Source organism: Pinus tabuliformis, chromosome 3_1 (assembly GCF_031772625.1).
Source record: "Pinus tabuliformis cultivar Carrire ecotype Pingquan chromosome 3_1, CPIR1, whole genome shotgun sequence".
NCBI classification, from domain to species: Eukaryota; Viridiplantae; Streptophyta; class Pinopsida; order Pinales; family Pinaceae; genus Pinus; species Pinus tabuliformis.
The window spans coordinates 644,810,596-644,954,774 of NC_142301.1; the positions used below are offsets into that span (position 1 = coordinate 644,810,596).

Below are 144,179 nucleotides of genomic sequence, written 5' to 3' on the forward strand. Positions count from 1 at the left end.
TAACTAACTAATATATAATTAATTATTTATAAACAAATTTAATCTAATAAAAAACTAATTAACATTAATCTAAATGATATTTTAATTTTAATTTAATCAAATTAATTAAATGTTATAAATTAATTAATCTAATTAACTTAAAATTTATTAATTACATATTAAATATTATTAAACTATTAAAAAAAAAATAACTAAACTAACACTCCACTCCTACTTCTTTACTCATACTTATGAGTGGAAGTTTAAGAAAAACAAATAAATTACAAACCTTATAACATAAGTAAATGCCCCACGCCCTTTTAATGATCGGCGATCGGGAATATGAAGTGTCGGGGCTTTTTAAAATGTGTCAATTCAAAACTCCCGATGCGATATATGAATTTTTAATGATCGGGGATCGGGATATCGCATATCGGGGGTTTGTCAAGTTTTATTCAAAGTTGTCGTGTATGAAAACTCTCATGAGATTAGATCCGATTTCCCGATGTGATTCAAAATTTTATTTATTTTTTATATTTTTGTCTTATATTGTTTTATTTTTATAAAGTTTAGTTTATAAACTACCGCCACTTTAATAAAAATGAAAATTAAACTACAATTATTTTGAAAAATGAAAAATAAACTACAGCCACTTCAAAATTATGATTTTTCGAGATTAGTAATTTATTGGAGTAAATTACTAAAATCCAGTTAATTCATGATTTGGCTGTATAAGTTAAAAAAACGAAAAAATGTTAGTGAGAACTAACTAAGGGTTAATATTTAAAATAAATGCATTATTGAACTAATTTATTTACAAAATGCAATATTGTACATGTTATGCATTTTTAACCCAGACTAGATAAATAATGGGACTTCAAAGGAGTGCCATTTTCAAACCAGATGACCAAATGAGGCGAAATAAAAATCCTAAAAGGCGTTTAGCCAAAAATTTATACAAAGAGTCCCCATTATATGAGTTGAGCAAGTCAAAAATGGGGTTTGTGTTTTTTACCACAACAATGGTGACACACGGGAGAAGAACCAATTATCTCTCTTTGATATAAATAAGACTTTCATAAAATCAAAGTAAAAATAATTAAAGAAGAGAGGATTATGCTTGAAATGCTTGACTAGGTTCATTAATCTGAATAAAAACAAGAATCATCTAACTGTAATTTTCTCAATATTTTTCATCAATTAAAATATTTAAAAATTCTATATCAGTCCTGAATTAGTTGTAGAGATAAAGCATGGGTCACTTTACAGCTTAGCTTTTAAAATATATTCATTTTCATAGGTAGAGCCACTGTTGCCGACAAACATCTACAATCTCCGCAGGGTTACCTTTTAATCATCAATGATTCAGAATCCCTTCTTTTTAAGAATTATTGACCTAGAGATAAATCCATATATATATATGTTTATTATTATTATTATTATTACTATTAATTTTTTTTTTTGTTATAAATCTTAAAAGTCATTGTCCTGGTTTGGTGGCCAGATAGTTGACAATTCCATTCACTGGTTATTATTGGACTGAACAAGGTGGCTCGTGATGAGACCCCTTGTCTTATAATTGTTGGAAATCATAAGCCATTACCCTGGTTTGTTTAGAAGTGTTGGTAATATCAGCCTATTTTCCCCTATGATCATGGTAAGCAGGCCCATGATGAGACCTCTTATCTTTTAAGTTTAAATATATTTTTGGATCACACTCTAGAAAAATAAGACTTTTTGGGACAGGGAGAATCGACTCGTTAAGAGTTAAGAATGACAATTTCAGAGTTTAAAAGTGTTTTGCTGTAAAGTGTCTTTACTTGGTTAAAAATAACTTTTCTTGACTGATAATAGAACTTTGAAAGATCCTAATGAAATTTTGAAATCTCAAAATGATTACAATTTGATGAAAAAGAAATTTTTCAGATTTTATTATGGTTTGCCAACTTCTCTTGATTGGTAATCTCTTCCTTAAGCATGTTTACCTTTATAATAAGAAAATCAAATTCTACTAAGAGATTTAAGAAAAAGCTAATCGGTGACTATTAGCAATTTTTCTCCATGTATGTTGACCATTGTTAGGTAACAAATAGCCCTTCCATATAAATCACGGCAAAGTCACCAAAATCAAAACTGAAAATGAAAAGAAAAGAACTCTTATGCTAAAGTGACAAAAGAAATCAACAAACAAAACAAAAATGAGATTTTATTTTAATTTTATTTTATTTCTATTTTTAAAGTGGAAAGGAAAATCCAAGTTTCGAAAGATAAACTCAAACAAGAAAGTTTATACCAATGTCTCAACAATATGAATAAAAAGAAAATAATCGTGTAATCAATCATTCTCATGTTGAGATTTGGGAAAATCATACCCTGCAGGGTTGTGAGTGTTTTAAGCTTTTTGGATAGTAGTGACGATAAAATTCAGCCACAATGAAAACTTTCTATCTGATATTAATTTTCTTGTTTCAAAGCATCATCTTAATCATTTTCTAATAAAAATAATGCTTAAAGAAACAAACTAAAGGTTCAGAAACTTCCTGGTGTAGCTTTTTCCATGAAGATTATTACTGCTTCTTGAAATAAACCTAAGAGAAGAGTATAGGACTTCGAAAATATGATCTGGCAGAGGATTGAAAGCTTCAAATGGAGAACTGCAAAACAGATTTTTTTATATCAGCGTACTTTAAAAACAAAACTAAAGTAATGAAATGGAAATTAATGAAAGTGGGTATATGAATCTTACCATTGGATAATTGCTTTTGATCTTACCTGAAGGGTATCAATTTCTCCAAACTAGTTGACTTCTTATTTTAATTAACATTAAAAATATGAAGAAGTCAAACTAACCAAAATCCTATAACCCAAAATCATTATTTATTTTATTTACACTAAAGCAAGCAGTAAAATTTAAAAATGGAATGCTTAGTGTCCAAGGAAATCAAAATTAAAACGAATGCATGAGAAATAATAATGAGAATTTGCAGTAATGTCTGTTTCTCAAAATATTATAAGTTTCATATAAACTGCATGATTTTATAAATTGTCCAGAATTAAGACCAAATCCAAGATAATGAACTTTAATTCTGAAAATAGAAAGGTCTTGAATTTCTTATTAAATTTTGGAATTATATATTTAAAATTGAACTGTATGAGAAATTGAAATGATTTGGATATGCTGCAAATTTGTCATCAACTGTTTTCTTACCATAGTGATTACTCAAGCTCGCTTTTAAAATAACACATCACCATATCGGATAATTCACATCACATGTTTCTTTACCATGCTTCAAGTTTAATTTGCAAGACTTCATCTTTGTTGCTTATGCCATATATCGATTGGATGTTAATGGCTTAGAGGCATGCATTGGAAGCTATCACATCGGAGATTGCAATGGAAAATTGTTGATTAAGAACATTCGATGAGAATATGTACATCATACCATTGAAGAAACGTTATATTTAGAATCGGAGACAGTCATGTCACAAATCCCACACCGTACATTGCAGCTCGTGATTTATACTTTGCACATCGCTAAGTGTGCATTGCAAATTTGGAATAGTGGTATGGCCATGAATAATAATGCGATGAAGCGATTGCAATCTCGGTGATTTTTAATCGGCGATGCTAATCAGTGATTGGAAAACTTTAAGTACTGAATGAAACACAATATGATTCTTGCGATGTTGATATGTGATGAATGACGTGGCTAATCGGCGATCGGCAATTTTAAGCACATGATGTAACACTTCTTGATATGCCGATATGCGATGAGGAGTGGACCCGATAACTTTTTACGATGGGATTTTAATAACATATCGGATCTGAGACATTGGCCCTTTTGAAGTTATGCTCCTACCATTATTGCGATTAAACGGACGCGATATTTTTTAAACTTGATTTGAATTTCATATCGGGTCCGAAATTATGTGGTCATCGCAATATCGGTAAAGTCGATTATCGGAGATCGGTGAATCACGATAATGGAAGTATACTTCAACTGCAAAGCTCTGATATGTGAAATGAGATATGGCATATGAGTAAGATAATACATCGGAGGTATTTTATGAACAATTTGTTATTAAAATAAATGCTAAGAACTACTTCCGATGAAATCTTATGATGTGAATGGTCTTATGATATTCCTTGAAATTTCAATTGGGTTTTCTAAGTGAATAAAAGAAAAGTTAAAGAATGTTCAAATTCTAATGAATATCAAATAAAATTCCCCTGAACCTGTTGCAAATTTGAACTGGGTTTTCTGCTTACTTCAAGTTTTGAAAACAAATGAAAACCTGCAAATAAAAAATAAACTAAGAAAAATAGAAACTAGTAATAGATGAAAATGAACTTGTAAATGTGTACCTAGAAGGAATTTGTCTGTATATTTTACCATATGAATCTTCAAATTCTTCCTTTGATTTATCAAAATTTTGACTTTGTTCAAAATCATCTCATCATTTATTCTAAATCCAAGTGTGCAATCAGCCTAAATAAAATCTCTTTATTTATGTTCAGGAAATATAAAATTTACCAGAAACAAATATGAAATTATGCTTTCCTTTTGAATTACAACAACAATTTATTACCTCTGCTCATTCTGAATTAATCTTGAGAAAAATTTGTATTGTTATAGTGACTGTTCAATAATGCCTTTAGTAAATGAATATGATGCGTATAGTAGCATCAAATAATAAACTAAAGATTGAAATGAGATTAAGCCACTAATTTGTGGAAGAATATCAACATAGATTTGAATGTGTGCTAAGTGCATACTGAATTAAATTTTGTCAATACATTATTCGAAATAGGAAGAGATGTTTTCATCGGTAGAGGTATTGCTGCAAGAAATTTAAAAAGGGAAACAATAATTAAAACTTTATGATAAGGAGAAAATGTTTTCACTGAACATGTAGGAAAATGGCTGATTACTTTGTTTTATTCTTTAATTTACAGAACTATTAAAAATAAATTAACTACATAAAACAAACTAACTTAACTAATTCTACTCCTATTCTAACCATATACATGAAAATGACTAGGTATAGTCATATTTCTAGTGTAACCATTTTCTAATTTTAATTCCTGCATGTATGTACAATTCAAATGTTAGTAATAAAAATAGAAATCTTATTGAACTAAGAAAATTAACTATGAAATCAGAATGTACAGTTATTGTTAGTAACTTATTTAAAATCTCCTTCTCATGAAATTTTCTTTCCAATTGAATACCAATTGGATCATAGACATATGGATGGATTTCTATTAAGGATTGGAAAATGATCAAAGGAAGAGATAACAGGCCAGATTGTGAAGATGAGGTTTTAAATTCAAAGGCCTGGAAAAAATCATTAGTTTTATATACAAATGTTAAATTATTAACAATCTTCTTTGAAGGAAAAATTTCCAAATATTTTTCAAATGGGTTAATGAAAAATGGATGGAAGTCTTTCAAATAAAATGGAAAATTATTAGTTAAATTGGATTGTTGGCTAGATTGTAAAAATACATTCTTTTGTTGATATTGTCTTTGAGAAGATAGAAGCTTTTGATAAGTAATGAACATCGATTGAAATTGACATGTTAACAGCTCTTGATGTTCATGGTTATAATATGAAACTTCAATTTCCCAATAAGGCAATTCATCAATTGAGTGTTTAATAATAAAGTGTTCAATATGTCAGCGAAAAGTGTGAAAAAATTTAAAAATAAAATCTGAAAATAAATCTGATTTTATAGAAGATAAGCGAGGAAACAAAAATAAACTGAAATCATTATTTGTACAACTAATGTTACAGCACAATTGGGATCGTTTTGAAATGATTTCTTTTTCACAAGGATTGGCCAGAATTATGGAATTTAAGTAATTTCAAATTCCAACTTGTGAACTGGAAAATGAATTATGATTATGAGTAGGGATGAGAGTTTGATCATGATATGAGTCATAAATTGGGATGTTTCCTTGAATGGTGAAATCATGAAGATAATTTGCTGCTCTAAAATGAGGATTAGTTGGGATAATTCATAAATTGAAATATTCCTCATTCTCAGATGTTATTTGAATTTTATGATGAAGATTTTCTTAGGAAAAATTGAAATCAACATCCTCAATATCAGAGTAATTATCATAGATGACCTCACAAGATTCTCTATAATTCCCTTCGATCGTATCCAATATATCAAAACAAGGAGGAACAAGAATTTCATGTTCATTAATAGTAAAAGAATGATCAATAATTGTTTCTTTATTTTGATAAAAATTTATTGGTAATTCATTTAAATCATCCTATTTAATTTCAGAAAAATCATTAATACTAAGAGAGGAAAAATTACCATCATTAAAAATATCAGGATAAAGGGAAAAATGTGAACCTGAAACAATGTATTTAAAAGTGTCTCCTTTTGAGAACTTTTGTGCATTATGTTCATTGTAAATTTCAGATTGCAGATCATTCCTTTGCGTGCTCATGCTTTCTTGAAGAAGGCTGCTTTGCTGCTCATCATGGAAAAATTTAGAAATTTGCACAACAGTTTGCATTTTATTATTTACTTTGAATGCTGCTTGCAGCTGCTGATTTGCGATCTGATTTTCTGAATTCACTGTAGAGTAGCTTTCAGATTTCAAGGCGGCTCTTTCTTCAAAATTGTCGTTGTTGTCTTCTTGCATTTGATTAGAAATATCTTCTAAGCTTTGTGAAACCACTTCATCACAATTTATTTGCACATCCAAGTTGGGATTATCATTTATATCGGAAGGGGATGGAACAAAGCCTGAATTAATTTCATATGGATTGGGAATGGTTGGAAGAGAACAAATATGTTCAAACCAATATAATGATTCTTCTTCCATAGGTTTATCTTTATCTTTAAATCTTAAACAATTCAAGTGAAATCGAATATTAAAATCATTAACAGACTCATTTTCAAACCTTCGTAGATATTCAATTTCTTCACATACATGTTCATAATCATAGCCATCAAATTTACAAATGAAAATTGTAACAAATTGATCTCAGCTGTGGATTGAGGCAACTCGAAAAGTTCTACACCAGTTTCTGGCTTTTGCCGCAATTGTGAGAGTAAAAATTTTGCATAAGATTCTTTCATCAATTCCTTGAAAATCTTAATTTGAAACATTTTGAATAAATTGAAGGACATGATTGAAAGCAGAATAATTTCTCTGACCATTAAACTTTACCTGAGACAAGAGTCTTACCACATCGGGTGGAGTATTAGAAGATGCACGTCCATGGATACAACTCCAAATTGGAAGTTTAAGAGGAGACATCACAATAAATAAAATATTAAAATTGAAAAGACTCTAATAGAGAAAAATCTCAGGCCCTCCTTCTAGCGCCAAAATTGTTGATGCCTCGAAAATCACTGCAACAACAATGGGGGATAACCACTCGGTCCGGACCTTAAAGCAGCTCCTTTTCCATTTGGTGTGGTGGCTCTGACTGGTTTAACTAGGTCCAGTTACCTTCTCCCTATCGCTATTGGTTTATGATGTATCTTTAACTACCAATAGACAGGGATATCAAATCACTTCTTCTTGCTGATCAGGCAAGAGAATGACCCTTAAGCTGATTTGGGTTCAGCCAAGCCACAACTAAAGTTTTGCCTCTTTGAGAAGAGGACTTAAAAGAATGTAGAATTTACTCTAAATGCAAGCTTATTCTATGATGCAAGCAAAAGAAACTAATCTAAATCCTATCTTAATTAGGCAGATATAGATCTAACCCAACTAAGAGCAAGATAATTAAAGTATTGGGATTTAAATATGTCTTGTTTATAATGAATATCAAGTTAATGAAGTAGTTCAATTAACTGATATTATGGTTACCAAAACACATCCTATTGAGACCTCTTAACTGAAATAATAAACCAAAAACATTCAGGAAGTAGTTCACAAAAATGATATTAATTATCAAATCAGTAAATCCAATAATTGAATAATGATATGTGGAAATAGTTCACAACACATTACCATTCAATAAATCAGTTTTATAAGACAGATTTCTGAGTAAGTAGTTACTCAAAAATGAGAAATTAATCCATAAAAACAGAGATACATAATAACAAGATTGAGACAAATTACCCATATTGATAATAGTGCACAAACATGAATAAAATGACACATTCCTGTTACCATAAAAATAAAACTGATATTTGAAACAATAGTATTAGAAATACCAATTTATTGCATCCATTTCTTTGTCCTTGGTCTCCAACAACTCTTTACATTGCTTGAACTTCTACCTTCAAAGCTAAAGCCACAATATTGAAAATTTTCCCTTCATGCATAATTCAAAATACAAAAGGAATATCCTCAATAATCCCCAGATATGAGATTCCACTCCTCCCCACATACAACTCTAAATTCATATTACAGTAGTTCTTTTAGAAGTCTAAAATTGCAGAGGAGAGCAACCCCTCAATTACATTATGCAATCTGTTATTTATAATATTTGTGAAGGAATTCTTGAGAGGAGATTTTATTAAAGAGAAATCTGTCAAATCCAATTTTATTTGCTCAAAAATCCTGATCTTCAATTGTTGGAGAATTCTCATTGATTGAGATTCTTTTCTCCATATTTCTTCCATGGTTTTCCTGCAAAAGAAATCAAAATAAATTAAAATGTAATCAAAATATCATTTCTGGCAATTGAATCCAATCAAATTATATTTAAATAAATAATTTAAAATAAAATATAAGCACCCTGTTGATGTTTGGGGTGGTTTAACTGGCCAAAGATATTATTAACCAATGGATTTGCAATTAGAATAGACTTTGGACAAATGAAAATGAAGAAAATAACTCAGAAAATTGATTTTGTTTTCAAAATTCAGAGCTTGATCTTCTGCCTGATTTTTGACCCAATAAATGATTAAATATGTTAGTAAAACCTCCTCAAAAATGTTCTCCTTGTTTTTCTCTTTCCAATGAGCCGTCTTGGGCCTCATTTGGCCAAGTATAACCCAATCTATGAGCCTCCAAAGTTGATGGATGAAATCTGCATAAATCTGGAAATTCTGTTGCTGGGCTAAAAATTAGAATTTTAATTAAAAATCTAATTCTAAATTAGACTTCTAATTATCTAATAATTAATTCTAATTTAATCATTAATTATAAATTAAACTAATTATTAATTTAACTAACTAATATATGATTAACTATTTATAAACAAATTTAATCTAATAAAAAACTAATTAATATTAATCTAAATGATATTTTAATTTTAATTTAATCAAATTAATTAAATGTTATAAATTAATTAATCTAATTAATTTAAAATTTATTAATTACATATTAAATATTTTTAAACTATTAAAAGAAAATAAATAAATAAATAACTAAACTAACACTCCACTCCTACTTCTTTACTCATACATATGAGTGGAAGTTTAAGAAAAACAAATAAATTACAAACTTTATAACATAAGTTAATGCCCCATGCCCTTTTAATGATCGACGATCGGGGATATGAAGTGTCGGGGCTTTTTAAAATGTGTCAAGTGAAAACTCCCGATGGGATACATGAACTTTTTAATGATCGCGGATCGGGATATCGCATATCGGGGGTTTGTCAAGTTTTATTCAAAGTTGTCGTGTATGAAAACTCCGATGAGATTAGATCCAATTTCCCGATGTGATTTAAAATTTTATTTATTTTTTATATTTTTATCTTATATTGTTTTATTTTAATAAAGTTTAGTTTATAAACTACCGCCACTTTAATAAAAATGAAAATTAAACTACAGTTATTTTGAAAAATGAAAAATAAACTACAGCCACTTCAAAATTATGATTTTTCGAGATTAGTAATTTATTGGAGTAAATTACTAAAATCCAGTTGCTTCATGATTTGGCTGTATAAGTTAAAAAAACGAAAAAATGTTAGTGAGAACTAACTAGGGGTTAATATTTAAAATAAATGCATTATTGAACTAATTTATTTACAAAATGCAATATTGTACATTTTATGCATTTTTAACCCAGACTAGATAAATGATGGGACTTCAAAGGAGTGCCATTTTCAAACCAGTTAACCAAATGAGGCGAAACAAACGTCAATGCGAAGCTTATAAAAAAATGATTTTAAAAAAGAAATCAAAACAAGAATCTAAAGAAAATGAAAAATTAACAAAAGCGTAGGATAATCAATTAAATAAAAATCCTAAAAGACGTTTAGCTAAAAATTTATAGAAAGGGTCCCCATTATTTGAGTTGAGCAAGTCAAAAATGGGGGGTTGTGTTTTTACCACAACAGGTTCATATTGAGAGGCCGTCACAAGGAAGGTTTATCTAAGGGAGTGCCATGTTCAAGGGAATGACTACTACCAAACCATACTTTCTAATACAGAATATAGTTGTACTATCCAATTTCCCCGTCTGATTAGTTTAATGAGTCCAGATGGGTAAAATCATCGATATTTTCATATTTAAAAAGATTTAAAAGGACCGCAAAAAGAGCGACTCTCTGCGCTATCTGATTAGTGTAATGAGTCCAGACAGGCAAACTCGTCAATCTTTTCATTTTTTAAGAGTCTAAAAAGGACTGCAAAAATAACGACTCTATATCTTGTTTGTGTAATTTAAAGATTCTAGACTAGACAACTCGGTGACCTTTTCATATTTAGAGAGTCTAAAAAGATCATAAAGAGCAACTCCATGGTGGTCCCTTTATCATAGCTTTTAATCAGGTGCGACAAAAGGTTAATAGTATACTCGTATCAGTTACTTTTCCGTTAGTTAATCTATTAGATCCGGATAAAGAGAAACCTACGTTCAATAGATGTCGACCTCATTTTGTTATGAGTACAAGCAGATGAACTAAACTCGTTTTTTGTCGTGAAATTAATGAGTCACACAATGACAAACTCAATGCCTTCATCAAATTTTAAAGAGTCAAATGAAGGAAACCCAAAGTATCTTTCTTAGTTTAGTGAGCGAGGAAAAAGAGGTAAAAGAACTGCTCATTCCTCCTTCGTAGACTTAACGAGATCGAAGGGGGAGAAAAACTCAGGGATCCTTTCGATTTAAGAGTGAGAAATGGTCCCAAAAAAGCAGGTGCTCTTGTTGCTACTGTATATGTTTAATGAGCTCTCTAACAAAAAATCGGGACTTTTAAGTTTAACGAGTGAGAAAAGTACCTAGAAGAATGCTTGGGTCATCTTTATAAATTTTAATGAGACTAAAGACAAAACTAGGGATTTTTCAGTTTAACGAGTGAGAAAAAAGCACCTAAAAAGAATGCTCTGATGATCTTTTTCAGTTTAATGAGCCAGAAAAAGAATGAAAAAGAGTTGCTCAGACCATCGCTGCATAATTTTAATGAGCCCAACGATGAAAAACTTGGAGATGTTTATGTTTTTTAAAGAGCAATAAAATATCCCAAAAAGTGCTCTATTTGAGAATTGCATGGAGCTTTTACTGCTTTTCATTCTTGAAGGTACTTTCATCAAAAAGCGGTAAAAAAGTATAAAAAGGCAGTAATTCCTAGCTTCTGGGTTCATGCATGATAAAAAATCATGGAGAATGGACTACTTCCTCTTTGATGATTTCAAAAAATTATGTCTCCAAAAATAAATATAAGGAGATGTTTTGAGCTTTCATATTCATCATTTTCACTATTTCAGATTTGTGTGAGCCTTTTGGAGCTAAAGAGGAGTAGATTTTCCATGGACCATTGTAGGAGATCCGAGAGACCATTCGATGTTGCATCAGTCCCAGGTAGTGGCTAAAAACTTGCTTTATGCATTGGTTAACCTTTCTTGGCAGTTTCAGGGGTGGAATTTTGTAGATCTGAGGTGTCGTAAAGCCCTGTTTGCGCATTAACGTTCTCCAGATGGCCTGTAGGGATCATTAAACACTCTGTACAAGCCACTAGAGGGTGTTATTATCCCCTGTGTATCACTGGGGGTAGCATTAGAGCTGAAGGAAATAGTTAAAAAACTCATGCACATATTCCTGGAGTTATTTTGACCCATTTTGACTATTGTTAGGGTTATTTTGTGTAGGTTTTAGGCCATAATAACTCACCTATGGAGAGAATGGGCCCATGATATCTAGGAATTGCTAATGCAAAATGATCCAGCATGCATACTTGCTTTGCAACGCTACGATTTATTGAAGTATGCAAAGCTAACGCTGATGAAAAGGCAGGAGGATTTATTGAGATGGATTATCCAGCACTAGGATGAACACGAGCACGTGTTCGGGATTGGAGATCAGGAGTTGGTTATTGACCATGATGAAGTATATTTTTTGACTGGTCTGTCATGCCATGGGGCACAGGAAAACTTCACAGGTGGTAGGACAGATTCATTATCTACTTTAGAGCTGGTGCAATCCTACTGCATCCCTGAGAGTGGACTAGTTATCAACAAAGTCCCCATAGAGAGGATAAGGTCCAGGTCTATGAGGGTAGTTTTATGGTTGATTGTGCAGTTAGCAAGGTCAAAGAGTCCCCACATTGCGACAAAGGCCTAACTGTTGCTTGCAGTTGACTGTGTCCAGCAACAAATGTTCAACTGGTGTGAAGCAGTGCTTCTCCAGTTGAAGGCAGACTTAACGGCATGCAAGACTTGTACCCAGCATAGTTTTGGGTATGGTACTATCATAGTTTCATTCTTTCTTGAGAGGGTTCCTATTGTGCACCCAAGGATGAGCTCAGGTCCCCTTAATCTGAAGGAGCCAAGGCATGGTTGTTGGTCATTACTCGATCCTCGCACAGGAGGAGGACCGATCTGGAATTTCTTCAATGAAGATTTCTTCAACTGGCTTCATGGCCAAATTGTGATAATTGATGACTATGCTTATGAGGGCATAGACTTGACTGGAAACCCAGACTTGATGCTACCCCCTGGGACCAACTGGGGTCCTCAAGGTGAGAATGATTTTTGACAGTACTTTAAGTATTTTTTAGCTTTTGAATGTTTATGTAATGTTTTCATAGGCAAAATAAGTATTGACATGAAGCTTTATGCTTAACATAGATGTGGCGCCACTACGACCCGTAGGCGAACCTCGCCATATGCAACGAGGAGGCCAACTACCTGTTGGAGGGGGCGATGCTGACAGTCTCCGTGAGGTTCTGAGGAACCTGAAGGGTTTGACCATGGGTGTCCTCCCCCCTTCCAATGAGGGAGATTCCTGCTCATATGCAGCAACACACAGTCGGTGTACCTGATTGGTTTCTTGTTCCTCTTCAGTGGGTAGCTAGAGCAGTTTTAGCATTTTAGGAGCAATAGGCTCTTCATAGTAGGTGTTTTGGCATAGCCAAATGGGTGTTTGTAGCTGGGATTAGTAGCCATTTGTACTTAAAACATCCAAGTTTTGGAATATTTTGATGTAAAAGACTGGATTTCGATCTATATATATATACAAACATTTTGGTATTTTGACGGTGTAAATTTTTTTTAAATGGTTTTGTAAAATTTTAACTCAGTAAATTTTTACTTTTCATGCATGGCTCTATAAAGAATGAGACGGATGCCAATCTAATACATAGTTAGCTAATGAATCAACAACCGTATTTAATTCTCAAGGAACATGTTCATATGTGATTATTTCAAATCGACATTCCAGGAATCATACCCTTAGATAATGACGCAACAAGGTTGGATTACGAATGTGATAACGATTTGTCAATTGCATAACAACTAGCTGGGAGTCTAACCTGACCACCAGATTGGAGATGTGCCTTGATGACGCTTCTGTGAGAAGTGAGACGACGGACATGTACTCAGCAATATTTTTGGTGGCAGTACCAAGAAAGACTCCCTCAAATAAAAATAGTTCTGACTCGGGTGTGTAGATGACCCAAGCAACTAATGCAATGTGTCATGTGTGATGACTGGAACCATTCGCGAATCCTATGTATGCTAAGGGTAATGAAGAGATCTGCAATGTGAGAAGAATGCATGAGACAAGTACTCCAATAAATATCGAAACAATCCAATCACATCAAAATGGGAAGCAAAACTTATGAATACATAAAATTACAAAGCACATGCCTAGTGCAATACTAAGCATAATACTTCTTCAGATAGAGCCCATTTTTGGGCTCCATGATCGGGACTACCTCCCAGTTCTGATCTTCATATTCCCCTTGTGAGAGGACTTTCTTGACAATATAGGGACCTAGCCATAAGGGTTGAAGTATTCTTGCCCCCAAGAGATCATGTTTCTGATTATAGAGCAAAACAAAGGTCCCCTCTTGGTTGGAATTAAGCTTAACCTTTTTGTCGTATTGGGATGTTACCCAGTGCTTTTGAGCTTTGAGTGCCAATGTGGCATCTTGACAGGTTTCATCTAGTTGATTAAGGTATAGTAAGCATTCTTCTTCAGCAATAGTGCCAAGCAGGATTTCAACGACTATTTGGAGGGTAGGGAAATGACACTTGATGGGTTTTGAATCGTCGTAAATCTTGATCTCATGCACGAAAATAAATGGATTAATGTCGGGAATTTTCTCATGAGGCTAGGTGATTTCATCATGGAATTCCTTAAATAGGCAGGTGGAGCTTGCAATTTCCTTAGGATTGCAATTGGCTCCAATCTGAATGTTTTCCACGGTGCTTGTCTTGACAAAAATAGCGATAAGTGATGGTTTGGAAATATGGCCCATGTTTCCATCCGCCTCCAAAGTTTAGAGGATTGAATAGGGTGAGGAAACGATTTCTGGTATCTCAGGGGACAAGATGTGAAGAAGCATCGTCTCCGAATCAGACGTCGAAACGCGATGGTGCCAATCCTCCCAAGGTCACTCTCCTAAACTTATGATTTCTTGAATAGCTCCATTCATAGGTAGGACTTGATTGAGTAGATTGAAAGGAGGAGCAATTATGAGAAGGGCAGTGATACCATTGGTTGTAACCAACATGACTGGAGATTCAGATGCAGATTGAATGGTTTGGTAGGCTAGTTCAACTGGTGACAGTGGCATTTGGTCTCTGTATGTGTCAAGGTCTGAAGGAGCTGGTAAGATCCATTGATTGGTCTATTCATGAGGAATAGATGAAAGAATGTTGACCGAATGTGGAACCTGGGGTGGCTGAAGAGGGAAACAACCCATGAGAGAAGAAGCCTTCAATAGACTGGTACCAAGACTGACGTAAGAGTCAGGCACACCACTAATTAGGGATACGGAGCTACTTGGTAATGGTGAATAATAAAGGGTGCAGAAAGACAGCTGATCTACTGTAACTACCTTTCCATCCAATGGAAATAGGATGATGCGAAATATAGCAGATACTATGGTCATCATGGCATATGTCCAACTGTGACCCAGCAAGAGATTATAGTCGATCTTTTTTGTCTATGACTTCTATGTCCATCGTTACCATTTTCCCATATGAAGTGATGGGGTAGCTAGCTAGGTAACCTTTCGGGATGAAAGTGTGGCTGTTGAAAGCTTTAAGGGAGTTTGACAGTAGGATATGGTTGGGAAACCCAGGGTGAGCCAACATGAAGCCAACATGACGCAGGTAGAAGCACATCCGTCAATGATAGTTCTATGTATACTTTTACCTTTCGAAGTAATTTTCACATGAAATGCAAGCTGGTGAGAAAGGGGAGGTTTACACTTTTCCATGTCGAAAATGGCAAGCATGGAATCCTGTGGGTCGATACCACCAATAGTCGAAAGCAAAGCTTTTTGTTGTGTTGGGCATGTTTGCAATACTTCGAGCACCGACATAGCCAATGGCACTTGTGTCAAGTCTTCTACAATGCTGTAGTTTGGGGCGGCACATGCAAATGTATTGTGCATTGTGCATCAAAGTGCCCCTTTTGGGGGTTGAATTACAAGGTTCGCAACTAGCCTTTCGATATGCAAATCATTGGGCGGTGATGGGTTTTGACTTGAGGAAGGTCCCTCTACATGAGTGATAGGAGCTCCATAAGATTTGGCTCTATTTTGTAGATATACTATTTCAAATGTGAAAATGGTAGAAGATCCTTCACCTGCTGAAGGATGCTATGAACCACCATTGCTACCTTGCGAGGGTTACAGTTGGTTTGTGATAAGGTTTTGCTACTGCTGAGCGGGGAAAGAATTTTTGAGGATAGCGAGGCTCTGACCAGTATCCTTTCTAGCAATGTATTCTCTGCATTCCTGGAGAAGCGGACAATGATAGGTCATGTGGTCTTCAGCACATATTTTGTAAGGAAATATGGAAAGTTTATCCTTTCCATTGTTAGTAGGCGTAGCGACCTTCTGTTTTGGGTTTTGCTACTTTTTTGACTACTCCTCAGAAGGAGCGGTCTTTTTCTTATTCTTCTTGTTTTTACCACCAGTCTTTTGTGTAGACTCCACAGAGTTGATCGTCTGGTAGGAAGAGCAGTCAATTTGGTAGAGGGGTCCACTGTCATCTGGGCAATGTGACTACTGAGTTGTTGCACAACAGCCCCAAAGGTTACACTGAAAATCTCGTTGGCGTGCACACTAGTGTGCTGAGGTGGGGAGATATTGGAATTACGAGGGGCATTAGGGACTACGTCGTAAAGAGTGCCAGACTGTGAATATATCATATCCAAGTGCTGGGCATGACGTATGGATTGGTCTTTTGTGACCGCACCACCTAAAGCGACATCTTTAGAAATTTGTGAGAGTAAGTACTTGCAGAACCAGTCCGATAAGAGATAGTTTCGGATGGGAGCTTTGACTAACCTCCACCTATATCTCCATTCATGTATATGATTGGAGATGTAGGTCGAAGTATCCTGACATAATGAAGTGAGGAGATTTGTCCCAGTCTCAGAGTGGATGGGTAGTTGGAAGTGCTTTAGGAATTCCATCGCTAAAGCGTCGAAGGAGTTTACTAACGCACATGGTAACTCAATGTACCATTTAGCTGTGTTGCCAATGAGGGTGCGGGGAAAAAGACTAACCAGACACTGTCATCCACCATAGAGTTTGAAACATACCAAATATGGTAGGTGGTAATATGGGTTCCCAGATCCTCTCCTTGCTTGCCATCAAAATTGGTGATGTCCGTTCGTATCTTATGCGGCATCGGCGGCCATTGTAAGTTATGATAGATGGGGTCATTTGTAAGCTTGTACAAGTCAGGTATATACAACGTTGCCAAGAAAGGCAGTGAGTGTGGTGCCCCCAACTCAGACCAAGACGATGACATATGACATGACGAGCCTTGCACTCCTCCCAACGTTTGACTCCCAATATTATACATGGGCTGTGTGGTGTAGCAGTTGCTTTGAGGTATGGTGTTGTAGAGTGGATTTCCATGAGGATTTTGATACTGGGGTATAGAATTTCCGCCAAGATAAGTGCTTCCCCCTTGACTCATATGAATGTGTGAGTAGGGTGCCCCCATGGATTGGTTGGGACCTCCTAGAGAATTCCCGCCCATCACAGAACTAACCATTTGTCTGTGATTGACATAAAGAATGCTCATTTCAATTAGCGACTGACCATGCATGCCTGGGAACAGAGGGGGAACTATTACGTTCCCTACCAGTATGTGCATATTGGGAATGTCCCTAGATATTTGAATCTGGGGAATCGAATTGTATAATGGTGGTCGACCATATTGTTGGTGGATGGGAACTGCACCTATATTGCTATATTGAGTGTTATAGGGAGCACTATATGTAGCACTTGTCAAAGGTATGCAGTTTGACACTAAAGGAGTGGAACCCGGCATCGGATGGGTCCCGCTCATAGAGGGTGTCATGTGAGTGGTTGTACTTGGGACAAATGGGATAGTGGGGTTCGCCATCAATAGTGTTGTGGTGACTGTTGACTGGGAAAGTGGTGGAGGACCAAAAGTGTCCATAGAGTTCCATGACCCATTAATCATCGACGGGATAGATGGAAAGGTTCCAACTACTGAAGCAGGAAGTATAGGTACCGCAGGATCCAAGATCGGTTATGACAGATTCGTAAGTGGAGGGTTTAAGGGAGGAAGGAATCCTTCAGCAAAGAAATTATCCAACAAACTTGAATCCTTGGTTGTCCAAATAGATCCTGTGTGAGATCTGGGAGACTAATTCCCTGAAGATGGGGAATCCAGTTCAATGGAGCTCGACGGATCTTCCGCAATGAGTGGAGGAATTCCTAGCAATCGTCTAGATTGACGACGAGGGTCAGATGTAGCCACGGTGACCGTTAATTTTTATCAATAAATTTTATCATGATATTTGTTAAAGTATCAAAATGATAATAGTCGGGTTCCTAAAAAAATATAAAAGATACACTAAGTTGATCAATCAACAAATAGTGGGAAAATACCCTGTTTGATAAGCACTGATAACTGGAGATGAAACCCAGTATCTCAATGAATAATAGAGAAGGATGGTCAGATGTATAGTTACGGTTACTTTAGAGCTTTGCCTGAACCTCAGATTGAGGGGCCAAGTACTCTCGTGAAGACGAGCACCCTCCCAAAAAATGGAGACAAAGTAGATCCATCTGTGTAAGTCCCTAAATGTTTGGCCAATAAAGATACCTCAGATCACAGACACCACTGGGGGGGGACATAGTCGTAGACAGTATGCTGTGTGGGCAGGATAACTGAGTCCCCGACTCAGCTCTGAAATCCCCAAAGGGATCCCCAATACAAAGAATACCCAAAGGAGTTGTAAGAGAAGGCAGGCTACCTTCACTTACAGTCCAATGTTGTCTCGTATTTTGCTTCGCTTTTACTAGAGTGGTCCTGGTAGTATGAGTGTAGAATGAATTTTTCTCTCTTTTAATGTCACTAGTTTGGTTTTCGACCTTAGGCAATTTACTCACACTGCTTAGCCCAAGATCCTAGCCTGCACTAAAGTTTGTTTGCTCAATAAAGAGTTATTGGTTGATTTTAGGTAAATTTTATGTGTACTTGATTATTGTCTTTGGTAGGGGAGTTGATGTATGAAATGTGATGAGACTCTGACTCAATAAATCATGCACATGACAATGCTTTTAAAAATAATTCAATTCGAAGAAAACAAGTTGTATTCTACAGGCGAGAGTTTTTCACATATTCATTTTCTTTCCATGCATCTTAGCCATTTAACGCATGAATAACCAAAAGACTTCTTTCCAATGTTTGTTTCGTAACAACTAATTGAAACCAAAATACAGAGGCATTCAACTGGCTAAACAAAAGGATGAATAAAAATGTTGGTCTTTCTTTGGTAAAAAATGCTTTTAAGAAAGGAAAACAAAACTTATTTCCCAAGAAAAAACTTTTGAGGACACTAATTTTCTTAGCAAAATGCAATAACAGATCTTATTTTAGTCCATGAGAAGGATTCCTATCCCTTTTGACTTACAGACACAGTTGAAAATCAAGTTATTGGGAGACTAACACTTTGTAATAGTGGCTACAGAGAGTTAATAGGCCCACTAACTCTCCCTGTGAATAGACATAGTGCTTTATAAAGCTCTGTGTAGTCTGCTAACCTGCATTAGTGTAGGAAATTAGTCAAAGCTAGGGCTTTCTAGATCAGATTCAGAGATGAATACATGTAGGCAACATGCAGCAAGATTTTTAGTGGGTCAAAAAGGGATTGTAGAAGTATAGGGAGCTATCAGAAGGAGAGAAAACTGAGAAATTGTCCGTGCAAACCGGGAACTAGATGTATAGTCCCCAGTGGAGTCGCCAATTCTTCTATGGGGTAAAATGCACGATGTATGGAAAATGAAGATACCCTCAAAGGTCTTCCCATGACCTTCAACACACTGTAAGATTATCTACAATTGTCACAAAGTTACATGCATGTTCATAGACAATAACCAACTATCAAAGTAGGAGAAGGAGATTACCTCAAGCCTCCATGTAGATTTGCTGGAGAGCGCAATGTAGCTAGGTGGAAATCCCCTGAGCTGGCTCCAGATCAAGTCCTACACAAAGAAGAGACAAGTGTAATCACAACATACAACTTTGATAACTAGTACATGAATATATAAAAGAACATCTAATTGCATACAACTAAGCTACTCATATAAACAGGTATTGGACAAACAACTTAATGAATGATAGTACCGACACCATAGAGTAGACAACACAACTGCAGTTCTGTATTTATATTGGAAGAGTGATTACAACCATCTGTTGCATCAGCCTTCCTCTACCCCTCCAACTTCTCTCTCTCTCTCCCTTCTTGCTCACTTCTGATGATATGAGACAATGCTCAATAGTCAAGTATGCTATCCTTTCAAATGCTTTGACCCCTATCACAATAACCCTAGCTTTGCTTATGTAGCAATTGAGTTAGGGTTGCTAAGTTCCTCCTTGAGTTCACTAGGGAAAAAGCAATGAACTTGCCATGCTTTTAAGCTCTTTCCCATTTGCCTCCTTCTTTCGCATTACAAATCCTCCAAAGAGGTCAATTTTGGATGTTTCCTTGCTTTCCTTGAGTAAATTTAGGAGCAAATATCCAGATATTTATGAGTCAATTCATTACTTTGACCCTTGGAACTTCACCAAATTTCACTAATGTTGTCACCTTACTAGCAACATGAGTTAGTAGGGTCACTAACGCTCCCTTAGGCTTGCAAAAAAACTTTACAAAGCAGGTTGTTAGTGCAAAGCCAACGTTAGTGTGGAATCAAGGCCTGTAATTGTGGTCTTTGCTTCAGCTATCATGTCCTTCCCCTTTGAGTTGATGAGGAGGTTAATTTGTTGTATAACAGATATACGGTAAAGCCAAGAGGTGGCTTGCTTTCTGTCAAGGCTAGTAATCTCAGGTTTGGGATATGTGGTAAAGCCTAGAGAGTCGGTCTCCATTTAGGACCTAATGATCTGGGTTTTGATTGTGGTAGATCCTTAGAGAGTAGGAGTCATGAAGAATCCCTCATGGTGTAGGTGGAGAAATCCGGTGGCATCCATGCTCGTTTGGCCTAGAGATCAGGCGAAGATCACGGTAAAGATAGTTATGATGTGTTAATTGTGTTGGCCTAGTGATTTGGGATGGATTACAATAAAGCTTGGTTTCTATTAATGAGGGTGAGGTGGTTTAGCCTCGGTAAGCCCTGCTTGGTTCTTTTCATTTGAGTCCCACATTCATGCTTGGAATATGGCATGAGGGTGAATGGTTGAAGAGAGATTTGGCTTCTCCATTATATTATCAAGTGGAATGTGGAAGTCCCATCCCAGGTTTGGTTTTTGCGTCATTAATAAAATGTCAATGTTCCTTGTATTTCTATGAGAATTTTGATGGATCACATCTGGTTTATATGGTTGTACTTTCATGAGTATTTTTGTTGTTATTATGGTGGTTATATGTGTGTTTTATAACAACAACTATGTATGGATCTCATCATGTTTTTTCTTGTAAATGAATGAATAATGTATCTATGTCCTAATAGATAGTAATGCAGAAAATGACATGAGGGAACAATGGTTCTTAGCGATTCTTAGATAACTACAAGATCCCTATGTTTAACTATGTTGATTACACCTGTAGATTACATGCTTGTGACATATTTGACGAAATGCTTGTCATGGAAAGTAGGGGTTTGATTAAGGTATTATTTAAGTTATTGATTTTGCATCATTTTTTCCCTGTTTGTTTACTGCTCTTAAGTTATCTTTCCATTCTTGACAGTGACCTAGGCTCTGGTCCTGAAAAATTGGCTCAAATCCCAAGGATGCTGTCATAACACTGGTAAATTAAGTCTTTTCACACTGGCAAGAAATCCCGTGAGAGAAACTTTTGGTTTCTGGATGTTTTCATGCCTATATCCTGAGAACAATTGATGTTTAAGATGTCCAGAACATTAGTGGGACCTAGGAAAATCATGTCTAAGTGGCTGAGATGTCTCCTAAGGATTTTTTTGCTGATTTGTATAGGTTGGTTGATGTGTTATTTCGATTCCACTTCCTTAAGGTCATGTAGCAGGTCGCATTCAATCATAGTAACCTCTCGTCGCATGTTAACCCTCATTGGTTGGTTACTTGGGTAGATGTGTCAGGAGGGCGTTACAAGCAAATACTAGATTTCATGGATAATGATGACATGTTTAAAGATGTGGTGATATATGAAGATGAGCATGAGAAGGATTTGTAAGTGAGATATGAAGCACATAAAGGGAACCCAATTTCTAAGGGTGGCGTGTGTTTAAATAAGGTTTAAGACTTGAAAAACCATTTTAAGGGACTGATTAATGCAAAAGCCCGCAATACCACATTTTTATAGTAACAAGTTACTAGGGTACCAAGGAAGATAAAAAATATGTCAACCTCGGTAAATATTGTTCTCCCCAAGGACAACAATATTTTATTCATCTTTTCAAACAATACCGAGATGTGTTCACATGGACATATGATGATTTAAAAACCTATCATACATGGATCATCCAGCATGTGATACATATTAAATAAGGGGTAAAGCCATTTCAACAAAAGTTGAGAAAATTTCATCCTACGCTTGAACCCCTAATTCCAAAATAACTATGGAAATTTTTGGATGCTCCGATCACCTTTAATGTTTTTCATTCAAATCGGGTTTCTAATTTGATTCTAATAAGAAATAAGTTTGGAGAAATATGATTATGCACAAATTTTTGTAATATGAAACAGGCTTCAGATAGAGATAATTATCCTATTCCATTTAGGGAATAGATACTCCAGATGGTATCTGGAACATAGATGTTCTTGTTATTGGATGTATTTTCAAGATACAATCAATTTCTAGTAGCGAAACACAACAGGTTAAAAACAAGATTCAGGACTAAAGGGGGTACATTCGCTTTTTAGTGAATGATGTTTGGAGACATAAATGTCGTTGCTACTTTTCAACAAGATATGGAAATTGTGTTTTGAGGATTGAGAAAATAGAGTGTGGTGTTTTACTTAGATGATGCTACAGTGTTTTCAAAGAAAATGTTAGATCACCTGTGTCATCTAAAACAGATCTTTGACCAATGTCGAAAATATGGAATATTATTAAATCCTAAGAAAATCATCTTTGGTGTGTCTAACGGTAAAAGTTTGGGACACATTGTAGCTAAGAGAGGGATTAAAATAGACCCAGAGCAGGTCAATACTATTGCTCAAATTCCCTTTCCCATGAATAAGAAACTCATCCAATCTTTCTGGAAGAAAATTGATTTTATCTGGAATTTTATCTCTAATTAGGCACATATTGTTAAACCTTCATAAGAGATGATCAAGATGGACGCAATTTACAAATGGGGCTAAAGGGAGATATATGCTTCTAATTGGATTAAACAAATGATTGTTGGTTCCCCAACATTATATAGTATAGACATTAATAAATATTTCTTGTTATATACCTTTACTTCTGATACATCTATTGCATGAACTCTTACACAAAATGATAATCAAGGTAATGAGAAGCCCATTTCATTCATGAGAACTACCCTATAGTGGTTGGAATTGAATTACCATGTAATTTATAAGCAAGCCTATGCATTCTACAAGGTGGTTAAACATTTTATGCCATAAATATTGAAAATTCATGTTATAATGTTTGTACGTCATCCATCGGTCAAATCACTCTTTGTACAACAAGAGCTAGGTGAGAGGAGGGAGAACTAGATGAAAGCATTCAAGAATATTATTTAGAATTCAAACTAGTTCATATGATTAAAGGCCATGGCCTTTGTCAACTTGCAATAGAAACAACCAATTTTCCAGAAGAAGAATCTTCTAGATGGGAGTGGGGATGGTGTCCCCTAGGGTCAATTTTGGGGTAAAAGCCCAAGTTTTGTTGTATAAAGATGTAAAGTATCCACAAGTTGTGGTAGTAGAGCACATAGATAATTAAAGAGTCATAAAGGGTTTTTCCTTTCTTCTATGTAAGTTGAGTCAGCTTTTGAAGATCTACCCATGGTCTGTGGACCATGGGATTGTATAAATAGGTGTCTCTTAGGATATCTTAGAGAAGAAATGAAGTTTGGTCTATGGGATAAGTCTAAAGTGTTAGTGAAGAAGAGTAGGAAGAAAGGCTCTGCAACTGTGTGTGCAGAGGCCTAGAGTAGATTTCGTAGTTGAGTGCGCGGACCCCTGTAGCTAAGTGCGCAGGGAAGTGTTGAGTCTGTAATCTGAACTGAATATTAATAAAGAAGATTATTGCATAAATACTTGTGTTTATCTCTTTAATTCTATTTATACGAATGCGCCTTATGTTATAATGGGTTTATGAAATAATGATGTATTGATGCGTGACTTTACACGATTTATATTATTATATGAATGCAATTATTGTTAACTCTTTTCGCGAAGATTATCTTATTGTATGTTGAAGTTATCAAACATTTAAGCTGATCTAGATAATTGCCAGGATAAGTGTAATCTTTGATGAGCGTAAGTATTTGATTAGTCTGTTGAAGGTCCATGAAAGACTGTCATAAGACTTCATGGAGGTTTAGAGGTTGATTAAAGGGCATTATATCGATAAGCCATAAAGGCTTATCGATCTATGCGAAGACATCTTTAGGGCATAAAACGACATCACGCTCATCTCTAGGTGTGGAAACTTGGTTCTAGCATCCCCCCATACTGCTTCGGGTGAGACTTCAGTCCGTGCTCCACAGATTGATGCCAAAAGGTCTAGTACTGTATGAATTTGTTTGGCGCAACTAACTCTGAACCTGCATCAAGACCCACTAAGCCAACAAATGGTTTTGTTTCCAAGACTAGGATCTACATAAAGAGATGCGTGATGTCGCATCAATGGAATCTGACCAATAAATAAATTAAGGAGTGGTTTGATAGAAACATTCACAAATTTGTGGTGCAAGAAAATAAAAATCCATGCCTAACCAAGGAATAGTGGTTGGACATATATCTTTACACACAAATACACGAGATCTTCTTCTGCACCTTACTGATCGAACTATATGAGTGGATCGCTAAATTGGCAGATGGTCAAGGAAGGTGGAGGCTTAACAGTCTAATAGTGTGGACCCTGAAGCTAGTACGGAGGTTGGAAGCTTCTGAAAATAAGCTCACGCATGTTGTCGATCACTGGCTTGATCAAGTCTTAGGAGGATTCATGAGAGAATTCGCGTTGATATGTTGGTTAGTTACAGCGAAGTAGAGAGATGCTTTTTCAAGGGACCGTGAGGTAAGTATTTGAGATCTTTGAATACTTGGATTAAAATTATCTTGTGTGAAAAGCGAGTTGTGCCACTGCCTTGACATTTGGATCTATGTGAAGTGGACTATTCTTTAGAAATCCGAAGAGAAAATGCCTCGAATACAACCCGTTGATATAACCTCCTTTGGGCAATGATGAGAGAGTAGTACATGCCTCACCATGAAGCACTATATAGCTGATAAGACATGGTTTTTTGTGAATACGCATCCACCCACACCACCTCCACCTTCACCTTCGCAACATACACCTTTGTCCACACCGCCACTACCTCTTCCACAGTTCAACATGTCGAATACGATGAAGTTTCCCGTTTTCAAGGGGTTTGGAAATGAAGGCCTGGACCAATGTTGGTTCGTTTCGAAGTTTTTGTGGACAATGTAGAATATTACAGATGATCATATGAAGAAAGTGTAGTTGGTTATTGCTCTACAAGATCATGCTTGACATGGTACATTAAGTACTACACTGATAATCCATTGGCATCATTAGTGGACACCCAGACTCCTTTGAATAAGGAATTTGGTAGGCCTAAGTTTGAAACAAATTCGGTATGGGATTCAAGTAAGTCACGATCAGAATTGGTGAGACACCCTAGGAGCTAGATTAGAGGCTAAAGTGTGGAATCCATGAAGACAATATGAATCTCATAGACATTCAGCACCGTGATTGGCTTATAACCATGCTCCTACCTCACTTAAGAATTTCTTTGTCACAAAAAAAGATAGGGACTCAGGAGGAAGCATTGGAGATCGCAATGATATTACATGAGACACCTATCCTGGACGCGATGTTTGGAGTTAAATAGAGTCATTCCAATTTGCAGAACCTTTGCATGGATTTTTAGAGCTAGAAGAAGGAAAAAGCAGCTCGACCAGAAGTGTGTGAAGGCATTTTGTGCCTCAAGTGTAAAATCAAGGGGCATGATAAGGATCACTACCCTGTTTTGCAAATTATATGGAAGGAGGAGGGCCAATGCCCTCGAGGGAGGAAGCTCAAGTTGGACCAAGTAGAGCACCCACGCTGTGGCGTGCTATCTGTCATGTAGCAAGAAAACATGTAATAGACAATTGCCACTTGCTGGAAAAGTTTGTGTAGACACCACAACAACTATTCTGCAATTTCTATAAATCAGTGGGCCACAATGAACGTAACTTCCATAGCTATGAATTAATGATGGAAAGAACACCTGTGTATCAAATGCAAACAAAAACTTGGCCTCTAGATCAAGGCGTCGGGGGAGCGTGCAAAGGATATCAGGAATGCAAATGAGGTCAAGGAGGAGGAGGACCTGGTAGAGGTTGAGGGAAAGTTATTTGTTATAATTGAGGAGTTTCATGACACTGTGCGCAGAGGTGTATGAGCCACACATGCCTGTCATGCTAGTATTATACTCAGTTTGACTACGAGATAGAGGAATTCCCTATATTGATAGCTAAAATGCAAGAGAAGAAGGCACAACCTTAGTAGCCTACCCAGAACCTATAGATGATGAGGGTAGAGTCTCACAAAGGGGATCCCAATGTTAATATCGTGTTGCGAAGTGGTTTGATGACTAGTGACAATAAGGGAAAACAACCTGAAGAAGGTGGATGGGTTTGAAATGCTCCAGAAAAATAATTTGCGTTTGATCTCGAGTGTGCAAAGGAAATGTTCATGGAAGCAATGAAAAGATTCCCTGAAGCCTCTACCTCAGGGAGTGAGGATAGGCTACCTGAAGAGGTTGACCCCTCCATGCTTACTACTTTCTTGGAGACATCCATGAAATTCTTATGCGATAGCAGGGTTGTGAAAGGATTACAAGAGTTGATAAACAAATGTGCTGGTAGGGATAATGCTTCTGATGGGCACCGGACGATCATAAAGATTGGCAGACATAAGACAAGAATAAGATGCAAGATGAGGCTCATTGTGAAAATAGGAGAATATGAGATGGATCAAGTTATTCTGGATTTGGGAGTAGATGTGAATGCTTTGCCTAAACAAACTTGGGAAAATATGGGGAGGTCTACGTTGCAGTGGTCTCTGATTTAATTAAGAATGGAAAATCAATAGAATATTATCCCTATGGTGAGATTGCATGGAGTAACTGTAAATATAGAATGTGTAAGCGTGTTGGCTAACTTTGAAGTAATAGAGATTGTTGATGATAGCAATCCAATCCCACACTACTTGGAATTGATTGGGCTATCGACATGAATGGGGTCATCAATTTTATGAAGTGTACAATGTTGTTTGAAAGGAAAATGCTCTGCGTGGTAGTATCGTTGGACCCTGCAGAAAGACCACACTATACTGAACCGGTCCGCGACTATGAGGAAAGAGATGATGATTTAGACCAGACCTATAAGCTAACAGTGCCATACAAGGATTGGGTTAATCCGACAGTCGAGGGACGAATTGCATGGGACCGCAAAAGCTCCTGTACATGATATTCGGATGAAGAATTGGAGCACTGGAAAAATAGGTTACACGAAGTCTCTACACTGCATTGTAATATGATGATTAAATCGTTGTGATGTGTATCATCTGAGGTAAGAATTTTTCCTTATTATGATGGTCTAACTGATGTAGATAAATTTTTGGATGTATTTGAAATGGAAGTTCCTAAGAAGCATTGCTTCCAAGTGCCAGAATTGGCGTTGTATGCTACACCTGCCTGGTGGTGGCATACGCATAAAGATAGCATTGAAGAATGGCACGGCTATAGGAGGAGGATGAGGATGTGATTTGGTCGCCAAAGGTATGATTGACTGAGAAGTACAATGGGAGGAATGATTAACACAATCATGTGGCAAAGTGGACTAAGGTTTATGAAACAAAGCCACAGCTAGAGTGGTAGCATTTGTTTTGTCACACTTTGGATATAATCCCTATGAACTGGTATTTAGAGATGGAGCTCCACCACGACACTGCGGAATGGGATATTTTAAGAGAATGGTTTGTGAGGACATTCAACATTGAATATGGATTCGAAAGTATTGATGAAGTGTTGCACGATGTTAAGGCAGCAATCTTCAGAATTCTGCAACGTCCCTTGGAATTGATTCAATCGGATTGGAGCACCCAGTTGCACCATGCATTGGAATGCTATAATATGATTGCTAAAGGAGAGGATGAGGATCCAAGGAATATTAACATCTCTGAAGTAGAAGGCCATCACAAAGTAGAGGCATCGCATATAAATAACCCCAACATCACCGCACCACTAAAAACTAAGCAGGTAAACATTTGTACAGAAGTGGAACCAAATTTTGTGAAGATTGGGGATTACTGGGATGATGCTATAGTGGCCAAAGTCATTGAGTTGCTCTGTGAATATTAGGAATTATTCCCTACCAAATTTTCAGGATTGAAAGGCATCATAGGAAATTTGGGAGTGATGAAAATAACTTTGAAACCAGATGCAAAGCCTGTTAAGAAGAGGCCATATCACCTTAATCCCAAATACAGGGAAAAAGTTTGCTTGGAGTTGGAAAAGATGCTTGCAACATGTATTATTGAACCAGTGGAGGAATCTGATTGGGTGAGTCCAATGGTAGTTTAGGAAAAGAAGAAGGATGAAATAAGGATTTTCATAAATCTCAGGAAGCTTAACAATGCTTGCATTCATGATCCTTTTCAAACTCTATTCGCAGATGAAGTACTAGATAATGTTGGTGAGCAGGAGGCTTATTCATTCACTGATGGGTTCTATGGATACCATCAGATAAATATCACACACGAAGACAAGAGTAAGACAACCTTCATGACAGTGTGGGGATGTTTCCAATTTACAGTGATGCCTTTTGGATTTAAGAATGCACCGGTGATCTTCTCATGCATGGTTATTGTGGCATTCAAAGAGTTCATTCACAAGTTCTTGGAAGTCTATTTCAATGATCAAACAGTGTTTGGGCTAGTTAAGTGCCATGTAGATAGTCTGCGCTTAATGTTAGTTACATGCCGAAGGTATCAGATTGTGCTAAGCCTAAATAAATTCTTGTTCTGCATCCCTTTTTGGATCTTGCTGGTTCATGTGGTATTTAGGAAAGGAAATATGGTGGACCCTGCTAAGATCATGGTAATAATCAATTTGGAAGCCTCAAGGAGTGTTAAACAGCTATGCGCTACGCTGGGCCATACTGGATATTATCAGAAGTTCATTAAAAGTTATGCTCATAATACTAAACCTATGGAAAAGCTACTAAAGAAGGATGATACATTATGTTGGGACGAAGAATGTTAGCACGGCCTGGATGTACTAAAGGAGAAAGTCATCACCACACCAATCCTAGTCTTCCCTAACTGGAAGAAAGAGTTCCATGTTCATGTAGATGCCTCATGAATTGTGCTAGGAGCATTGCTGACACAAGCTGGCAAAGGAGAGATGGATCACCCTATAGTGTTTGTGAGCAAGAAGCTGTCTAAGGCTGAAAATAATTATTCAACAACAGAGCACGAAGGCTTGGAAATGGTGTGCGCACTCCAAAAGTTCAGGCATTATCTGCTAGGTTGACATTTCAAGATGTACATAGACCATTCTACATTGAAATACCTAGTCAATAAGCCTGTGTTAGGGGCGGAATATGTAGATGGTTTTTGTTGTTTCAGGAGTATGATTTCGAGGTGATTGTGAAGCCAGGAAGGTTGAATGCAAGGCTAGACCGTATGTCGCACATTGAAATGGGGGAGGAGCCTACCAATTTGGAGGAAGGGTTTCTTGACGTCTAGCTCTTCGTGATGCATGTAGCAGATAATCACTTTGTGGACATTATCCACTTTCGACCACATGGATGGCTCCAGAGGGATACAGCAGTGAACAGAAGAAATAATTGGTCATGTCCATGGAAAAATTTTCAGTTATTGCAGGCCATTTGTATAATATGGGATCAGATGAAATACTTTGATGCTATGTTCCTGACTTTGAAGAAATAGTATCCTCACTAAAGCTCATGGAGGAGCTTCAGGAGGAAATTATGCAAGAAAAGAAACAGTGCAGAATATTTTGCATGTCAGATTGTGGTGGCCGAAGCTACATAAGGATTCTAAAGGATATTGTAGGGCATACGATGCATGTCAGAGGATGGGAAAGCAATCGAAAAGGGATGAGTTTCCTTTGAATCTGAAGGTCTCATTGTAGCCATTTGAGAATTGGGAAATTGATTTTGTAGGACCAGTTCAAAATCCAAGCCAAAAAATAGGTGTGTGGTATATCATCACCGTGACCGAATATTTGACAAGATGGGCGGATGCACAACCCGTGAAAGACTGTACAGGGGCAACAACAACAAAATTTCTATTCGAATATGTGTTGACCTGGTTTGGTTGCTTGAAGGTTTTGATGAGTGACCGTGATACACATATTCTCAATCAAATGATCAGCGTGGTGGCAGAGGAGTTCCAGGTTTACCATCAAAAGAGTACGACATACCATCCATAAGCCAATGGAACGGTTGAGGAATTTAATAAAATATAGTAGGATGTGCTGGCAAGGGTTTGCAACGTGTAGCAGAATGACTGGCACATGCGCATACCAGTAGTGTTATGGGCCTACAGAACTACTTGCAAAAAGCTTACTGGTCAGACACCTTTTGGTTGGTCTATGGTGTAGAAGTTGTAATGCCTATGGAATACATTGTGCCTAGTCTATGCATAGCAGCTTTCATAGGAATGGTGGACAGCGGAGCCTTAGAAGAAAGGCTTGCATAGCTAACAGAGCTTAAGAAATATAGTTTTTAGCTGGATTCCATCAACAAGTTCAGAAGGGACGTGAAAAAGCTTGGCATGATCGAAAAATCAAATTGCACATCTTCAAGGTAAATGATTTGGTTTTATTATATGATAGTAATTTTGATAAGTTTCTAGGAAGATTTCATATGCACTGGCTGGGGCCATATGTTATTAAAGAGATTACAGATGGTGGAGCAGTTCATCTCATGAAGTTGAATGGAGATCCTTTTCTGGGAAGGGTAAATGGAATTCCATTGAAGGCATACACTAGGGATCTGGTCCAATGACTACATGATGGTAGCATACTTTAGCTCTCCAGGCAGCTGCAAGGAGGTGCGGGACTATAAACTACATTTCCCGATTGATAGAGCTATGCAGCAAGGGGTTTGAACAAAAATCAATGTTGTCACAGTACTAGAAGAAGCACAAATGGAGCTACGCTATAAGGGGAGAGACTACACAGAACATCCAGAAGTAACCGTTACAATCACTATTCATGATTTGACTACCAAAACAGGTTAAGAGAAGCAGGTGGGTAGAATTTAATGCATTCAAGGCTAAATTTAAGAGTGAAATGTTTGGAAATATGCTGTCAATTCAGCATTTATGGACGGATATTGGGTGGAACGGTCGAATTTGAATCCGAATTCACCTATAAACTATGTGTGGCTATCCATCGAAAAACACTTTTCATCCTTAGAATTTCATGCTCAGTTGTCGGTTGCTTATGAATCCTCAGGTTTACACTGATTTGGCTGCTAGTTCTATATTTGATAAGTTAACCAAGGAAGCCCAACAGTTTATCCTCAGCACGATGTCTTCACTAGGAGAGACTACTAGTATTGGAGGAGTTTTCACCTCTGAGGGAGCTGCTCCAGAGGTGATGAGCATGGAGACTCCAGATGCAGTGCCTACGGTGCTAAGGTAACCTAGGCCGAAGCCTACACCCGTGGGAGATGTCCCCAAACCCAAGAAGGAAAAGTATAAGAAGTCCATGCCAGCGTGCGAGTCACTGAGGAAGCATGCACCTACCGAGGCCCAGAAGAAATACAAACTTAGCGTAAAAAGAGAAGGGGAAAGTGGTGGCTTTCTAGGCTGAAGAGGGTGCAGAGGACATAGACACTGAGGGGGTGGATCCAATATCCAAGTTTCCAAATTATATCCTCCATGCAAGGGAAAAGGTGAAGGTCCCTAAGGACACATATGCAAGAAAATTCCTCCTCAATACATCCCTGCTACTGGAGAACATCACTTTTGAAGGTATGTGCCTGGAGTGGATTCCCAACCTCAAGCTGGAAGATTGTGATTTGGTGGACAATGAGAGTTTCCCCCACTTATCAATAGAAAACTACATGAGGAGGATGTTCTACAAAGAATCGAGTGTTACTGTGCTAGAGCTTGTGGAGTCGATTCACGGAGTTAATCAGTCATGGTTGTTGAATCTATTATGGATGTCCCACTACCACCACTCCAACATCAACTTAATTGTGATCAAGCAGTTGCTAACCCTAGTGATTCCCCCATTACTATTGTCATTGTATCCCTTATTTTTATTTTTGTGCTCCTATTGCCCCCATATTGTTATTATTGTTCCCCATAGAATCCTGCTATTGTTATTTTTTTTCCTTTAGATTATTATTGTTAGGTCGGCTTGGTTATATTGTGACCCCTTAGTCTCTTATATATAGAAAGGAGGTTTTGTCATTTGTATCATCCAAGAATTGTTCATTTGTGTAATGTAAAGGAGGTGGCCCCCTCGCAGAGGCTGATTTCTAAGGCGTTGATCCATATTTTTATCTTTTTGTGAGTTGTTTTCCTAACATTTGGTATCAGATGTTTGGATTCTAGGGTTTCACTACTCCAAACTGGTCATAGTGGAATTTTTTCTATAACTTTATTTTTGCAACGTTTCAGAAGCTAAAACTAAAACCCATTTGAGACTATATCTCATTGAACTTCACCTCTGAATTTCAGAGCTTTTCTTTCTATATTTTTGGAGATATGATCTGAGGAATTTATAGTTTTTACAAGCTCCAAAATTTCATCTAAAATAGGTCATCATGGAATGTTCACTATAACATTTTTGCTACGAAGTTTCAGAAGCCAAAACAAAAACCCATTCGAGAAGAAGTCAGTCTAAATTTCAGGTCCAAATTTCAGATCTTATCGCTATTTTTTCGGATATATGATCGAAGGAAGTTAGGGTTTTTGTAGACTCATGAATTACATCTTAAATAGGTGATGTTGGGAAAATAATCTTAACTTTCTCTCTGAGCATCAGATTGAAATTTTGTTTGAATTTATAGAAAGAGGACGGACTGTAGCTATTTTTGTGTATTTTACAGACCCGAAGGTCAAAGCAGTGACATGTGTCACTTCATAGGAGTTCGCTCTTCTGAAACAATATATAATCAGGTCATCTTGGGATATTGTACATAACTCTTTCTTGGAGAATCCAATTTTGATTAGACTGGTGGCATTGGAAAGAGGACACAGAGGGCTACTTCAGGTCGTAATTTGAGAACTTAAAGATCTGAAAGTACAGATTTACAATCGTTTCAATATAGAGCTCCTAAAATCAAGAAAAATCGAGATGAGGAAGTTTGATGGCAAGGATCTGGTAAATTGGATACTATAGATGAAGAAATATTTTTATCTACATGGAGTACCATTGTTACAAAATGGAAATAAAAATTAGGGCAACAAGGAAGCCTACCACTCACAATCATAAAGATGGAAGTGTTGTTGCCCCTAGCCATCCACAACCTACAAGGTTGACACCACAACAATTGGAAGAAAAGAGAGAAAAAGGGATTTGTTACAGTTGTGATATCAAATACACTAAAGGTCATAAGTGTGTTGAGAAGAAATTATTTTACATAGATTGTGAAGAGGAGGAAGAAAAGGGCCAAGAAACATTAAAAGAAGAGGATATACACCAGGAAAAATCCCTATAAAAAGAAGAAATGAATCCAACCATATCTTGCAATGCACTAGCTGGAATTACCACTCCTCAAACTATCAAGATAGAAGGGAATATCAAGAAGAAAAAGGTAATAGTGTTGATTGATTCGGGAAGTACCCATAATTTTATTCATTATAAGATAGCCAAAGAATTGAATTGCTTCCTATATCTAGCACCAAAGTGTCAAGTGATGGTTGCAAGTGGAGGAACCATAAATTGCTCAGGAAAGTGCCAGAATATCAAGCTATCCATGGGAGAATATGTATTGAATAGCCCAATGCTTTCCATTCCAATGGGTGGTGTTGTTGTTGTACTAGGAGTCAAATGGCCATAATACCGGGTACAATAGCTTTTAATTTTCAAGAACATTTCATGAAATTCTCTTCAGAACGAAAGCAAATTGAATTAAGGGGTAACGCAGGGAAAAAGGGAAAGATAATCAACTCTAATGGAATGACAAAGCTTCCAAAGAAAGAACAACAAGGCATAATTGCACAATTATGTTCACTAGAGGTTCCCACATTGAAATCATCCATTTCTCTAGATCTCCAAAAAGTCTTGGACAATCATTCCAAGATATTTGAGACTCCCAAAGGCCTCCCACCTATTCGTTATCATGATCATGCTATCAATTTGATTCCAAGAAGTGTTCCTCCAAACATCAGGCCTTACATATATCCCTATGTCCAAAACAGTGAAATTGAACGTATGGTTGCAGAAATGCTAGACGCTGGTATAATTCAACCTAGTCAATATTCTTTCTTTGCTCCAGTAGTATTGCTTCACAAGAAGGATGGATCATGGTGCATGTGTCCATATTATAGGGAGCTCAACAAGCTCACTATTAAAGATAAATTTCCCATTCCTGTCATTGATGAATTATTGGAGGAATTTTATGGATCAATTTACTTCACCAAGTTGGATCTTCTTTCAGGATATCATCAAATCAGAATGAAGACTAAAGACATTCCAAAAATAGCATTTAGAACTCATGAGGATCATTATGAATTTTTGTTCATGCCTTTTGGCCTTACTAATGCACCTTCTACATTTCAAGGTTTGATGAATTCCATTTTCAAACCCTTCGTTAGAAAATTTGTGTTAGTATTTTTTGATGATATACTAATCTATAGCAATTCTTAGAAGGATCATGTCCAACATGTTGACATGGTGCTCAAACTATTGGAGGAGAAACAATTATGTGCAAAAATTTCCAAATTTTTCTTTGGAGTGCAAGGGGTGCAATGTCTGGGTCATATTGTATCTCATGAAGGTTTTAAGGTATACCCTAGCAAAATTAAAACCATTAAGGAATGGAAAATCCACACATCCATAAACCATCTACGAGGATTTCTCGGGTTGACAGGGTATTATCGCAAGTTTGTTAAGAATTATGGGAGAGTATCAGCACCTCTAACAACATTATTCAAGAAAGATGCATTCTCATTGACTCTAGAAGCAACGAAGGCCTTCGAACATCTTAAAGAGGCAATGTGATAAGCACTAGTCTTAGCTACACTGGACTTGACAAAAACCTTTATTGTGGAATGTGATGCCTCAGGAAATGGAATTGGTGTTGTTTAAATGCAAGAACAAAGACCAATTACTTTCGAAAGCCGTCCAATCAAAGGAAAGTATTTACACAAAGCTATTTATGAGAAGGAAATGCTGGCAATACTACATGCACTTAAGAAATGGAGACCCTACCTAATGGGAAGACACTTCAAGGTAAAAATATATCATAATAGTCTTAAATAATTTTTGGAACAGATATTATCTTCAGAAGAGCAGCAAAAATGGGTCACAAAGATGTTGGGCTATGATTTTGAAATCATCTACAAAAAAGGGAAGCAAAATATTGTAGCAGATGCACTCTCAAGAAAGGATGAGGATTGGAAGCATTTCTTTGCGCCATTTCTATTATCCAAATAGATTGGATAAACAAAGCAAGGGATGAATGGAAGAATGACGAGGAAGTGTGGGAACTCATTGAAAATATACAACAAGATCCTAATACATCTGATACATTTAGCTGGAAAAATGATTTTTTATGGTACAAGGATCAGTTATACCTATGTAAGAATTCCCAACTCAAACAAAAGATTCTAAAGGAATTGCACACCTCTCCCTTAGGAGGGCACTCAATATTTCTAAAAACCTACCACAGGGTTAAGAAGGAATTTTTTTGGGATGGCCTTAAATCAGATATTCAAAATTTTGTGGCGGAATGTTTGGTTTTCCAACAAAATAAAGTTGAAACAATTAAGACCGCAGGACTATTACAACCCTTATCCATTCGAAGCTAACATTGGGAGGAGGTTTCAATGGATTTTATCATAGGTTTACCCAAGTCTAAAGGAAAGAGTGTCATCATGGTGGTAGTTGAAAAACTTACCAAGTATGCACACTTTTGTGAATTATCTCATCGATTTAAAGCGAGTACAGTTTCTACTGCATTTATGGAAACAATTTAAAGGCTACATGGAAACCCAAAGATTATTGTAAGTGAGAGAGATCCCATTTTCACTGGAAATTTTTGGACAAAATTATTTTCTTGTCCTAGGACTCAGTTATCTCATAGCTCATCTTATCATCCTCAATTTGATAGGAAACTTGAGATAGTAAACAAATGTTTGGGAGGATATCTTCAATGCTTTGTATCTGATAAATAGACACAATGGGTCAAATGGTTGCCTCTGGCTGAATGATGGTATAACACTTCCTTCCATACTGCAACAAAAATTACCCCATTTATGGCACTTTATGGATATCATCCACCATCCATCACATCATATTTAAGAGAAAATTTTAAGGTTCAAGCAGTGGAAGATCACATTGAGCATCACAACAAGTTCTCCAATGCTTAAAGGATAACCTTACCTTGGCGCAGAATACAATGAAACACCAGGCAGATCAACATCGCAGTGAAAGAAGTTTTGATGTAGGTGATTGGGTATTCCTATGGCTACAATCATATAAACAAATGTCCCTCAAGCAAGCTAAGAAGGATAATAAATTATCACCAAAGTATTATGGTTCATACAAGGTGTTGCAAAAGATAGGTACTATGGCATACAAATTGGAACTTCTTGCAGCTTCCCGAGTGCACCAAGTCTTCCATGTTTCATGCTTAAAGAAGGTTATAAGTGACAAGATTCCAATTCAAACAATATTGCCAGAACTTGATGAGGAAGGAAAAATCATATTGGAACCTAAAGCAGTCAAAGAAACAAGAACTTGACAGCTACCAAATCGATCAATTTTAGAGTATATCATCAAGTGGAATAACTCACCTATTGAAGATTACACATGGGAGGATGAGAATTTCATACAGAAGCACCCAGAACTACTCAAGCGTTGAGGGAAATTTTTTTTTGAAGGAGAGGGGAATGTTAGGTCCCTATAATACTAGTGATTCCCCCATTACTATTGTCATTGTATCTAGAGAAAGGCACCTTTCCCCCACACTTATCAGTGAAATAGAAGAGGGTTATTCAACTCAAAGCTTTATCTTATCAGCTTGTTCATGGTGATATCTTTTGGAAGAACTACAATTGTGTCCTATTCACCAATTCTTGGAGGCAGATGATTCAAAAATGTTAATGAAAGACCTTCAATAAGAGCCATCTAGTGGGAGGTATAGAGGCAACACTACTGCTCACAAAGTAATGAGGGTTGTTTATTATTGGCCTACTCTATTTAAATATGCACATGTTTACACCCGGAAGTGGCTTGTATGTCAAATATGTGTTGGTCGTGATAAGAATTCATCCATCCCATTGAAACCCATTATTGTTGAAGATCCTTTTCAACAATCGGGTTTAGATGTTATTGGAGAGATTTTTCCTCATTCATCAAATCAAACATATATATCTTAACTGCCACAGATCACATGACTTAGTAGTATGAAACAGTTCCTTTGATGTAAGTGAACCAATAGGAAGTCATTCATTTCATCATACAAAATATCATTACCAGGTTTGGAATTCCAACATCACTTGTTTTTTTCAATGTGACTTACTTTTCATTGCTAAAGCATTATGATTTTGCATTATAAAATGGTATTGTCTTAAAAAAATCATCTAAGTATTACCCTCAAGGGAATAATTTAGTTGAATATACTAATAAGAATTTAATTCACATCCTTAAGAAAATTATTTGCTTTGAGCAAAGGAACTGGCATAATGCATTGGTGAATTCTCTATGGGCTAACTGTGCTACACCCAAGCCCTCTCTAAAGACCTCCCATTACTTCCATATATATGGAAAAGAGGTTATCATTCCTCTGAACTGATACCTCCCTTCTTTACAATTTTCTCAAGAATCCTGTGGTATACCAGGTCTTGTTATTCAGAGTAAGATATACACGATTCTAAAGTTAGAGGAAGAAAGGCATAAGAAAAAACAAAAGTTTGTTATGAATCAAATTCATACTAATTTTTGGTTTAATAAGAAATATACCAGGAACAAGGAGATTGGTGTGGGATACCTCTTATTGAAATTGGATAAATCCCATGAAGAAAAAGGTAAACACCAAATTTCAATCCTTGTGGATAAAACCTTTTACCATCTAATAAAGAATGAGATTAACTCAGACACATTACAGAAAAACACATATAAAAATCAAACACAAAATATGGCGGAAAAAGGCTGAAGCCTCATGCTTCTCTCTCATTACACATTAAAATAATTGAATATAGTGTTACAAATAAATAGATGAGAGACAGTGTTCTCAAGATAGTACGTGCTATCTTAGACACCTTTGGTTGAGACAATTTCTCACCAGACACACACCAATATAGGAGTTACCTAAACTAACTCCTATCTTAGAGGAACAACCCAAGAGTTAGGCACAGATTGCTAACTTGGAATATTTAATTAATTAATGGATTTATTATTGTTTTATGAGAGAGTCTAACATTCCCCCCCTCAATGATAAATCCAAAAATAAGAACGAGAACCATCTTCCAAGTTCTCATGTTGATCCTCAAAAGCATTGCCTGAAAAAACCACCAAATCTGGATGCTGAACAAACCGAAAAATGAAGAGACTGAGTCAGTTGCATGCTTGATTCATCTCTGAATGACACTTGACAACTCCATCATGTGCCAAGCCGCAAAAGGATCCAACTGTCCTTTGCTTGAAAACAGCATCCGGTGTCCACTGACACAATTTGATGAACGCCCACTGGCGTGTTTGCTGATGATGATTGCCCACTGGCTGAAGATGTCGAAAAACAACTCAATGTTGTTTTTGCTATGATGAAAGCTGCTCACTGCTGCTTTGGCTGTCGATCGCCCACTGGCGAATTTGCTGATGCTCATTGCTGATGACAAATGCCCACTGGCTGATGAAGATGCTGTCGAGACTTTCAGTCTGACAATCACTTGTCAATTTCATTGACATTTTCCCCCCTTTGTCAGCTAAAAGGAGAGACAATATTCTCCAAAATATATTTGAACTCCCCCCCTTTAGGTGTAGGAGAGTTTCACTGTTGTACTCCCTCATTCAACTGCATGAGAGTACCATCATCTGTTCACTGCTGGTTGCACTATGTATGATTGTAGTCGGTTGTAGAACTGAGACAACCATTTGACTGTGGATGACCATTCCCAAGGATCAATCCAGTCATAATGTATCTTCAATCTGCCTGATTTTTGGTGGTTGCGACATTTTGCTGAGGAATGATTGGGCTTGCCACAATGGCAACACGGATGGAGATCAAAACACTGATCTTCCATATGACCGGCTCTTTGACAATGAGAGCATTTCTGTTGAACATGAACTTCAGGTTGCGTGCAATTCTGTTGGACTGCATCTTTCTCAGAACCTGCTGAGGTGAGTGGTTCAAGAAATCCTGCACTCACAAACTTAATTGGCTTGGAATAATCTGGGATTTGTAAGTTGGTGTCATCAGGGACATATCCTAAGCCTCGTCGATTCTTGTTATTTTTAATCTCTTCCCAGGGCTTGATGATGGGTTTGGAAGAAATTTGAATTTGATCATGAACAACTTCGACACTTGAAGTTGTTTGGATGAGTGATTTGGAATCAACATCTTTATCTTCATTTGCATGGTTGAATGACTTGGAAGAAGCACTCTTCTATTGCAGCTCATCTCTTTGTAGTTGTGATTCTAGTTGAAGAAACTCAATGGTTTCATGGGTTTGTTGTAGATGCCGTGAAAGATCAGCAAGAGTTTCTTTGCTGACGTGCACCATGTCTTCATCACTGGAGATGATCAAACTGTGAAGAATGTTTAACAATTGAATATGCTGCACCATCTGAACTTGCTCACTTGAAGTGAGGCTCTCTTGTCGTAGATGTCGTGCTTTGAACTGTTTCACTTTACTTGAATGACAGGCTCGCTTGCTATGGGACTTGACTGGCACGCTCGCTTGATTTGCTGATCTCAACTTACTTGATTGGTGTTAGAGTTGAACTTGTTGTGGTTGCTGTGATGGTTGTTTCAAGGAGTTAAAACTCATGGACTCACTTGATTGTGCTTTTAAAGGAAGGGTGTCGAACACTGTCGAAAATGCACCCAAAAAGCTTACAATGATTTCAATGATTCACTGCAATGACTCAATTCAAGACGTGGGTGTTGGTTTCAACCGAGAATGCACCCTTACAATTCAATGTGATTTGAGTTTGATTACAAGTTCAACAATGTTGATGTAGACTGTGCGCTGAAACGTTGAAGTTTACAGATTCAATAACTTGATTGTAGTGATGTAGAATTTGCTTTGAAATGCTGAAGTTTGCAGATTCATGAACTTGATTGTATTTGAGTGAATTTGTTTGTTGAGGTAGAATGCTGATGTTGAAAACTTTGATTATTTGTTGTAGTGACGCAAATGCATGTGTTGAGTTGAATTATCCTTCCTTGCAACTATTATGTTACAAGTGTTGTGCTTGCTTGCATTAAACTTTATGTGTGTTAAATGAGATCATTTATGTGTCAAAACTAGACACAAATCATAAGCACAAAAAACATGAAGCATGCACCATCATCAACACACTCTTCGTGTACCTAAGATCCCCTTATTCAATTTCGGGCGGATCTAGGACACAATCACCACAAAAAGTTATGTCTTTATTAAACTTTGGAGTACATAATTGCTCAGCTTCACAACATTGCAATTGAAGCTTTCTCAAACAATGTAAATCTGACACTCGCAAATTTTGGAAGCAAATGCTTTCAAAAACTGACTCAACCTTCTACATCAATGAGCCTTCCACTGAAAAAATTTATCACTCCAAAGATTTCAAAAATTAAAGCAGCCTTTCTCATCTCTCATCATATTCACCATTAATTCTCTTCGTCCCAAATATTATTCTCCACTAACTCTAACCCATTAAAGTTCATGAAACATTAAAGGTTAAACTTCATTCTCACCCCACTCATTCTCTCACATTCCACTTACTATCTCTCATCATATATTAAAAATTACCACGCTTCATTACAAAATATACTCCTTTTTAAAGTTCCATAAAACACTTTAATGGTTTTAAGGTCACTTTATCAAACGTGAATTACGATTGTATTTGTTTAAACTTTACATTTATCCATGTAATTCCAAGCTTTACACGTACCTTTTCTCATTTACTTCAAAATGTGTTTTGTCCTCACGCCAAACACCACTATCCTCAGGCTATGTACTTTCCGTAGCATTTTTCGATCAAGTTCAGTAAGTCTCTAGAGTCCTAAGTTCCGTGATCTCTCCACTACAGATTTGAATATTCTACAGGCTTCGGACTCAAGCAGAAGAGGGACTGGAGTTCGGCTTTGAAAACATGATGAAGATTATCACTGCAGTCCACTCTATATGGGCGCTAATCATAGTATTATTAATGGTCGATTTATCATCAGTGGATGCCCTAATTGCATCGCGAAAGCTTCAGAGAATCATTCACAAGATCAATTGCCATGGCCCATATCTCGGCATCGTTGTTCCGAACGCTTTCGAGATGGATCCTCTTCTGCAATCTTCTTCTTTCAATGTCTCCAAGACTCTGGATATTGCTGGGAGAAGATTTCATATAGGAAGTGTTGATAAGCACAGAGTCATCATTGTCATGTCAGGATTGGCAATGCTGAATTCAGGACTAACAACTCAGTTACTGCTGAGTTTCTTCAAAGTGAAAGGAGTCATCCACTACGGAATTGCAGGGAACGCCAACTCTTCTTTGCACATCGGATATGTTACAGTTCCTCGTTATTGGGCTCATACTGGCCTCTGGAATTGGCAGAGATATGGAGATGGACCTGATGATGAACTTTCTCTGGAATCAAATGGAGATTACACACGAAAATACGGGTACCTTCACTTTGGAAATTTCACAACCCCGTCAGATCAGAACTCAAGCAACCTCCTTAATAATATGTGGAACAGAAGACATGCAGCCAAGAATAGTGCCAAGCGCATTAAAATAGCAGAGACAAGCATTTATAAAAATATCAGAGACATCCTAAAAAACCAGAGACTTAACAAACTCTGTCAATTCAACATCTCTCAATTTTGGAGGCTCAACGCTGGAGAGCAGGGCTTGATGGATTCTTCGACACAACTAGTTCCATGCTGTCAGTTTTCTCTCACACTTGCACAGTTATGGGTTTTGAAGAATCACAAAAAATATAACATCGTATCGTTGGATTTTTGCTATCGCATGCATATGGAGGCACTGCTGCTATCGCTCCAAAGGCGAACACTTTTATGATGTAGTGTACAATCACATCACCACAGATTCACCAGAGGCTTCTCACAGATTCTTCCACGCAAGTTGCTTCAACTTGTTCGTCATAGTTCCACGCTGCAATAAAATTACTTTGGCTGGGTGCATTTTATCTACTGAAGGTCTCGCTCCACGCAAAATAAATTTTGCAGATAAACAATCAGAATTAATTCTCCTTCGCACCCATGAGCTAATTCTCAGGTGCACGCAATGGCTTTCTCTTGGCCTCAACAGACTTCTTTCCCGGAGTGACAACGCTCCTTCTATGCGCAATAATTTCTATTGAATTATGTGCCTCCCTCACATAATTCTCATGGCATGGGATCACCGACGGGTTCAATACAACCTTACACAATGCTGAATACGAATGGGACAACATGAAGCCTAAACCAGACTCTGATACCATTGGTGGGCTCCAGTATTGTAGCAATAATGCTACAACTCCTGGAGCTTCCTATCTCTAATTTTATCAACCCGGTAGTTCGTACAAACTTGGAAGCGACGTTGTTGTATGCACAAGTACTAGCTCTTGTCACAGCTGTCACTTGGTCAGCTGGCACAAGTCTGCTAGGGCTCAAGCCAACTTCTATAGGCTCACAGAAGAAGCTTTATGATTGATGGACGAAAGCTAACTGAAAGAAGACTAATCTAGTTGCAGAAAGAAACTGAAAGCCAATAAAGCATGAAAACCCTAGTAAACCCTAATTTGACTAGCTAGACCCTTACAATGAAAAACTATGAATGAAACTACTACCAAGAACGCCATTACTTGCAGTGAACTGAAATACATGCATCTAAGCTACTTGCATCTGAAAAGACATGTTTTTGTATTTTTTCATTAAGTGGTTGGATCTATTGTGATGATGCTTTTGATTAGGGTTTGGTTGTGTAGGAGCGGTTGGAATGGAAGGAAAGCATGGGCAAGGTCAGGATGGCTAAGGGAGGTCCCAGAGGGTCTCCAGCATCAGTCCACAGAAGCCTACCACGTTCGGATGCTCAGCAACCGAGTTTGCAGGTTTCTACAAGAAGTCTGTAGGGGATCCTACAGGAAACTCAGAGGTTTCTACAGGAAGTCTGTGCAATTCTACAGGATGTTTGGCCGTGGAAGTTTTGGGAGATGGTGAAGTGTTGGAGTGGTGTGGGAGGATAGGTGAGATGGAGATGGAGCTGGTGATGGCTCAGGAGCAGAAAGATCAGATGGAGGAAGAGTGCATGCAATGGTTTGATGGTTGGAAGGATGGGATCAACGAAAGTGTAAGTAAATGGAGCTAAGTGATCAATGGATGAGTTGGAGGGTATATGAGTTGGACAAAGGCCGAATAGGTGACTTGAGGAGTGATCAAGAAGAAGAAGAAGAAAGTGGAGTGATAAGGAGCAACGTAAATGAAACAAATGACTTATGCACCAAAAACGAGAAATTCATTAACCTATGATAACTGTGCCATGAAACCTATGAACAGCAATGGAAAACCAAGAAATGAAACTCGTGCATGGAAATGAAATGTAGAAGTATGGTTCAATGTCAAAAGTGCATGGATGGATCTTCAACGAAAAATGTCTATGTTGCAGCTTGCATGGAAGTGAGAAGAACTGCATTTCTTTTTGGTGGTTGGTTATGGACTGCACCCCAATCCCTAAGAGAGATGGCAGTGAGCCTTAACAACCTTTTGTTGGAGCTCCAATAATTTATAACTATCCTCCCATCAAATCTAAGTAACTGAAACAAATTCACCATAAACTAATCCTAGCTAAGCTCATGAAAAAGACTAAATTAACGAACTGTAAATTCGAATTGCATGTGAAAGTAAAAACTCAAAGTGCTGGAACGAAATGCAAACACATTACAACACCGAGGAGATCTATTGCTCTCAGGTTGGGCCCTAACCTGAGAGCTATAGCTCCCTTAGGAAACTCAGAATGAGATCAAAATCTGCCTGCCTCTATTCATAAACGAAAGTCTGATGACATGCCAAAATGGCTTACAAAAGGAACAAACACCGAGTCGTAGCTCGTACTTCCCAATTACAAGAGTAATACAAAAGTTCAAAAAGATTCTATCCAAGCCTACGGCCTCAGTATTTATGCAAAATGATCATCCAACAGGTGTCCTTGATTTTAGGAGCTCAGCTGTCCAACTGAAGTTTAAACTGTTGATCCTGTAGGACAGACATAATTGTTGTTCCTGTAGAACAGTTATAACTGTTGTTCCTGTAGAACAGCTGGCTGCTTCTAAGCTCGGTGGGGAGATGGATTGGAGCTCGGAGCTATGGTGGGAATCATGAGGAAGGTCCCCAAGACCGTGGACATCCTCTCCTAAAAACGAGCAGTGCCACCTCATTGTCTCCTTGTCTCCTTTCTCGTGGTCTTTTCTCCCTTTTAATGCCAAAAACCTGAAAGCATCATGCATTAGTCACGTAGATAGAATGTCTACCCTTCTTCCTACAAACAACACGAATAAACCAAGAAATGAATGCATAAGCAATAAAAAATGAATGGTTTGAGCAGAGCAAGTAGGCCAAATGAGCCCAAATTGTACCAAAAATTGGGGCTCATCATCACCCCCCAGCTAAACTATTTGCTCATCCTTGAGCAACTTTGCCCTGGCTCCTCGTCTTTGGCCGAGAACTAGAGCCTGGAGCATGCTTTTCCTTCCCTGTTTTTGGTGGTCCTGCCTTTTCTGCCGAGGGTGGCGCTGCTTCCTTTCCTATTTTTGGCGGCCCTGCCTTTGCTGCCCCTGGTGGTGACGAAGGTGATGCTTCTTCCCCCTTTCCTATTTCCTTGAGTCGGGCTTCGGAAGGCGATTGGCCTATTTTTCGTGTCCAGGCAGTTATTTTTGGGCTCCCCTTCTCGGGGGTGGGTGATGTTTTAGAGGGGGTTCTTGCACTGGGTGAAGTAGGGACATCCCCTAAAATGGTTTGGCAGCTGGGTGGAGGCTGTGGCTTGCCCGTGGTCATCCTCTTGCTTCTCCTGGCTTCAGATGGTAGAGGGGTCTCCCTCTCCCTTTTCTCCTTCGGTTTTGGAGGTGTACTGAGGGCGGCCAGCGTCACTGCTGCCTCCTTTTCTAGAATACCAGCCTTCTCTTTCTTGCGTTTTGCTCTCTCAGAGCTCCTTGTAGAGGGCCCCTCCTTTTCAGATTTCGGGCTTCCTGTAGAAGACCCTGCTTTGCCCACTTCCGGGCCTCCTGTAGAAGATTCTTTCTTTCCCGCTTTTGGGTTTCCTGTAGAAGACCCGGCTTTAGCCACTCCCAGGCTTCCTGTAGAAGGCCCTCTCTCTGTCTTCAAACTTCCTGTAGGAGGTTGTTTCTCAATGACTTTCGGGCTTTTGGTAGAAGCCCCTTTTTCCAATTTCGGGCTTCCTGTAGAAGCCCTTGTCTCTGTCTTTGGGCTTCCTGTAGAAGCCTGTTCTCCAATGATTTTCGGGCTTCCTGTAGAAGCCTTGGTCTTTTCTTTTGGGCTTCCTGGAGAAGCCTGCTTCTCAATGATCTTCGGGCTTCCTGTAGAAGACTTTGTTTTTGTTTTTGGGCTTCCTGTAGAAGCCTTTTTCTCAATGGTTTTCAGGCTTCCTGTAGAAGCCTTTGTTTGTGTTTTTGGGCTTCCTGTAGAAGCCTGTTTTTGCTTTCCTGTAGACACAGGTGTCTCCACCTCTGCTTGCTTGCCTGCCTGAGTTTTACTTTTTACTTTGGTTGCAGGTGCTATTGAGGTACTTGGGCTGACGTGGACCACCTCAGCTTTGTCCATTCTGCTCTTCATTCTCTTTTCCCTTGCTGATAGGATAGGTGTGCCACCTTTTTCTTGGTCCTCCTTTTCCTCATGCTCCTTCCTTTTTTCTTTCTTCTGTACTGTTTTCGGGGTCTCTTGGCCTTCTTCTCTCTGTCTCTCGGCCACTGCTTCTTGTTCCTCACTGCTGGAGGAGCCCGTTTCTTCGATCAACATCTTAATGTCCCCATCTTTTGTCAAATTCCGGAAGGATTCCCATGAGAGGGGAACCTTATATGAATGCAATGCATCCTCCACAAGGAGCTTGATCAACCCATGGTGGGCTATCTAATCTGGTATTCCCTCTTTCAGCTTTGTAGCACACTCCATTAGAGACTGCAGGAGGTAATAAGGGATGCTCAGTTTTTGTTCTACAGGAAGGTCAATTCGGTGCCTCAACTCAGTGAGCAGCCGAAAGTGATATGCATACACGATGCTGAAACGACCTTCACAAGTAATATATTTCATGATTTGCAAACTGACTTCGTTCCAAGGTGGCAACAGGCTCGTTCTTCGCACCCCATTTTTGTCCTCCGAGAATTCTTCCTCAGGTGGAAAGAATTCCTTCTTTGCCTGCTGGCTCAGCTTTTGCTCTTCCTTATCCCACGGCAAACCCATAGGAAGTTCTGTGATCTGACTGATATGTTCTCGGGTGAGCTTGAGGCTTAGACCTCTGAATTTTACTGTGGCCAGTGTCTGGGATTTAGGCTTTAGAGCCTGCAAGAATTCTTCGTCCACTTCATCATCGTAACCCTGCAGCTTATCACAAAAAGGCATCCATTGTGCTCTGGTGAAGAGCTCTACCACTGCCGGGTTTCTCCTTAGTTTAGTGTAATCAGTGGGTTCCCGTCTTATAAACCCACCCGGCATGATGAACACGGTCGTTTTGATTAAAGGTGGCAAATGCAAAAGAGATTTGGTCTATTAAGACAGAGCATGCACATAATCCACAAAATTCAACACAGTCTACTTATACCGACATCCTGTAGAACGACAGCATAGGCACAGCAAACAACAATTCCACCAATATTTTTATGACCCTACTGTAGAAGATGGTCTTGCCACTTCTACTAACCAGTTGCATGAAGAGTTTAGGGTTACCTCTTTAATTGGCCACCTTTTTCGGGAGGCACCCGCTTTCCTGTAGATGACTGTGTTCCTGTAGACTGCGTTCCTGTAGACTGCATTCTTGTAGACTGCGTTCCTGTAGAACTGCGTTCCTGTAGAAGCAGTGCATAATTCTCGGGGAGGACTGTAGTTGGCCCGCGCTCGAAGTGTGCTTTACCGGCGTTCTAGTAGCCAACAGCTCGGCGTATCAAAGTGCAGAGGAGATCAGAATAGCCACCCGAGTTTGAAGTGTTGGATGATAAAGGCATGCGCATGATCTAGCCGATTAGATTTTGAATCGGTGCAATCCGTGGCGCGGGGGATGAGCTGTCCCCGCCGGACCATTGGGCGACGTCATCCATCATCCGCCTGCGTATTCACTTGCTACCGCATCCATTCCCACAGATTTGCCGCCACCTTTTCCTGTTAAACTCATGCTCTGACGGGAGTGTTCTCACGTGCGTGCCGTTCATTCTCCTTGTCGTGGCCGCCACCCAAACATCCAATTACACTTTAACTAGCCGACGTGGCCAGTCGACTGGCCATACGGCCGCTCAACCATTCAATTTTATGCTTTGCAAACAATTTCAAAGTAAGATTCATGCGTTTTGATGGAAGGAAGGGTTGAGACACTTACCTGCGTGGCTGCACACGATTTTTCCAGTTCTTGGATGATGGTGAGTGGATCTACCTGCTGCATGCGACTTACACAGACCCGGAGGCTCGTGGTTACAGGCTGCCAACGATGGAGTGGATGTTTTGCTTGCATGCGTCCGCGTTTCATTTCAGATGGCAGCGCTGTGAATGGTATCCACTCGAGCAGGTTGAACTGTTACAGGATTCCCGCGAGGTGTCTCGTAACAGTCCTTTCTCCTTGGGTGCATGCTGCACGATGGAGGTTCTGGCTTTTCAATCACGATCCCGGAGCTCTTGATGCATGTGGTATGAGATCCCAGCATTTGTTTAACTTTGGAAATGGCTTTCCCGCGAGAACTCATCGATCTTCTTTGTTTGTGCAGGGACTTGGTCGCATGTCGACAAGGATGGTGGAGCAAGGTGACAGCAATGTGCAAGGGTGCCAACAGAGGCTTGCATGCATCCATACCAATCCATAGTCGCTAAATCTTCTTTTAAGATGAATTATGGCCGTCCAAAACTCCTACAGGAAGTTTCCTGTAGAACACAGAGCTTCCTGTAGAAAGTTCGGCCTTCCTGTAGAAAGTCTGCACTTTCCTGTAGAAAATCCGCGCCTTCCTGTAGAAAGACTGCATCTTCCTGTAGAAAGACAACATCTTCCTGTAGAAGATTCAAATCATGGTAAAATTGCACATACCTTGAAAAAACATGGGTACTCTTGGAGGAGGTGCTGGTGAGGTTCCTTGACAGCATGATAAGGACCCTTGGCTTTGAGTTAGAGGGCTTCCTCTCCTCCATAGAAAATCTGCAACCTGCATGCAATTTTACCATATTTTGCTTATTGTTTTTTTTCCTTTTTTTTCTTTTTTGCTTTTTTTGAAAGATAACAGGGGCGCCTCAAAGAGGTTTTCACCCGTGCCATCTGCCCTGAGCGCCTCAGAGAGGTTTTCACTCAAGGATATTTTTCACCTTTTCTCTTCTTTTTTTTGAAAGACAATAGGGGCGCCTCAATGAGGTTTTCACCCCTACTACCTGCCTTGGGCGCCTCAGAGAGGTTTTCACCCAAGGATCTTTATTATTTTTTCTCTTTTTTCTTTTTTTTGGCTTTTTTTTTTTTTTTTTTTTTTATCCCTTAGGGTATGCCAAAAGCAGAGGCAGAACCCTTCTCTATGACCAATACAGATTTCTCCATAGTTTTGATAAACTCTTGTCTTGAGAGAGGTCTCCTGTAGATCTTCAATCGATGCCCATTGACAAGCATGGGAATGGCTTCCTCATCAATGGTTCGAATGAGGACAGATCCATTGTCATGGCATTTCTCCACTGCATATGGTCCTAGCCATCTGGTTCTCAGCTTCCCCTTGAAATCTTTGTATCTCGAGTCATACAACAAAGCCCAATCTCCCGGCTGAAATTGCTTGTCATGGAGATGTTGGTCATGCCACACATTTCTCTGAAGTTGAACCACCTCTGAGTGAAGGAGGGCCTACATTCTGTGCTCATCGAGGCCATTCAGCTGTAGTAGCCTTTCTTGTTGTGCATGCCTGAGATCTAGATCCAGCTGAGCTGCCATCCTCAATGTCTTGTACTCAAACACAATGGACAGCAAAGCTTTCTTCCCATAGACCAGCTCATACGGTGTGAAGCCGGTGGTGGTCTTCCAAGTGGTGTTGTAAGCCCATGTGGCTTCAACCAGGAGATCTGCCCAGTCCTTTCTGCTGCTGCTCACCACCTTAGTCAAGATCCCTTCTAATGCTCTATTGGTGACTTCCACCTGCCCATTTGCTTGATGGTGATAAGGGGTGGAAGTCCTATGCTTGATCTTGTGATGAGCTAGGAGATCTTCAACCAGGTTGGAGGTGAACTGGCTCCCTTGATCGGTGACCAGCTCTCTTGGATAGCCAAACTTATAGAAGATGTTCTCTCTTAGGAACTCGGCCACCTTTTCTTCTGTTGCTGCTTTGATTGCATTGGTCTCTGCCCACATTGTCAAATAGTCAGTACACACAATAATGTAAGTCCTTTTCCTCGAAGAGGGGTTGATTGGGCGCACAAAGTCCATGCCCCACTTCTCAAATGGCTCAAGAGTCACTTGAGGTTGGAGAGGCATCTCATCCCTTTGGGTCGGTTTCCCCATTCTTTGGCATTGGTCACACTGATTGACATATCTTCTGACATCTTGATGAAGTGTGGGCCAATAGTAGCCTGCCTGCAGGATTTTGAAGGCAGTTCTCTTTGCTGCAAAATGTCCTCCACAAGGCCCATCATGACAAGTGAGGAGGATATCAAAGACTTCCTCCTCCCTTACACAATGCCTTAAGATCTGATCAGGGCCAAGCTTGAACAGATTGCCCCCGATCCAAGTAAATGAGGCACTTTTTCTGATGATTCTGCTCTTCTCTCTGGAAGATAGGTGTGGAGGGAACTGTGTTGAAACAAGATAGTTTGCTATATCAGCAAACCATGGAGAGAGTACTGAAATAGAAAACAGATGTTCATCAGGCATCTGGTCATCCACTATTCCATCCTCATCTGCAGACAAATCCAATCTAGATAAAAAGTCAGCAACAACATTTTCTCTACCTGGTATGTCAACAATGGTCAAATCAAACTGCTGCAATAAAAGTAACCATCTAATAATACGAGCATTCACATCTGGTTTATTCATTAAATATCTAATAGCAGCATGGTCAGTATGTACAAAGGTCTGGTAACCAGTAATATAATGTCGGAAATTGTTCAATGCATGGACCACAGCCAAGAATTCTTTCTCGGTTATAGTGTAATTCAGCTCAGCTTTGGACAAGTTTTTGCTAACAAAGTAAATGGCATATGGAAGTTTTTGCTCAACTTGTCCTAAAGCTGCACCTATGGCTTTGTTCGAGGCATCAGTGTGGATGTGGAAAGGTAGGGCCCAGTTTGGACCTCTCAGGATTGGGGCTGACACCAACTTGTCCTTTAATTCATTTAAAGCCCTCTGACAATTGTCAGTCCAATTAAACTCCACATCTTTTGGCAACAGGCCAAACAATGGCGAGGCTAGCTTGCTGAAATCCTTAATGAATCTCCGGTAGTATCCTGCTAATCCCAAGAAACTCCGGACATCGCTAACCTTTTGAGGAGGTGGAACCCTCTTGATGAGAGCAATTTTGTTAGGATCCACCTGCAATCCTTGGCAAGAAATGGTATGGCCTAGCACGGTCCCTTCAGTCATTAGGAATTCACATTTTTCAGGACTAAGGGACAAGTTCATCTCGGTGCATTTGGTTAGGACTTTTCCCAAGTTGGACAATGCTTCCTGGAAGTTGGCCCCATAAGGAGTAAAGTCATCCATATAGATTTCTACTGCATCATGGACCAGCTCCGAGAAGATGCTCAGAACAGCTCTCTGAAAGGTAGCAGGAGCATTGCATAGCCCAAAGGGAAGGACTCGATAGGCAAAGGTACCCCAAGGACAAGTGAAGGTGGTCTTATCTTGGTCTTCCGGGCTGATTTGGATTTGGTTGTACCCGCTAAACCCATCCAGGAAAGAGAAGAATTTCTTTCCTGCCAGTCCATCCAACACTTGATCTATGAAAGGTAGAGGGAAATGGTCCTTCTTGGTAGCTTTGTTCAGTTCTCGGTAGTCCACACAGATTCTCCATTTCCCATTTTTCTTGGGAACCAACACTAGAGGGGACACCCATTCACTATCTGAGATGGGGTAGATGAATCCGGCATCCAACAGTTTTTGCAATTCTTCCTTGACAATGTCTTAAGGGCTGGATTCATTCTCCTCTGAGGTTGCCTAACCGGTTTACAGTCCTCTTTGATGTATATATGATGGGTACAGACCGAAGGATGGACTCCTTTCATTTCGTTATAGCTCCAAGCAAAAGCATCTAGGTGGTTGGCCAACAGACTACACAGCTCCTTTTCCTGGGAAGGAGATAGGGAGGAGCTGATCTTCAATGCTTTCTCAGGGCCGAACTCCACATTCTTGACGCTGGGAGTAATAGGGTTGGTTGTACAAAGATCCACTAGGATGCTAGCTTGGGCATCCTCCACCAATTTCTCTAAGGGTAATGCACTGGAAGGTGGATTCTGGATCAAGGTCTCGATCAAGTCATCCTCGCTTGGGGGGTCTCTTCTAGTGGTATCTAAGGTGCACAGAGGTGCTGAGTACACCTCGTCTTCCTCTCCTTCTTCCAACCAGAGTGGTAAGTCATGCTCTAAGGAGGGTTGGGCAGGAGGGTATAGGACTAGCTGCTTGGACATGGGACCATTTTTGATGGTCATGTTTCCTGCATGACAACTTATGTAAGCATCTGCAGTAGCTAACCAAGGCCTTCCCAAAATGAGAGGATATCCAGTAAGCTTGGCCTTTGGTTGCAGAACCAGGAAGTCTGCAGGGTATTCCCAAGAGTCAATAGAGACCAAGACATCCTCCACAATCCCTTCGGGAGTCACAGTGGAGCGATCTGCTAATTGCAGTACTGTCGAGGTCTTCCTCAAGGAACCCTGTAGATTAAGCTTAAGCATGGTATCCCTGGTCATCACATTAATGGCAGCCCCCAGATCAATCAAGGTGTGAGGTATAATGGTGCCATTGATGTGATCTACTACAGGACTTCCAGGATCTAGGTACTTTGGGCAGATGACTTGCCCTAACATGAGGTCAGACAGTTGTCCTATGACATTGATAGTTGAGGCATATTTCTTCCGTCTGCCTGGGTGTTTGAAACACTTCTCCTTAACCAGTTTGTTGTATATTGGCACATCCTTGATGGCTTGGAGGAGTGGTATTTTTACACACAACTGCTTGAGCTCACCCAGAAGCTCATCCTCCTCTGGGTTGGGTTGTGTGGTGGCTGTTAGTCTCTCAGGAAAGGGTGGAATAGCCTTTGGTTCACTTTCCTGTTTATCTTCCTCATCCTCTGGGGGAGGAGGTTGGCGATCTGGTAGAGTCTTTCCAGATCGAAGATTGATCTCCTGGATCTCCACAGCATAGGTAGGGCATGAGGTTTCCCCAGTGTATACCTGCTAGGCCTGTCTATTGTTGGGGTTCGGGTTCGGTTGAGCAGGCATTTGAGGTTGCCTTGGAGGAGCAGGAGGTAATGGCTGAGGTTGAACTGGTGGTGGAGGCAAGATGGCAGGAGGAGTGTTGTATTGGGGCCTCCACCCCGACTGAGGTGCATTCGATTGAGGCTGTGGCTGGGTATGTGAGTGATATGAATGAGAAGTAGTTTGAGTGGGGTATTGAGGTGGATAAGACCATGGAGGAGGCATAGACCATGAAGGATGAGCAGGGGGACCCCAGGAGGGCATAGGAGTCGATTGGTTGGGGCTGTAATAAGCTTGAGATGCCCCTTGCATCCCCTGCTGATAAGGTCTAGATCCCTGAGGCCTCCTTTGGTTGAGGTAATAGAGAGGTTCAGTGGGAGCTTCGGTCCCTTGGTACATGGCTTTAAACCCAGGTAAGGTTGGACACTAATTTGTGGGATGGTCCTCCTCACAAACGAAACACACTTCAACCGAATGCAATGGACATTCGTTCTTAGGGTGCCTCCTTGTGCACCTAGGGCAGAAGACAGCCAAGGCTCTCTCAGCCTCTTTTTTCTTTTGTTGAATCCTGAATGTGTCAAGTTGCATGGCAATGGTTTGTCTCACCTCACCCTTAAGATCTTCTAATTGATTTGCAAGCTCATGTTTAGAGAAAGGGACACTAGTTGAGAGATGGTTTCCTCTACCTCATTTCTGAGCTGCCTTGGAGTGGTTTCTAAACATAGTCTTGATGTCCTCATAAGGCAGTTGGTAAATGTCCCCCCCAGCTAACATGTGAAGGGTATCTAAGAGGTCTTCAGGGACTCCTCGGAGCAGGACCAACTTGAGGGATTCAGGGTCAAGTGTGCACCTGGCCCGCTTATAGCTTAGTTGGAACCTCTCCTCATAATCCTCTAAGGACTCATCATTTCCCATGGACATCCGAAAGGTTTCCCCCTTTGTTTCCTTGGACCTACAGTAATCCCGGTACTTGGTGTTGAAAGCTTGCTGCATCTGAGCCCAAGTGGTGATACTATTCCCAGGTAAGCCCATGAACCAGCGTAGTGCTGCATCCTTAAGAGTGGAAGGGAAAAGTTTCAACTTTTGCTCATCTTCAGTATAGTCATAGGTTCTACAAAGGACAGCAAACTCAAACAGGAAGGTATCTGGATCTTCAGTGGTCAGCCCATGGAAGTGAGGTAAGGCGGAGGTTCTAATGTTCTTCATTTTCATCTCTCCATTGGTCTCTCGAATGGGAAAGGCACCTTCTATTCTCTCATATTCTCTTCTATTGTCAGCCATAGCTTCATATGGAGTGGTCTCTAACTCTTCTTCGACTATAGGGTCTTTGGATATCTCAGGATGTTCACCTATAGGTTCTTCTGGGTCACTGTCACCAAAGAAGAGAGAAGGGTGACTCAGTGATGTGGTGGGGGTGTTTGGTAGGAATTTGCCTGATCTATCTCGGTTCCTACGAGGCATGAAATGGAAAAGACTTTCTTTTTCTTTTGATTGCTTTTGCTTTGCTTTTCTTTTGTGTACCTGCAAAACTGAGACAGATTGATCTACAACTAATTATGAAAGATGCGAAATTAAACTGAAAGCAGGAAAGAACTAATCTACGTTGCTCAATGGAAATTGCAAGAATGGAAATGCTAGTCTACGCTTGCAGAAAGGAAACGTTAATCTATGAAAGAAGGAAATGCTAATCTATGAAAGCAGGAAATGCTAATCTATGAAAGCAGGAAATGCTATGCTACTTTTGCAGAATGGAAATGAAGTAAACTACTTAGCAGAAGGCAAGAGTAAGAAAGTAGAAGAAAAGCAACAATTACTAATACTCTGACGCTTCCCCGGCAACGGCGCCAAAAACATGGTGGGCTCCAGTATTGTAGCAATAATGCTACAACTCCTGGAGCTTCCTATCTCTAATTTTATCAACCCGGTAGTTCGTACAAACTTGGAAGCGACGGTGCTGTATGCACAAGTACTAGCTCTTGTCGCAGCTGTCACTTGGTCAGCTGGCACAAGTCCGCTAGGGCTCAAGCCAACCTCTATAGGCTCACAGAAGAAGCTTTATGAGTGATGGATGAAAGCTAACTGAAAGAAGACTAATCTAGTTGCAGAAAGAAACTGAAAGCCAATAAAGCATGAAAACCCTAGTAAACCCTAATTTGACTAGCTAGACCCTTACAATGCAAAACTATGAATGAAACTACTACCAAGAACGCCATTACTTTCAGTGAACTGAAATACATGCATCTAAGCTACTTGCATCTGAAAAGACATGTTTTTGTATTTTTTCATTAAGTGGTTGGATCTATTGTGATGATGCTTTTGATTAGGGTTTGATTGTGCAGGAGCGGTTGGAATGGAAGGAAAGCATGGGCAAGGTCAGGATGGCTAAGGGAGGTCCCAGAGGGTCTCCAGCATCAGTCCACAGAAGCCTACCACGTTCGGATGCTCAGCAACCGAGTTTGCAGGTTTCTACAGGAAGTTTGCAGGGGATCCTACAGGAAACTCAGAGGTTTCTACAGGAAGTCTGTGCAATTCTACAGGATGTTTGGCCGTGGAAGTTTTGGGAGATGGTGAAGTGTTGGAGTGGTGTGGGAGGATAGGTGAGATGGAGATGGAGCTGGTGATGGCTCAGGAGCAGAAAGATCAGATGGAGGAAGAGTGCATGCAGTGGTTTGATGGTTGGAAGGATGGGATCAACGAAAGTGTAAGTAAATGGAGCTAAGTGATCAATGGATGAGTTGGAGGGTAGATGAGTTGGACAGAGGCCGAATAGGTGACTTGAGGAGTGATCAAGAAGAAGAAGAAGAAAGTGGAGTGATAAGGAGTAGCGTAAATGAAACAAATGACTTATGCACCAAAAACGAGAAATTCATTAACCAATGATAACTATCCCATGAAACCTATGAACATCAATGGAAAACCAAGAAATGAAACTCATGCATGGAAATGAAATGTAGAAGTATGGTTCAATGTCAAAAGTGCATGGATGGATCTTCAACGAAAAATGTCTATGTTGCAGCTTGCATGGAAGTGAGAAGAACTGCGTTTCTTTTTGGTGGTTGGTTATGGACTGCACCCCAATCCCTAAGAGAGATGGCAGTGAGCCTTAACAACCTTTTGCTGGAGCTCCAATAATTTATAACTATCCTCCTATCGAATCTAAGTAACTGAAACAAATTCACCATAAACTAATCCTAGCTAAGCTCATGAAAAAGACTAAATTAACGAACTGTAAATTCGAATTGCATGTGAAAGTAAAAACTCAAAGTGCTGGAACGAAATGCAAACACATTACAACACCGAGGAGATCTATTGCTCTTAGGTTGGGCCCTAACCTGAGAGCTATAGCTCCCTTAGAAAACTCAGAATGAGATCAAAATATGCCTGCCTCTATTCATAAACGAAAGTCTGATGACATGTCAAAATGGCTTAGAAAAGGAACAAACACCGAGCTGTAGCTCGTACTTCCCAATTACAAGAGTAATAAAAAAGTTCAAAAAGCTTCTATCCAAGGCTACGGCCTCAGTATTTATGCAAAATGATCATCCAACAGGTGTCCTTGATTTTAGGAGCTCGGTTGTCGAACTGAAGTTTAAACTGCTGATCCTGTAGGACAGTCATAATTGTTGTTCCTGTAGAACAGTTATAACTACTGTTCCTGTAGAACAACTGGCTGCTTCTAAGCTCGGTGGGGATATGGATTGGAGCTCGGAGCTATGGTGGGAATCACGAGGAAGGTCCCCAAGACCGTGGACATCCTCTCCTAAAAACCAGCAGTGCCACCTCATTGTCTCCTTGTCTCCTTTCTCGTGGTCTTTTCTCCCTTTTAATGCCAAAAACCTGAAAGCATCATGCATTAGTCACGTAGATAGAATGTCTACCCTTCTTCCTACAAACAACATGAATAAACCAAGAAATGAATGCATAAGCAATAAAAAATGAATGGTTTGAGCAGAGCAAGTAGGCCAAATGAGCCCAAATTTTACCAAAAATTGGGGCTCTTCAACCACATAATAAAGAATGAGATTAACTCAGCCACATTACAGAAAAACACATATAAAAATCAGACACAAAATATGGCAGAAAAAGGCTGAAGCCTCATGCTTCTCTCTCATTACACATTAAAATAATTGAATATAGTGTTACAAATAAATAGATGAGAGACAGTGTTCTCAAGATAGTGCGTGCTATCTTAGACACCTTTGGTTGAGATAATTTTTCCTTTGGTTGAGACAATTTCTCACCAGACACACAACAATATAGGAGTTACCTAAACTAACTCCTATCTTAGAGGAACAACCCAAGAGTTAGGCACAAATTGCTAACTTGGAATATTTAATTAATTAATGGATTTATTATTGTTTTATGAGAGAGTCTAACACCAACCCAGAAAAGCTTGGCCACCATACTTATCGTCTACTTTCCTTAAATGGGAAGATTGAATCCCTTCCTGTTAAAGGCCAAGATCCCAAACATTATTTTCAGTAGTATCCCTATGTTATGTTTCTACCTAAGCACATATTTCTTTCGTTATTTGTTTTTAATTCTTCTTTTGTTCTTGTCATGCCTTCCTTCCCTTCGTCAAGGATAAAGTGGTCTCAGAATTATTTTCTTCCCATCCATTTCTCTTCTTTTCTTTCTTTGTTTTTCTTTCTCAGTGTACAAAAATAATACCTTGTGTGTAAGTATTTTGTTTGGTTCTTATCACTGTGGAAAAAGTTTAAGGGATTTGTGACATTTAATAACTCTTTGCTAACTTTTGGTCCCTCTTTTTTTCTTTGGTTTAATATATTTAATGTCAATGATGCCTAAATGGAAAATAGGATTTATTACAAATGGAAATCTTTAATCAGAACCATGATGCCCACATATATTATAGGATCTTCATTGCTTGGCCAGTGTTGTAATTTAATGGTGTTTTTTTTCCGATTGATCCAATCCAATATAGAAGGGAAAGGAGAAAACTAAAATCTAGCACATTGATTTCTTAGGTATATAAGAGTTTTTGATGGAATAAGCTAACTTTCTCTCATTAAGTCGAGCTCCCTCTTCCACCTTGGAAATATAAACATTGATAAAATCCCCATGAGAATATTGAAAATAAAACAAGAAGTGAGAGAAGAGAAAGGATTCTTGCCTAGTAAGGTGAAGCAAGAAACTTCAATGGGGTACTAAATAGGCTCACTGGCAATGAAGTAATGCCTTTTTTCCTAAAGTGACACTACCAGGGTAGTAAGCAAACCTGCTAGCAGGGGAACAACACTAGAGATGGAACTAAAACTTCTATTATCCTAAACTCACGAATGTATATAGTATACTATCCTTCTCCCCAATGGAAATAATTGAGATATTGATCCGATCTTAAACAAGAATGCAACAAATTATAGATATAATCATAAACACATAGATGCAGCAGAAAAAAACTTCATCTCATTAATATAAAATGATAAGAAGAGATGTAGCTTATTCCTGAGAAGAAATGTGGTGGCTACATGCCTTTGAATTGTGTTACAATTAGGCTCAAGGGCCTATTTATTATTGGAAAACATGAGAAAACTCTAAACGACAAAAACCCTAACCCCAGGAGATGTAACACCAAGAGTTTGTGGGCCCCATTAGGGTTAGTTGGGCAGCCAACTTCCCGAGGTCATAACTTGGTCATATTATCTTCTTTTGGCGCATACGATACCTTGTTGGAAAGGTCTCTCTAAGTAGTATAGGTTGGTCCACATGCCCCTACCTATAGCTATGGACTTGCCACAGACCCGAAAAAAACGTCATTTAGGGGGTTAAAACTACTCTAGAAGTTCAAGACCCGAAAAACTACTAAAACAGTAAATGCTGAAATGAACAAGGAAACATACGAAACTGACTAGGGGTCTACGTGGAATAGGCAGGTGGCTACCAATATCCACTTGGATCAGATATGACAAGCCTTGCAAATGTTTTTGAGTTGAGAAAGGGAATAAGAAAGAATACATCTATAACTGGGATAAATGGGGAGTTGAGGAAACCCACATAGTGAATCAGTACTTCTTGAAATACTAGAATTTATGAATAAAGCTAGGCCTAAAAAGAGAAGCTAACATTTTCCCAATGAATCACAAAGTGTTGTCAAAGCTACAACACCTTCTAATTTTTGGCCTACATTCAAATTTGGAGCCTCCCTTTGATCATGTGAATTTCCATTTTGGGTTGTTAGAGTGATGTAGTAATTGTATTCTAAATTCTTAAGTCCCTTTCTAAAGGAATCCAAAGTGAAGTGTTTTTCTTTGTGAAAGGCAGTTATGGCACATCTCTAATAGACATCTTTGGTACAGTATTTTGCATTGATGGATCATATATATCATAGGGATATGCGATAGACTTGTTCCTAAATCGACACTTATGTCACAAAGGTATATCTTAAGTGTCACACTTAGCAGTAAGTGTCACTTTGATGTCATTTCAAGGAATACATGTTAATTTTGGGTTCTTTGTATATTATTTTCATGTGTTTGATCATTCATGATTGTGCTATCATGTTCACTGATGGGCCTCTAAATTAGACATAAATTAAGGCACATGCCTCTAAATTAAACATAAATTAAGGCCTATGACCATCCTTCAACACATTAAACCTCTTTTTCTACATTAGATAATGTATTTTTAACTTTAATATATTCATTATGAAGTTTTATGAATAATTGGATATTTGTGCCTAATATTTTTTTGTTTTTGTGGAATATTATGAGAATATTGGGCAGATTATGAAGATTTGGAGGAGGAAATAATTTAGAGACTTTCTCCCACTATAGGACGATCAATAATAAATAATAAATCAATAAGATATTATGGAATTATGGCACATAGTGTGGAACTCTAATGATTGAGAAAATCTAGGACTATATTCCCTACCATTTAATGTGAATTCCTAGTATTGGGGACCAGATACACTAATCAAGGGATTTTGGTGGGGAATGTTTCATCAATTCATGGGCAATGATTCTTAATAATTTTGTATAAGTACCAAGTCGAATTTTCCTCTAGAGGGAGATTTTCGTTAGTGTTCCTATGGAGAGAACTCTTATTTCTTCAGCTCCACTGTATTTTCTTATAGGCATGTAATTGTATTAATGAAAATAATGAAGATTAATGTCATGTTCAGCTTCTAAATATTGTTCTCCTCCATAGGTCTCTTGTTTTCCTTGGGCTTAGCCATCCCAGGAGCCTCAGAGCCCTTTTGTACCATTTTCTTTCCTTCTTTTCACTTCTTATTCACATGCATCTCTTGTTTTTATTTCCTTCTATTTCTGCATTAAGTATTAATGATTTCTTGTTGTAGGATTGAGTTAAATGGATGATGTAAATTATTTTGTAGGATTAGAAGCATTATTTCATCATTGGAAAATATTTTGAAGTTCATAGTAATCATTGAGCTGATTGGATTACTCTTCTTATTCCCAAATCTAGATTTTTGGAACTCTGTGGCAAATAACAATAAACTTCTGCTATTTTTTAGAGCATTCTAACAAGCTTCGATCGAGTTGGTTCCACTTGTATTAGATCAAAAAATAATTCTAGTTCATAACAAAAATTACCCCATTACATTCGCACTTGATTAGGTTAGGTATTTTTTAGACTTACTAGCTCGCTAGTTCTCGAATTTCTAGATTTTCAACTAGTAATGTTTTTCTATTTTTTAGCATGGGTTAAAAAAGGTATTTTTGAGTGATTCCACTTGGAATGGGCATCTAAGACATCCTATTTAATAGCAAAATTTGTCCCATCAAATTTGGATTGTATTTTATTGGTCATTTGATGAATTATAATTTCATATACTAAATCTGTAACATCGCATAGTAAATCAGGGGATTCTGTAGGAAATCACTGTAGCATCATGTAGGAAATCACTATAGCATCCTGTAGGAAAACCTGTTTTGAGTCCAAATTGAAAAAAATAATCATTGAAGATGGGATTAGGCCTCTACTTGACCTCCATGCCATTAAGATCATTGTAGCCCTCTTGCTCCACATCTATCTCCCCTGCCAAAGATCAAGGAAATATTAGCATTTGCATTCATAAAGCAAAAAGATTTTAAAAATGGGTTCTTTTATATTTACACATGCACATAGCAGTTAGTACTCTCTAGATAAGACTTCATGCTCAGTTATTTTAAATTATCACATGTGATAAATAGGGTTAAGTTAGGTTTCTTTTACATTTAATTCATGATATTTACACAATTAGAATATGTTTCTTTCCTTGTACTTTCTTTCTCGCAATAGGTTAAGGTTCCATTTCAAACACTTAATTTTTTGTAATTAGTTTAGGATTTTACTTTAGTACATGCACTCCATTACATCATGACAGCAAAGGAAAGACACATTGTATGTTGCACATATAGTGTCGATACCTCTTAAGTTTGTACAAACCCCAGGTTGATAATTAAAGTCGGTAGCCTTAGGAGTTGCAGCATTCTTGTTCTAGTACCATGGCTCATCACTTTTTGGCGCCATTATTGGGGAGGTGTCAAAGTATGCATTGTTTTCTTCCCTAGTTGATTCATTTATTTTTGCAAAAACAAAAAATATTTTCATTAGGCATATTTAATTTCAAAATTAGAAAATTACATTGCATTATAGTTTTCATTCAATCATAAAAACAAAAACAAAAAATTCTCCAACACCAACCCACCCCCCCATTTGATCGCATGGTGCAGTAAGAGCCACATCACCATTCACTTTTATAGGAAGAAGAAGAAGATGGCAAAGAATGTAGAAGAAATAGATGGAGATGATGACAATGAGGAAGATCCTCTCAGATTTTCCATTCAAGATATTGATGGTAGTGTGCACATGAAGAACATCCCTCCATCTTTTCTTCCAAAATTTCATGGTCTAAGGTTAGAGGATCTAGAAACCTTTCTCTTTGAATTTGGGATTGTTTGTAGATCTTATGGTTACTTATTAAAAACTCAAAAATTGAGATTGTTTCCGGCAACATTGAAGGATAGAGCTCTTAAATGGTTCATGAGTTTAGGGACTAATTCAATAAGATCATGGAATGATATGCAAGAGATATTTCTAGAAAAATATAAGGATCATGAACTTAAAGAAGAAATCTTTAGAATGACTCAAAAAGAATATGAGAGTCTCGAGGATCTAATAAAGAGCTTCATGTGTAATGTTAAGAGGGGAAAATTGCATTATTTAAGATCCAACACGCTAAAAAACCTCTTACTTAGAATAATTAGGGATGAGTGGATTGATATTATTGATCTCATGAGTAGAGCTGATGTATATCAATTATCATTTGAAGAAAGTTGTGAAACATGTAAAGACGTATCAAAAGGAAAGGCAATAGTAAGTCAATCAACACCATGATCAGTAAGTCAAGCTAAACTTGGAAATTTGTTTTATGACTTTAAAACATAGATTCTTAACAATCTAACAGAACAAGTACAAATGTTAAGAATACAAAATGAGCAAAAAGAAGTTGTTTTTGTTGTCCATGTAGAAGCACATGATGTTAAATGTTTCTTATCATTACTAAGGTTGAAGGAAGTTCACCAAGAGGACAGTGGCGCAAGTCAATTGCCAATAGAACAATGTTATGTAGCTTCAAGAGGACCATGGAAACCTATTCAGCCTGATATGATGCAAGAGCCTAATTCACAATTTCAAGGTTATGCATATCCACCTCAAAGTAATTGGAACACACCTTTTCCTTTGCAACATTTCCATCTCAAACCCAAAACCAATCTTGGCAACAAGGTTGGCAAGGAACTTATGGGAGACATCCACAATATCCTCAATATTTTCCTCAATATCCTCCATACCCAACTCCATGTTATCCCTTCCATTCACCTCCACCACAACCACAACCCCATCCACATCCATCTCAAATATACACTCCCACTCAACTACATGTACCACCATTTCCAAACCCACACATTGAAGTAGCTCAGCCCACTTACAATGCTGAGGTACAACACTTCCAAACATCTCTTCTTGAGCTTAATGGTATTCACCATAGCTCAGAAAGTGTATTGCAAAAAAGAGATTCTCTTGATATCATTGAAGGACTACATCCAGAAGAAGAAGATTCAAAAGATAAGATCAAAGAATCATGGGTTACACTTGATGAAGATCAGACATCAAAATCAGAGATTGAGAAAGCTCCCTCATGGTTACCATCAAATCCTCCATGTATTCAAGAGAACAATCAGCAAAAAGAGGAGGATTTGAAGGTCATGGTAGAAGAAGACATGAATAATGATCCAGACAAACAAGAAAACCAAGGACATCAAAGTTATATTGAGGTTTGGTTTCAGAAAATCAACAGGATGGAGCATCACTCTCTTCTTAAACTATGCTTGATCATTTCAAGGTCAAATCATTTGGTCTCTGAAATCCAGGTACATGTCAAAGAATATATTTCAATCCTACACATTATTTTTTTTTTCATCTTGATATGCACATGGCTCCATTGGAAGTATTCTTATACTTGAAAGTGGTTTTGGTTTTCAAGTAGGGTAGGGTAAGAAAAAAAATTGAAAAATAAGAGAATCCTTTGAAGTGCCTAAGTAGACCTACTAGTTGAAAACCTCATTGAGGTGGCTAGTAGGCCTAGAAGAAAAAAAAAAGAAAAGAAAAATAAAAGAAATCCTTGCTCCATGCATCTCTTTGATGAATACATGTACTCTCCAACATCTGCAAGAAACAAGAACAAGCTGGTACCAAAAGGAAAGTTGGTCAAGCCTAGTCAAAAGAAGTCAAATTTTGACTTTATCCTCCTTTGCTGAAATGATCCAACAAGGCCAAGGTGATGCCAATCCATCACCCTCATCTATTCCCACCATCCACCAATCATTCTCAAGCTTCTACCATTCAATTTGTTAGTTTTCCTAAAACACTACAGGATGCTCTGTTTTACTACATGATACAAAACTACATAGAGAATAAATTTATTTTTTCCATAACTTGAAAACCATGAATCCATTTTCCAAGTTGTTTTAGGGGGTGGTGCATATGGAGGATGGTAACATGCTCAAGAAATTTAAGTAAATTTCAATGCACGATTTTCGAGAAATCAACCTCCATCACCTATAGCCATTTTTTAATTTTATCAATATCTGTGCATCCATTTAAAAATATGTTTCATGGGCATAGGTATATGGATGATGGTAAGACGCCCAACCAATTTCATAAAATTCCAGTACACGGTTTCCAATAAATTAGCCTCCATCACCTTCAGCCATTGTTAGCCTTTCTCAGGATCTTCGGATCCATTGACCAATTTGTTTTATGGGGGGGTGCATAATGATGATGGAAATATGTTCCGAAAGTTTTAGGCCAATCCATTCTACCATTTGGGAGATATGGACAAAAAAAGTTGGCTACAAAAGGTTGTCCTGTAAACCTATAGGATCCTACAGGAGATTCTGCAGGTTACGTAATAGCACCTATAGGACTGGTAGTGAATAGTTTTAAAAGGGATAAATAGATGTTGGCTTCATTAGAAAGTGAGGAGCTGAAATTTCACACAATTTTCCAAGTGAAAAGAATATAGAAAAGCCTTCTATTATGTTGAAAAAGATTGAAGTCTAGGGGAATTGTATACACATAATTTTCATGTAAAATTCCTCATCAATTAAATGTGATAAGGAGACATATATAACCCTCCACATCCATCAGAGAAACATGACAGGGGGATTTAACAAGAGGGAACCCACCAGCACAGTGAGAATTCATCAGTATCACCATCTAGTACCTGCACATCAAGGAACAACATCATAGAAAAAAAGAGAAAAACACATGCATCAAATACAAGCAAGGATTTCACTCTCCAACAAACAAAATCTATAGGAAGGCCATCAGGTAGGTATAGGTATGCAATATTCTTGACCTCTTCTCTTGAGCATATTATAGCTAGAAATTTGTTGTCAATGCATGAGCAATGACATTTTATAAGCTAAGGATAGGTTAGTAGTCTCAACCGCCTTCAACTAGTTAAATTCAACTCACTTCTTCACTCATTCAATGTTGAAAATTAAAATTATGAAGGATGATGATTTCGAGGAATGAGGACAGCAGTTAAAAGAAGAAATTTTTCAAAATCCAAGTCACCACAGCACTCCAACCCCTCCGTCCACTTCATATTCACTATCTATTCATCATTCATCCATCCCATTTCATTCTTGAAAAAAAGAATAGAGCATCCTCTCCATTTTCATAAACCTAAGCTACTCCCGTTCGGCCCTAACATCATCATCCAATCCCTCTTCATCATTTCTCATCACTCTCGTACACTTAGAAGACCCTGAAAGAGGAGGAATGACTACTACAGGAAGGTAGAAGGTTTCTACAAGAAGGAAGAAATGAATAAATTATGCTAAACCACAAGATGGCAGAGCTTTTTTAGAGAACTCCAAGGCCATTAGGTAGTCATCTAGACCACAAGAGACAAGAGGAAGGCAAGAAAAGGAAATGAGGCATTAAACATCAAAACAAAACTCAAACTGCAGCGATGAAAATGTGTTTTCCAAGAGGTCTGCAATTTGTTTCTAGGTTTCTTGCAAGGCCTAAAAATGGGAAAAATGCATGGGAGTCAAGTTGAGGGTTTGTCCTAGGATCATAATATCATTTATGCTCAAAAAGGCTTTCCTATAGTTTTAACAAGGTTTCTTGTAGTTTTGACAAGAATTACTACAGGATGTCCTAGTTCTCACTACAAGCACTTTGAAGGTTTTGGAGGTGTCTAACTAGTGGATCAAGGTAGCAGAAGGTTGATAAGGATGTGGAAGACCTTGCTAAATTGAAAAATATTCAAGAACCCATATTGAATAAGAGGAAGAAGGAAAGCTAATGGTCTCAAGAAACAATGATTTTTCTTAGCATAAATATGTTTTTGGGCTTGTCCTTACAGAACTTACAACCAAGATTCTTAATGCACAAGAGAGAGGCCACCAGGGCCATGAATCAGGCACAATGAGGTCACTAAGTTGCTCAGAGGATGAGGAATACTTTTAGCAGGGGGTGTGATGGGTCTCTAAATTCAACATAAATTATGGTCCATGCCTCTAAATTAAACATAAATTAAGGCCTATAACCATCCTTCAGCACATTATGCCTCTCTTTCTGCATTCAATAATGCATTTTTAACTTTAATATATTCATTGGGAAGGTTTATGAATAATTGTATATTTGTGCCTAATTTTATTTATTTTTGTGGTATATTATGAGAATATTGGGCAGATTATGAAAATTTGGAGGAGATAATTTAGGACATTCTCCCTATTACAAGAGGATTAATAATAAATAATAAATGAACAATATATTATGGAATTATGGCGCAAATTGTGGAACTCCAATGATTGGAAAATCTAGGAATGTTTTCCCTACCATTTAATGAAGATTCCTAGTATTGGGGACCAGATCCACTAATCAAGGGATTTTTTGGTGGGGAAAGTCTCCTCCATTCATGGGGAATGATTCCTAATCATTTTGTATAAGTACCAAGTCGAATTTTCCTCTAGAGAGAGATTTCCATTAGTGTTCTTGTGGAAAGAACTCTTATTTCTGCAGCTCCATTGTTTTTCTTGCAAGGATATAATTTTATTGATGAAAATAATGAAGATTGGTGTCATTTTTAGCTTCTAAATATTATTTTCCTCCATAGGTCTCTGAGTTTCCTTGGCCTTGGCCATCCCAGGAGCCTCATAGCCCTTTTGTATCATTTTCTTTCCTTCTTTTCACTTCTTATTCACATGCATCTCTTGTTTTTATTTCTTTCTATTTCTACATTTAATATTCATGATTTCTTGTTGTAAGATTGAGTTGAATGGTTGATATAAGTTCTTTTCCAGGATCAAAATCATTATTTCATCCTTGGAAAAGATTTGAAATTTCATAGTAATCATTGAGCTGATTGGATTAGTCTTCTTATTCCCAAATCTAGATTTCTGGAACTCCTTTGTGGAAAAGAACAATAAATTTCTACTATTTTTTAGAGCATGCTAACTAGCTTCAATCAAGTTAGTTCCATTGGCATTAGATCACAAAAAAAATCTAGTTCATAAAAAAAATTACCCCATTGCATATGCACTTGATTAGGTTAGGCATTTTTTAGATTTACTAGCTCACTAGTTCTAGAATTTCTAGATTTTCGACTAGTAATGTTTTTCTATTTTTTAGCATCGGTTAACAGAGGTATTTTTGAGTGATTCCACTTGGAATGGGGACCTAAGACATCCTAGTTAATAAAAAAAAAATCCCATCAAATTTGGATTTTATTTTCCTGGTCATTCAATGAATTATAATTTCATATAGTAAATCTATTACATCCTGTAGTAAATCAGGGGATCCTATAGGAAATCACTGTAGCATCCTGTAGGAAAACCTATTTTGAGCATGAATTGAGAAAAATTATCATTGAAGCTAGGATTAGGCCTCTAATTGACCTCCATGCCATCAATATCATTGCACCTCTCTTGCTCCACACCTGTCTCCCCTGCCAAAGATCAAGGAAAGATTAGCATTTTCATTCATAAAGCAAAATGATTTAAATTTTTTTTTTTTTTATATTTACACATGCACATGGTAGTGAGTACTCTATAGATCAGACTTCATGTTCAGTTAGTTTAAATAATCACATGTGATAAATAGGGTTAAGCTAGGTTTCTTTTACATTTAGTTCATGATCTTTACGCAATTAGAATAGGTTTCTTTCCTTGTACTCTCTTTCTCGCAATAGGTTAAGGTTCCATTTCAAACATTTCATTTTCTGCAATTAGTTTAGGATTTGACTTCACTACATGCACTCCATTACATCATGAAAGCAAAGGAAGGACACATTGTATGTTGTACATATAGTTTCAATACCTCTTAAGTTTGTACAAACCCCGGGTTGATAATTAAAATCGGTAGCCTTGGGAGTTGAAGCATTCTTGTTGTAATACCGAGGCTCATCATTCACGACTTGTTATATGCTTCCAATCTCACCTTCTTGTCTCTCTAATACAACACTCAGTCATTTTTGGAGTTTCATTGTCCTTGCAACTTGCTCATCCAAGGACTAACCTTGAAGTCTCCTTTAACTACGCACTATGGAATCCAAAGTAGTAGTGAATATTCCTCTACCTCTTGGAACTATGCATTGTGCAATCTTATGGGTTAGTCTCCCTTAATTATGCACTGTGAAACTGCAGTTCTTAGCCACTCATTCTCGTTGATTGCACCTGCCCAAAGTGAAATTCTAGTCGACCCTGCCTTTCCATTCATATTCCACAATAATAGTGGAAATCGAAGCCTCTTCTCGACCCTTGCAGTGCTCAACTACATAGTCCCTTGAGCCTCTCCCACATCCACTACACACTGTGCAGTCACAATGCCCAGTCATGCCTCCCCACGTATTAGAATTTCCCATTGCACAATCATTGGCCTGCCTCTCCATCACTCACTGGCAATGTGCATCCATAGTTTTGATTCCCTCACTCCTTTCCCCCTACTCATGTGCATTTCTCCCAAGAAGGCCCTCTCGTTAATCATGTGCATTGTCCCATCACAGTCAACATACTACATGAGCAATAAGATATACTAGGTGATTTCGGGACAGATACTGTCTTATCAGGAGTGAACTTCATTTGTAGGTGTTATTATTTGAACATGGTGATGAGTTCCAGTATTGCAGCAATGATGTTGCAACTCCTGGGACACCCTACTTTACTTTTATCAACTTGGTAGTTTGTAAAAAACTTGGAAGCGACGGTGCTATATGCACAAGTACTAGCTCTTACTGCAGGCTGTCAGTTGATTAGCTGGCACAAGTTTGCTAGGAGCTTAAGCCAACTTCTATGAGTTCTTAGAAGAAGCTTTTAACTGTGATGGAAGAAATCTAACTCAAAAGAGGCTAGTCTACTTGTAGAAAGAAGATGAAAGCTGAAAGGAAATGCAAACCCTAGCAAACCCTAGTTTCACCCACTAACCCTACTTGTGCAAGAAAAGAGATGGAAAATACTGAAATGGATGCCATTGACTATTGAAAAGGTTAAATTCATGTATTCAAGCTACTTCTAAAGGAAAATATGGAAAAATCATCTTTTTCTACTTTTGAGCAATTTTATGTAGCATTATTACGCTTGTCTTTTAACTATTTGTGACTATGCATAGGTTTAGTGGTGAAAGGAAATGGAGTGGACGTTCAGGAGGTTGGGAAGGTGTGGAGAGGACCTAAGGAGTCCTTGGTACCCTTCCAGAGATTTCCATTGTACTCAAATTTCAAAAAATCACTCGCATGAACTTCTATAGGAGGCTGCAGGGGATCTATAGGAAGTTCTACAGGAAGAGGCCGAAAGTGGTTTTTAGAGGGTTGAAGGTGGAAAAATGGTGGGAAAGTGGAAATGAAGGATGGATAGAGATGTTAAGGGATCTAGGACCTTGTAAATAAAGATTAGAAGTGAAGGAGATGGTTGGATTTGTTCAAAGGTCAAGGAAACAATTTTGCACAAGAACGTGGAAATTGTGGCAGTTTGGGAAATGGCGAATGAGTGAAGGAAATATTTGAGAGAGAGACTGGATCAGGTTTTATAATGGAAGAATGATAAGCTGGAGTGTCTTACAAGTGAGCTGCACACTTACTTTTCAAAACTAACCCAAGCAAGAACTAAAAAAAATAGAGTTTTGCCTTTTTAACCTAATTCTGACCTAAAAACCAGAAAAGTGCTGAACATAATTTTATGGATAGGAATTTATGCAATAAATCTATGGAAACTGAACAAGAACAGATCTAAGCATGTAAACAGAACTGATATCAACTTCTCCAACTCGAAATCTAACACTAGCAATTGCATTGGAAAGAAAAATAATGTTTTGTGACAGCAAGAGTGCCTTGGTCTCAATTTATGGTCCCACGGAGGGAGAAAGGAGATCAAGGCCTACTTGGTAGCCTTTTTGTGGATATTTTTCTGTTATCAAACTATCTAATCAACCTGAAGAAAGAACAACTATCTTAATCATCGAAAAAAACCTAAGTAACAAAGCAAGATTTAACCTAAATAACAGAAATTATTTCGTGAATGCAAGAAAAACACATATAAATACACAAAGGAGGTGTTCGGAACTTGTGTTGGGCCCAAACCCAAGAGATACAGCCCCCTAGGAAAGATCAATGCTGGTTCAAAGCTGGATTCATCTTCATTGATCAAAAAAATAATAGTTACATCACAAAACTGTTTGAAAAAAGAGCTCGAAAATGAGCTGAGTACAAGGCTGCACTAAAGTGCGAAAATAGACTATCAAATGGCTAACCTATTAAAACTTGAAGCCTTATTATTTATACAAGTGACGACTCCCAACAATCCTCCTAAATTTTAGGAACTCGGTTGCCCAAAACTGCAGATAACAACCACTTCACTAGACCTCCTCGGCTGCCCCTTGAAGTCATGTTTTGTGGGTTGTTGAACTCCAAGCTATTGATGGAGAACTCGAAGAAGGGGTCATTTAGTGGAAGAGACACCCCTCCTATAAATAATCGGCCTTGTTTCTTCGATTTTGGCTGCCAATCTGCTCATAAATGCCTGGTCTTGGTCCAAAAATGTCCAAAAATCTGCAATAAACACTCATTAGACTTTGTGGTAAAGTGACTATCCCCATTCACTCAATTAGCATAAATATATTCAAAAGCATGCACAAAACCATGGAGAATGGTGGACTAAATGAAAATAATAGGTAGAATGAGCGCATATAGTTACCCATTTTTGGGGCTCATCATAATCCCCGTGCTGAATGTGTTGCTCATCCTCTGAGCAACTAATCCAGTTCTTCATCTTTGATACCTTTAACTACCTCCCTGACATCCCAAGCCTCTGAGGTGATGTCCTCTTCTTTGTCATGAAAAATTTCCTTTCTGTCCACTTCCTCACATTGTTTTTGTTCCTCCACTTCCTTAACCCCTTCCAACAGACCTAACAGTAGTGGAGGGCTGAACTTAAGGCCAATCTAGTTGGGTTTCTTGTTTTGCATTGATTGTTTGTATAGGGGTACTCTTCTCATAGCTTCCCTCATTCTGGTTGGGGAGTGGTACTCCCTTATTTTTAGACTATGGGACAATGTATTCCATCTTCTTGTGCAAGCGTGAAGGCAGTTATCACCAAACAGTCTTTCCATATCTTCAAAGTGAGCAATAGCCTTTGCTTTCCATTCAACATAGTTATGTGCAATGTGAGGGTTGTCTGCAAGGTGCTGGTGGGCATATATGAGAGTTGAGGGACCTTTTGGTTTTGCCCTTATCATGAGTGGCTCACTTAGCTCCCTAGTCATAATATTCTGAATCTCTACTACCCTCTTTTCCTCATGGCTCAACCAAGAAGCCATAGCCATGAGTTGTAGGTCTCCTAATACAACATTTTGATGCCATAGATTCATGTTAGGAAGTGCCAAATTGTGTAAATAGAATTTTTCTAACTTGGCCTTATCTTCAGCTGAGCTACTATCACACAAACGCATAAACTGATTGTAATTCTGGAATGGGATGGTGTGCCTTTAGGCCAATTTTTTAATTTGAAATTGAAGCCATTGGTATTTAATATATAATACATAGGATCTAGCTGGTTTTCTACATTGCAAGGCTTCTATTGCCCAGTTGGCCATGCAGGCCATTTGGGCTTCTTTTTCCTATAGCTGCTATTTTAAAATTTGCACTACATTTGTTGCCTGAGACTCCTTTTCTTGCAGTAGTTTCATTAGCATTTCAACATCAGCTTGTGGCTCTCCCTCTTGCTGTTGTTTCTCTGTTTATTTATTGTCTATTAGGGGACCTTCTTGCCTTTTCTACCCTCCTAAGATGGACAGCCTATTTTCCTTATGAACTTCCTGTTGTTGTAGCTGTTTTTTCAGCAGTTCATTTTCTTCCTGTAGCTGGGTTCTTTTACTGCTTTCTATGTGCCTTACCATGGCCAACTCCCCTCTTAATTCCTTTAGTTTGTCCTCCCTATGCCCTATGTCCTCAACTCCTTTAGATTTAGCAATTTGCATCCATGTGTAGTTTCTGACCCTTTCTTTTTCTAATTCGAAGAATAGAGGCAAAACAAATTTCAGTGGGATGATATTCCCACCCTCTAGCAGATGGTAATAGGAGCCTGAGTTAGGTGAGGGCTTGGTTTAGGTATTTATTTGGCCTTGCCCTCCCCTTGTGACTGTTCTGCTACTTTCTCTTCCAGTTTCTCAGTTTCTTTCATCTTTGCTAGTGTTTCCTGTAGAGATATTTCAGCTTCCTGTAGAACTACCTTTGAGTCCATCAACTTGATTCTTTCCTTCCAGGTGGAGGTTTTGGGGCTTCCTCTTTCATAGGTGATAGATATCTTGGAGGGAGATTCTTCCTTCTTTTTAGTGGGTGTATCCTCAATGACAATTGGTTCCTTTGATGGTGGCTGGGGTTTGCCCACTTTGATCCTTGTGCTTCTTCTGGCTTTAAAATACATAGAGGTTTGCCTTTTTCTTTTTCCTTTAAGTTTTGCTACTGTGCTTAATGCAGCAAGCACAACTCTTGCTTCCCTTGCCAATGTTTCAGGGGATGTTTCTTTCTACTGTTCTTTTCCTTCATTTCCTGCAACCTTGCCTATGTCCACTATTTCTGCTTGTGTCACTGATATCTCTGGGTGTGTCTTTTCTTCTTCTTGCTGGGTCCCTGCCTTGGCTATGGTAGTCTTATTTTAGGCTTTCTTGTCCTTTTTCTTCTCAACCTTTGTCCTTTTTCTCTTCTCTATTTTTGAGGTTATCTCCTTTTCTACCTTAGGCTTAGTAGTAGTTTTGTCAAATTTCTCCTCTTCTTCCTATTTCTCCTCTGTTTTTCCTTCTGTTTGAATGTCTTGTGCTTCCTCATTACTATTCTTCTCAATTTCTTCAGTTTTCTCCTCCTCATCACTGTTGGATGGGCTAATGTCTTAAGTAAAAGTTTTGATGTCATCATCCTTGGACATATTTCTGAAAAGTTCCCAAGCTATGGGGATAGTATATGTGTGTAAGGCATCTTCTACCAACAGTTTGATGAGCCTATGGTGGGCCAACTGATCTCGGACCCCTGCATTTAGCTTGGTGTCACATTCGATCAAAGATAGGAGGAGGAAATATGGGAGGCTCAGTTTTCTAGTTGGAGGTACGTCCATCCCATATCTCAATTCATGCAACAACCTGAAGTGATAACCATAAATTATGTTGAACCTCCCTTCACATGTGATATACTTCATTATTGGGTAGCTAACTTCACTCTAGAGAGGAGGAAAGCTTGTCCTGACCCCATTTTTATTTTCTACAGGATGCTCCTCAAGATGAAAAAATGTCTTCTTAGCAACTTGTCCCAATGATTTCTCCTCCTTGCTCCAAGGGAGCCCAAGTGTAAGATCTGTGATTCTACTGATGAAATCAGGTGTAAGCTCTAGGGTTAGACCCCTAAAACTAACTGTAGCATGTGTTTTCGAATGGAGTGTTAGGGACATCAAAAATTCTTCAGTCACCTTCTCATCATATCCCTGAATTCTTTCAAAGAAGGGTATCCAGTTTTCCCTCGTGAAGAGGGCCACCACCTCAGGGTGCTCATGCAATTTGCTAGTGTTTGAAGGTTTTTTTCTCATGAATCCTCCTAGCATGGTGTTGAGTTCTTCTTTTTAAAAAAAATGCTCAGGTGAGAAAAGTAGGCAAAACTAAAATAGAGCATAGCTGGATTTTGTCTTTTCCTGAAACCAAATAAGGAATTTCCCATGTGCTTCTCCTTACAACATGAAATTGCAATAATTCCCTTGTTTTAAACTGCTTTTATCCTGAATTTGACTCTCTGCTTTTGAAAAGAAATTTTTTATGACAGAACAGAGGATAAATACACAGGTTCTTTTCAGAGAGTAGATAGATTTGAAAATTCAATTTATTTTTTTCAAACAGGCTAACTTCTACGGTTTGATGTATTTTCCTTACAGTATAATTTGGGAAAGAAGGAGATAGATTTCGAATGTAGAGAAGAAAACAGAGAACTGTGTAGAACTCAAGGAAAATATGCAGGCAGACTTTTAATATTCACTCTCTTTTTCAATCCAATTCCATGTTTTTAATCCACCACCTTATTCAAACAAGACATATGCAGAGAGATTTTCCCAAGCCTACCTCGTTTCAAGCTCAAATTTTGATGAAAATCCTAGGTTTTCCTTCCACAGAGCTATTCTTTTCCTTTCCTATAGAAACCTTCCTCTAGAAATCTTCTGACTCCTGTAGAATGTAGCAGTGCTCTTGTAGAGCCTGATAGGCGGGGGGTTCTAAAAAACTGGCAGAAGACTGGTAGAGGATGACTGCTTGGTTTCTCTGGAAGTGGTAGGTGAGTACTGCAGTCGAGAACATCGTGAATGAAAAATGAAACAAAGGGTGGCGAAGGCTTCGATGTCACTGTCTTTTAACTATTGGTGTAATCCGTTGTGAGGAGATGAGGTGGCCAGATGGGTACGTTATCCCCATCTGGACCGTTGATCCTACGTCATGGTCATAATGGTTCTGCATGCTGCATGACTGCCATCACCTCCCTTACTCCCATTATATGCTACCACCACTACCAGTCCTAAATGTTTTTTCCCGAATTGACATACCACACGTGCTAGTTACGTATCTAATCGGTAGTTTTGAATTTGATGAGGCTCATTTGAATTCCACGAGGGTGTGTAACTGAATGAGGGTGGCTAGTTAGCTGGCCACCAATTCCATTCAATCGTGACCATTCCCACAGTTCATGTAGTTTTGAAATATTATTCATGCAATCGAGGAATAGGTTTAGGCACTTACCTGCTCAGTCGCGGCTGTGTTATGCATATTTCAGATTTTGGCACTCCATTTCTTCACTGTTGTTGCTACTTGCACTCTGCATGCTCAGCCTCGGGCTTTTACTAATGATCTCACATTCAAATAGTGCTCCTTGCATGTTTCAGTACGTCCTACTGTGCTGACCCTGTCTCTGGAGTATGCTCTTTAGAGGGATCAACTGCTACAGGAATCCTGTAGGATTTCCTGTAGCTGCTTCTCCTTCTGAAATTCAAGCTAATATTTGTGTAGGGCTACAATTAGTGAAGAAGGTCTTGACTGAAAAGGAATCACAAATAGAAGGTATCAATTTGGGGTGAGTAAAAAGGTTGCTACTTCTATTTGTTATTTTTTTTTGTTTGCAGATTAAAGGAAACATAATTTATGTGTGTGACTGTGCAGGGACACGAAAAGGACTGAAATGAAGGTGTATAGGGATGGAATGGTGACATAGAAAGATGGATGGTGGCAGGGAGATTAACAGGCCTCATAGACAGATTTCCAACCCTCGGGTCCTCCTCTAAGATTGATTTTGGCCTTTCTGTAGTTTCTACACAATCCTCCCATAGAATATACATAGTTTCCTGTAGGATACGAAATTTCAGACCAAATGAGACCAAAACTTGGGAAAGGTTAACAGTGATGGGGGAATGGACTCTGAAGGGTGCATGCAGCCTGGTCATGTCTTTTTTGTCTTGTGTGGCCTTCCTACAACCTGTAGTGACCTTCCTGCTACTTGCAATTTATTCAAAAGAAGTTAGGTTTTATCTTTTTCTTTTCTTTTCCTTTTTTTTTTTTAATTTTATTTTGAGACACCTGGGGTACCTCTAGGAGGTCTTCAACCTCATTTTCTACCCTGGGCACCTCCAAGAGGTTTTCACCCAAGGATCTTTTATTCCATTTTTCTTTTTTCTCTTACTTTTTTTTTTTTTTTTTTGCTTAGGGTGTAGGTGGAGTGGAGACAGGGACCTGCTCCACTACCAACACTGATTTACCAGAGTCTCAATGAAATCTTGCTTGGAAAGGGGCTTCCTATAGATCTTCAATCTATGCCCATTGATGAGCATGGGATGGCTTCTTCATCAGCGGTCCAGATAAGGACTGAACCATTGTCATTGCATGTTTCCACTGTCTATGGTCCCAGCCATCTTGCCCTCATGTTTCCCTTGAAATCCATGTATCTTGAATCATACAGCAGCACCCAATCTCATTGCTAAAATTGTTTTTCTTTGAGGTGCCGGTCATGCCATATATTTCTTTGAAGTTGGACTACCTCTGAGTGGAGGAGGGCTTGCATTATTTATTCATCTAATCCATTTAGTTGAAGCAATCTTTCCTGTTGTGCATGGCTGAGATCTAGGTCCAGCTGAGCTGCCATCCTCAATGTGTTATATTCAAATTCTATGGACAACAAAGCCTTCTTCCCATAGACCAGCTCATAGGGTGTGAAACCTGTGGTGGTTTTCCAAGTAGTGTTATAGACCTAGGTGGCTTCAACCAATCTATCTACCCAATTTTTTCTGCTACTGCTGACTACCTTAGTCAAAATCCCTTCCAAAGCTCTATTAGTAACTTCCACCTATCCATTTTCTTGCGGATGATAAGGGGTGGAAATTATGTGCTTAATCTTGTGATGGGTGAGCAGGTCTTCAATCAAGTTGGAGGTAAACTGACTTCCTTGATCTGTGACTAATTCTCTTGGGTAGCCAAACTTGTAGAAGATATTTTCCCTCAAAAACTCAGCTACTTTTTCCTTTGTTGCTGCTTTGATTTCTTTTGTTTCTGCCCATTTTTTCAGGTAATGCGTGCACACAATGATGTAAGACTTCTTTTTTGAAGGAGGTTTGATAGGACCCACAAATTCCATGCCCCACTTCTCAAATGGCTTGAAACTCACTTCAGGCTACAAGGACATCTCATCCTTTGGAGTAGGTTTCCCCATCCTTTGACATCGTTCACATTGGCTGATGTATCTCCTGACATCTTGATGAAGAGTGGGCCAATTGTACCCCGCCTGTAGAATTCTGAAGGCAGTTCTCTTTGTTGCAAAGTGGCCCCCACAAGGCCCATCATGATATGTTAGGAGGATGTCAAAAACTTCATTCTCCCTGACACATCACCTCAAAATCTAATCTAGGCCATGTTTAAAAAGATTGCCCCCAATCCAAGTGAATGGGGCACTTTTCCTCACGATCTTGCACTTCTCTTTTGAGGATAGGTATGGCGGAAATTGTGTTCAAACCAAATAATTTGCTATATTAGAAAACCATGGAGAGAGTACTGAAATAGAAAATAGGTGTTCATCTGGCATGTGATCATCCACCATCCCTTCTTCACCTGCAGGTAGGTCTAGTCTAGACAGAAAATCAGCAACAACATTTTCCTTACCTGGCTTATCAACAATGGTCAAATCAAATTGCTGCAATAAAAGTAACCATCTAATGATACGAGAATTTACATCAGGTTTATTCATCAAATACCTAATTGCAGCATGATCAATATGTAGGAATGTTTGATAGCTAGTGATGTAGTGTCTGAACTTGTTTAGGGAATGGACTACAACCAGGAGCTCTTTTTCAGTTACAGTGTAGTTTAATTCTGCCTTGGACATGTTTTTACTGAAAAAATATATGGCATATGGTAGCTTCTCTTCAACTTGTCCTAAGGCTGCTCCTACAGCTTTGTTTGAGGCATCTGTGTGAATGTGAAAAGGTAGGGCCTAGTTTGGACCTCTTAAGATTGGGGCAGTTATCAGCTTACCTTCCAAAGCATCTAGAGCCTCTTGACAGTTATTAGTCCATATGAATTCAGCATCTTTTCCCAAGAGACCAAAAAATGGAGAGGCTAGCTTACTAAAATCTTTAATGAATCTTCTATAATACCCTGCTAAGCCTAGAAAACCTTGAACATCTCTTACCTTTTGAGGAGGTGGGACCCTTTGGATGATAGCAATCTTATTGGGATCCACCTGTAATCCTTTCTGAGAAATTGTATGACCTAGCATGGTCCCATCAGTGATTAGGAATTCACATTTATTAGGACTGAGGGACAAATTCATTTCAATACTCTTGGCTAAAACTTTCCTCAGGTTAGTCAAAGCTTCTTGGAAGTTGGAACCATAAGGGGTGAAGTCATCCATATAGATTTCTACTGAATCATGAACTAGCTGAGCGAATATGATTAGTACTGCTCTCTGGAAAGTGGCAGGAGCATTGCACAACCCAAAGGGAAGGACATGGTAGGTAGAGGTACCCCATGGATAAGTGAAAGTGGTTTTATCTTGGTCTTCCGGGCTGATTTGGATCTAGTTGTGCCACTAAACCCATCTAGGAAGGAAAAGAACTTCTTCCCTACCAGGCCATCTAACACTTGATCTATGAAAGGAAAAGGGAAATGGTCCTTCTTGGTGGCTTTGTTAAGTTCTCGATAATCTACATAGGTTCTCCACTTCCCATTTTTCTTGGGCACAAGCACCAAAGGAGAAACCCATTCACTGTCAGAGATGGGGTAGATGAATCCTGCATCCAACAACTTTTGCAGTTCTTCTTTGACAATGTCCTCGAGGGCTGGATTCTTCCTCCTTTAAGGCTATCTGACTGGTTTACAATCCTCTTTAATGTAAATGTGATGAGTACAGACTGAACGGTGGACTCCCTTCATCTCCTTACAGCTCCAAGCAAAAGCATCTAAATGGCCATTCAATAAGCTACACAGATCTTTCTCTTGAGAGGTGGATAGGGATGACTTGATCTTCAAGGTTCTTTCCAAGCAAAATTCCACATTCCTAGCTCGTAGAGAGGTCAGATCAGCCACACAGAGATCAACTAAAGCATTGGCTTGGGTTTCTTCCACCAACTCTTCTAATGGCAACACACTGGGGGTGGATTTTGAATCAAATTCTCAATAAGATCATCCTCGGTTTGAGGACCTCCCTCAGTGGCTTCCACTGTGCACAATGGTGTGGAGTAGACTTCATCCTTATCTTCCTCCTCCAACCAGAATGGTAAGTCATGTTATAGAAGAGGTTGGGCAGGAGGATATAGGACTAGTTGTTTAGACATATGCCCATTCTCGATGGTCATGCCCCCAACTCGACAACAGATGTAAGCATCTACAGTAGCTAACCAAGGCCTCCCCAAGATGAGAGGATACCCAGTGAGCTTTGCCTTTGGCTGAAGAACCAAGAAGTCAGCAGGGTACTCCCAAGAATCAATGGAGACCATGACATCTTCCACAATCCCCTCAGGAGTCACAGTGGAGTGGTTTACCAACTGCAATATTGTTGAGGTATTTCTTAGGGAACCCTAAAGGTTGAGTTCGAGCATAGTGTCCTTGGTCATTACGTTAATGGAAGCCCCTATATCAATCAAGGTGTGGGGGATTATGGTGCAATTGATGTGGACATAGACTACAGGACTCCCAGGGTCCAGATATTTTGGACATATTACCTGTCCCAACATCAGGTTAGACATTTGTCCTATGACATTGATAGTTGGTGCATCTCTCTTGTGCCTACCCAGGTTCCTGAAACACTTCTCTTTGATCAACTTGTTGTAGATTGGTACATCTTTTATGGCCTGGAGAAGTGGTATTTTTACACATAACTGTTTTAGTTCTCCCAGAAGTTTAGTTTCTTCTGGGGTTGGTTATGTGGTTCCAGTTAGTCTCTCAAGAAAGGGTGGAATGGCTTTTGGTTCACTTTCTTGTTTCTCTTCCTCATCCTCCTTAGGAGGAGGTTGGCTATTTGGGAGGACCTTCCCAGATCGTAGGTTGATCTCCTGAATCTCCACAGCATAGGTAGGGAATGTTGTTTCTCCATTATATACCTATTGGGCCTATCTGTTATTGCGGTTTGGGTTTGGTTGAGCAGGTATCTGGGGTTGTCTTGGAGGAGAAGGAGGTAATGGTTGTGGTTGAGCAGGTGGTGGAGGAAAAAGAGTGGGATTAGAGTTGTATTGGAGCCTCCACCCCTGATGAGGTGCATTCCACTGAGGTTGTGGCTGAGCATGAGAATGAAACGAGTGAGCAGCTAGTTGAGTATGGTATTGAGATGGATACGACCAAGGAGGGGGTGTGGACTAGGAGGGATGAGCAGGGGGGGCCTAAGAAGGCATAGAAGTGGCTTGAATGGGGTTGTAATAACTCTGGGATGTCCCTTCCATTCCCTGATGGTAAGGTATGGGTCCATGTGGCCCCCTTTGGTTCATGAAGTAGAGTGGTTTAGTGGCTCCTTCAGCCCCTTGGTACATAGCTTTAAATCCAGGCAAGGAAGGGCACTGATTTGTAGGATGGTCTTCTTCACAGACAAAACACACTTCTATAGAGTGCAATAGACATTCGTTCCTAGGATGCTTTCTAGTGCACCTAGGAAAAAAGATGGCCAAATCCCTCTTGACTTCCTCTTGCTTCTTTTGGATTCTCAAGGTATCCATTTGCATGGCAATAGTCTGTCTCATCTCGCTTTTGAAATCTTCCATCTGATTTTCAAATTCATTTTTAAGGAATGAACTAGATAAGGGGGTACTGGCTAAAAGTTGACTTCCCCTACCTCTCTTTTTGGCTGCCCTATAATGGTTACTAAACACAGTCTTTATGTCATCATAAGGTAGCTGGTAGATGTCCCCGCCGGCCAGCGAATGGAGGGTATCTAGAAGGTCTTCAAGGACTCCTCTGAGTAGAACCAACATTAGAGATTTGGGGTCAAGTGTGCACCTTACCCTTTTATAACTGAGTTGAAACCTCTCTTCATAGTCTTCTAAAGATTCATCACATTCCACGGTCATTTGAAAGATTTCTTCCTTTATATCTTTTGACCTACAATAGTCTCTGTATTTTTTGTTAAAGGCTTGCTGCATTTGAGCCCAAGTTGTGATACTGTTTCCAGGCAACTGCATGAACCAGCATAGTGTTGCATCCTTAAGGGTAGAGGGAAAGAGTTTCATCTTTTGCTCATCTTCTGCATAGTCATAGGCTCGACAAAGGACAACAAACTCAAACAAGAAGGTAACAGGGTCTTCAGTAGTCAATCCATGGAAATGAGGTAAGGCTAAGGGACTTATGTTTTTCATTTTTGTGTCCCCATTGGTCTCTCGGATGGGAAAGGCACCTTCTATTCTCTCCACATTTCCTCTACCATTTCTCTTTTAAGCCATGGTCTTAGGAGGGAGTGTTTCTTGCTCTTCTTCTGTTATAGGATCTTCATATATCTCTAGAGGTTCACCTATAGGGTCTTCTGGGTCACCACCACCAAAGAAGAGAGAAGGGTCACTCAGTGATGTGGTGGGGGTCTTGGGTAGGAAGTTTCCTGAATTGTCTCTATTACTACGAGGCATGTAAGGAAATCTATTTTTTGGGTGATTTTTGTTTCTTTTTTCTACTTGTACCTGCAAAAACTAAAATAGATTGAACAACAAATTGCAACTAACTAAAATGTATCTTGCTGAAATGAAAGCAGGAAATAGCTAATCTACGCTTGCTGAAAAGAAATTGTGGAATTGAAATGAAAGCAAGATATGTCTAATATACTTTTGTAGAATTGAAATTCTAGAATTGAAAGGAAAGCAGGAAGTATCTAATTTATGCTTGCTGAAGTGAAATTGTAGAATGGAAATGAAACAACTAATCTACTCTTATTCAAATAAACTACTTAGCAGAAGGTTGCAATAGAAAATAGAAGAAAAGCAGTAATCACAAAATACTCTGACGCTTCCCTAGCAATGACACCAAAAATATGGTGAGTTCCAATATTGCAGCAATGATTCTGCAACTCCTGGGACTCCCTACTTTACTTTTATCAACTTGGTAGTTCGTAACAAACTTGGAAGCTACGGTGCTATATGCACAAGTACTAGCTCTTACTGCAGGCTGTCACTTGATCAGCTGGCACAAGTTCGCTAGGAGCTTAAGCCAACCTCTATGAATTTTCAGAAGAATCTTTTAACTGTGATGGAAGAAAGCTAACTCAAAAGAGGCTAGTCTACTTGCAGAAAGAAGATGAAAGCTAAAACGAAACACAAACCCTAGCAAACCCTAGTTTCACCCACTAACCATACTTGTGCAAAAAAAGAGATGGAAACTACTAAAATGGATGCCATTGACTATTGAAAAGGTGAAATGCATGTATTCAAGCTACTTTTGAAGGAAAATATGGAAAAATCATCTTTTTGTACTTTTGAGCAATTTTATGCAGAATTATTATGCTTGTGTTTTAACTATTTGTGACTGTGTAGAGGTTTAGTGGCGAAAGGGAATGGAGTGGGCATTTGCAGGAGGTTCAGATGGTGTGGATAGGACCGAAGGAGTCCCTGCTACCCTTCCAGAGATTTACACTAGGCTTAGACTTCAAAAAAATCGCTCGCATGAACTTCTACAGGAGGTTGTAGGGGATCTACAGGAAGAGGCCGAAAGTGGTTTTTAGAGGGTTGAAGGTGGAAAAACGGTGGGAAAGTGGAAATGAAAGATGGATAGAGATGTTAAGGGGTCTAGAACCTTGTAAATGAAGATAAGGAGTGAAGGAGATGGTTGGATTTGTTCAAAGTTCAAGGAAACAATTTTGCACAAGAATGTAGAAATTGGGGCAGTTTTGGAAATGGCGAATGAGTGAATGAAATATTTGAGAGAGGGAATGGAGTAGGTTGTATGATGGAAGAATGATAAGATGGAGTGTCTTATAGGTGAGCTGCACACTAACTTTTCAAAACTGACCCAAGCAAGAACTAAAAAAAGCAGAGTTTTTCCTTTCTAACCTATTCTGACCTAAAAACCAGAAAAGTGCTAAACAGAACTTTATGGACAAGAAGTTATGCAAGAAATCTATGGAAACTGAAAAAGAACAGATCTAAGCATGTAAACACAACTGATATCAACTTCTCCAACTCGAAATCTAACACTAGCAATTGCATTGGAAAGCAAAAACAATGTTTTTGTGGCAGCAAGAGTGCCTTGGTCTCAATTCATGGTCCCAAGGAGGGAGAAAGGAGATCAAGGCTTGCTTGATAGCCTTTTTGTGTATCTTTTTTTGTTATCAAACTATCTAATCAACCTGAAGCAAGAACAACTATCTTAATCATCAAAAACAACCTAAGTAACAAAGCAAGATTTAACCTAAATAACAGAAATTATTTCATGAATGCAAGAAAAACACATATAAATACACAAAGGAGGTGCTGGGAACTTCGATTGGGCCCAACCCCAAGAGCTACAACCCCTAGGAAAGATCAGTGCTAGTTCAAATCTAGATTCATCTTCATTGATCAAAGAAATAATAGTTACATCACAAAACTATTTGGAAAGAGAGCTCGAAAATGAGCTGAGTACAAGGCTGCACTAAACTGTGAAAATAGAATATAAAATGGATAACCTACTAAGGCTTGAAGCCTTCTTATTTATTCAAGTGAGGACTCCCAACAATCCTCCTAAACTTTAGGAACTCGGCTGCCCAAAACTGTAGATAACAGCCACTTCACTAGACCTGCTCTACTACTGCTTCAAATCATCTTTTGTGGCCTGTTGAACTCTGAGCTGTTGATGGAGAACTCAAGGAAGGGGTCATTTAGTGTAGGAGACACCCCTCCTATAAATCCTCAGCCTTGTTTCTTCCAGTTTGGCTACCAATCTACTCATAAATGCCTGGTCTTGGTCCAGAAAGGTCCAAAAATCTGCAATAAACACTCATTAGACTTTGTGGTAAAGTGATCTTCCCCATTCACTCAATTAACATAAATATATTCAAAAGCATGTAGAAAACTATGGAGAATGGTGGACTAAATGAAAATAATAGGCATAATGAGCCCATATAGTTACCCATTTCTGGGGCTCATCACATGGTAAGATGATTCTCAAGTAGGACATCAAGGTGATGTTGCAGAGACACTTGTGCAGGTGAAACAAAAAGAAACCAAGGAACACTGAAGTATGAAATATGATTGAAGATCAAAGATGAAATGGAGAACTTTGATAACATATCCTTTAATGGATGAAGATGTAGTAAAGGAAAGATCTATCATGAATAATTGAAGACAAAAATAAAGAGAAGAGTTTGGCATTGATACACTAAAATGAAGTCTTCTGCCACTTTCTGCAAGTCATGGCTTCCGAAAATGTTATCTCAAAATTCCTATGTTGTCAATGAATTTTGGCCACAATTTGTGGAATGCAATATTTTATTTTCAAAAAAAGGGAAAATGTAAATATGTGGAATCCCAAGGGTCACGCATGGAATGTGAAAGGTCACTACAAAGTTCCAGAGTCATGAAGAATCTCAAAAGTCACATATGAATTTGAAAAGTCACATTGAAGCTCAAGAGGCATGAGGGAGGAAGATATTCACCTCATTTGTTATAAATACACCCTCAGATCTCAAGAAAAGTACTTTTCATGTTGGGTTCTCAATCTAGGCATACGAGGGAATATCATCCTTTTCAGGAGCAAGTAAGGAGCAAGTATTGGCTTAAGTTCCACTATTGGAGCTAGTGTTGTATCATTGTAATGGTGCATCTTGGGACTTTAATTTAATAATTTGAAGCTCTTAGAGCCACAAACTTTCATGCATATGTGTTGAATAATTGTAAGACTCTCATTTCATTTTTTTTGGTGTATGCTTATGTTTTGACATGCTAATGAAAATGAACTATTTCGTTGGCATTAATATGCATCCTTGAATTGTGTGTCTCTTATTTTTACGATTGTTTTTTCTTTATGAAATATTTTGCATGATAATTAATGATTCTTTTGGATATATGTGTGTGTCTTTATTAGGATAATATTATTATTTTTATCTTAAAGAATCACTTTCTCTTCCCTTCCATGAAAGAACATTTACACACTTTGCAACTGAATACTTCACAAATGCTAAATTACTTGTTCATCTCAAAATAACATGCATTCTCTCTTATCTTGTTTATTTCAACCAACACAAATCATTAAGAACACAAAAATCAAACCTATTTCTTGAATGGGGCTTCTAATCCAGACAATGTCAAGTGTAGCTAGGACTTCATATCAGGGAGACCCCCTCTATGTTGGCAGTTTCCAACATCGTCAACATGTCTTAATGATGTTTTCCAAGAAAACAAGTGGCACAAACACTATCTCTACATGAAAGGGGAGGAAGACCAGTGACGATAGTTTAATTACATGGTTACTACAATGAGCAATAGTTTAGATGGAAAACCCAATTATCCCAAGTTTTTTCATGTCATCATTGTGAGAAATAAAAGATGAGGGAAAAATCAATGACTGAAAGTTGTCAAACTTGTACAACTTGGTAATATCATCAACTATTTTAGTGGCAAGGACATGCTTAGGATGTTTAGTATCCTTAATCGCAACATGGTTAGGTGAAAACTTTATTATTTCACCTTCAACTAAACGAGTGATCTTAAATAATCATAGAATGTCTCAAGAAATACTTGGAACACATAATACATCATTAAAAGACCATTATATACTTGAAAATTTCTAAACCCTACAACACTAAGAGATCTATCATCACCAACAAATATGTGTTTGGTCTTACAATCATTAAGGGTAGAAAAAATGGCTTTATCCTTGGCCATATGGTAAGATTCTCTAGAATCAATAAGCCACTCATAAGAAGTAGAAGTAGAGGTTGCATTGAAAGAGAAACTAGAAGTAGAAAGTGCATGTTCCTTAGAAGTGTTAGAAGGAGGATCGAGACTGATGTGCTTCTTCATTGTTTCTTAAAAATCCTCCATCCTTTTAAAACATTTTGATTCCAAATCACCATCTTTACCAAAATAATTGTAATCTCTATTAGTTTGCTTGCTCTTTTATTTTGGCCCTTTGATGCCACAAGGAGTAGACATTGGTTGAGAGGCTTTGGAACCCTTGCTTTGCTTATTGTTTTGAGGATGTTATTTATTTGGATGCTTCTTTTTATGCTTCTATTAGGCCAAAAAGGCCTTGTCATATGTACCTACATTGTTGAACACTCCAATATACAAGAACTTGTCTTTCTCTCTAATCTAAGAGTCGCAAAAAGATTCAAGAGTAAGATATTGGTATGTAAGCCCTAAAAATTCTCTAGTGTCATAAAATTTAGGTAAGAAAACAAAATATGTAGAACTAGAATTTGAAATAAAGATACATATTTACTGTTCATCCTTTATATCAACTTTACAATAGATAAGTAAATTCCTAAGTGTTTTAAACTTAAATAAATAATCTTCAATGCAAGAGAAATAATTAGGAATTAAATTCATGACTTGATTTTCAAGTTGATAAGTTCTCATCATATTAGTTTCACTGATCCAGATTTAAAAAATAACGTAACAAATTCAAAGATAACCATAAATATAGAGATGCAGTGGAAATAATACTTCATTTCATTAATGTAAAATACTGAAATATGCTAAGGCGATGGTAGCTTATCTCTGAGAAGAGATGTGGTGGCTACATGCCTCTGAATTATGTTACAATGAAGCTCGAAGGCCTATTTATTGTTGAGAAATAATGGAAAGCCATAAACATCCAAAAACATGACCCTAGAAGATGGAACGCCAAATTGTGAGCTCCGTTTTGGGTAAATTGGTACATCAACTTCTTGAAGTCGTAACTTTGGCACCTGATCTCTGTTTGATGCGTACAATAGCTCGTTAGAAAGATCTATACGAGAACTATCGCTTTGGAAAGAGAAAATATGGTATGTGGAACCATGTTTCTCCCACATTTCCCAAAAAACGTTGTTTAGGGCCTCAAAACAGCTCTAGAAATTTAGGACCTAAAAAACTGCTAGAAATCGTAAATTGTGCTACAAATAAGGAAATTGAAAAGCTAAAAGAGACAATTGTGGGGGTCCAAGTGGGATAGGTGGGTGGCGACCAACATTCGCCTAGATCATTCCTCCCCCCTTAGGAAGCAATGGTCCCCATTGCGTTGAGTTCCTCCATCTACTAAACTTGGTCACTGGTGAGCTATTCTACAATCTTGGATGTGTCCAGCAATAGTGGGAAGCATGGTTGAGGGTGGTACACATTGAATACTTGGTGCAGGTGAAGGAATGAGGGAATGTTGTGCTCTAGAGCAATACTTCCCATATCCTTGGTAATGGTTCAAGGACCATGTCAGAGTGGTCTAAGCTTCTGATGGGTTTTGGTAAGGCGTTCTTTCTGCCAATGCAACCAAACTTTGTCACCCACCTGAAACTTGTGTGGTAACCCTATGGGTGAGGGGAAATTGTTCTTGTGTTCTTTAATGAGCATATCCCTTTGTTGTTGTTGTTGCGTGGAGGAACCCTTCACGGGGTTCATGGATGTGGAGACAATCTTCCCCTTACTTTGGGAACGAACCAGATAGAAAATGAATTTCCTAGTCTGGGATACAATCTTGCTGCATTTCTTAGCAAAGATCAAAGAGGTGGTGGTAGGTGGGGCTACCTCTGGTATCCTATATAGTGAATTACCCAAAGTAATATTAACAGAGTGAGGCCTTGACTCATACACAACATGTCGCCTCCACAAGTGTGGCTGGCCTAATAATACATCATAAACATCTAGAGGTGCAACATCACACAATACCTTGTCTATGAAGGGTTTGATGCTATAGGGAAGGTGGCACTGCTGGCAAACTTAGAGATCTCGTCCCTGGTGAAGCCACCTGATACTGTACAGCAGCGGGTGTGGTGTAGTCAGTAGGCCCAACCACTTCAAGACCTCTGCTGAGGTTTTTTTGGCTACCACTATCGACAATGAATTGTAGCAGTGAACCCTTCACCCACATCTGTGAGTGGAAAAGACACTCCGCCTCCTCTGTATCTTCGAGCTCATTCTTCTGTTTCTTGGCAGTGGCAATAGTGACGTTGGGCTCCACATCAATGATCTTCTTCCCTTTTCCATTCCCCTTGTTGGGTTCTGACTCAGGGTTAGAACGTGCATCCAAGTTTGAAGCCTTCAACTCAGCCACCAGCAACTGCTTAGTCCGACACTCACTTGTGTTGTGAGTGGGGCTCTTGTGGAACTCACACCACTTTCCTGTGTTCTTCTTCGACTTCATGGTGTTGTTCTTTTCTTGTGGTTTCCATGGGTTGTCTTGGGTCACCCCGCCTTGGCTTTGTCCTTTGGTCTTCGGATTTGCAGATCCAAAGTCTTGCTTCTTCTGTTTAAACTTCTGCTCAATTTCGACAGCTTATCGGTACGTCGTGCCGAGCGAGGAGATGTTTAGGAAATCCATCTCTTCCTAGATGTATCTATGTAGGGAGGCAAAGTATTTGAGTACCAAATGTAGCTCAAAATCCTTGATACCTAACTGTGTGCGAAGGGTATGACAAATGTTTGTGAACTCTGGCACATCTTGGTCCCTTACTTGCTGCAGCGTCGTCCATTTTATGTATTTGTCCTCATAGCTTTTGATAGGGTAGTATTGCTCCTTGATGGCATCCCGTAAAGAATTCCAAGTGGGTGAAGCTGAAAATAGTGAGCCTGTACTTTCATCCTTCTGCTCGCAGTAGGTTTCCCACCAATCCTTGATGTGGGGGGCTACTTTGAGAAGAGCGAAATTAATATTTTCCCGACTGGAAAAATCATGAACAGAAAAATACCCTTCTAGGAGATTTAACCATTTATCTACGGCATCTATGTCTATTTGACCCTCGAATATCTAGATTTCAAAATTAATATGTACCTTAAACAGTGTGGCGTTTCCAGAGTAGCTGTTGGAAACCGATGAGTCGCCTCTGTGTAGCCGCTGAAGGATCTGTGCAAAGTTGTCCATCATCGTGTTCCTTTGTCACTCAAGGACTTCTTTGAGCAAGACTTTCATAGGTTCTCCTGCCCCCTCGTCTTTCTTTTCATCTGCCATGGGAGGCCGTCGAGATTTGCGAGGCTCTTCTTGCAAAGGTTCGACTAGTTCAAGCCCTAACTCCTTATATGCCGACCTCGTTGGGGACATGCAAAGAAAAATAGAGAAAAAGCAGACCGCTCTAATACTGCTAATCTATATTTAAACACGAACACAACAAATTACAAAGATAATCATAAAGATAGAGATGCAACAGAAATAATACTTCATTTCATTAATGTAAAATACTAAAATATGCTTACAAACAGAAATTGAAATAAACTAGCTAGGTCGATGGTAGCTTATCTTTGAGAAGAGAAGTGGTGGCTACATGCCTCTGAACTATTAAAATGAGGCTCGAAGGCCTATTCATTGTTCAGAAACAATGCAAAACCCTAAACATCCAAAAACCTAATCCTACAAGATGGAACGCCAAAATATGGGCCCTGTTTTGGGTAAATTGGTACATCAACTTCTTGGGGTCGTAACTTTGGCACCCGATCTCTGTTCTACATCCACAATAGCTCATTAGAAATATATAATCGAGAGCTATGACTTTGGTAAGAGAAACATTCGGCCATGGACCCATTTTTCTCCCTGATTTCCCAAGAAATGTCGTTTAGGGCCTCAAAACGGCTCCGAAAGTTCAAGACCTGAAAAACTACTAAAAATAGTAAATTCTGCTATAAATAAGGAAACTGAAAAGTTGAAAGAGACAATTGTGGGTGTCCAAGTGGGATAGGTGGGTGGCCACCAACATCCACCTAGATCATTCACTAAATAGATTTTAAAATCTTCCCCCGGCTTCATTTGAGACACCAATTCCTTGAATATGAAACAAAAAATTAGGAGAAATGGACATTCCAATTAATCCATGTGCTTTTTCATTATTATTATCCCATGTGGATTTCTTATTAACATCATTTGGGGTTTTTACTTTTCCTAAGGTAATCTGGTACAATACTTTACATTTTAGTACATCTTCTGCTACATCCCCTACAAGTTAATTCCCCTTGTAAACATCGAAAATAATTCCTTGTAATTATGTAATCATAAATTAAAATGATTGAGAGAACTAGACATAAGTTCTATTGCTTGAGGAGGGAGATTGTTTAAGGAAGTATGTTGTTTTAAATATTAGCCATGGATTGAATGAGTGTTTTAATAGACTAAAATATTCCAATTAATAGGGAGTTGGACAAGAGGACATGGACCATGATTTCTTGGAGAAAAGGAAAAAATTTATGAATAAGTATGGGATGTGATAGCCATCAGGAGGGTCTACACAGACCCAGAAAAAGACAAGGATGTTGGCTAGTTATAATATGAAGGAAGTGGAGGTCCAGAGACTCTGGCTAGAGAAGAAGAAAGGAACCATACATGATGTCATACACATAGGCATATAAAAGTAACAAGAAAAAATATAGAGAGGTCAAGAGGCCCCTGGTGATCTATCTAAATTACTGAGAGGGTATGGAAGAATAGGAGGATTGCGAGAATTTAGGGAGAATAGGAGGATTGCGAGAATTTAGGGAGAGATTAAAAAAAAAACAATGAAATAGTTACGCATCATTAAAAATAAATAACCATAAATATATATTTTATATTTAAATTAATTTATTAACACAAGAAATAAATTTTAAATTAAAAAAATAAATCTGAAATTTAAAATACCCAAATAAATGTGCTTTTATCAAAGTAACTCTGTGTGTGTGTGTGTGTCAATTTATTTATGCAAGATTTAATAAAGTTTTAATTTAAAAAGTAAATTTAAAATTTAAATTTGCTATGTGTCGTTACAAATACATTCAACCCATCATTTACCCTTTATTAATGATATTATCGATATTATAATTTTTATAGAATAAGATATTAATTTTATTTTTAATATTTATTGTAGTTTTGGGTCACTTGGGTACCATTCACGGCTGAGTTAGGTATTATATTATCAAAAAAATTGTCAGTGTCTAGTCACGCCTATATCTCTTTCAAATTTTAAAGGACATTGATTGGCTTACGCATTATGACATGCAAATTCAATATTAACTTTTTATAATTAAATTTCGTCTAATAGTATGCATATATTCAAAGCTCGGGAGGGATAGCTCTAGAAATGTTACGACAATATGCACATACTCATGTGAAATGAGCAGGGGTTGAGCCTTAAGGTGTTAAGAGGTTTGGAACTTGAGTCACAATCAACCATGTGTGGTAGAGAATTGTAACCAAGCATTGAGGGAATATGGAGTCCTAAATATACACATAAACATGTGTCGCATGGGTTGGGAGTCCAGGGCTTGGGGGAGAAAAAGGGGCTTTGACTTATTCACCCATGTGAACAATCACTATGTCCAAGCACTAAGGAGGGCTCAGTAATGAGCAGGGAGCTACTCGTCAAGTAACATGATTTCTTTTGTGCTGGAAAATCCACCTCGGAGATTTTGAAGGGAGTCCTAAACATTTATGTCGAGATCTAAATGTCGGGACAATGTGGCTTAGTGAGATTCGTGGTTAGGTGTTCGATGTATCAAGGCAGAGCACCCCAAAATTAACTATAGCATGAAAAATGAATTTTACCATTACAATAGAAGACTGGTGGGACCCACAGTTAGCGTGCCAGGAAGAATGACCTTCGGTTTACAAGTCGACCTAGGAGGTGAACACATGTTAGTTGGATTTGAGGGTTTTATGGGGCTAAGTGGCATGTATGTCAATGAAATTTGGCACACACGAAGTGGAGCCATGTGGAGGTTATGATGTCACCCCGATGATTAGAACCACTAATGTCACCCCAGCGCCCTAACACTGGGGATATCTTTCAAAGCTAGGTGCAATATCGTCAGGATTTTATTCCTTGACTGAGGTGGTAGTGGCGGGACCCAGATACATGTGTATGGGAGTGTGATCAATGTGGTTAGTTGACGCAGAATCAACATGGTGATATGAAAAGGAAGCATCCATGTAATCCTGATGGTTTTGAATGCATCACAATGAATTAAGAGGTTGGATGATGTGACAATGGTGAAGTCAAGTGCACGATCGTAGAAAGTAGGTGTTGGTACATGTTGCAGGAGGGTCCATGGGGGATCCATGTAACCCCAACGCCTCTTCCCTAGAATCTTTAATGGGGGATTAAAAAAGAATTTGTTGGCATTTTATTCCCAAGGTGATGTGGCCATGGAGGGGCCCACAACCACATACATCACACATCTTATCTATATTTATATATATTTATTGATTTGAAAGGGTCTCACGAACTATGGCAAGGTGTAAGTTGACACTGGACATGAAAGGGTCAGTAGCTGGGGTAGTGCTACCACATGGTGGTGAGGTAGATATGACTTGGTTAGACATGTGGGCACTACGTGGGGACCATGGGGATGCCACGTGGTAGGTGAGATGATGTGGTAAGACCTAATAGACCAAAATTTAGTGGGTCATATATTTGGATCTAGAAGTAATATTGAGGAAAATTTTATATCGTTGGAAAGGTCTTGATGAGATGAACATGATGATGTCATCCATTTTAAGATTTGAGGAAGTTGAAAAATATCAAAAAAATTATACCCCATTTCCATAACTAGACTTTGGAGGTCATGTCATTAGAGAAGTTGCCTCCGCCTACCCTTAGTAAGGGCCACGGGATAGTAGGGGGTGTGTTATAGAGTGTTATCAAAGCTTCCAGGTTCAACATTTGGACTGGATGGGCTCTATCATAGAAGAAATGTGTACAAAGGTTTCAACTCTAGAACTTTGGGAATAAGTTGGTTCCCTATTAATTAATTAATGAAGTAGTAACTCCAAGAATTGGACCTAGCTTAACCTCTAGAGATTAAATGAGGATTTAAGGCCTTGTGGTAAGAGTTATAAACCTAATTTTCTTGTGGATTAGTCATGTATGTTTCCTAATGAGTTAATTGTGTGAGAATAGTACTGATAACTTGATGTGTTTTCTATTGACGTTGATGTACTAACTTTAGATGGTTGTTTTATTTAGCCCTACACCATCAACAAAATCCCAATAGTAAACCAAGGTGATGATCCATATTTTGCACCCACGTATGTTTAATCTGACATTTATGTATGTGTATGACATCACAGAAGAAGACACTAAAAGCCAGAAAGGAAATTAGGACAAGAATGGTGCAGTATAGCACTGATCAGTCACAACATGGATATAAAGAGGAAATATCAGTTGAATAGAGGAGAGAGATAGGTTCTCCTGACTTAATGGAAACATTGAGATGTATAAAGGCTGAAATAAGGAGTTGCAATTTTGACAATGGGAGGCTTGTCAGGGATAATAAAAGGTTTTTCAAATCACATGAGAAGAAAGAAGAAGTGAATTCAGTCCTATTGTTGAGCCTTTCAAACTTGCAAATGAAAAGGAAACATGAGTTGGGATTTGTTCATAGGGATAGGAAAAGTTCCTTAGAACAAGAAGAAAAAACAAATAGAGAAAATTGGAGTAGATCCCGAAAAAGACAGAGAATGACAAGTGAAGGTGTAGTAAAAGGAGGTACTTTTATAGACACTCCAGAGAAGAGGAGCAACACCCATGAGAAACATCTTGAAGACACAAAAGGAATTATCATCATCATCATGATAGAATGAGGGAAAAATAGTATGCACTGGAGAAATTTAAGAAAGTTAATCTTCCTATATTTAATGGTGAGGTAAAGGTAGCAGAAGATGTCAAAGCATAATTGTTGGGAATGAAAAATTTCTTTAGAATTCATAACTACTTTGAGAATATGAAAGAAAGGGTGTATACCTTCAGCTTAAAAGGCAAGGTTGATATCTTGTAGGAGGATCTAAATAATGTAAAAGGCACAAGATAGGAGGAGTTATCATGGGAAGAATTCAAGAAATGTTTCAGGGATAAATACCTGCCCAAACGATATTTTGATAACAAGGAAAGGGAATTTTATGAGCTCAAAATGTGGTTTTGATGATGATTATCTTTCTAAATTCCTAGAGCTTCTTCAATATGTGCCCTACCTTGACAAGGAAAATGTAAAATTCCAAAGATTTATTAGTGGACTTTCATAGTCCTTCAAGGACATGATCGAATTTAATGAGCCAAAGACCTTGGAGGACATAGTAAAAAAGGTGAAGTACTATTATAAATGATATAGGTGCAAGCTAGAGCTTATGATTGATTTTAATGCAAAAGGAACTTTTTGAATTGGAGGAAAATAGAAAAGAAATATGGGGCATCAACCTAGGAAGAAGGTAAGAAGCTTCACCATCAATAGAGGTAAGACTCAACAGAAACTTGGCACAACCTATGAAGGTTGACTTTCTCAGGCCAAATAAGGGGACATGTCCCATAAGAAGCCCATAATATGATGAAAATTTGGGGAAAACCATCTTTGTAAAACTTCCCCTGGATATAGAGAAATCAATTGGGACTGCATATTTTGCAATAGGCACAAACAGTCGAAGGCGTAGCCCAAAACATACCTATAACCCACATGACTATGGGAAATAGGCAAGATGATCACCTAACATTAATGGTTGAGATGGCTTATTAGGTATGGATGACATATCCATTTTTGTTGTTGATTAAGAAATGTAATTAAATTGTATATAGGTTGAGCTTAATTGTTGTATTCGGTTTCGATAAAGGGTCTGAATGAAACCATGAAGAGGGCCTGGGTTGAGTTTTCACTCATGAAATGTTGAAAAATATTAGAACTTATGGGGATTGATTTGTTGTGATTGTGGAATGCTTATATATATATATATATATATATATATATATATATATATATATATATATATATATATATATATATATATATATATATATATATATATTAATGTTTTAGTTCATGCTTGGTTTATCATTTTGATTGTTGACTTGTGCATGGCCATGCTACCTTGTTTATGGTTTTATGTCATTGTTATGAACTGTTATGAATTTTTCATTTTCCTTATTTTGCCTTCTATGTCTTAGGTCTTGGGAAGCTTGTTGGGTGTGGAGGTAAGATAATGGAGCTTTAGGGAAGTCTGAGTGCAATATATCAAGGAACGTATACCCAAAGGAATCTCAATGTATGAATGAAGGGAAGTTTAAGGAAGAAAAGAGTAATATGACATCCAAATGGGTTGGTTGAGTCATCAAGAATAGATGGAAAGTGACAGATAAGTCATGGGAATGGCATAAAAGGAGAGGTTTCCTAAACTTTAAAATTGCATGACCAATATGTATATGCACAAAAATGCATCCTTGTATTATGAAGCACTGAAGTAACATAGTTGTTTTCTAGCATCACATGCATTACTTGAGAATCAACATAGTAGTAGGGTTTGCAACAAGGAGGGATAGTCAAATTCCTTGGCTAAATTTTGGGACTGTTTATCCCAATCCCAAGCATGTCTTTCATGGTTAGAGAAGGTTCTCTCAACCTTCAACTTATGACATAAGCGAATATGTTTTGAGCTCATGAACATGTTGATGTATCAATAAAGTTTGAAATACCATTGTGATTAATATATCTTTAATAAGGCTTATCCTTATCAAAGAATGAATGATCATTTTTTTAAGTCATACTATAGGGATTATCCTTATGGATGAATCGATTCATGAGGGAATGTTTTGATTTCATTATAATTTCCCTCTATAATGAATCTCATAAGAAATTGTATGTTGTGATGAAGGACATTGGACAAACCAGTTTGGGTGAATGAAACTGACTTAGAAGAGGAACACCAACAAGTAGAATACATTAGAGTGCACATCAAACACACCATAGAACTAAAATAGAACCATTGAGACATGACCAACTTAGTAGATTTTATTCCATTGAGTTGTTGGGTAAGCAACTATGTATGTGAAAAATTGAATTTAAATGAGTTGTAAATATAAAGCTCATTGTCATTATGGTTGAATTAAGCATGGTTTCTTTTGTGTTTGGATACTAAAGACTGAGGATGGTGTTCATCTAAGGGGGTGCGGCTTGTGAGATTCCTTGCATGTTAATTCCCCTTGTAAAAATTGAAAATATTTTCTTGTAATTATGTAATCATAAATTTAAATGGTTGTGAGAAAGGGTCACATATACCTTTCCTTGAGGAGGGAGACTATTTGAGGAATTTGGTTGTTCTAAATATCATTCGTGGGTTAATCGAGTGTTTTTAATGGGTTGGATTATTCCAATTAATAGGGAGTTAGAGAAGTGGACAGGGGCTATGCTTTCTTGGAGAAACATGCTAGAAAAAAAACGGACAAAAATTACCAGTATAGATCCATTTTAACCATGGATCTAGCAAGAGCCTTCCAGGGATCAAATCTCTTGAGGTGAAAACCTCTTTTAAAGTGCAAAACTTGAATAAAAAGTTTGTACCTTGACATTTTTATTCCTCTAGAAGCTTGATATATATATATATATATATATATAAAAGCCATATGTAATAATTTTTCATTGTTTAAGTTGCAATTTTGAATTTACAAAATGAATTCAATGTCTTCAAAATTCACTTCAGCATTACATAGCGAAACTGCTTAAAATATTTTAACCAGAGAATTTTATTTTTTTCAATTTTGTTATATAATGTATTTATAGTTTTTTAAACTAATTTATTTGTCAATAAAGTTGATATAATATTATATTACTTTATATGGATGTCGAAATATCTTATTTATGGTTTAGAGTGAGAGTGAAATATTTTTAACACTTCTCCTTAGTATGGAGTGAGATTATTGATGTTTTATAATACTTTTATTTAAATAAACCAAAAACACATATTCATTTTAGTTTTTTTATTATATCCGACATTTTATTTTACTTAATTGTTATTATTATTATTATTATCATCATTATTAAAAAGGACTTGCATCAACTCCAAGTTGAGCATGGATGAAGTTACATATCTACCTCATACTAGGTTGTAGAAAGATCCGTCTTAAACACGAATCTAAAAAGAGTCAAGAAGGATCAAACAATTTTTATATTACAAAACTTTAAAAAAATGTACCTCCAAAGATTGCATCCCTCTAAGGACTTGATAGAGGATGGTTAAGATGAATCTCTCTCTCTCTCTCTCTCTCTCTCTCTCTCTCTCTATATATATATATATGTATGTATGTATGTATGTATGTATGTATGTATATATATATATATATATATATATATATATATATATATATATATATATATTCATTTTAATATTTCTTTTTTTAATGCATAAATTACTTTATATAATATATACACATCATCATCATCATCATCATCATTATTATTATTGCTAATTTTAAATCATACATAATATGTAAATTGTTGACATTGAAATAATTTAGTTAACATGAGCCCTGAGATATTTTATTTATGTATTACATTGCCCGCATTAAAAAAAAAAAAATCTACTAATATATTTTAAAATATATTGAAATATTAATTAATTTTATATATTGAAATATTTTATTATGGTCTGTATATATACATTAATGTTTATATTTTTCATAAAGTTGATATTGAATTAATTAGTTAGCATGGATACTAAAATGGTTTATTTATGTACCCAATTGAAATATGAAAATATAAATAAAATCAACTTTTTTTATTTCCTTAGAAAAAAATAAACTATAATTTTTTTTGTTTTAATTACTTTAAAAGAATTTTAAAAGTTGATATAAAATTAGCATATCTCATATGGACATAGAAATATTGTATATATAACTCGGAGTGAGAGTGAAATATTTTCACAATATCTCCTTTGTATTGGGTTGTAATATAAACAACCCATAAAGCAAGCACAATTAGAGTGAGACTACATTTTATAATAATTTTAAGTAAAACTAACCAAACACGTATATATATATATATATATATATATATATATATATATATATATATATATATATATATATATATATATATATATATATATATATATATATATATATATATATATATCTGTGTGTGTGTGTGTATGTATATATATGTATGTATATATATATGTATGTATGTATATATATGTATATATGTATGTGTGTGTGTGTGCGTATGTATGTATATATATAGAGAGAGAGATATATATATACATATATATGTATACATATACATATACATATACATATACGTATATTGTAATCTTGGTAGGACTACAACTTCATCATGTCCAATATATCACACTGATCGGGGTGGGGAATTGAACTAGCGACTTCAAATCAAGGAGTGTCTTAACAGAGCACTCAATCATCGTCTATCCAAGACCTCGTGGATTCTTTATTTTTTATTTTGATTATAGATGCCATTACTTTTTAATTTAAAGAATATTTTATTTCTATTTTAAAAGGGACATGTGTCAAGTCCACATTAAGCATGAATGAAATTACACATTTCCCTCATACATGACTATCGAATGAGCCTCTTGGCTAAATGAAGATGTATGGGTTGTGCTGCCCACAAGCTGGGTCTACATAGATCCATGAAAATACAAGGACATTGGTCGGTTACAGAAAGAAGGAAGTGGAGGCCAAAAGGCTTAGGTTGGAGAAGAAGAAAAGAATCATACATGATTCATACCCACAGACAGAGAAGCGGAACATGAAAAAAGATAGGGAGGCTGATAGGCTCCTGGTGATCTAGCGGATTTTTTGATAAGGCAGAGAAGAATATGTTAAGTTATGGTATGTTCTATGCTTATAACAGTTTACTTCTTTTTCTTATTATATTCCACCGATTAGAAATGACATGTACATAAAGTAAAGTTCAGATAGAACATTAAACGATCGACAGAAAACAAGCCAAGACAAGAGACACAAGACATGGCGGCTAGCCAGGGACAAACCCCACAAAGTGTGGGGAAACCCTTTGATCAAATCTTCTTTTATCTTCAATAATTTAGTAGAGAGAAATAGAACAGTAAATCTGATTCAAATCAGCAGTACCAAACCCTAGATCAGCAGCATCAGCATTAGCGGCTTCATTATCAAACTAGGGCAGACCATATCTCACAAACCGACCATCGGATTAACTTCATTCCACCACCAAAAGTTTCAGCTTCCAGAGGAGGTTCAGATGAACCTACAGCGTAGTTCAGATGAGGAGATCTTCTAGGCCACGCAAGCCAATATTTACTTCTGCAGTTGCAGTTTCAGTTTTAGCAGTTTCCGGCTTCAAACTAGGGCAGTCAATATCTTGCAAACCGTTCGTCGGATTGACTTCATTCCACCACCAAAAGTTGCGGCTTTCAGAGGAGGTTTAGATGAACCTATAGCGCAGTTCAGATGAGGAGATCTTCTAGGCCACGCAATTCAATCTTTACTTCTGCAGTTGCAGCTTCAGTTTCAGCAGTTTCCGGCTTCAAACTAGGGCAGTAAATATCTTGCAAACCGTTCGTCGGATTGACTTCATTCCACCACCAAAAGTTGCGGCTTTCAGAGGAGGTTCAGATGAACCTACAGTGCAGTTCCAAAGAGGAGATATTCTAGGCCACGCAAGTCAATATTTACTCCTGCTGTTGCAGCTTCAAATTCAACAGCTTCCGCTTCACATGTGTGAGAGAGAGAGACCCATTTCAGCGCAGTAGAGAAGAGACTCATATGTACGCAGTAGAGAGAGAGAGATGTGATGAGATGAGTGAGTCCAAATGAGGAAAAATCCTCTTATATTTATACACAACGTTGGTGGGTGAACAGATGCGACTGTTGGGCTTCTGAGCCTACATGAGTTGTAGGTCGGCTTGATAATAATTCCATAATCAAAATAAATTCATATCTTCATGAATACTTATCGGAATCGGATGATCTTCATATCAATCCTACACCTCTCGATGAGAGGAATATAATAAAAATATTATCAGCCATGAATAAGATGACCCACATGAAATTTGCCCTGATTTCCAATTTTAACACTCCCTCTCAACCATGGAGAACTTCATCTGCAATCTGTCTATCGGTCGTTACTATTCATCCATCAAATGCACTGCCCTATATAGTCTGACCCTTGCCCTGCTCTGCTCAATTCTGCCTATCCTTCTTTGTCTTGTTCTGCCCTGCACTGATCTGTACTGATTTGCTTTGTTATGCTCTGCTCTTGCATTGTTCTGTTCTGCTCTGCTTTTGTCCGAATTATGAAGAAGAAGAAATGATCGAGGATGTATCGTACTAACTCAAAAGTCAGTCTCAGAGTATGTACCACTGGTCCCAGACCAGTCTCAACCAACCCAAAGTCAGCGTCATAGTGAGTACAACTCCAATGGTCCCAGACCAATATCATCCTCCACTGACTCAAAGTCAGTCTCAGAGTATGTACCACCGGTCCCAGACCAATCTCAACCGACCCGAAGTCAGCGTCATAGTATGGTACAACTCTTACCACTGGTCCTAGACCAGTATCATTGATCCCAGATCAATGGAGGTCATCCTAGCATAGGGAGTACGGTAGATGCAACGATGCGTCCATCGGTACTACTATGGTCCCTAACTTCATTTCCCTGCTCATTGATCAGATGAGAGGTACTTCCCATGAGTCCCAGACTGCATGGGTAGGATGCCTCGACAGGAGAACTAATCAATCCTGTCCTCACAGGAGAACACATCAATCCTGCTACAATCGCCATGGAGAACACATCAATCCAGGCTGGTGGGCCCCAGTATTGTAGCAATAATGCTACAACTCCTGGGACTCCCTTCTTTAATTTTATCAACCCGGTAGTTCGTAACAAACTTGGAAGCGACGGTGTTGTATGCACAAGTACTAGCTCTTGCCGCAGCTGTCACTTGGTCAGCTGGCACAAGTCCGCTAGGAGCTTAAGCCAACTTCTATGAGCTCTTAGAAGAAGCTTTTTAATTGATGGATGAAAGCTAACTCGAAGGAAGCTAATCTAATTGCGAAAAGAAAATGAAATCCAAAAAGGAACGCAAACCCTAGCAAACCCTAATTCTACCAGCTAGTCCTACTGACGCAAAGGAGAGCATGCAAACTACTGAAAGAGATGCCATTACTTCTAGGAAGGTAAAATGCATGTGTCTAAGTTATCAATATCTGAAGAAAACATCTTTTTGTATTTTTGTTTAAATTGTTGGGATTATCATGCATGTGCTTCTAACTATTTTTGACTGTGCAGAGGTGGATCAAGGAGGAGAAATGCTTAGGAAAGGTTGGGAAGGTTCAGAGAGGGTCTAAGGGGTCCCTAACACCCTTCCAGAGAGTCTCACAAAGTTTGGCTGCCAAGAAACCATGTTTATGAGCTTCGACAGGAAGTCTGCAGGGGTTTCTACAAGATGTTCTGCAATTCTTCTACAGGATGTTTCGAAATGGGATTTTGGAGCATGGATGGAGGGAAAAAGATGGAGGAATGAGTATGAAGGTGAAATAGGGGTATGAAGAGGTCTAGGACTTGGTGGATGAGGCTAAGGAGCGATTGGATTTGTTCAAGGATGGATGAAACGATGTTGCACAAGAAGATGAGAATCATGGCAAAGTAAGCGGATGAGGAAAATGTAAGGTAAGGGTTATAAGTGAAGGGTGAAGCAGGTAGGTTGGATGGAGTATGGGCAGGTAAGGAGGGATAACAGGTACTCTGCAAGTGGTTTTTCAAACTGAGCAAACAAAGACATGCAAGAAAACAAAGATCTAGTTATAAAACCTATGACCTAGTTACTTCACTCTAATCTGACCTAACAGCAAAAGGAAATGAACAGAAGTTTATTTGCAGTGAAACCATGTGAAACAACTATGAAACTAAGTGATCATAAACCTAAGCATGCATCCAAACTGATATCAAGTTCTACGAACGAGATTCAAACACTAATGATTGCATGGTGAAGCAAAGAAAGTGTTTTTGTTTGGGACAGCATGGTTACTTCAACTCCAGCCCCTGATCCAATAAGGAAGAGGTGAAACCAAAAGCGTTTGCTGACCCTTTTTTTGGAGCTTTTTCCTGTTATTATCCTACCAATATATTCTAAACATAAACAGCTACTTTAACCATCAAAAGAAATCTAAATAACGAAGCAAGACTTAAATTTAAAGAGCAGATTTTATTTTAAGAACGCAGCAAACACACATAAAGATAAACAAAGGAGGTACTGGGCGCTTGAGATGGACCCAACCCCAAGAGCTACAGCCTCCCAAGAGAGATTTAGAGCTGGTGCAAAGCTGAATTCATCTTTATTAATCAAGAATGAAGAGTTACATCAAAACTGTCCACAAGGAGAGCTTGAGAATGAGCTGAAAGCAAAGCTAATCTATTGCATAAAAATCGAACTACAAACTAGCTACAACAAGACTACGAAATGACTATCTACCAACTACTATCTACTGGCTAACTAGCTAACATCCACTGGCTAACCAAAATGAGGCCCTAAGCCTTCTTATTTATACAAATTGAGGACCCAACAGTCCTCCTAAACTTTAGGGACTCGGCTGCCCAAAACTTGGAGTTAACAGCAGTCCTACTTGACTTGCTTGGCTGCCCTTGTGCTGATTGATTCGGTGGCCCTTGAACTCCGAGCTGATGGTGGAGAATTCGAGGTAAGGGCCCATAACTGAAGGGGACACCTTCCTACAAATCCTCTCCCTTGTCTTCCCACGAATTTGGCTGCCAAGTGCTCATTAAGACCTTCAATTTTGTCTCCAAATTGACCAAAAAGGCTACACAAAGCACCCATTAGACTTGTTGGCATAATGACTAACCAAATTCACTCTATTAACATAAATATAATCAAAAACATGCAATAAAATAATGAGAATGGTGGATTAAGTCAAATTAGGAGGTTGAATGAGCCCAAATAATTGTCCATTTTTGGGGCTCATCATCACCCCCCTACTGAAAGTGTTGCTCATCCTCTGAGCAACCAATCTCTCTCCTCATCTTTGATGGCCCTGGTGGCTTCTTTGGCTAACATCTCGGCCGATTCCTCCTTTGGCTTCCCTCTTTTCAAACTTCCTGTAGAAACAGTTCGCTGGCTTCCTGTAGAAACAGTCTGCTAACTTCCTGTAGAACCAATTTTCTCTGACTTTGCTTGCTTGGCTGGGGGTGCCTTCTCCTTGAACTGTGCTGCTGCCTGAAAGCTGACGAATCCAACACAAATGGCAAGTCTAATGTATTATAAAAGCACACAAGTACAATGAACTGCCCGAGAATAGATATTGCATGCCAAAGCTGGATGGGAAAAAGTGTTTCCAGGCCTTTAACTGAATCAAATGGCATTCTTAATCTTGGATTTGAACTCTGCTAAGAATTGATAACAGAAGCAGAACAGAACATAAGATAGATCAAGGGCAGAGAAAATATGACTTGCTCACATATCACTGCTATGAATCAGCATTTCCCTTCAATCTAAAATTGCTTCAAAACAGGCCAAAAATGAGAATTCCCAAGTTTTGTTTCAAGCTGCTGTATAACCAGGAGTAGAGCAAAACTTCATACCGAATCACACTTTTAAGAATTCTTTCACATGGAATAATCTGGCTATTGCAAAAGACCTTGTGAACCCCTTGGAAAGTATTGAAATAAACAAATCTAACCAGAACAACACCACAACTTTCCAGTTTGTTTCATGGTAGACTCACTTCATGCAAAATCACTGTTTTTCCATTAGTTAACTTTAATTCAAGTTTATGTTCCTAACATGACAATACTTTTCGACTGCGGCAGCTTTCTCTTCTTCATTTGAATATGTTGAAATAAGTTTTGCTAAACATTTCATATATTTTTCTCCAAGATGTTCTGCTAATTTTCTTTTATCTCCATCTTGAGACAAGATAAACAACAGTTTCACAGCATAAGCTCGCATTTCAGAGTATGTAGCTTCACAAAAAGGGAAGCAATACTTGAATTGCTCCTCCCTCTCTTAAATTTGTCCTTGCCTCAACAGCCGCTGGTACACAACAAATGGCATGGAATGCTCGAACAATGCTTCCATGTATTGAAGGTGGTGTCAAATTTATTAAAGATAATAGCTGGTATATGATCTCATCAGATTCCAATAATGCAGCTGTTGTGTCATTTGTTCTTTGGGGCAATGTTGTAGACATAGCAAGGTTTGCATAGGTATTAGCAGCTTTAGGATTGTCACTGTTTGACATTGTTACAAGGAGGAGGATACAACCTTGTACCTTGCCAATCTGTTCACACACAGCCATATCCTTTGAAAGCTCTAAAAGAAATTCCACGGCTTTCATACCCTTTGCAATATCACGTGCAAGTGAACGAATAATAAAATCAATAGCGTGATCCACCTCAGCTATTTTCACCTTTCTTCAAGCTCCAAACTTGATGAAGAAAAACTCAGGCTTCTCTGCTCTGGAAGACTCTGCTGTATTTTCTTGTAAAACATCTTCCTGTAGAATGCTAGCCGGATGCCATAGGATGTCTCTGTGCCTCTGCACAATCTCGGTATGCTGGAGAATTTTGAACAGGCCAAAACAATCAGCGAAGGATGATAGGTTAATCATTTTGAGGAAGCAGAGGATGTATACTTCAGTTGAACATGATGCAAGTGCAAGTTAACAGCAATCTATGAGTTTCGGCTGAGCGCTCATTAATTCTGCATGATTTTTGGTGGAGTGAGGTGGCAAAAACGTGTGCTGGCCCATATGAACTGATGTGCTATCATGAACTGCATTTCTTCTTCTATTTGTTAATCAATTGATGCCCTGTGCGCTGAAGTTCAACAAATCTTCCATTGCCTGTGTTTCTCAACTTCCACGTGAATGACTATCCACGCATGCTGCGTTATTTTCTCGTGAGTGCTAGAGAACTGGGTGTCTTGCTATACTCATGGCTTAATTTCACCATTCCATTCGTTCATGCAATGCTTAGACTAGATTCATGCAATAGATGAACAAGGTTTAGTCACATACCTGAAGTCAAACGGCTGCTTGTGAAGCTTTTTGCTACTGCATGCTCACGTTCTGCTGCTGCATGCTTGGATCCTTTGGTTGCATGAGGGCTTGGCTGATGATTTTTTATTGCTTTTTCTTGTGCAAGTGTCCTCTGACCAGATCTAAGCTGCATGCATGTGTTTCCATGTTCAGATCTGCACGTTCAAGCTGCTGCTGCTGCAATGTCACAGAACCAGAACTTGTTTTCGCCATTTCTCCCAAACGGTAAAGCGGATCGATCTGAAACTTGCTGAGCATGTTTCTATCATCATGATTCACCTCCCATGGCAAAATCGTGATCAATGGATGCACGGATTTCGAGAAAAATGGAAAATGGCTGAAGATTTCAGAGATCGATTTCTCGGAAACCTTGCATCGAAATTGGCTGAAACAGCTTGGGTAGGTTACCATCACTCATATGCATATCCCCATGAAACAGGTTTTGAAACGGATGCACGATTATGGAGAAAATGAAAAAATGGCTGATGGTGATGGAGGCTTATTTCTTGGAAACCGTGCACCGGAATTGGCTAAAACTGCTCAAGCATGTTGCCATCACCCTTGTACAATTCCCCATAAAACGGTTTGTCAAATGGATGCATGGTTTTCACGTTATGGCAAAAACAAATTTTGTTCCATGTGTTTTTTTCTTCAAGGCATTTTGCAAGTGTTTGCATGGAAGGGAAAACTGAGCTTGGGCTGTGATGCAGGTATGGAGATGATGGAGGAGGAGTTGGAAGATTGCATGAGGGCTTCTGAACCCTTGAGGAAGCTACCATGTTCGCCAAACCACTTTTTGAAATCCATGTCTAGTTTCCCACAATTTCTACAGGAAGTTCCTGTAGAAGCATAATGAGAAGCACAATGAGGTGGAAAAAATGATGGAGAAAGGCAAGGGATGGACACACAAGTGCTTGTAGGCCTAATCAACATATTCCCACCATCAGATTCCATTTTAAACTTGAATTTGGTTCGTCCAAAGGTTCTACAGGATGTTTCCTGTAGAAATACAAAGCTTCCTGTAGAAGGCACAAGAAAAATTCCTTTGACCTTGATTTGAGTGCTCCTCCTGTCATGAAACGTCCTTCTTGCAACCTGCAATTAGCCAATGGAATTAGTTTTATTTTTCTTTTTCTTTTTCTCTTTTGTTTTTTTTTTTTTTTTTGAAAAATAACTAGGGCGCCTCATGGAGGTTTTCACCCTAATTGCCTGCCTTGGGCGCCTCCAAGGGAGGTTTTCACCCAAAGATCTTATTGCCTTTTTATTTTTTCTTCTTTCCAACCCATTGACCACCTCATGGAGGTTTTCAATCAATGAGCCAATCTAAGGCGCCTCCGAGGAGGTTTTCACCTTAGATTTTTATTTTCTTCTTATTTTCATTTTTTTTCTTTTTTTTTTTCCTTTTTTTTTTCTACCCTACCCTACTTGAAAAACAAAATCATTTTCAAGTATAAGAATACTTCCAATGGAGCCATGTGCACATCGAGATTAGAGAAAAGATGATGTGAAGGCTCAAAATGCATGTTTTGACAGGTATCCAGATCTCAGAGACCAAATGATCTGGATTTGAAGGGATCAAACATAACTGAGGAAGAAAGTACCGCTGCAACTTAGTGACCTTCTGAAACCATATCTCAATATAGCTTTGATATCCTTGGTCGTCTTGCTGATTTGGATCATTCTTGATGTCACCTTCTATCATGACCTTCTGATCTTCCTCTTTTTGTTGATCTTTCTCTTGAGTACATGGAGGATTTGATGATAACCATGAGGGAACTCTCTGGATCTCTGATTTAGATCTCTTCTCTTCATCAAGTGCAGCCCATGGTTCTTTGATCTCCTCTTTGGAACCTTCTTTTTCCTTTGGTCCTTCAATGTTGTCAATAGATTCTCTCTTTTGCAACACTCTTCCTGAGCTTTGGTGAACATCATTGAGCTCAAAAGGAGTCATTTGCACATGTTGTGCCTCAACTTTGCAATTGGGTTGAGCTACTCCATTGTATGGCTTTGGAAATGGTACGGGTAGTTGAGTGGAGGTGTGAAATTGAGATGGAGATGGATGGCATTGTGGTTGGATAGGAATTTGGGGTTGCCCCTTGGTGGAGGAGGAGGCGATGGTTGTGGATGAGCAGGTGGTGGAGGAAAATGAGTGGGATGAGAATTGTACTGGGGCCTCCACTCCTGATAAGGTGCATTCCACTGAGGCTGTGACTGAGCATAAGAGTGAAATGAATGAGCAACTGGTTGGGCATGATATGGATCTGTGAAGGAACAAGGAGGAGGTGTGAACCAGGAAGGATGAGCAGGGGGACCCCAAGAAGGCACGAAGGTGGCTTGATAGGGGTCATAATAGGTCTCAGATGTCCCTTGCAGTTCTTGCTGGTAAGATCTATGTCCATGTGGCCTCCTTTGGTTCATATCATGGAGTGGTTCAGTGGCTCCTTTGGCTCTCTGATATGCAACTTTAAGTCCAGGCAAGGAAGGGCACTTATTTGTAGGATGGTATTCTTCACAGATGAAACACACTTCTAGGGAGTGCATTGGACATTCGTTCCTAGGATGCTTTCTAGTGCACCTAGGACAAAAAATGGCCAAAGCCCTCTTGGCTTCTTCTTGCTTCTTTTGGATCCGCAAGGAATCCAGTTGCATGGCAAGAAACTGCCTCATATCACTCTTGAAATCTTCGATCTGATTTGCAAATTCATTTTTGGATAAGGTACTGCTCCCAACATTTCTGTTTGTAGCCATTTGCTCCAGAGGAATGGTTTCTTCTTCTTCTTCCCTAGAGGTTCTTTAAATATGCCTTGATGTCCACCCAGGGGTTCTTTAATCACAGCCATTGAAGAAGAGAGAATGTTGGCTGTGTGAAGCAGTGGGGGTGTTGTGCAATCATTTTTCTAACTTATCTCTACTGCTACAAGGCATGAAATGAAATCTTTTTGGTTGATTTTTGTTTTTTCTACTTCTACCTGCAAAAATGAAATAAATTGAACTGCAACTAACTATCTTGCGAAACGAAAATGCGGAATTGAAATGAAAGCAGGAAAGGACTAATCTATTTTGCTCAAATGAAATTGCAGGAATGAAATGCTAGTCTACGCTTGCAGAATTGAAATGCTAATCTACGCTTGCGGAATTGAAATTACGGAATTGAAATGTTAATCTATGAAAGCGGGAAATGCTAATCTACTTTTGCATAAATGAAATTGCATAATGGAAACGAAATAAACTACTTAGAAGAAGATTGTAGTGGAAAATAGAAGAAAAGCGGCAATCACCAATACTCTGATGCTTCCCCGGCAACGGCGCCAAAAAGATGGTGGGCCCCAGTATTGTAGTAATAATGCTACAACTCCTGGGACTCCCTTCTTTAATTTTATCAACCCGGTAGTTCGTAACAAACTTGGAAGCGACGGTGTTGTATGCACAAGTACTAGCTCTTGCCGCAGCTGTCACTTGGTCAGCTGGCACAAGTCCGCTAGGAGCTTAAGCCAACTTCTATGAGATCTTAGAAGAAGCTTTTTAATTGATGGATGAAAGCTAACTCGAAGGAAGCTAATCTAATTGCGAAAAGAAAATGAAAGCCAAAAAGGAACGCAAACCCTAGCAAACCCTAATTCTACCAGCTAGTCCTACTGACGCAAAGGAGAGCATGCAAACTACTGAAAGAGATGCCATTACTTCTAGGAAGGTAAAATGCATGTGTCTAAGTTATCACTATCTGAAGAAAACATCTTTTTGTATTTTTGTTTAAGTTGTTGGGATTATCATGCATGTGCTTCTAACTATTTTTGACTGTGCAGAGGTGGATCAAGGAGGAGAAATGCTTGGGAACGGTTGGGAAGGTTCAGAGAGGGTCTAAGGGGTCCCTAACACCCTTCCAGAGAGTCTCACAAAGTTTGGCTGCCAAGAAACTATTATTATGAGCTTCTACAGGAAGTCTGCAGGGGTTTCTACAGGATGTTCTGCAATTCTTCTACAGGATGTTTCGAAATGGGATTTTGGAGCATGGATGGAGGGAAAAAGATGGAGGAATGAGTATGAAGGTGAAATAGGGGTGTGAAGAGGTCTAGGACTTGGTGGATGAGGCTCAGGAGCAATTGGATTTGTTCAAGGATGGATGAAACGATGTTGCACAAGAAGATGAGAATCATGGCAAAGTAAGCGGATGAGGCAAATGTAAGGTAAGGGTTATAAGTGAAGGGTGAAGCAGGTAGGTTGGATGGAGTATGGGCAGGTAAGGAGGGATAACAGGTACTCTGCAAGTGGTTTTTCAAACTGAACAAACAAAGACATGCAAGAAAACAAAGATCTAGTTATAAAACCTATGACCTAGTTACTTCACTCTAATCTGACCTAACAGCAAAAGGAAATGAACAGAAGTTTATTTTCAGTGAAACCATGTGAAACAACTATGAAACTAAGTGATCATAAACCTAAGCATGCATCCAAACTGATATCAAGTTCTACGAACGAGATTCAAACACTAATGATTGCATGGTGAAGCAAAGAAAGTGTTTTTGTTTGGGACAGCATGGTTACTTCAACTCCAGCCCCTGATCCAATAAGGAAGAGGTGAAACCAAAAGCGTTTGCTGACCCTTTTTTTGGAGCTTTTTCCTGTTATTATCCTACCAATATATTCTAAACATAAACAGCTACTTTAACCATCAAAAGAAATCTAAATAACGAAGCAAGACTTAAATTTAAAGAGCAGATTTTATTTTAAGAACGCAGCAAACACACATAAAGATAAACAAAGGAGGTACTGGGCGCTTGAGATGGGCCCAACCCCAAGAGCTACAGCCTCCCAAGAGAGATTTAGAGCTGGTGCAAAGCTGAATTCATCTTTATTAATCAAGAATGAAGAGTTACATCAAAACTGTCCACAAGGAGAGCTTGAGAATGAGCTGAAAGCAAAGCTAATCTATTGCATAAAAATCGAACTACAAACTAGCTACAACAAGACTACGAAATGACTATCTACCAGCTACTATCTACTGGCTAACTAGCTAACATCCACTGGCTAACCAAAATGAGGCCTAATCCTTCTTATTTATACAAATTGAGGACCAACAGTCCTCCTAAACTTTAGGGACTCGGCTGCCCAAAACTTGGAGTTAACAGCAGTCCTACTTGACTTGCTTGGCTGCCCTTGTGCTGATTGATTCGGTGGCCCTTGAACTCCGAGCTGATGGTGGAGAATTCGAGGTAAGGGCCCATAACTGAAGGGGACACCTTCCTACAAATCCTCTCCGTTGTCTTCCCACGAATTTGGCTGCCAAGTGCTCATCAAGACCTTCAATTTTGTCTCCAAATTGACCAAAAAGGCTACACAAAGCACCCATTAGACTTGTTAGCATAATGACTAACCAAATTCACTCTATTAACATAAATATAATCAAAAACATGCAATAAACTAATGAGAATGGTGGATTAAGTAAAATTAGGAGGTTGAATGAGCCCAAATAATTGTCCATTTTTGGGGCGCATCACAGGCCTCACAGGAGAACACATCAATCCTGCTACAATCGCCAAGGAGAACACATCAATCCAGGCCTCACAGGAGAACACATCAATCCTGCTACAATCGCCATGGAGAACACATCAATCCAGGCCGCCATGGAGAACACATCAATCCAGGCCTCACAGGAGAACTAATCATCCTGCTACATAGGAGAGCGAGTCATCCTGTTCCACAAGAGAGCGAATGATCTTGTCCCACAAGAGAGCGAATCATCTTGTTCCAGTGCGCACCACAAGGGGTAGGTGAGTCACCCTGTGGTCGTATGTTGCTCCAGTAATAACCGCAAGCCCTCAGAGCTCCCAGAGCTCAATGTATGCAACATGCAGGACCCTTGTACAAGGGTTTCTTATCGACTCCAAGTCGTTTGGGAAAATCACATATTAGATCTTTCCTCGAGGCTTTGACGAGGTGTATCAACCTGTACATCATCTTAATGCGATGGAGCATCCTTGCTCATCAAATTACCATATCCGAGATGATGTCTATCTGCTAGAGCAATCGATGAATACGGGATTCCTCAATAATCGAATCCCACCTCTGGTTGTTATAGAGAATCGTAGTGGTATCCAATGTAAATCCAAATAGCTCACTGAAGAGCTTTTGCAACCAGACTACCTCACACGAGGTCATGATAGCAACAATATATCCTGCTTTGGCGGTGCTCAAAGCCACTGACTTCTGCTTCCTGCTCATCCAGGATATCGAAGCAGATCCCAAGGTGAAACAGCACCCGGAAGTGCTCTTACGGTCCACCACATTGCCTTCCCAATCAACATCAGTATATCCAAGTAGTCTCACATCTCCGGCAGTGTATCTCGATCCATGAGAGATTGTGTCCTGAAGACATCTCAGAAGATTCCTAGCATCAATCCAGTGAGGCTCAACCAAATATAAGCTCACAATGCTAACTGCAAAACATATGTTCGGACGGAGGTTCACCAAGAACATCAATGCGAATTAGTTTTTGAAACTCAGAGGCATTTCCTAAGTCTGGTCCGACATCACTACCATATAACTTCTAAAAGTTAAGATCCTCGAGGTGGTCACAGGCTTGTTGTCCATCATACCAAATCTTTCCAATATCTTTACCACATATTTTCCTTGAGATAGGAAAATTTCCCTTGGCTTCTGCCACACTTCAAGTACTTGGTCCTTCATTTCAAATTCAGAAGCCATCTCCCTCTTACATTTGTGAATGAGAGGGTTTGCACCTGTAGAAAGAGGTCATCCACATACAACATCAGTATGAGAGGCTTGTCATCTTCAACCTTAAAGTAAAGGTTAGGATCAGCTTCACTCCTAGTGAGTCCCAGCTTCATCAAGTAGCTATCGATCCTCTCATAACATGCTCGGGGTGCTTGCTTCAGCCCATAGAGAGCCTTCTTCAACCTGCATACATGAGATTTTCAATCATAAATCTCAAATCCTTCAAGTTGCTCCACATAGACCTCTTCTTTGATAGAACCATGCAAGAACGTGGTCTTAACATCCATCTGATGTAGGTTCCATCCTTGTGAAGCCACAAGGGCTATGATCAAGAAAATGGTCATATATCTGGCAACAGGTGCAAATATCATAGTCTATACCTTCCTTCTGGGATAAACCACAAGCAAAAAAATGAACCTTATACTTTTCCATACTTCCATTTGCTGCATGCTTTATCTTGTAAAGAACAACTGTCTTGTCCAGGGTCTGGGAACTACTTCCCAGACATGATTCTCCATAATAGACTCATATTATATGGTCATAGCACCCTTCCATAGTTAATTCTTGATGACATCTGAGAATGATGAAGGATCATTTTGTATGATCGTGCTCATGATGGTCAGGTATCCCTGATACCTATTAGGTTTCTTACTTTCAAAAAAAGGTTCCTCGGGGTGTAGCATGTCCTTCAGCATCATCAACTAGACCCCTAAGCCATGAAGGCCTCTTCCTAGAAGAGGAAGGCTCATATGGAGGAGGATCAATCGGATCCATGGGTTCTTCTACATCAGGCATTGATTCATCATCCTTTTCTTTCGGTTCCCTCGTGTCGGCTTCTTGAGAGCTCCTCAAAGTCGGAAGATTGATCACCTTGTTGAGAGCCATATCTTTGTCAAAGGTGACATCATGACTAATTATGACTTCCCTTTGACCGGCTACATAGATTCTATAGACTTTAGTATTTTCACCATAGCCCACGAAAATTCCCTTCTTTCCAGATGCTCCCAATTTATTTCTTTTCTTTTTCGGCACATGAAAGTATACAGGGCTTCCAAAAATTTTAAAATGAGAAACATCAGGTTTCTTACTGGTGAATTTTTCTTCAGGAGTCTTGGAACCCAATGCTTGATGAGGGCATCAATTTTGTACATATACGGCAGTGTTTGCAGCTTCAGCCCATAGAAACTTCGGAAGACTTTGATCATGTAGCATGGCCCGGACAGATTCCATAATTGTGCGGTTCTTCCTTTCTGCCACACCATTTTGTTCAGGAGTATATGGTGTAGTAGTCTCCCTCTTGATGCCAGCCTCTTTACAAAAATAATGGAACTCATTAGATTCATATTCAGTCCCATTGTCAGTTCTTAAGATCTTGATCTTCTTTTCGGTTTGATTCTCGATTAGGGCTTTGAAGTGTCGGAACCAAGGGAACACTTCATCCTTCTTTTTCAAGAAGTATATCCAGGTCTTTCGAGAATGGTCATCTGTAAAAGTGAGATAATATGAGTATCCTCCCAAGGAGTTCACAGGCATCATACCTGATATGTCTGAGTGAACTAGTTGTAATATATCGGAGGTCTTGCTTTGACTTGAAGGGAATGGTCCCCTTTTGAGCTTTCCTTCGGCACATCCCGAACATACACCTTCATTCTCTACTTGGAATTTGGGCATCCCTGTTACCATCTGTCTTACATCGGGTAGAGCTTTGTAATGAAGGTGGGCAAACCGCCGATGCCAATGTTCGAACTAAAGAGTTGTGTCACAAGACATGACACCTAGCGGACTTCCATCAACCTGATATAATGAATCAACACTAAACCAAGAGTAAAGGCATCTTTAACATTATTTTTCCATATACATACCTTGCCATTGCTGAAGGTTACCTTGTAGCCTCTGTCTTCCATTGCCAAGATGGACACTAGGTTCCTTTTGAGGTCAGGTGCATTTAATACATCCTAGAATTTCTAGCCTTCTTGAATGCTTGTCCTCTTCCTCGATCTCCAACTCTCCTCTTACCTTTGCTGTTGAATTTGTCATTCCTTTGATTTTTCATTAGAGGGATTTTGATCATCGTCCCGGTGTGAGTCCTTTCTTCTCTTTGCATGAGAAGAAAAGGCAGTGGGATGACCTTTATGCATGGGCATTTCTTGCACTTCTTCCGTTGTTTCTTCTTGAATGCATCTAGCCATTAATTCCTCGAAACCAGGAATTACATTATAGTTCAGAAGAGTAGTCTTGAACACGTACCATTCGGATGGTAATCCTCCAAGAGTTTCCCAAATAGATAGGAGATCGTTCTTGATCTCGGTGATTCTTAAGAAGTATGCTTGCATACTTTCATCCTTACTCTTCTTGATTTACCTCAGCTTATTTCTAAGAAACAAAACTTGATTTGCATCATTAACTTTAAATAAACTCACCAGTCTGTCGTAGATTTCCTTGGAGGTCTCTAGATCAGAGATGTAGGCCACCAAGCACTTGTCGATAGAGTCCCGAATGATCTTCTTTGTTTTGACTTCTCCATTTTTCCATTTGTTCCAGGCAGCAGCAGATGCATTTGATGAAGGCTCAACAATATTGCCTCTTACACAGTCCAGCACTCCTTGATCTTCAAGGGTTAGATCGATAGACATCTTCCATCCATGATAGTCAGCTTTCTCACGGAGCTTGTCTTTGGCAGGAAAGAGTGTTGAGGACCCCATAGTTCTTTTAGGATAGCCTTGCCAATCTTCTCTTCAATGATTGCTCTTGCTTGGGCTTTGTCTTCACCTCAGCTCCGATACCATGTTAAGTTATGGTATGTTCTATGCTTATAACAGTTTACTCTTTTTCTTATTATATTCCACTGATTACAATCACATGTACATAAAGTAAAGTGCAGATAGAAAATTAAACGATCGACAGAAAACAAGCCAAGACAAGAGACACAAGACGTGGCGGCTAGCCAGGGACAAACCCCACAATGTGTGGGGAAACCCTTTGATCAAATCTTCTTTTATCTTCAATAATTCAGCAGAGTGAAGTAGTACAATAAATCTGATTCAAATCAACAGTAGCAAACCCTAGATCAGCAGCATCAACATTAGCAGCTTCATTATCAAACTAGGGTAGACCATATCTCACAAACCGACCGTCGGATTAACTTCATTCCACCACCAAAAGTTTCGGCTTCCAGAAGAGGTTCAGATGAACCTACAGCGCAGTTCAGATGAGGAGATCTTCTAGGCCACGCAAGTCAATCTTTACTTCTGCAGTTGCAGCTTCAGTTTCAGCAGTTTCCGGCTTCAAACTAGGGCAGTCAATATCTTGCAAACCGTTCGTCGGATTGACTTCATTCCACCACCAAAAGTTGCGGCTTTCAGAGGAGGTTCAAATGAACCTACAATGCAGTTCAGATGAAGAGATCTTCTAGGCCACGCAAGTCAATATTTACTTCTATAGTTGCAGCTTTAGTTTCAGCAGTTTCTGGTTTCAAACTAGGGCAGTCGATATCTTGCAAACCGTCGTCGGATTGACTTCATTCCACCACCAAAAGTTGCGGCTTTCAGAGGAGGTTCAGATGAACCTACAGTACAGTTCCAAAGAGGAGATCTTCTAGGCCACGCAAGTCAATCTTTACTTCTGCATTTGCAGCTTCAAATTCAACAGCTTCCAGCTTCACATGTGTGAGAGAGAGAGACCCATTTCAGCGCAGTAGAGAAGAGACTCATATCTACGCAGTAGAGAGAGAGAGAGATGTGATGAGATGAGTGAGTCCAAATGAGGAAAATTCCTCTTATATTTATACGCAACGTTGGTGGTTGAATAGATGCGACTGTTGGGCTTCTGAGCCTACATGAGTTGTAGGTCGGCTTGATAATAATTCCATAATCAAAATAAATTCATATCTCCATGAATACTTATCGGAATCGGATGATCTTTATATCAATCCTACACCTCTCGATGAGAGGAATCTAATAAAAATATTATCCGCCATGAATAAGATGACCCACATGAAGTTTTGCCCTGGTTGCCAATTTTAACAGAATAGGACGACCAAGAATTCATGGAGAGAGAAACTCAGATGATAGACCAACTGAGAAACCTATAGGGCTTGTTGGTTAATAATAACAGAGAAGTGGTTGTGCCTTATAGGGCTGATAAATCCACTAGAGACTATATTGGTTGACAACTTCTGAGACGTGGAGGCACCCAGGGCTAGTGGCATGATAACATCTGAAGGTAGCTTCACCAGGTTGGGATGGGAACACAAGTGTAAGTTCCACTGGAAAGTAGTTAGAGAGTGAACTCTTGTTCCTTTAGAGGCTACACAACTAATAAAACCTCCATGGCATTAAATCTATCTCTCTCCACATTTGAATTGAGACTCTTTGTGTCAAAATCCCTAAATATGTTGGGATGATATATTTTATGTCCCTCTATATAAAATAAAGTTTTCCTTTCCTAACATGAAATTGTGAATAATTGGTGGGTGAAGGTAGAGTAGCCTTGAGATACCCTGTTTCAACTAATTGTATTGGTCAAAGTTCATGATGTGAAATTGTTGAATAGCTAGTAGGTGAAAGCAGTGTCGCCTTGAGACACCTGATTTTAGTTGATTATATGGATTTAATTTCCTGGATAGATGATGATTGTATGCTAGTGCAGTGGTTCAATTTCCTTGGTTGATCAATTTGATAGCTAATGGGTGGAGGTGAGGCAGCTTTGAAACACCATGTTTTTGTTGATAATATTGGTTTAAAAATTCCTCTCAAATCACTCTACCTCAAGCTCTGGAATCTAGTTTGGGGGTGACTACTACAAGAAAGGATTGGTTGCAGTGTTTCTAAGTTTGGGTGGAGAGTTGAAGTCCCAATCTTAGTTGTTGAGAACATTCTATAAAGAGAAGTGTATACTCAAGCCTTTGTAAATTTATTATCGAGATATGTTTGATATGCTGGTTTAAAGCCTGCATTGGTATTGATTCAATGGGATAATCTATTTCTTGTAATAATTTATGGAATATGATTTTTAACTTGCTTGAGGAATAGTGTTTTCCTATGTAATTCTTGAGTAGCTGAATGAATCCATACATGTGTTCAATGTTTATTATCAATCAAAGACACCAATAGATCTCTGAACTATCATGAGCTTGTTTTTTGTCTATTACCATCCTAAGAGGCTTGTATATATCTGAATTGATATGAACTTGAATTTGGTCCAATGGGCTTGAGTAAAATGGATGGAAAAATCTTTCTCAAGTTGATTATGCAACTAAATGTTGGCTACTAGACCGCCTTGTTTTAGCACTATAAAGCTCATGAAGGATAACATTTTTAATGTGTGTGTGTGTGTGTGTGTGTGTGTGTGTGTGTGTGTGTGTGTGTGTGTGTGTGTGTGTGTGTGTGTGTGTGTGTGTGTGTGTGTGTACGTGCATGCATACATCCAAATCTCGGGAGGGATAGCTCTAAAAAATTTACAACAATATCCACATACTAGCGTGGAAATAAGTGAGCACTAATATTTAAGGCATTAAGGGTTTGGACCTCAAGTTTCAATTGGCCATGTGTGGTAGATCATTGTACATAAGTGTTGGGGGTGGAGAGAGTCCCAAATATACACATATACATGTGTCATGGGGTTTGGCATTCTAGGACTCGAAGGAGGAAAAGGGGCTCGAGCTTATGAACCCATGCTAATAGGCACTGTGTCCAAGCGCTAAAGAGGTATTAGCAATGGATAGGGAGCCAACCTTCAAATAACAGGAATTTTTCCATCTCAAAATTTCCACCTTGAAGATTGCAAAGGGAGTCCAACACAATTTCCGTGGGATTTAATTGCTGAGATGATGTGGCTTAGTGGGGTCAGTGGTTAAGCATTCGATGTATCAAGGCAGGGGACCTAAAATTAACAATAGCGTAAAACTGAATTTTACCATTGTAACGAAAGACTTGTGGGAACCACGAATTGCGTGGCATGTGACATGGCTTGTGGGTGGCATGGTCACCTGGGAGGCAGACACATGTTACTTAGATTTGATGGTTTTATGGGGCTAAGTGGATTATATCTAGGTGAAACATGGCACACATGAAGTGGAGCCACATGAAGGGTGTGATGTCACCCCAATGCCTTGAGCCACAATTTGTCGTGGATTTGGGTGCAAATCCCATTGGGATTTTATTCCCAAGGTGAGGTGGTAGTGGTGTGGCCCACATGCATAAGTGCAAGGGAGTGCAACCCATGTGACTGGTTGAATAAAATCTGTCATGGTGATATGGCAGGGTAGCCTCCATGTAACCTCAACAGTTCTGAATGCATCTCAATGAATTAAGGGCCAACACGATGTGGCAATGGTGGAGTTGAGTGCGTGATCATAGCAAATGGGCATTGGTACAAATAGGTGGAGGGTCCACAAAGGATCCACATAAACCCAACGCCTCTCCCTAAGTAGTTTCAACATGGGACTGCAAAGTAACCCATCGATATTTTATACCTAGGGTGATGTGGCCATAGAGGGTCTCGCGTCTGCGTACTTCACACATGTTTTATATATATATATATATATATATATATATATATATTATATATATATATATATATATATATATATATATATATAGATATATATATATATATATATTCATTTGGAAGGGTCTTGTGAACTATGGAAAGGTGTAATGTGAAACCAGACATGGATGGTTCGATAGCTAGGGTAGTGCTACCACGTGCTGGTGAGGAGTATATTACTCTGATAGTCACATGGTTGCGATGTAGGCATGATGTGGGTCCCACATGTCATGCTAGATGATGCGGTGAAACCTACTAGGTCAGACTTTAATTGACCATATATTTTAATATAGGGCTTATATTGAGGAAATATTTATATTGTTGGAAAGGTCTTGACAAGACAAACACAATGATGCCACTTGTTTTCAATTTTGAGGAAGTTGAAAAATATTGAAAATTTTAGACCCATGTCCATAACTAGAGTTCCGAGGTTGGGTCATCGAAGTAACTACCTCCATTTAGCCTTAGTAGGGGCTAGGGATAGTAGGGGGTGTGTTACATCTTCCATGTATTATTTCCATGGAAGTGGTTGGTAATAGTAAGAAAAAAATCATTTGGAGTGGCCATATTAAAATATGTAGATAATATGATTTCAAATTCCTAAAGTGGTCATCTAGATTGAAAGCTCTTGAAAAAATAGGTTGTTTAAGAAGAAAACACTAAAAATGGACTTCAAATATGAAAGTTATGCTTTTGTAACAAAAGACATTAATGGTAACAAAGATCCATGTTGCAAGTAGAAGTTGGACCATGTGGTGATGGATATTGTTGAGGAATAAAATATATTTTCTCTTGCTATTTTTTCTTATAATCATACTTTTACAAATAAATTACTTTATAAAGTGATCCACTTTTATAAAACAAGTGAAGATCAATTTCACAATGAAGTTACTTTATAATTGAGACTTGCATACAAAAAATAACTAAAAAAAAAAATATTCAAGTTATTTGCAGTGATTCACTTTTATAATATAAGTGAAATACACTTTAGAATAAACTTATGAAATAACTAAAGTTTGTATGAACATTTTCAAAATTAACTTAAAAAGGGGCTTTGAACTCAAGATCTCTTCCTAAATAAAGTAAACTTTAACCAAGTGAGCTAGTGTAAAACACATAATAGTAGTAGTGAAGGAGGATGGAATTGTCATTGTTCTTGTAAGAGCTCCACCGTAAAGTCCATACATAGAAAAAAAAAAGGTGCTCACCCAAAAACAACAACAATTAAACAAATTTTCCAAAATCCAACAACAATGAGTTTGATCTCAATCAATTTACCTAGAAAGTGCAAGCTTTCTCTCTACTTTTTATTTGTCAATATTACAACGAGTGCATGTCAAAGAAAATGCATAGACAAGAACATATTTTATGATATACTTATGATTTGTTCAAATCACATAGAGTGCAGGGAAAAGAGAAAATGTAGAGTGGAAAGAATATCAAAATGGGAACAAAAATAGAAAAATGAAATATGAACTCTATATACAAAAATAAAAATAAAAAAAGGCATATTCAAACTATATACCACCAGATCTGGAAAAAGAAACTATATCTCAGGTAAACAAACACCTTTTCTAATTAAATGAAATATGTTTTTCACTAAAATTGGTGCTTTGGATCCATAGAATAGCATTTTTAGGCAAAAAATGCATAGAAATAGTAGATATCGGAAAGGTAGCAACATGGGCTCAATATCTCAAACAACAACATGAGAATCTCTTCAAATGATATTTGATACAATGTTTGGGAAAACATGTTATTCCATACAAATTCAACACCTTCAATAACCACTCACACATCTATATCAAAGATCATAATACCAAACTTTTTACATGGGTAAAACCATCTAAGTGGGAAACAATGTGTGGCCCCAACTGACATGGCCACTTGAGACAATTATGATACTGTGAAATAAATTTTCTACAAGAGATTTCTCATAATCGATCATCAAACATGACCCTCCATGCTCTTCAAATAAAGATCATATATCAATCATGTGTTAAGCCATTGATCAATGGACATTAGTGTTAAGGAGAATATGATTCGTTCAATCACTCTATGTATAGAACATATCGTGCTAATAAAATTACATTGCAACTAATGCATATTAAATAAACATACTAAGAAACACACTTTTACCTCATAAAAACATTAAATCAAGTTAACTAACTCCCATGTCTAAAGATCCTAACATAGATACGTGTTCTCTCATATAAAGTCCCAATTAGACATCCCATAATTTAATAAAAGAGATCAATCCATATTTTGGCCCAACAATCGTAACTAAATGATTGGCTTATGATGGTTGAATTGAAACATGAAATATGAAGCTAATATTAGTACACAAAGTAAATAATTATGCCATATCCAAACAAGAAGCAAACTAATTTAAGAAAATGGAAAGTAAATAATAAATCTTGCTTTTGAATTTAGGAATAATTAGCTATTATGAAAAAGGCCAAAAATCATAAATGATGAATAATACAAGAGAATAGATAATATAAAGAAATCAAATGACACACTACCTTATGTTTACCAAATCAAAAAATAATATTGAAAAACTTATTTTCTATAATTGTTTTTTGTTGTAACTATTTTCTAATTTCTCATTGGCATTTACAATTTTTATGTCCCCAAATGTCACTTTCTTACTAATTTGTGATATCATTTGTTTTATTTTTATTTTGACCTTTAATAACCTTGTGTTTCACACTTAACAATATTTGGTGCAATGCGTCTTAGAACCTCAAGTTGTTTCCTTTGTCTTATGCGTCCTTTTACTTCTCATATTTTGTGCTTCCTTTAATAAGGGTTCACATCATGGTTGTGTGGCCCATTTCCTTCATCAGTTCGGCCCTATAATTCACCCATTCATTTCATCCTTAATAAATCAATATGGTTAGACTTGGAAGGGAACAAAATGTAGTTTAAAACTATCACATCATGGGTTATTTCAAAGTATCACTCGAAGAGGGACTTCGACATAGTGTAATAATGATTTTGTTGTAATGGTATGATCTTGGGTGTTGTATGAGAAATGGTAAGAAATACCCCTGATGGAGATTCTATCCATGTCATTCAAACTACGCCATGATTAAAAAACAAGCCCTCATGATGTTTTCTTCCAGGCAGTCGAGTCATAACGACCATGCATAAAACTTGGGTGGCCAACAAGGTGGCAGCCCTCGATGTTAGTGACAAGAATTACACCTGGTGGAACATGACGTAAGCATGGAAGGAGCTTGTATCGACTGGAGGTCTTCATATGTGGTATTCGATGTGCCTTAAACACCTGCAACACGGAGCCTCCACCCTTGCATGTGGTATAATCCCTAGTTATACCATCATTTCTTTCGATTCAAAGATGGGTTATCCCAACCAGGGCAGAGTGGATGCATCTGCTCTCCCTTCTGACAACCAAGGTATGCTCATTAATGAGAAAATTATGGCTCATAGTCTCTCAAGGAAACCTTGTGGTTGCATTCTCTACATCTGGCTAACAATGGACTCATACACTCTTTCTCTCATGTTTGGGTTGCCATATATTTGCATGGAAAAGGTCTCAGGGTGGCAGAGGGGTTGGTTTACAAATACGCTCTTTAGAATTTGCCAATAGTTTCATAAAACTTACAATTACAGGAGAATTTTTTTCAAGGACCTCCCTGTTATGGTTAAAGAGCGTCAGGGTGGAGGTATTATTTACTACTTTCTTTCTTCATCTTTCAAAGTCTGGTTTTCGGTGTGCTCCATTCTTGTTGGGAGCTCATTGGGTACTCGAGTAATTTACCATCCTCGCTTTTAAATATGGTGTTTGAAAATTTTAATCATTGTCTTGCTCTCGTCGAAGTGTCCTATTATTTTTAGTCCTAGGTCATTACCAATTAGGCCAATTTATATAGTTGTGAAAATTGGGTTGTCGAGGGTTCTTATACTAGCCATCGGTCATTATTTGCAAATTGGGTTTATGGGGGTTCATATACTACCAGCTGGTAGTTATTTCAGTAATCTCCTGTCTCATACTACAGTCTTTAATTCTCTTCTGGGTCATTGTGTTTTGTCCTCTTTCTCCACAATTCTGGGTTTGTACCCTCCTTTGAACACATTGCAGTCCTTCCCTCGGCTCCTGAAATCTTGGACTTTGTAGGGATCTCCTTTCCTTGTCCATTTTTGGTTTGTGGAGTTTGGTAACCAGGTACCTTCTTTATATTTTTTAATGGGGACTTTGACAGTTGTAACAACTTAAACTCAAAGTCCATTTTTCGCATTCACATTTGCTATACCACCTTCGTCCCTCGTGGTTTCATCCTGTCTATAGGTCCTATCTAGTGAATATTTTAACTACATGTCATAGATTTTTTTTTACAAGTTTATCATTCTCATGGCACCATGGTTATGTGCTTCCAGTTGCAGAGGAGGTGTCGCAGGGTCCTCTTCCTCATGACACAAGAGGTTGTTTGGTTGGGAATCAGGTGCGAACTATTTGGACACAACAACCTTGGAGGTACGAAAATAAATTCTTCAATTAGAGGCCAAGGAATTTGGAGATCATGCTTACTTTTCATACTCGAATATTGGAGGCAGTAGCCTTAAGTGGATTCTGAATCTGAGGAAGTTTCGTAGGCGAAGGATCTATTTCCTATATCTCATTACTCATCATCATCAAATGGATACTCTTCTCATCATGGTCATAAGAGATAACCAAGTAGACAACTGTAAACTCTTTGCAGGTCAGGAAGACATCGAGCGCATTCTGAAAGACATCACATACAACTTGGATGATATAGTTTTCCAGTTGTCTTGTAGAGAACAATATGTAGTTTCAGGCATAGACTCTGAGTCAAGTGAGCACCAAGAAGGACCTACAGCCATCAATGCTCCAAGTCAAGCCTCCCCTCAAGCCAACTCAACTGTCACATCACCAGTCATAATTTTGGACTAAAGAGTCCAAAGAGAAATCGAGATGCTAGCCTATTTGAAGGAAATGGGCTTCTCTTGGGATTGGTCAGCTTTTGTCTCTTTTGTTACACATATGTATATGGTTCATAGTCTAATGTTCTTGTTTAGTCATTAGTAACTGAGTGGACTAAGTTTTTGGTAGCAAGACTGCCTAGGTGCAAATGCGAGTTCGTTATTCCTTTATCCTTTTGGTTTCCATAGTTTTAGATACATCCACCCATAATATTGTTCTAGAAAGCAAGAAGAAAATGGTGGAAGTATAAGTTTTTTGGTCAAATGTCAAAATTTTCTTTGTTATTAATATAAATATACTGAGGAATTTACAAAAAGAAGACATGTCAAATAAATGGATTTTAAACTCGAGATGTTGTGGTAAAGAGAACTTTTGGCCAATGCAACATATTGCATGAGTAGATTTTTTGTGGAAGTGCAACATATCATATAGAAAGAAGTTTTGGGTGTGAAATGGTACAAGAAAGAAAAGTTTGTGTACAAAAAAAAATATCTATGTGAAACATCATTAGAAAGAAGACATTATTGCAGTGTGACATGTCATAAGGAAGTAAACTTAGGGATGATGCAAAACATCTCATGAAAGTAAAATTTTCATTGACATAATGTTTTGTAGGGAAAAGAAATTTCAAGAGTCAAATATGTTGCATCTACAAAAAGATTTCTCGATGCATCATTTCACATAAAATAATTTCATGTGGAAAATGGCACGAGGAAGAGAATTTTGGAAAAGTGTGATGAAAAGATGTTAGTTATGGAAAACAAAAAAATTAGCGAAGTTTTTTTTTCTTTGTCCTTAATAAGGAAGGTTCTTGTCGATGCAAATATGTCACGATAAATGAGATTGTGTTGCATTGTGATGTATTGCACAAAAGAAAATTTTCATAGGATGTGTTGTGTTGCAAAGAAAAGAACTTATGTGTGTTGTACCATTTCGCAACATTGAAACTCTTGAAACGTGACACCTTACAAGGAAGAAAAATTCATTTCATAAAGATTTAAAGTTTGGAGTGATGCACTACTTCATAAAGATCTAAAGTTTTTGGTCATGTGATCCAAAGAAGTGAATTTTCGAAAGTTTTTTTTAGAGGAGTTTTCTTTTTTAGAAGAACTTCCCTTTGTCACATTTGAAATATTTTTAGGACAACGCAATATGTCATGATTAAACTATTCTTGGGTGTGATATATGTTGTGTTATAATAGAAATTATTTTAGGTGTGACATTTCACATGAAATGAAGTTTTGGGTGATCTAAAAAAGGAAGTTTGACTAATTTTTCAACAAAAAAATCTAAAGATAAAAATCACTTACTCAAATGTTGATCAAAAGATCAAAAGAAGTTTTTGTATGAGCCTAGTGAGTTTTCAATGGGAACGAACAAGAACAAACTCAATAGGCAAGAAATTGCAAAGGAAGACAATGTATAGTGAAGGCCATTAAGGTCAAGAGATCCAAGATTAAGGAGGAGCTTCATGCTATTGAGAAGGCCTAATGGTTAAGAGCATGTGTTTTCTCCTAAAAAGTCGTAGGTTTAGACCTAGAGCAGGTAGACTATATACACCTTTATAGATTTTAAGAGTCAAATCGTTGTGCAAAAACGAATCCTTGTCCCATAAACAAAAAAGTCTCAACACGATATTAGTGTTTAAATTGACTATAACCTTAAAAAAAAATATTATTTTTAATTAATTTTACCACCTAAAATATATATATATGATTTAAAGAAAACACCTCATCCATGATCAAACAAACTTGATTAAAGAAAATAATCATATTAATTATTTGAAATCTAAGCATTTTCATACTAAAACAACGTGGAATACGAAACCATAATATCACCTTGTTACTTTCACAGTTTTTTTCTCTTAGAATTCATTAAAAAATATGATTGAAAATTTCAATCTCTGGCCAATACTAATCTTAAACTAGAAATTTACATTCACAAAAGTACTCAAAATTACAAGTAATACAAACTGAAACATCATCGTCAATTTAAATTTGAAAAGAGAAAATAAGTGAATAATTAGGTAACCTAAAATTGTACGGCTAATTCAACCTTTCATGATATATTAGCAATCCATTTGTTATGATGACGACTAAAGAATATGACGTCATCGAAAATAATGTAAACACGTGGAAGTTTCACATAATATCATAAATAAAGTAGAGATTTTTTAATTTAACATATCAAGTATTTGATTTGGGTATATAAATTTAGATTTTTAAAAATCTTATCCACAAAATCTTAATCTTAATCTTTGAGCATATTTTTATTCTTACAAGTTTTCTTTTATATATATATATATAAATATATATTATTACTTTAATTTGTTTTTTAATAACAATGTTCCTTATCTATTATTCCCCAAGGTACATTTATACTTATACTGATGTTTTAGACTTTAAATGATTTTAAAAAATTATTCCATCAAATTTATAGAATATTAAGATGTATAGGAAGCAATTTTTTTTAGAGGTACAGCTGTCCAAAGAATATTATCAATTACGCTGTTGATTCTTTCAGCGCATATATTCTTTTTTATTACGCACAACAGAATATTTGTTAGAAACCCTATGCCGAAAGGAATTTATTATAAAATAATTTTAAAACATAGATGTGATATTATTATGTTATTTTTTTTCATATAATATATTAAAATTAAAGATATTAAATATATTTTAATTTTAATGAGTATAAAAAGAAAATTAATATTATTAATATATGATTTAATTTTTTAGCTAAATTTAAGTGGGCATTTTTTAAAATATATTTTTGTAATGTTTGCATAGATCCATCTTAAGTACATATCTAACATGAGGTTAGAGAGATCAAATTTCTTCACTCTAAATTTTTTTAGAGTGTAAAATATAATATGTTATTTTCACTGTTTAAATTGTATTTTTGAATGTATTAGTTAAAATAGATCTTCTATTAGTTTATTTAAATTTCGTTGTTGAAATATTTTTGAAACAAACATGATTCACACTTTTTTTTACTCCAAAACACTTTACAACATATTCATTTTTTTATTATAGCCAACATTATTTTTTATTTAGAACATAATTTCTATTTTTTATTTTTATTTTAAAGGGGCACGGATGGACAAACTTACACATCCCCTCATACTGGGCTATAGAAGGACTCTTTCTCTAAGTAATGTCCAAATTAGAACTCAATTTTAATTTAATTGTTGAGCGGAGAGACTCATTCTATAGCCTAGTATGAGGGAGATGTGTAAGTTTGTTTGTTTGTCCACCCCCCTTAAAAGTAAAAGTTAAAAAATATGTTTCAAATAGAAAAATAATGTTAGCTATAGTAAAAAAATAAATAAATATGTTGTAAAGTAATTAGAAGTAAGATGTTTAAATCTTATAATTTGGTTATTGATCAAATATTTTAAGACAAATTAATATTGACACATACTTAAAAATATGTTCATAATAAAATATCATTCTAATTTGTTTGTTTCATAAAATGACTGGATGTACATGTTATATAAAATATTTTAATGTCAGTTGAGTACATTGTATTCTACACTCTAAAAAAGTTTACACATGAAGAAATTTGATCCCTCTCCGCTCATCCTAAATCCATACTAAAAATGGATCTGATTATAATATTAACATTTTTAATATATTTAAATCATAAACAAACTATAATAATTTTAGATTATTTTTCTTAATATTTTATTAAGAGTACAAATACAATTAAAAAATTAATTAATCTTTATTGATTTTTAAATTAGATAAATTACTCATAATATTAAATCAATATTATTCATCATTATGATCATCACATCTTTATATTAAAATACATTTTTTTCGTTATTTTTTATTTTATAATTTTAAAATTAATATTATATATTACGTTATTATATTTATTTCCCCCTTTCACTTTATCATCTCTTTACCAGAAAAATATTCACATTATGCTCTCTTTACTAAAAAAAATAATCACAAATCTTATGAAATCATATTTTGATTTTTTTTATATTTTATAATTTGTTTAAAAATATGATGTGATGTTTTTTTATTTTATCATTAAGTTCAAAAATATTAAAATTTTCCTCTCTTAATTATGCATTCAACTTTTCATCTCTTTATAATTTGAATATGATATTATGTTTTTTATCTTATATTTTTTTTAATTTATTGATATGTATAAATTTATTAATTAAAATTATTTTAAAATAAAATAATAAATTCCTTAATGGGGTGTTAACTGTGGAGGGAATGGTTCTTTTTCGAAAGTCATGCCCGAATTACAGATGTATTTTTTTGGCTTTAGCGTGGCAGCATATAGTTAAGGTAGGTTGGTTAATGAACTTGACATCTCATCGCTATAAATGCACGCTTAATGTAGTGGGGCGGTGGGAGGTACATTCAGAGTGATAGTGGAGGTGAAGATCAATCCTCAACATCCTTCACCTAGTTTCATTTGGGATCGATTTCCTTGGTCTCTTGTTTGCATGTCGCAAAGTTTGGGCTTGCTTTTGAGTTTGTGGTCCTATGCTCGATTTCGCCCATTCTTGATAGTGTGTGGGGTCGATGTTTTCGGTTATTTGTATGTATCCTGTAAACCTTGGGCCTGTTTTCGAGCTAGTGGTCATACGTTCAATTTCGCCCATCCTAGATAGCGAATTCAGAGGTATTTATTATCCATGTGTAGTTCTTTTGTTTGGCAGGTGGTATCCAAGTCATATTTCATTGTAGTATTGAAGTTGTGTGGATTCTAGCTCTATTTGTAGAAGTGATCTGGACTTATAGAAGAACGCAACAGAATACAGATACAAAAATAAAGCCCGAGATGCAACAAAAATAAAACTTCATTCCATTAATATCAAAGAACTAAAATATGCTTACATACATAATGTAAGTAAACTAGCTCAGACGATGGTAGATTATCTTTGAGAAGATATGTGGCAGCTACATGCCTTTGAGTTGTGTTACAATGAGGCTTGATGACCTTTTTATCATTAAGAAATAATGAGAAACTCTAAAAATCCAAAACCTTAACCCTAGGAGATGAAGTGCCAAAAGCTTGTGGGCCCCATTGGGGTAAGTTGGAAAATCAACTTCCTAGGGTCATAACTTTGGCATATGATTTCCGCTTGGCTATCATAATACCTCGTTTTGAACATCTCAAAGAACGGGTTGAGAAAACCCATCCTAAAATGAATCACACCTTCCAATCACTTCGTTTTCCCTAAAAACAATTTTTACTCCCTCAAAACGGCTCTGAAAGTTTAAGACCTAAAAAAACTACCAAAAATAGTATGTTGTGCTACAATTAAGGAAACTAAAAAGAAGTAATGGTACGGGTCCAAGTGGAATAGGCGAGTCGCCACCAATATCCATCTGGATCAGTCCTCCCCCCTTAGGAAGCAATGGTCCCCATTGTGTTGAGTGCTTCCATGAGATGGGGAAACTTCTGCTGAACTTGGTCCCTGGAGAACCACTTGCCATGGTGTAAGAGTTGGCCAACTTTGACAACCCGATACAATTGGATATCTGCTGGCGAGTGTTTTTAATCTGCGTGTCCATGATTCGATTAGTTGTGGCATGTTCCACGCAGTATGGGTTTAGCTCTGTTTGTGTGATTTTTTCTGCAATGCCTGATTTGTCTAGTAATGGTGGGAAGTATGGTTGAAGGCGGTCCACATTGAACACTAGGTGTAGGCCAAGAAATGGGGGAATATTGAGCTCAAAAGCATTATCTCCCACAACATTAGTGATGGTGTAAGGCCCATATCAGAGCGGGTGAAGCTTGGGGTAGGCCCTAGTGAGAGGCTCCCTCTCCAAAATGTAACCAAACTTTGTCACCCACCTAGAACCTGTGTGGCACCTGATGGTGTTCATGACACTGCTTTCACTTAGCATTGACCCTGTCCAATATGTCATGGACTTGCTCGCGGATGTGCTAAATGGGCTCAATGAATCTTTTAGCCCTGTCAACTTTAGCTTGGACATGAGCCAAATCTACCATAGTATCTGCAAATGATATGGCCACATCAATGGGACATATTGGTTGGAATCCTAATACCATATGAAAGGGGCTATGGCTAGTTGAGCCACAGAGAGCTCTCTTGTAACTATGACGGACATAGGGAAGGATTTCATCCCATATGTGTGGATGCTTTGAATTGTACATGGGCAGAATGTGCATGATCATCCAGTTGACGACCTCTGCTTGGAGATCAATTTTGGGGTGGAAGGTTGGGGACTTAGTGAGCTTGTTATCTAGCATCGAACATCGTCTTCACGATAAGGTACTCAAGAACCTGTTCTTCTAATATGAGATAATGGACTATGGGATCCCAAAGTGTACCCACACTCATTTATTAAAGAGATTAGAAGTGGCTTCTACTGTGATACTTTTCTTGCATGCTGCTAGAATGACCATCTTAGAGAATTTGTCAACGAATATGAAAACATAGTCATGGACATGCTTAGTAGAAGGAAGGCCTGATGTGTAATCCATGGAGATGGATTACCAAGGCTGATTATGAGTAATAAAAGGAGTGTATAGGTCTTATTCTTGATGTTCGGTTTAGAAATGACACATGCAACGCAGGATCTTATGTACTTCCAAACATCCTATCGAAGATTCAGCCAATAAAAAGACTTTTGCATCATCGCCATTATTTTCTCTACTCCAAAATTTCGAACAACCCAACTGTAGTACACCTCCTAAATCATCTTGGAAAGCTTTCTTGAAGGAACAAACAAGTGTCCCAAGTGGCATAACAGTACACCCGGGAGGTGAAAATCAGGAACTTTCTTGCCTTCTAAGAGCATTTAGTATGTGTTTCCAAATTCTTGATCGCCCTTGTAAAGATGTGGCGACCTCGAAGTCTTGTGTCCACAAGGGTCTAACACAGTGGTCAACTCCATGACTGGAGGTTGGCTGAGGCAGTGTGTTACATTATTAGTGTTTCCCTTCTTGTATTTATTGTTCAAATGGAACTATTGTAGGTATGTGGATCATTTCTGATGGCGATCATTCTGCAACTTTCCTTGTGTCTGTATGAGCTGTCGGGGGCAGTGGTCAGTGTGGATGACCATTTCCTTCCCCAGAATATAATGCTTCCATTATCAGTAGGTCTACATAATGGAAGACATCTCTTTTTCATAGGTGCGATACTTCTAGACTGTGTCTGAAAGTGTCTCACTGTGATATGCTAGTAGGTGTCCTTGCTGAGTAAGAACTGTGCCAATAGCATAGTCAGAGGAAACTATCTCAATCTAAAATGGTTGTTGTAGGTTTGGTAATGTGAGCACTAGTGTAGAGCGGAGATGACACTTCAACTCGACAAATGACTTATGTTAGGACTCATACCAAAATAATTTTTCTTTCGCTCCACCCTTGATGATTTGACTTAGAGACCAAGTGATATGAGAGAATCCAAACATGAACCTACAGTAGAAATTGGCAAAACCTTCAAAGTTGTGGAGCTCTGTGAGAGTGGTTGGGCATGGCCAATCGTGGATAACTTGTATCTTGTTTGCGTCCACATGCACACCCCGCTCATCAATGATGAGCCCCAAATATTGAACTTGGGTCATACCAAAAGTGCATTTCTCTAGATTGGCACACAATTTGTGTCGTCGCAGGGTGTGGAGGACCTATCAAATATGGTTGAGGTTCTCTTCCCAACTCTGGTTGAATATCAGGATGTCATCCAAATAATCTACCATGAATGATTTGGTTAAGGGTCACAAGATTTCATCCATCAGACTCATGAAGGTTGTGAGGGCATTTATTGACCCGAAAGGCATGGCCAACCATTTGAAAAGGACCTCCTTGGATTTTAAGGTAGTCTTCCACACATCAGAGGGTTCGATTGGTACTTGGTCATAATTAGACTTCAAGTCAATCTTACTAAACCATTTGGCCCACTTGAGCTAGTCCATAATGTCATCAATATGTGGATTGGATACCTATTCTAGACAGTGATCTTATTCAGTGCTTGATAGTTAATATAGAGTCTCTAGGTCCATTTACTAACATGATTGGGTTCCCACAGGGTGATGAACTCAGCTTGATGTTCCATTTTTGCAATATCTCCCGAATATACTGCTTGATTTCATCATTCTCCATAATAGAATTTAGATAGATGGGCTTGTTAGGTAACAACATGCCTGGGGTCAGATCAATGGAGTGTTTCACCTAATAGTGTACGGGTACCCTTGTGGGTGAGGTGAAGATATCCCTGTACTCCTCAACAACCTTTTCCATCTGATGCCACTGTGTGGAGGAGCCCTATCTAGAGGCCATAGATGTGGCCACAAAATTATTCTTTCCCTTTGGGGGAATCATAAGGAAGAAAAATTTCTCGGCCTTTGAAATGATCTTACTACATTGCTTCATAGAGATCAAAGAAATGGTGGTAGGCAGTGCTACCTTTGGTATCCTATATAACTTATTTACAAAAGAAATAATAATAGTGCGAGGCATAAACTCATACACAACATGATGCTTCCATAAGTATGGTTGGCCTAATAATACATCACTTACTTCAAGAGGAGCAACATCACACAATACCTCATTTCTGAAGGGCTTGATGCTATAGGGAAGGTGACATTGTTGGGTGACGCGGAGATCTCATCCTTGGTGAAGCCACCCATTGGTGTATGGATGTAGGTGTGGTCTCGTCAGTAGGCCCAACCACCATGACCTCTATTGGAATGAGGTTCTTTTGGCTTCCACTATTGAAAATGAACTACATCGGAGAACCCTTCACCCACATCTATGAGTGGAAGAGTCACTCACCCTCCTCTTGATCTTTATGCTCAATATTATAGAGCTTTATGGTGGCAATGGTGGAACTTGTCTCCACATCAATAATATTCTTCCCTTTGTTGTTCCCCTTATCGGTTTGTGACTCAGAGTCAGAACATGCATCTAATTTGGAAGCTTTCAACTCAACCACCAATGACTGCTTGGCTCGACATTCACTTGTGTTGTAAGTGGGGATCTTATGTAATTCACACCATTCCTTTGTGTCCTTCTCTATCTTCATGGTGTTTTTATTTTCTTGCAGCTTCGATGAGTTGTCCTAGGTCACCCAACCTTGGATTTGTCCTTCGTTCTGTGGTTTGGGGGTGCCTTTCCCTAGCTTCGGATTTTCAAATCCAAAGTCTTGCTTCTTCTATTTAAATTTATGCTTGATCTTGATAGCATATCAATAGGTTGCGCCAAGCGAGGAGATCCAAGAACTCCATCTCATCCTGGATGTACTTATGTAGACAGTCGTGGTAATTGAGTACCGAATTCCATTCAGAATCCTTGATACCCAACTTTGTGCGAAGGGTATGAAAAATCTTTGTGATTTTGTTGTGTCTTGGTCCCTTCTCTGTTGTAACATCATCCACTTTATCTATTTATCTACATAGCTCCTAACAAGGTAACATTGTTCCTTGATGGTGTCTCGAAAATAATTCCAAGGGGGTGTGGCTGAAAATAGTGGGGATTCCCTGTCATCCTTCTGTTTACAATATGTTTCCCACTAGTCCTTGACATGGGGGGTGACCTTTGAGGAGTGAAAAAGTAATATATTCCTGATTGGAAAAGTCATGAACTGAAAAATATCATTCTGATAGATTTAACCATCCATCTACAACATTTTCTTCTATCTAACCTTTAAATATGGGAATTTCAAAGTTGACTTGTACCTTAAATGGAGAGGCACCTGCAGAGGGGTTACTGGATGAATATTTGTCACTTGTGGGTAGTCTTTGAAGGATTTGGAGAAATTTATCCATCATCATGTTATTTTGTTGCTCGAGGGATTCCTCAAGAAATATTTTGAAAGGATCTCCTACTCCCTCATATTTCTTTTCTTTCGCCATGGGAGGCCATCAGGGTTTGTGATACTGTCCTTGTAAAGTTTCAACCAGTTTGAGCCCTAACTCCTTATACCTTGACCTAGTTGGGGACATGTCACACGGAATCTGTCAAGGGTGCGGACACGACTGACCTTCCTAGAAGTCTAAGACATTCTAATGACAAACAAGACAAAATGGAGTGGTCTTTCTCTAAATACACCTTTTACAACATGAAAACTACAAGTGTTTAGGCTTACCTTATTCCAAAACGCTGTTGTTGAAGTCCGTTCTTGACGATCCGGATGAGCTCCTCCTTCAAGTCAATTCCTGCAACCACAAACAATCAAACAATTACCAAGCACTTGCATTTCATATAATAAAACATATATTCAACATGCAGACCAAGGAACACATGAAATAACTCATTAACACAAGCTATTGAGAAAAATAAACCAGTTTGTATTAATAACGAAACAAAGAAACTCTTACAACCTGGCCTTGGTGTTGTGCAAGTTCCTCCCAGGGTCCATCAAGGGTTTTCCTCTACTTTGACAAAGCTCACCCTCTCCCAAGTAGAATCAAGTGAAGACAATCTCTCCTCACAAAGGCTCTAATGGAAGACCTAAATCCTGCAGCATTTACCCAAAGAAAATGTATAGCTCCAACCTCCTCTCCTTCTGGCTCAATGCCTTTATTTATAGTGCTGTAAAGAGGTTATTCAGGTCCACTATCAATGGGATCATCCCCCTCTATGGGTGGGATAGCTCCCTTATTGATGGGATAAGTTCCCCCTTAATAGAGATACATGAACCAACTGGAGGCGCATCCATTTCATCAAACCGACCTCTAGAATGTTCTAGAAGTAACCACAAGTAACTTTTTCAAGATAAAACTCGCGCATTTTGCCTTTTACAGAGGGACGCACCTGTCCCTTAACATACAGAGCGTCCATGGACGCAGATTTTGTGAACATGGTCAGCGTCCCCGCAGGTAAGGCTAGAGAGAACCTGCGACCCCAGAGATAAACATAGTTTTTACAAGACTTTCTCTCTTCTTTGAGTTTGAGATGGATAACAGAGGCATGAGACTTGCCTAAGAGGGTAGCATGACTGTTGATTTGAGCCATACTAACTGTAAGTAGTCAAGGTGACATTTTTTAGTGTAACAGATTGCCCCCTAAAGTGCGAAGCCTGGAATAGAATAGGGTTTTGTAATTCTAGGAAGGGTGAAGCGCTTTATCATTTCAAGGATTGCCTTGTGGATGGCCTGGTTGGAACCTGCAATTTTCAACACAAAATACATGGATAAGATTATATCATCACTGAGGTAGGCATTCCCATACTCAGATTCAAAACTTTAACTAATGGACTAACTATTCTGATACAGGAATGATCTTGCAGTACATCATTTTTATAGACTTTTGTAGACACAGTATGGACGCAGCCATCTGTTTATGATTAGTCTACATAGATAATGAATACAAAACTCCTCGCAGCCTGGATGGTAGAAACTAGATCCAGGGTCTTCACTTCTACTTCCCGAATTGGTACGATTCTAGCCATGTGATTAAATGATTCGATGTCGAACATGGTAGAAACCACTTGATTACCAGTCAATGATGTAAACTGTTAACAAGCGTGAGAGAAACCACCAGTAATGTCAATGGTTCTCAAAGTACCAAGCACAACCCGTGAAATGTGAATAGATGTTTTGATGTCGAACACTTCACGGAATCCTCTGATCGAAAGTCAATGATGTAAACTGACGTCAAAGGCGAGAAACCTGCCATTGATGCATGCAGACTTCAAGGTACTGTCGATTCCTAAGTCATCTTTCTAGATAATGTGTCGATGTCGATAGAAAGCGACCCGTTGCAGGCAAGCCCGCAACACGAAATCATTGTTCAAGTTGAAGAAATGTTGCTGTAAGGACTGACTCAGGGATGGTCAAATGGATGACAAGTATTTTGCAGATGAAAGTTTTTTCTTGCAGACCTCTTGAACACATAACGACACAACAGATGGCTTGGTGACGAATAACTCAAAGTTAACCCCTGGAACCCGGTTAAAGACTTTCAAAGTGATTTGGTCAACTGTGAGGTAAAAGATTTCCCAACCCAGGTGAATGAAAAGTGTCGTGTTCAAGAGCGGTAATAAAGTTTCTTCTGAGACAAAAGGTGACAAATAGGTTCATTCTTCTCTTTTTTCCCCCACCATTTCTGGCAAGTACCTCTTTATTTTTAACAAGCTTGAGGAGGATAACATATGCTTGATTATAAGCTCATCCTTCGGACGAGTCCAACCTAGTTTAAATTCGAACCCTAGGAAGGAGTGGTTCGTTCCTGTTTGTAATTGAACAGGTCCTCTACTGTAAAAGTTTAACGAGCCCAGTATAGGAGAAACTCGGCGTTTTTCAATTTTAGAGAGTCTGAAAAAACTAAAGGAGACTCCACGTTGAACTTTTTCGTATATTTGTGTCCCTCAAGCCCGAAAAAGTATAAAATAATACCTGGGGGAACCGCTTGATCTTGCGACCAAGGAGTACTTTCATAATAGTGTCGTTAACCTGAAAAGTAAAAAGCGATCAAGGACACGTCGTTTTATTTCCTTATCGAGTTCGAAACGACAAAAACCCGGCAATCTTTTCCTGATTTTGCGGTCAGAAAAGAGCTAAAAGGGGACCGTCTTTTAATTCCGTTTTAACGAGTGAAAAAGAAACACTCGGCGATCTTTTCATGTTTTAGGAGTCAGAAAAGGGCTTAAAAGATGACTCTGAAATTTTGTTTGTGAAAAATTACAATTTCCCTCGAAATCCCTTTGTCCTGCACAAAAGCGACACATTACTCATACCTGTTTAAAATAGGCAAAAATACATTCAAAAACATCTTTTCATGGTAAAAAATGAACTAATTCATCCAAAAAACCTATAAAAAGACCTTTTACCATGTCATTTTTACCGTTTCACTGTTGAGGTTGAAAAAGGAGCTTTTGACAAGAAACTTCCCGTGGTCGCTGCGGAAAATCTGACCGTTGGAATCGAACGCCGTCTCATCCAGGTATTTTACACATCCTACTCTGCATTTCTATCCGTTTAGAATCAATTTTTAGGTTTTAGTTTCATTTTTTGGGGGGGTTTTGGTTTTGGAATGCGCCTCTCGGCGGACGCAGGTGCCCTTCGGGTGACCTGCGTCCCCCGACTTTTTCTCATACGGGAAAACGGTCGGAAGACGCAGCCCGCCTTCAGGCCAGCTGCGTCCGGGCGCCCTGTGCTACAAAGCCGGGGTGCGTCCTCCGAGAAACGCGCATTTCAAAACCCCAACTCTCTCAAAAAACCACCAAAAATTCCCAAATTAATTTCTAATTGCTATTTTTGATATGCAGGGCATTAATCATGTTAGACTGGAGAGAAAGAGAGCATGTAGAGGAAGATGAAGCTGCAATAAATCATCAACCTTCCCTGGATGCCCTAAGAGCATGCGGATTATACAAATATTGGACCATACCGGGCATGAGGGGCCAGGTAAGATTCTTGGAATGGCTGGTTGAGCGATGGAACGTACAAGAACAATGCTTTTACATAGGAGGGCACCAGCTCGAGATAGAGCCCTCGGATGTATACTTTCTCACTGGCTTGCCAAACAGAGGTGAGCAACTCAGTCTTGCGGGGACTAGGCCGGGTGGCCAATCCCTTGATAGTCTCCGCGAGAATTGGTGCACACCTGGGGCTCACCATTCAAAAGGCATAGAGATAAAACACATCACTCTACCGGAACTCAAAGTCATAGCGTTCACGGTTACCAGAATTTGCGGCGCGGCCGCTTTACACATTGCTTCCGGATCCCAAATGCGGATGGCAATTGACTGTTACCAAGGCACCATTTTCAACTGGTGTGAAGCTGTGTCGGCTCATATGAAGAGCCAACTGACCAAGGCAAAGAACGGACGACTAAAGACTTTTGGATATGGGCCTATAGTCGTGAGCTTTGCCTTGGAGAGAATTCCAATGCTGATCCCTCAGCAACTCACTGTTGATATCTTGGGTCCTCAGCAGCCAAAGCTGATACGATGGGTTGCGGTGATGGCCCGGCATCCTGACGAGGGCGCGACAGTAGTTCGATTCTCAGATAGTTATTTTGACTGGTTAGAGGGCCAGCTTTTTGTGATACAGGACTTTCCGTATGCCGGAATGGATTTCAGAGGTGATCCGGACATGGTTCTTCCACAGGGAGAACAATGGGACGACAGAGGTACTTTTTATTTTCACAAGTTTTCTAGTTATGTATTTTTTGTATTTTTTATATATATCGTCTCAAAACTAATAGTAAATCTTTCAAAATGCAGATGTTGGTCCACAGCGTCCAGCCAACCTCCGGCCTTATGATAGACTACATCCAGCTGCACCGGTACCGGCCCCACAGGATGCGACAGCAGAAGTACTAGCTGAGTTGGAGCATGATCTAGAGCGTCTCACGGCAGATATACCTGAGACTACTATGGACGACATTCCTATCAGGCTTCAGCGCTTCGTAGTCGCGGTCCCTGGACCGTTTAGGAGATTTTTGCGTAAGGTAGCCCGCGCAGTGGTGTCGTACAGAGAGCACCACCAGTGATTGACTAGTCACTTTTGTAGTCACATGTGACATTTTTGACTTTTTGTACTATCATTTTGCCGATCATAAGGTGTTTTAAACCTATGATCGAAGACGATGTATATATTTTTTGACACACTTCTATCTATATATATCACTATTACCGGCTTATCTTGTTTAACATATGTGATGAAATGTTTTTAAATTTACTTGCATGATTATTGTAAATGTCTGTCCAACATTCGAGAAGCAATTGCATCTGCTAATGTATTCAAAGACCTTGGAATATGTTGATATTCAATGTAATCAAATTCACGTTCCAAGAGACGCACTCTCAAAAACAACCTTAATAACACAGGATTTCTAATGGCATAAACTCTATTAAGCTGTAATACAACAAGTTCAGAATCTAACCTCACTATCAAACGTCGAATTCCAAATGAAATAGATTCGGATAATAATTCAACCACTGCACTGTATTCTGCAATGTTATTCGTTGTTTGACCGAGGCTTACCCCATGCATAGAAACTAACTCGTCAGAGGGCGAATAGATAACCCAAGCTGCGGAAGAGATATTCCGTGTATTACGACAAGCACCATCAGCAAATCCAATGTATGTTTGGAGAGGCGTCGACATCTACAATATCAAGAGTAAAACCAAGATAAGCCAGAATAATGACGAAAAACCACACTTGCTAAGCTAAGCACACTGACTAAACTAACACACTTGCTAGCTAGAAAGAAAATCTAACCTATCTAAAAATTTCTCCATACCCATCATTTTAAGCATAATACCTCTTTAGGTAAAGTCCATTTCTGGGTTTACCCAAAGAGTCCCCATCAAAATCAACTAACTCATAAGCCCCTTTTGCTAGCTTTCGCTTTACAATGTAGGGCCCATGCCACATGGGAACGAATTTTCCGGCACCTAGCTTATCGTTAGCTTGATCATATAATAGTACTAGGTCTCCTTCCGAAAAACTTCGAGGGGTTACATTTTTATCGTACTGAGCTTTCATTCGTTTCGCGTGAGTCTCGATAGCTAAAGTAGCGTCACGTCGAGTCTCATCTAATTTAGCCAAGTATAATAACCGTTTCTCCTCTTCGGAAGTAGCTGGAAGTAATTCGACAGCCATTTGAAGTGATGGGATTTCGCATTCAATAGGTAACACAGCTTCTAAGCCATAAACTAGCTGGAAAGGGGTGAAACCTGTTGAATTTTTCACTGAAGTTCGATATGCCCATAGCGCCGAAAATAACATGTTATGCCAATTCGTTCGATGGATACCAATGATCCGTCGAATCATGATGACTAGAACTTTGTTGATTGACTCAACCAAACCGTTGGCTTGCGGATAATAAGGAGTAGAGCTATCGTGGCGCAAACCAAGCTGGCTTGTAAGCTCAGTCATCATGACGTTTCGAAAATGGCTCCCATGGTCAGTAATGATTGCTTGTGGGACACCAAACCTAGTTATGATATGATTGAATACGAAAACTGCAGCTGTCTTGCCGCTTGCGTCGAATGTAGGCATCGCCTCGGCCCATTTTGTAAAATAATCAACCGCGAGGATGATATACGCATGCCCCCCGGCCGAGTGAGGGTTACAAGTAATAAAGTCAATGCCCCATTTGGCGAATGGACCAGCGGCAATTATAGGGTGGAGAGGAGCAGGTGGAGCGCGCATCTTTCGATCAAACACTTGACAGTTGTGGCATGTTCTGACAGCAAGGATACAATCTTTAAACATAGACGGCCAGAAATAGCCAGCGCGCAACACCTTCTGAGCTGTGGCATACCCAGACATATGACCGCCACATGCTCCAGAGTGACAATCATTCAAAACTCTCTCAGCCTCTTCGTGAGTTAAACAACGTCGAAAAACTAAGTCTGCCCCCCGGCGATAAAGTGTATCTCCAATAATTCTGTATTGCTGGGATCGAAACCGAATTTTTCGACGGTCTTCCTTGGAAGCTTCAGGCCGAAAGGTTTGGGTTTGGAGATAGATGATTATATCCCCATACCACGGATCTAAAGTGCTAATAAGAAACAAAGATTCGTCCGCAATGGACTCCTCTGCCACAGTCTCTGTGTCAGCACTCGGGAAATCACACATCAATTCCGCAAAAACTAAAGATTTCTTAGACTTGGACTTCTCGAACTCCAAGTCGAACTCTTGCAGGATAACAATCCATTTAGAGTACTTGCCCCCTAGCAGTTGTTTTGTCAAAATATAAATCATAGGGTTGCAATCCGAAATAACTGTAGTCTTGCGGAGAAGAATGTAGTGACGAAAACGCTGGACAGCTTGAACGGCTGCCAGGGCCAATTTCTCCACATGCGAATATTTTAACTCAGTGGGATTTAAGGTTCTACTAAGATAATATATCACATGCTCTGCTTTGAATTCATCTTCTTGAACTAACACCATTCCAATGGTGGAATGCGAAGCTGCGAGGTATAAGAAGTAGTCCTGGTTGTAGTTGGGAGGATGCAATAACGGTGCATGGGTCAACGCGTGTTTTAGTGCATCAAAAGATTGTTGGGCAATCTCGTCCCAAAAGAATTGTGCGTTCTGTTTCAACAACCGTGTAAAACCTTTAGTGACCTCGGCGTAGTTTGGGATGAATCGGCGTAAAAAGTTCGCTTTCCCTTGCAAACTTTGGAGTTGGCGCAAACTCGAAGGAGGAGGCAATTTGATGATAGCCTCGACTTTCGAGGGATCGACGCGAATGCCGGCTTTTGAAACAACAAATCCCAGCAATCGACCTGTTTCTATACAGAAAACACACTTGTGGGGATTCAACCGAATTCGATAATGCCTACACCTCATAAAGATTGCTCGTAGGTGGACAAGGTGATCAGCTCGTTGTAAAGAATGAGCAGGCAAATCATCGAGATAGGGTTGCACAATGTGCTTGATGTCATGAAATGCATAAGACATCGCCCGTTGAAAAGTGGCCCCGGCATTCTTAAGTCCAAAAGGTAATTTGCAATAAGCAAATGTCCCCCATGGACAAATGAATGCCGTTTTTGGTTGATCGGCAGGTAGAATATTGATTTGATTATAGCCTGAGAAACCATCCATGAAGGAAAACATCTCACTTCCGGCACAATCATCAATAATTTGATCGATATAAGGCGTAGGATAGTTGTCTTTTGGACAAGCTCGATTGATATCCCTATAGTCGATACAGATTCTTATTGTTCCTTGTTTTTTATTGACGGGAACAATATTCGATACCCAATCCGTTAACGGGATCGGATAAATGAAACCTGCTTTCAACAGCTTTTCGACTTCTGCTTTAATCGCAGCCGCTTTTCGAGGGTGAATCTGACGCAACCGTTGCCGAATGGGTTTAGCATCCGGGTAGGTTTTGATTTCATGAACAACAATGGCAGGATCAATTCCCGGCATTTCCTCGTAAGACCAGGCAAACACGTCGCGGAATTCTTGGAATAGGGCCTTGTAAGTTTGGATTTCTTCTTCAGTACATGCGGCACCTATATGAATGTTCTCCTCGATTCCGGGCTTCACTGAAATATCAATGGGAATAGTACGAGAAATATTCCCTAAATTCAGCTCTGAATCAGAATGTTTCGTTGGATCCTGAGCGTCTTTGACATATTCAGCGGTAAAGATAGATGAAAAATCATTTTCAAATGCATCATCCTTAGGTAAAAACGAAGATCTGTGATGGAGATCTTCCCATGGTAGATCATCTACACTTAGGATTTCGCGAAGTTGTTCGTCAGATGACACTTCTTCGGGAAACGTTATCCGTTCTAAGGGTGAGGTGAAAAGTGACTCTTCACTGACCACATTCATTTGGTCGGTTGAATGAAAGTCGGTAAAAGACATAAGAGCTTCATAAGCAATCTCATACGGACTCAACGGCATAACATCACCGAGTGAGTCTAGCTCAGAGTCAGAGGGAACATACCAAGGATCATCATAAATAATGTTTTCTGACGTGATCATATGAATTGTTGCGAACGAAGGGTCTGCATTGAGTGGAGGGAGAGGAAAAGTTCCCAGTAAACCGGAATCCTTAACTAAACCTACACCAATGTCCCTATAAGGGATTGTCGTTTTACCAACATGCTGGATAGTTTCTGAAGAGGTTGGGTCGGATGAAAAGTATGTCAGCTGATCAATAGTCACGATCTTACCGTTATGTGGAAACTTAATGACTCTGAAGACCGATGAAACGACCGCTGTCATAGCATATGACCAACTTCGACCCAAAAGAAGGTTGTAGTCTAGAGGGGCATCAACCACTTCCACATCCAGACTAACGGTTTTACCTTCGACCCCTATAGGCAATTCTTGTAGAATACCAAACGGACGGAACCCACGGCCATCAAAGGCCTTAAGGATGGTGGGGGATTGGTTCAACGAAGGAGAACCAAGCGATCTCCAACATTGAATCGACATAATACACGTAGAAGCTCCCTCATCAATCACAGTCCGATGAATAGGCCTGTTTTTGACTATCACTGGAATTTGGAAAGCCATTTGATGGGGGAGACGCGGTGTACTACTTTCTAGATCAAAGATCATTAGGTTCGGGTCCTGAACATCGACAGCTCCAATAGCCGACAAAAGCAATTTTCGTTGCGCTGGACATGATTGCAGCACTTCGAGTGCCGACATTGCTGAAGGTGAAACAGCTAAGTCTTCAACAATGTTGTAATTCTGGGCTGCTCTCGCATGTGGATTGAAAGCAGACCTTCGAAGTACACCCTTGGCGGGCGGCTTAATCACTAAGTCTGGGTTAGGTTTTTCGATCTGTAGTGGATCGGAACCAGGAGCTGAGGTTGATGGGTTAGAGTGAGAAGATTCTGCTTCCTTACCATCAACAGGAGCCTTACTACCATAATCTTGCGATCGAGTCGCAATCCTGACATGAGACATCATCAAAATGGGTTCTTCACTGGCATTCGAAGAAGAACCTATCATCTTATTCTCCTGCTCTGGAAATGGATTTTTTAACACAGCAGGAGTGGGAGAACCTTTGACTATTTTCACTACCTCGGCCCGATGAGGGCAGTCTCTCGTAAAATGATCTTCTTCACAAATAAGACAAGGATATCGAGGTTTGCGCTTTTCGTCATTGGTTTCCGACTTTTCCGTTTTCTCCTTTGGAGCCTTGTCTGCTTTAGCCTTCTTCTTTCCTTTCTTCTTTCCACCGTTTTTGGATTTGGCCGTAGATGACTCTACAGCGTGAATGTCGGCGGTAAGTTCAGGAGGAGAAGACTCTCCTGTCGGAGAATCAGGCAAAGTGATAATTGGAGTATTGGAGGTCTTGGAAGACTTCTTCTTACTCTTCGTAGTCACGATACCGATCATACCATCAGCGGCATGAGATCCCGAAGGAGCAGCAGCGATTTGGTTTGACTTTGGAAGATCCGGAATTTTCTCGTGTAACGTACCCGACTGAGTGTAAACTAAGTCAAGGTATTGTGCCTGAGCAATGACTTGCTCCTCAGTAACTACTCCGGCCTTAGCTACATCTTCAGTAATTCTTGGTAATAATGATTTGACAAACCATTCAGCTAAGATTTGGTCCGGGATAAAAACTTTCACTAATCTTCTTCGACGTCTCCACTCATGGATGTGATCAGAAATGTACGTGGATGTCGATTGTTTTAGCGAAGTTAATAATTCTGTACCATTATCGTATCTGACTGGTAACTGAAAATGAGTTAAGAACGAGGTAGCTAACTGGCTAAAGTTGTAAAAAGAGGCCCGTGGTAACTCAATGTACCACTTGGCTGCGAGACCAATGAGTGTACGCTGGAAAAGACGTAAGCGGATGGAATCATCTGAGATGGAATTTGATGCACACCAGAGGTGGTAAGTCATCACGTGATTAGACGGATCCTCTCCAGACTTACCTTCGAACTTGGGTATATCGCTGGGCAACTTATTTGGCATTGGCGGCCAGAACGGAAGATATTGAATTGGATCGTTCGTTAGGCGCGTCAAGTCGGGTAAATCTAAAGTTGCAATAAACGGTAACTGCCGGTTAGGATCTCTAAAACTCTGAGTCACAATACCAGCCCCAGGAGGAGGATATCCAGGATAACTAGGAACAGGAGTCGCATTTGGGATATTATATCCTCCTGGAAAACCAGGATTAACCGGACCGTACTGGGGTTGCTGAGGTTGTTGATAAGTGTACCCAGGATACGGTTGATACTGGTAAACCGGTTGTTGGGCAGCTTGCCCAGGTTGATACTGTCCCTGGTACGGAGGTTGAACAAATTGAGGTTGAGTAGTAACAACCGTACTTGTACCAGGTTGGCCTGCAGGCATCTGGACTGTGGTTTGAACCGTGGGTCCAGACAACGGTACAGATGTCTGAGGAGTGGTTACAGGGACAGTAGAAACCGGAGCTGCCGATACTCCAGAAGTAAGCATGGTAGATGAAGCGGTAGTTGCTGCAGCCGTGTGAGGTGGAGTACCAGGTGCAATTGGCGGCTGAGTAACTACGGAAGTTACAGGGGTCTGAACACTTGACTGGACAGGTTGCGGTTGCTGGGGTGGACCAGGAACTGCAGGTTGTCCTGCTTGAGGTACCGACTGTATACTTGGTTGCGACATCTGTTGACCCTGTGACGGATCCCATGTTAACATTCCAGGGTATTGACTCGTAACAGGTTGAGGATACTGAGATCCATAGCCGTATTGAGGATAGGGTTGATAACTGTAAGGTGCAGTCCCATATGATTGCCCTTGAGGTGGTTGATAACCTTGACCAGGGTATTGACCCGTAGGTTGATAACCTTGAGGTAAATACGAATACTGGGGTTGACCTTGACCTTGAGGTTGGTATCCTTGAGGTTGATACCCTTGGGGTTGATACCCTTGGGGTTGCCATCCTTGAGGTTGCCATCCTTGAGGTTGATACTGATACTGAGGTTGACTTTGGGGTACATATTGAGGCTGGGGTTGATACCCTTGGGGTTGATACCCTTGAGGTTGCCCCCCAGTCACGAATGAAGTACCTTGAGGTTGCCCCCCAGGCATTAACGAAGGTTGCCC

General features: G+C 38.6%; 1 protein-coding gene across 1 annotated transcript; it reads left to right on the top strand.

Moving 5' to 3' along the window:
• The first annotated feature begins 41,538 nt into the window (after window positions 1-41,538).
• On the top strand, window positions 41,539-42,462 carry LOC149188723 (uncharacterized). The gene has a single exon (XM_089410046.1). It carries the CDS (start codon window positions 41,539-41,541, stop codon window positions 42,460-42,462), a length of 924 nt encoding a protein of 307 aa, XP_089266172.1.
• The last annotated feature ends 101,717 nt before the right edge of the window (window positions 42,463-144,179 follow it).

What these genes read in the sequence shown, in the direction of transcription:
- LOC149188723 (XM_089410046.1), top strand. Translation starts at nt 41,539, where the DNA reads ATGATGAAGATTATCACTGCAGTCCACTCTATATGGGCGCTAATCATA.